The sequence below is a fragment of the Phalacrocorax aristotelis genome, chromosome W, assembly GCF_949628215.1.
Source record: "Phalacrocorax aristotelis chromosome W, bGulAri2.1, whole genome shotgun sequence".
Taxonomy (NCBI): Eukaryota; Metazoa; Chordata; class Aves; order Suliformes; family Phalacrocoracidae; genus Phalacrocorax; species Phalacrocorax aristotelis.
The window spans coordinates 28,534,176-28,638,295 of NC_134310.1; the positions used below are offsets into that span (position 1 = coordinate 28,534,176).

The 104,120-nt window shown below is 53.8% G+C and overlaps 8 protein-coding genes across 14 annotated transcripts; 4 read left to right on the forward strand and 4 right to left on the reverse strand.

The window, feature by feature from the left end:
• Positions 1 to 65: 65 nt before the first annotated feature.
• ISYNA1 (inositol-3-phosphate synthase 1) lies at positions 66 to 4,708 on the reverse strand. Its single transcript, XM_075076822.1, has 11 exons — positions 4,580 to 4,708; positions 3,563 to 3,687; positions 3,315 to 3,476; positions 2,962 to 3,091; positions 2,694 to 2,887; positions 2,464 to 2,613; positions 2,169 to 2,384; positions 1,917 to 2,081; positions 1,726 to 1,839; positions 1,421 to 1,638; positions 66 to 622 (listed from the first exon to the last, which is right to left on the reverse strand). The coding sequence occupies exons 2-11, from the start codon at positions 3,674 to 3,676 to the stop codon at positions 406 to 408; spliced, it is 1,680 nt and encodes a 559-aa protein (XP_074932923.1). The 5' UTR covers positions 3,677 to 3,687; positions 4,580 to 4,708; the 3' UTR covers positions 66 to 405.
• Positions 4,709 to 12,504: 7,796 nt separating this feature from the next.
• On the reverse strand, positions 12,505 to 65,968 carry ELL (elongation factor for RNA polymerase II). Its single transcript, XM_075077932.1, has 12 exons — positions 65,774 to 65,968; positions 39,179 to 39,226; positions 33,311 to 33,432; positions 32,856 to 33,019; positions 29,663 to 29,916; positions 26,495 to 26,619; positions 23,849 to 23,945; positions 20,405 to 20,900; positions 17,307 to 17,373; positions 15,135 to 15,306; positions 14,174 to 14,218; positions 12,505 to 13,151 (listed from the first exon to the last, which is right to left on the reverse strand). The coding sequence occupies exons 1-12, from the start codon at positions 65,906 to 65,908 to the stop codon at positions 13,047 to 13,049; spliced, it is 1,830 nt and encodes a 609-aa protein (XP_074934033.1). The 5' UTR covers positions 65,909 to 65,968; the 3' UTR covers positions 12,505 to 13,046.
• A 647-nt stretch (positions 65,969 to 66,615) lies between these two features.
• FKBP8 (FKBP prolyl isomerase 8) lies at positions 66,616 to 72,922 on the reverse strand. Of its 3 annotated transcripts, XM_075077995.1 has the most exons (10): positions 72,819 to 72,887; positions 72,611 to 72,728; positions 72,077 to 72,367; positions 71,736 to 71,905; positions 71,498 to 71,586; positions 70,978 to 71,195; positions 70,731 to 70,903; positions 70,539 to 70,616; positions 68,091 to 68,228; positions 66,616 to 67,546 (listed from the first exon to the last, which is right to left on the reverse strand). In XM_075077995.1, the coding sequence occupies exons 3-10, from the start codon at positions 72,351 to 72,353 to the stop codon at positions 67,460 to 67,462; spliced, it is 1,230 nt and encodes a 409-aa protein (XP_074934096.1). In that variant the 5' UTR covers positions 72,354 to 72,367; positions 72,611 to 72,728; positions 72,819 to 72,887; the 3' UTR covers positions 66,616 to 67,459. The 3 variants fall into 3 exon arrangements, with proteins under 3 accessions (XP_074934096.1, XP_074934097.1, XP_074934098.1); XM_075077996.1 differs by lacking the exon at positions 72,611 to 72,728 and having other exon boundaries at positions 72,819 to 72,922; XM_075077997.1 differs by lacking the exon at positions 72,819 to 72,887 and having other exon boundaries at positions 72,595 to 72,652.
• On the forward strand, positions 72,920 to 75,020 carry KXD1 (KxDL motif containing 1). The gene is made up of 5 exons (XM_075078003.1): positions 72,920 to 73,059; positions 73,366 to 73,466; positions 73,571 to 73,723; positions 74,178 to 74,224; positions 74,589 to 75,020. The coding sequence occupies exons 2-5, from the start codon at positions 73,372 to 73,374 to the stop codon at positions 74,822 to 74,824; spliced, it is 531 nt and encodes a 176-aa protein (XP_074934104.1). The 5' UTR covers positions 72,920 to 73,059; positions 73,366 to 73,371; the 3' UTR covers positions 74,825 to 75,020.
• Positions 75,021 to 75,617: 597 nt separating this feature from the next.
• UBA52 (ubiquitin A-52 residue ribosomal protein fusion product 1) lies at positions 75,618 to 76,667 on the forward strand. 2 transcript variants are annotated; one of them, XM_075078005.1, is made up of 5 exons: positions 75,618 to 75,704; positions 75,875 to 75,994; positions 76,088 to 76,174; positions 76,301 to 76,403; positions 76,518 to 76,667. In XM_075078005.1, the coding sequence occupies exons 2-5, from the start codon at positions 75,892 to 75,894 to the stop codon at positions 76,609 to 76,611; spliced, it is 387 nt and encodes a 128-aa protein (XP_074934106.1). In that variant the 5' UTR covers positions 75,618 to 75,704; positions 75,875 to 75,891; the 3' UTR covers positions 76,612 to 76,667. The 2 variants fall into 2 exon arrangements, with proteins under 2 accessions (XP_074934106.1, XP_074934107.1); XM_075078006.1 differs by having other exon boundaries at positions 75,685 to 75,756.
• An 86-nt stretch (positions 76,668 to 76,753) lies between these two features.
• On the forward strand, positions 76,754 to 79,437 carry REX1BD (required for excision 1-B domain containing). The gene is made up of 5 exons (XM_075078004.1): positions 76,754 to 76,857; positions 77,588 to 77,670; positions 78,185 to 78,389; positions 78,493 to 78,581; positions 78,933 to 79,437. Exons 1-5 carry the CDS (start codon positions 76,855 to 76,857, stop codon positions 79,003 to 79,005), a joined length of 453 nt encoding a protein of 150 aa, XP_074934105.1. The 5' UTR covers positions 76,754 to 76,854; the 3' UTR covers positions 79,006 to 79,437.
• Positions 79,438 to 79,457: 20 nt separating this feature from the next.
• CRLF1 (cytokine receptor like factor 1) lies at positions 79,458 to 87,218 on the reverse strand. Of its 4 annotated transcripts, none has more exons than XM_075078000.1 (8): positions 87,086 to 87,218; positions 82,891 to 83,166; positions 82,130 to 82,259; positions 81,526 to 81,695; positions 81,115 to 81,272; positions 80,864 to 81,032; positions 80,403 to 80,581; positions 79,458 to 79,655 (listed from the first exon to the last, which is right to left on the reverse strand). In XM_075078000.1, the coding sequence occupies exons 1-8, from the start codon at positions 87,156 to 87,158 to the stop codon at positions 79,458 to 79,460; spliced, it is 1,353 nt and encodes a 450-aa protein (XP_074934101.1). In that variant the 5' UTR covers positions 87,159 to 87,218. The 4 variants fall into 4 exon arrangements, with proteins under 4 accessions (XP_074934101.1, XP_074934102.1, XP_074934099.1 ...); XM_075078001.1 differs by lacking the exon at positions 79,458 to 79,655 and adding an exon at positions 79,743 to 80,225 and having other exon boundaries at positions 80,392 to 80,581; XM_075077998.1 differs by lacking the exon at positions 79,458 to 79,655 and adding an exon at positions 80,064 to 80,225.
• Positions 87,219 to 92,733: 5,515 nt separating this feature from the next.
• Positions 92,734 to 99,948, forward strand: TMEM59L (transmembrane protein 59 like). The gene is made up of 8 exons (XM_075077268.1): positions 92,734 to 92,963; positions 94,261 to 94,366; positions 94,662 to 94,756; positions 96,756 to 96,902; positions 96,999 to 97,098; positions 97,420 to 97,531; positions 97,667 to 97,784; positions 98,046 to 99,948. Exons 1-8 carry the CDS (start codon positions 92,805 to 92,807, stop codon positions 98,205 to 98,207), a joined length of 999 nt encoding a protein of 332 aa, XP_074933369.1. The 5' UTR covers positions 92,734 to 92,804; the 3' UTR covers positions 98,208 to 99,948.
• Positions 99,949 to 104,120: the final 4,172 nt, after the last annotated feature.

Genomic DNA, 104,120 nt, shown 5'->3' on the forward strand with positions numbered 1-104,120 from the left:
ATATTTAAAAAAAAAAAAAGCCAAAAAAACCCCCCAAACCAACAAAAAAACCAAACCACCCACCCCGCATCAATAAATGTAATTTGATTTTTTTTCAGAAGGCGCCGGCATTCGGCTCTCGCTTCGCCCGGGGCTGGGGGGGGGGGGGGGGGGGGGGGCCGGGGGGCCCTAGGAACCAGGCTAGATGGGGGTGGGGGGGGACGACACGATGAGCTCCGGCTTTATTGGCGGGTACAAAGCTTCACAGTTTTGAGCTGGTGTCAGAGCCGGGCAGCAGCGAGCGCTTTGGGGCGGGGGGGGGCGGGGGGCACAGGTTGTGGACACACACCACACCACCCCCACCCCAAATTCAGCCCCCCCACCCCCCCCAAAAAGCTGATATGAACTACAAAGAGGCACCCGCCATTAGTCGGCCCCGTCGACGTGGAGGGGGGTCCGGGGAGGTCCTGGCCGCGGGGTGCCGGAGCAGGGGTGCCCGTTGAGCGTGGCGGCCGCCGGCACCTTCTTGGGGGTGAGGGGGCAGGCGGCCCCCCCAGGGCAGGCGCGCTTCGGGCTGGGCACCGGCCGCTGCATCTTGTGCTCCAGCAGCATGTGGTTCTGGGGGGGCAGCCCCAGGCAGGCCCTGGGGGGGAGGGAAAAAAGAGGCGGGGGTGTTCACGGATGGGCACCCCAGTACTGGGGAAGGGGGATGTGATGGCACCAGGCACCCAGTGTTGGGGACACCGCGCACTGGGACCTTTTGGCACTGGGCAACCTGGGCATTGGGCACTGGGACCCACTGGTATTGGGACCGATGGCTGCTGGGACCCACTGGTGCTGGGACCCACAAGCATTGGGCACTGGGACCCATCACATTGGGCACCAGGACCCACTGGTGTTGGGCACCCCCCTGGGCATCAGGTACTGGGACCCACTGGTGTAGGGCCCCTGGGCATCGGGCACCCTGGGCGTTAGGGACCAGGGTCTGTGGGTGTCGGACACCCTGGGCATTGGGACCCACTCGTATTGGGTACCCCAGGCACTAGGGACCCACCCGCACTGGGACCTGCTGGTGCTGGGCATCTCCAGGTGCCACCAGCAGTGACCTCCCCAGGCACTGGGACCAGCACCTTTGGGCCTCACGCGCCAGGACGCAATGGCACTGGGACCCTTGGGTGGCACGGGCACTGAGCATCAGGACCACCCACCAGCATTGGGCACCCCAGGCCTTGGGCACCAGGACCTACTGGATTTGGACACCCCATGCATGGGTGCTGGGCACCCACAGGCACTGGGATCCACAGGAATTGAGCACTGGGACCAACTGGGCGTTGGCACGTGGGGTATCAAGCACCGGGACCTCCTGCAAGCCTTGAGTGCCACCACGGGCACCAGGGTGGGTGGGAGCTGGCACCCACGAGCACGGGGACCCCCGGGGTACCTCAGGATGTTCTCGATGCAGCTGCGCTGGCGGAAGAGGGCGTTGACGACAGGGGTGCCCTCGGGCACCAGCGGGGCCTTGCAGAGGAAGGCGACGATGGAGAGGATGCTGTGGAAGCCCTGGAACTCGGGGTCGGCCTCGGTGCAGAAGGTGATGCGCTGGCACAGCTCCGTGAGGATGACCAGGTCCAGGATGATGGGGCTGGCCAGCAGCGAGTCCTGCGGGCACCGAGGGGCAAGTGGGGATGAGCCACCCCCTGGGGACGCACCACCCCGCCCCGGGGCCACCCAGTCCGTCCCACCCACCTCGCACGTGTTGTGGATGACGATGGTGTTGGTGCCGCCCATCATGATCTCCGACGTGTACTCGTCCAGCGCACGCTTGCTGTCCCCCACGTAGGGCACGTACTTGATCACCACCTGCGAAGCGACGTCCCGTCACCTCCCCATCACCCCGGTCGTCATCGTGTGGCCCCCCCACCAGGCCCCCAACTCACGCAGTGGTCAGGCTTGTCCTGGGGGCCGTAGAGGATGGGGTTGGCCTGGACCACGTCATCCACCACGTTGCTCTTGGAGATCTCCTTGGAGCGAAACTGCTGCGGGGCCGAGAGGTTCTTCCCGTCGTTGTTCCCCAGGTGGTTGTAGCTCACGATGGACTTGGTCTGGGCAGGGGGTGTGGGCAGGTCACCCCCCTGCCTCTGCCCCCCATCACAGGCAGGTCCCCGCCGTGCCACCCCGTCCCCATGTACCTTGAGTCCAGCGCCCACCAAGAAGTCCACCAGCACCGACTTGAGCTTGGTCTGACCCGACTTGAAGTCGTCGCCACAGATGAAGACGCGGCGCTGGGCGGCCAGCTCCACCGCCCCCGGCACGAAGGTGTTCTGCGGGGAGCCGTTGATGTAGGCGCAGCCCTCCAGGATGCTGGCCACAGCGAAGAGCGTGGACGGGGACACCTCCAGGCCTTGCTGTGGGGACACGGGGCGGCTCAGCACTAGCAGGGCAGTGTTGTCACCCCCTCCCTTGTCCTCTCCCCCGTCCCCTGACCTCAATGGCCCGCAGCAGGTTGTCGGCAGTGTCGTTGAGCCCCGGCATGACGTCGCAGAAGCGCTCCGTGTTGGCCGTCCAGAGGACAATGACTTTGTCCACTCCGCTGGTCTCCTTGAAGTCCCGGATGTCCCTGCGGATCTGCTCCACCTGGGATGCCACCGAGGAGGACACATCAGCACGGTGGCATCCCCTCCATCACCCGTGTCCCACCACCGTCCCACCAGGACCTGCTCAGCCATGGACCCGTGGAGGACGTTGTCCGCCCGCTCCTCCTGGTTGGCGGCGATGAACTCGGGGATGTAGATGGAGGGTCGGGGCTTCATCTTCTCCAGGTGGGGCCAGAGCTGCTCCTGCAGCGGCCAGTCCAGCACCTCTGCCCGCCGCATGGCCTCCGCCAGGTTCAACGAGGAGATGTCCCAGCCTGGGGGACCAGCGGTGACCAAGCACTCAGGGTCCCCCACCCCATCATGGGGTCCCCCCGCAAGCCCCACCTACCATCGAAGACGATGTCATTGGGATGCACCATGGGCAGCAGGTCACGGAAAGGCACGTAGACGTCGCCGGTGGGGCTGGTGCCCAGGCAGACAGTGGAGGCTTGGAGCAGGGAGCCATAGTAGTTGGCTTTCTGGGATGGAGAACATGAGGATAAGCCACTGGCACGGGGGGATCCCCAGCACCCCCAAACCGTGGAGCCGGGGATGCAGACCACCTCTGCAGGGGCAGGGAGGAGCTCGGGGGGCAGGGCCCAGAGTCAGACAGGAGCAGCTGAGCTCCGTGGGGATCATGCTCCGATGAGGATCCCTGCGGGACACCCAGGACCTCACTGGGGTCCCGCCGGGGACACCCACCTTGCGTCCCGTCTTGGTCATCCAGGACAGCCCCAGCTTGTTGGCCAGCACGGCCGCCGTCACCGTCGTGCCGTTGTTACCCCCCCAGCCCACCAGCATCACCCCCAGGCGGGGGACCTGCCGCCCTGTCCGGAAGGTGAAGCGGGTCGAGCATGGCCGCACCTGCGGGACAGAGACAGGGGACACGTGGGGACGAGTAGAGCCACCGCCGAGCCCCCCAGGCAGCCCCCTGCCCCCCCTGCCCGTACCTTGGTGACACCGTTCTCCTTGCAGACGTGCACGGTGCTGTACGTGTACTTGGCCTCAATGAAGTCCTTGCTGTACGTGACGTCGGGGCTCTCCACAAGGAATGTCTCTGCCATTGTTCCCGGAGCTGGAATAGGAGGAAATGGGTGTCAGCCCCGCAGGCCTGGCACGCCGGGTCCCCCCACCCCGGGTCCCCCCTCCCCGGTCCCCCCACCCTGCCGGGACGCGGCTCTGGCACCGGCTCGCTGCCAGGCTGTGCCGCCGGTGGGGACCCTTGGCTCTCTGCCCCGCGGCCTCCCAGTGCGGCAGCGGCGGTGAGGCTGCCACCGTGGCCCCTTCCCATGCGCACCCCGGCACCAGCCACTGGCCCCAGGACAGGCAGGGAGCAGGGGGAGGGTGATCGCCCCCAATCCTGGGCTCCCCTGGCCCCAGCACCTCACTGAGACCCCGACGAGCCGGGAGGGTGCACGGTCCCCGTCCTGCTCGGTCCCTGTGGTTCCCTCCCCGGGGGTGGCAGTGGGCACGGGAGAGCATGGGGAGCTAGGGATGGTCCCAGGGGACATGGGGACAGGGGCTGTCCGGGCACCCTGGGGTGGCAGAGGGGACACGGGTTGTCCCTGCACTCTAGGGAGGCAGAGGGTGCAGGGGACATGGGGACAAGGGCTGTCCCTGCTCCCAAAGGGGGCAGAGGGTGCAGGGGACATGGGGACAAGGGCTGTCCCTGCTCCCAGGGGTGACAGAGGGCGCAGGGGACATGGGGACAAGGGCTGTCCCTGCTCCCAGGGGTGACAGAGGGCGCAGGGGACATGGGGACAAGGGCTGTCCCTGCTCCCAGGCTGCACGGGATTTGGGGGCATGGGCTGCTCCCGCTCCCGGGGGTGCCGGGGGACACGGGCTGCCGCCCCGGCGTGTCCGAGGGCACGGGGGGACACACACCAGCCCGGGGCCGCCCCCGCTCCCCGGGACCGAAGACGAAAACCCCTTCCCGGGCCGCTCCCGCTCTCCCCGCGGGCACTCACCGGGCCGGGCCGCGCCGAGGCGCGCTGGAGGCGGCGGTGCCGGTGCCGGTGCCGGTGCTGCCCCGCGGGGGATGATGCGATCGCCGCCGCCGCCGCCCCGGCTCCCGCCGCTTAATCGACTCCCAGGACCCGCCCCCCCCCGGCCCCGCCCCCCCCAACCGGCCCCCGCTCGACCTCCCCCCCCCCCGCACGTGCCCCGCCGCCCCCCCGGACCCCCCTCCCCCCGGTCCCCCCTTCCCGGTCCCGGCCCCGCGGCAGGTGCGGGGCGGCCCCGGGCCCCGCCGCCGGCTCTTACCGGGGCGGGGGGGGGCAGCGGGAGGCGAAGGCGGAGGGGAGCGGCCGCTGACCCGGGAAGGGGAAGTGGCGCCGGGGCCGGGGCCCGGGACGGGGCCGGGGGTCCCGCCGCCGCCTTCCGGCTATTGAGTGCCCCGGGCCGGCGGCTTCCTGCGCTGCCGGGGCTCCGCGCCTTCCCACGGGCCCCGTCCCACCGCGCCGCTCCCACGGTGCTGCCAGCCCTGCCCCGGCACCGGTGTCCTGCAGCCCCCGGCACCCTGCTGCCCCCAGCACCCTGCTGCCCCCAGCACCAGCACCCCAGAGCCCCCAGCACCAGCATCCCAGAGCCCCTGCACCCCGAGCTCCCAGCACCCTGCTACCCCTGCCACCCCAGAGCCCCTGGCACCAGCACCCCAGAGCCCCCAGCACCCCAGCATCCCACTGTCTCCAGAGCCCCTGGCATCCTAGAGCCCCCAGCACCCTGCTGCCCCTGGCACCCCAGAGTGCCGGCACTGGCACCCCAGAGCTCCTGGTGCCCCACTGTCCCCACAGCCCTTGGCACCCCAGAGCCCCCAGCACCCTCCAGCCCCTGGTGTGGGCACCCAGAAGACTATGGCACCAGCATACTCACACCCTGCAGCCCCCAGCATGGGCACCCCAAAGGTCGTGGCACAGGCACCCTGTACCCCCTTACATGGGCACCCCAGAGCCCCTGGCATCAGCACCCTGCAGCCCCAAGTATGGGCACCCAAAAAGTCATGGCATCAGCATCCTGGCACCCTGATCCCCCAGTATGGGTACCCCAAAGGTCATGGCACCACCACCCTGCAGCACCAGCACCTCAGCATCCTGCAGCCCCCAGAATGGGCACCCCAAAAGTCGTGGCACCAGCACCCTGTGGCCCTTTACGCGGGCACCCCAGAGCCCCCAGCATGGGCACCTCAAAGGTCACAGCAGCGGCACTGTGCAGCCTCTCCCCCCCCCCAATGTGCACTCCAGAGCCCCTGCCGCCAGCACAGCCCCCCTCGATGATCCCCCCGCTGCCCCTTGCCATGGCCGCTGGCCTTGGGTCGCCACCGGCGGCGATGCCGGGGGGCAGCCAGGCCCCGTGTGAGGCTGCACCCCACATGTCGGCCATGGGATCACGGGGGGTGCCCAGGAGCCACTCCCGGCCGCCGTGGAGAAAGGGCAGCGTGGCAGCGAGGGGCCGTGGCTGGCACCCCGCTCCGCGGCCCCCGGGGGCCCGGCTGCCTTTCAATGGGCAGGCCCCGCTTCAAAGGAGCCCCCGGAGCAGGAGCAACGCCCGGGCGGGCCCCAGCCCCTTCCCCACCCTCGCTCCCCGCAGACGTGGCGAGGACAGCTCTGCTCCCCGCCGCCGCCACCCACCCACCCGCCCGGGGCCCTGGCTCCGCGGGGGGACCTTGGCATCGCCACCCATCCTCCTGGCACGGAGCGGGCTGGGACCCACCGAGGCCAACCCCGGGGGGCACCTGCCGCCGGCCGGGAACGGGGTGGCCGCGGGGAGAGGTGGCGGCAGCGGCGGGCATGGCGGTGCCGGGGGCCCGCGTCCGGCCCCTTGGCCATGGAGGAACAATGATCCCTTGGTGCCGGGCTGGAGGACAAAACGAGCCCCGCGCTGGAATGCCAGTGCCTCAGCAAATTATTGAAACAAAAATAACATTTCTTTGTACAATAATCCTGGGGCGGGGAGGGTCCGGGCAGCGCTGCCAGGGGCCCAGAACTGGTATTTTTCCACTGCTTTCCTTTTTTTTTTCCTCTCTCTCTCTTTTTTTTTTTTTTCATTGCCCCCCTCCCATAACTCCCACCATTGTTCCTTCCCCCACTCCCTTCCCACTCCTCCCACGCTCGGCACCGCATGAGCGGGGCTCCCTTGTTCCTGCTTGCCCAACGCGTTCATGGGCCGGGAGCCCGGGCCGGCCGCCCAGCGCCTTCGCTCCCCAGCTGCCGGGTGCTGGCGGGGGGCCAGGCGAGCCGCGGAGCCATAGCGACCGGCCCGCTCCCCCGGCAATGGTGCCCACCCCTCGGTCCCAGCAGATCCCCCCCCCCCTCCCTTCCCCATCCCCTGGGATGGGCATCCAGGCCACGAAAACCCCGTCGTCGGGAACCCCCGTTGCGGGAGCTGGGGCGGCACAAATTCCCCCTTGGTTCATTATAAGCAGGTTCAGGGCCTGATTCTGCGTGAGGCGGTGCTGCTGGCAGAGATGCTCCGTGCGCTGGGAAGGGCTCGGCGCAGGGGGATGCAGGCAGAAGCCCCCCTCGTCCCCCCCCAGCAGGTCAAGGCCAGCCCAAGCAGCCCCAGATTTATGTGTTACAGACACAAACAGCCCTGGCGCTCCTGGGCCACGTTTTCCTCTATTCACGTTTGGGTTTTTTCCCCTCGTGTAAAACAATTCCCCAGGCTCTGACCCTTCGTTATCTTTGCCTGCGCCTGCTGCTCGCTGCTCCTTCTCCCCCTCCCTATTGTCCTCCGGGTGCCCAAGGACGGACCCACGCATGGAAAGGGACAGAGGGACAGAAGGCGATTCGGGGTGGTCGTGCTCAGCGGCGGAGGTGCAGCAGCTGCTCTGCAAGAGGGACCAGCACCATCGGACCGTGTCAAGGACAAATTATTCTAATGAGCTTCCTACTGTAAACGAGCCGCGAGCAAAAGGCGCACGGGAAAAACCCACGATGCTTTCGCCGTGTTTCAAGCATCCCTCAAAGCTGGCCGGGGCAGCCGGGACGCTGCAGGGTCAGCTCTGCCTTACCGTGCGTGTGTGACCCTAATTTAAGGCCAGCTTGCGCCCGATACGGTGCAAAGTGCCGCTTGTGCCAGGTGTGACCAGAATTATCAGAGCCCGGGACTCCTTGTGAACCCGCACAGCGGGCTCAGCTTCGGCACACAGGAGGGACACACGGACGCAGCCTGAAATAGATGCCGGCCCTTGTCCCCACGCCGCGGCCCCCGGGGAGGGCCGACGGTTGGGCTCCTGGCTGGGTGCAGATAAGGAGGCAGCGGCAGGAGCTGGGCTGGCTCTGGCACGGCAGACGCAGCCAGTAAATTTCCACTGGGGCAGCTCCGAGTTAATGAGCTCAGTGCGTGACCGTGGCCAGAGCAGGAGCTGCCAGCGGTTGAGAGGAATTCCCCAGGAAAGCCGGGACAGGAAGGGACAGGGACCATTCCCACATGAGCGTCCCCGTGCACGTCCCCACGTGGGTCCCAGGGGACAGGACCCAGCCCTTAACGAGATGAACACCCCAGGAGCGAAGCTCACACGAGTGAGGAGTTAAATATGGCAAACGGGGGGGCCTGAGGTGTGCGGCTTGTCTCCGAGGTGACATTTGAAACCAAAACCCCCGATGATTTGGGGATTTGCAAGAGCATCAGCTCACCCAACGTGGCCCAGATCTTGCTCCGTAACCGAGGGCCTTGGGGACGCAAACCCGTGGGAGCATCTCCTCCCTGCACAGGTGCTTGTGCTGTTGTGGCAGCTCCAAGGTCAAGGCTGGGCTACAGAGGACAGAGCAGAGCCCTCCCTGTTCTCCCCCACCTTTAAAACAAAGCCAAGGCAGTTGTAAGATGTTATTTCGTTGCTGGATTATTTTCCCTTTCGCTTTATTTTGCTATTTTGGAGATAGAGTCCAGAACCCTAAAGCAAAGGGAGCTGTAAATGAGCAGGGCTCATTATGTACCTGGGTGGATCGAGCGAGACCGACTGCCAGCACTTTTGGCCTCCAGACCAGTGAAGCGGTGACTGGCATCCCTGTTAGAGGAGGGGATCCCAAAGCAGGCAACCACTGAAGGGAAGCAGAAGCTATTCAGAGCACAGCATGGTACTGTGCGGTTACTGGAGTGATTTTGTACTCTATTTTACTGTGCCTGCTCCAGCCCCAGTGAGCAGCAGACCCAGGGATGCTGCAGAAGCCAGGACCAGAGCAAGCAGCCATCGTGAGAGCAGAAGAGAGGGACAAAGTCCCAATACAACCGAGATGCTATTTGTACCCTGAGCTTTAGCCGGATGATTCACACCTGCAGGCGGAGGCGGTAGCTCCGGCAGCATGGATAGGCAGCACAGCAGCTACGCCAGGCTCATCCCCACCTCGCTGCTCTGGCAGCATCAACAGCCCTGCTCCAGCTCCCCACGGACGTGACTCATCCCCCACGCGAGCGTGCTCAGACGTCAAACGCAGCTCGGCTCCACGGCAGCGAAATGCAGCAGCCCCTTCTGCAGATGCAGAGCGGCCGAGGGGAGGCACCTGAACTGGGTCTGGGCCCTCCTCAGGAGCCCCAGACCAGGGCTCTGCGTTGTCAGAAAGAGCCACCAAAACCCGGGAAGCTCCAGCATCACTGAGCTCGAGGGAAGCAGCAAAGCCCTCGCTCGCCAACCCCAGCTCCGAGCCCTCCCGCTGCTCCTGCCCAGGGCCACGCACCCCCCGGGCTGCCACGCTCAGCCTGGAGGCTTAGAGGGGTCCTACCACACCAGCGATGGGTGCTTCTTCGAAAGCAGCTTTTCCCCCAAAAAAACCTGGGTGCTAATGCCGTTGGAGTGAGAAGACCTCCAGCTCCTGCCACTGGAGCACCAGACGATGCTCCCCGAAGAGCAAGGCTGCTTCCACGGCAGCGTTTCTGGGCAAGAGCTCTCCCCCTACGCGGCAAGCGGCTGCAAAATGGATAGCCCACGCCGAGCACCTCTTCCTTCTCGTGTTTCTTACCTACCGCTCTGATCCTTCAACTCACTCAACTGACTCGGTTCCTTTAAGTTTCCTGCTTTCAAACTCTACGCCAGCCATTTATCACCTTTCCCTTTCGAGTTTTCTCGCAGAAAGAAGCACTGAAAAGAAATATACAACCTTATTGTTTGCTTGTTTTCCAATACAGTGAATTTATTATATGTTGCAAAATCAGCATTCAGCTTTTTAGTGTACAAAAAAGACACTAGCTCTTAAGAAAAGATTAGGAAAGCTGAAGACTATGCTGCCTTTAAACTGTAACATTTTGGCAAAGTGAAAAGCTCTTTTGTAAACTCCAACTCCATGGCTCAATATAGTTTTATCCACAGTACAATATTACAAAGTAAAACACAGTATCAATAAGTTAAGATCATACTTAATCATCACCTAGAACTGGTTTCTATTAACCCAAAAAGCACAAAATTTGCCTAGCTTCATAATCTCTAAAGGAAAAAAAAAATAAAAAAAAAAAGGCAGATTCGACTACAATTCTTTAATACAGTCCGAAAGAAAAGTGAAGCAGAAAGTTGTTGAATGCTAATTGGGTCTCACAGTTTGGATATTCATTAAATATTTTCAGTTTTTATATTCAAATTTTAGAAGTTCCAGAATATACATGTAAATGTACACAATACATCTTTGTATACAACTCTGTTTGCAAAAATATCTTATAGCAGATGTATAAAGATTGAGATCCACCTCTATCCCCCTCCCCCTCCAATGCAACAAAAAAAATCCCATTCAAAATATTAAGGATCAGAAGGAGAAGTGTTTCCACAGAAGAATTTACTCATCCTGGGTTTGTAGCTGCTGCCTCTTCCACCATCCGAGTTTCAGACCTCTCACGCACCGCAGTCGGAGGTGAAGTCCCACCAAGCCCCGCGGCTCGGCGCGACAGGTGAGCGCTGGGAAATTCAGCCTCGCCACCGAGAACACCAAAATTCGCCTAAGCAGGGGCTGGCCTCGCCGCTCGCAGGTCTGGCGCCCGCCGGGGGTTCTGCAGTGACGACTCTCACGGCGGGTCCGAGAAAGCGCGGCATCCCGATTCCTCCAGGCGGCCTAGTGCTCCCCTCCGGATCCCTGTGGCTCTGGTGAAATCCATCTCGGTGCACAAATCTGCAGCCACGGGAGGTTTGTTGGAGCCTAAGCAAGGCTTGAGCTCGGGCACTGCTCAGACATCGCCACCAGCCGCCGCTTACTGCTTCGGAAACTCGTGCACCGACCAGGTGCCAAGACCCCACCGAGCAGGAGGACAGGGTTCTCTGGACAAGAGCTCCTCGCCTTTAACTCGTGCATATTTTCCAGCTTTCCCTAACGAGCAGAAGCACCGGAGGCAGGCAACGTGACGTGAACGGGTACGCCCGCAAGAGATACGGCTCCCTAAACCTCCCGTCGTCTCTATTCAGAGGGGGAGGGATGGGACCGAAGCGTTCCCAAGCCCCAAGATGCTCATCAGGACTTCCCTAGCGGGGCTCTCCGGGGTGCTCACCCTACGGACCACCGCGCTCCTCGGACATCACACCTCTTCCCCCCCCACCCTCCTTCACCGCTCCGCTTCCGCACGCCTTTGGTTTTGCAGACCAGAACAACGCGGCTGTCCGGTGGCAGTCCGTGGACCACGGCCGGCGGGACGCCGGGCCAGTAACGCGCAAAAGCTCAGCCACCTGCCTTCAGCCGGAGGCTTTCGTTTGAAGAAGGGGATGGCAAAGTCCCGGTGGGCGCTGGACGCAGCGTGGCAGGGAGAGAAACTCAGAAGGTTGCAAGCGACAAAGCAAAGCGGCAGCCCTGGCCAGACGACGCAGCAAAACCAATCTAGCCAGAATGGAATTTTTTCTTTTTCTTTTTTTTAAATACAGCAGATGGACCCACTTTTTTTTTTTTTGATGGAAAAAAAATAAAATACTTCTTGGGTAAGAACTCTTTCCCTCCTTAACTCTGCCATTCCGCTCCTTCAAAGGGTGAAAGACTCTTCAGTGCATCCTCCAAGGGAAGGAGACGCCACAGGAAAGTAATCCTTTACTTTGAGATAAACGGAAGCGGGAAGAAGTCAAATCACACAGGCTGGCAGGATTAAAAGGGGAGAGGGGAGAGAAAGAAATAGCAGAGTTAAAGGACACCTTTGTGCTTTTTGGCGTGTTTCTCACACCCTGGCCATACTCTAAAAATGTTCCCTTCAAGTCCAAAAAAACAAAGAAAAAATCAAGAAGAAAGACTGCCCCGAGAAGCTGGCTAGATAAAGCACAACAGTGGAAGTGACCCGCATGGGAAAGCGCTACCTTACTTCTCTCACGCTCGGGTGCCTGTTCTGAGAATGATTTTCTGCTGCTGCTTCTTTGGAAAGACACACAAAAAAAAAACGCAACAAAAAAAACCCAAAGAAGAAAGCATCACATCCCCTGCCCCCCGCCCCCTCCTCTCTCATGGGTCAGTACAGGTAATAAAATAACTTCTCTGGGTGACCAGCCGATAAGCTTTAGTAATACTGCAGTTATAAGACAGGAAAGGTTCTGAAACACTTGGCCTAAAAGGAAAAGGGAGGCACAGTTTTAGAAAAAGATGCTTTTTTTTTTTATACAAAAATAGACCATAGTCTCATTAGCCATTAATAAAATTGGCTGCCTTGGTATAAAATTATAAAAGTCAAAGACAGACAGGTCTCAATCTTCCCAGCACTGGTACGTGAAGGTTAATGCAGGCATGCTGGAGAGGTCACTGCAAAACATTTACGCCCGCTGCTTCCAAACGCACAAGCGGATTAAAAAAAATGTGGTGGTGTTATTTTTTTTTTACCATAAAGGATCCACTTCTGCACTGCACAAGGCACTCAGTGCAGATCCCCGGGCTGATCCCCTCCTACTGACACAACCACCTCAAGAGAGCACACACCGGAGATGACAAAAGCAGGAACGAACAACGAGAGCTCTGGGTACTTGGTGTATTTAACGCGGTGCCGTGTGGAGCAGACAGCTTGCATATGAACAGTCGCAGGTGCCAGAGAAGGAGGTAACCTAGCAGCATTCCAGTTCCTCACCATTTGAAGGACAATTTGTAACCCAGTGAACCCGGGCCAGGGGTAATTACACTTCATGCCAAACTTTAATCCATGAAAACTACTGATTCTTAACCTTTGGGAGCTTCGTTCACTTTAGGCAACTTTTCCCTTAAGTGTCAAACGCTGGCTTCAAATAAGCAGATTTTTTTTTTTGTTTTTGTTTTTTTTTTTTTCCTCATTTGTTACATTCCGACATTCAGAGAGGCTTAAACTTGAGAGGGCTGTGCCGGGCGCTGGGCTTGCGACCCGGCTCAGACGCGGACATGACAGATTCGGCATCGTAAGTAATCCTCAAGTTCTTCAACCACGAGGAATTAATGCTCGTCTCTGAAAGGAATCTAGTTGTATAAAAGGGAACGTAACGTCCAGGTGACTTTTTTTTTTGCCCTACCCAGTCCAGATTAGTGCCAGCTAAAACTGCTGTTGGTCATACTCTGCTATCAGTTTTTTAATGTGAGCCAGTTTGTTGTGGAGGTATTCGCAGCGGTTCTTCTCTTGGCTGTAATTGGGGTTAGTCTGTAAAGAAAAATGAAAATGCAGTGACGGAAGGCAATTCTTCAGAACTCAGCGACACCTACGCCGAACCGAGACGAGGCTATCGGACCTCAGAACATTAAAATACAACCAAGGAAGGAAGCTTTTAAATGGGTATCTACTCCTCCAGCTAGAAGATGGACCTACAGTTCAAACAAGGCAAAAAACAAAATCCCTTTCCAGCAATACCCAACTCCAGGAGCCTCATCACACAGAAAGACGACTACCTTGAGCAAGGCTCAGCCTAACTTGGAGCAGCTGGGCCACACGCATTAGGTTCCAGCAAGCACCACCTGCCCTCTGCTCCACGTTTGCACTGAACTGTGCAAGTCTGGAAGCATTAAGACAAAGATGAACTTGCAACACACAGGGAATCTCTTCAAAAAGCTCCTAAATCCCTCGGGGGTGGCAGAGCTCAGGGTGATATTAATGGATATTCAAAAACTCAAACCCCACCCCTGGTGTACGGATGCCCCAGCCTGCCTCGGCATTTCTACCTCATACAGCCAAATTGTAAATCCCTCCAGTCAACAACTGTTGCTTTACATATACATACAGAGATGTAAAGTATTCTGCATGCCCCACACACCATAAAGCCATGCTGAGCCCCGCAGGGGACTATGTACCCAAGTGATTCATGGTGGAGACTGCGCTCAAATCCTACCCCATATACCAGCAGATCCCGAGACCTGGAGGATCCTGTTATCACTCAGCCTGAAATACAAGCTGTTCTTTCACTCGATGGGATAAAGGCACTAATTTAACACATTTCATTCTTGTGCTAGCATGCCACTAACGCAGACGGATACTCCAAGGGTTAGTCTCAGCTCCCCACAAACCCTTTCCGATCCAGAGAAGGACCACTTTTTGGATGATCTCGAGCTGAACAAAGATCTGCTGGAAAGCTTTGGAGAATGGATTTTTCACTTGGCAAGTACCCATCCCTTTCAGTCACTAGGGGCACCACCCAAAAGCCTTTCATACGGCCAGCTATTTCTACTTACCTTTTTAATTTTCCGATATTCCTGTAAAATTTGATCATGGATGGTCTAAAAAGGAAAAGACAGCTTATTATTTTCAAAAAAGCCAACAGCCCCCACAACCTACTGCAGTAGGCAAGCATTTACCAATGGCTCAACACACACATCTCCTCCAAATACTGACCAAAACCTACCCCCTCCACAACCTTCCATGTCAGATCCGACAGCTACAACCAGCCTCGCTGACTCCACGACTATACTGGTGCTGACACCAGAAGCACTGGAAGGATCAGGCCCCATTCCCCAGCCAGGAGAACTACCTGTTAACAGGCACTTGGGTTGAAAGGATAATTGACATTTCCTCCCCAGCTCAGACTAATTTTTCCCCAAGATATAAAAATAATTCAGTGAGGAATCACTGAATTTCTCAAAGAGAGGGGAAGGATGTTTGAGGGAGGAAACAGTGCTTAGTACAATAGGTGCTCTGTAAAAATCTGTTTATTATACTCAGTGAGACTTACTTTCTGAAGATAATGAATAGTTAAAGCTCTTTTAAAATCAGTCTGACAAGTCAAATAATGCTACATTATTAAGACCAAAGATTCCAGAGAAACAGATGACCCCGTACTAACTCCCCTTCCAGCCCCGATACACTACCATATGTGCGAATATGAATTTTCTGGCTGGGATACACTAATAGCTTCCAGCAGCTTTTGGCTAAAGACGCCAATTGTCTCACTGAGGCCTTTCCTTGTCAACAAGTACCATGATGTGTGCTCCAGCTTGAAAACGAAAGAACACAGAGCTGTTTTAAGAACAGTCTACAAAGCTGTCAGCTGTGCGCACGTTCTGCATCCACCAGTTCGGGGCTCTGGGCAGTATGTTTCAGACACCAACCCATCCCAAACCAGCCCCGCGACTAGAACGAGCTGTAGCATTGCCACTTGCAGAAATAGCTTTTTGAAAGACAGCTTTCTGCTTCTACCTTATATTCTTCAGAGCCCTGCAAAAGTTGCTTCAGCTTGGCATCTAACTGCGTAAACCGTCGCGTTATCCTCTCTATCCGAGCGTGCAAGTCTCTGTACTCGCTGTATTCTGCATTGAAGTCATTTTTGTAACTCTGACGCTGCTCCGAAGAGGAAATGGCTGCGTATTTTCTGGAAGGAGAACAGTTAATCAGTTTAGTAAGTCTTCTCTCTGGACAGCGCAAATACAGCAATGCCAAAACCAGGATGACAAGTCTACCGGGTGACTGCATTCGAAAACAAAGTCTCTTACGATTTGCACGATAGTAGCACAAAATTAACTGTCAGAATTACTGCCTTGACCTCCGTGTAAAACAAGACAGTGTTTGCTCCCAGAATTTCCTGTCTATGCCAGATAGGGTGGAATAGGCAGGTACAGCAAAGCCTGGGAGCAGCTGTGGGTGTAGGAGGACATTCAGATAGCACTGCTACAGCTTTTCTAACTCCTGCCGTCCCGCAGAACATGGAGTTCTGCATCTGTGCCAGACCTTGGAACAGCAGGAATACGATGCTTCTAGTGTTAAGAGTCTTTACAGGAACACAAAAAGCATTCAGCTATCATTGCAAAATGCTCACAGTACGACTATGTGGCAAGTGCACAACAAAAAACCTTGTTGAACAGATTGAATGTATCTCCACCAGCTTCTGAAGATACCATGAACTGAACACAAAGGCTCATGTTTAAACAGATGCACCTTTGAGGTCCTCTGAAAGTAATTCAGCTCGGCAAAAAGCCATTAAACCTGACATTTTGCAGGAAGCCCAGCAGCCAGTCCTCTCCGATGGTAAGGCTCATCTCTTTGCGGGTGATGACTCTAATTTGCCACCTTACTCTGCAGCAGCGCCAGCTTGGCGCATGAACATGTGTAAGCTAGCTTAGGTATCGAATTAAGGGAAAACTTCCACCCTGTTAACCTAAATGTGCTCTAGCCTTCATGAACCGATTCCCTGCCAGGGGTTGGTATTAGTAAGCATCTACACAGGATTCGCTATTATGAGGTAACAAAGTTGTCCTCACCAGCATGAAACATATGCCTCCATGATCAAAACAGCAGTGACAGCTCTTATAAGTTAAGGAGCTGACCATCAAACAGTCAGACCATGCCAAATACAAGACAACAGACCTTACAGGAGTTCGTTAACCTTACAGGATTTCTTTGGAGACGGACCGAGGAGCTGTAATATCCCTCTATAGGAGGGATCAGCACATCTGTTGTAAGGAAAAAAAACCACCCCAGCCATCCGCATTCTTCTGAATGGTACGAGAAATGTCAACTTGAAGCGATTTGTATGGTTCATCCAGCCCAGCAAACCACAGTTTTGTAACCATACAAGAACCCTATATATCCTCCAGTCAACTCCAGTGACTGCTCCTGCAGAGGGAAGAGTGGACGCCTCCTCCTCCTCCATCTCTTCCCTCCGAGTGATCAACAGCACAGCCAAAGCAAATCTGATAACATTAAAAAAATCCAGGCTGAGGCGTGCACAGGGAACATCACCCACAGCTACATTTCTTCGCTATCACAGAGCTTTGTTTATAACAGGTTTGGTTTTATGCAGATTTTTGGCTTTATGCACAGGGATTTCTGTGCTTCAGCAGACAAGTATATTGTTTAATTAACCTCAAGGGGATCTGATTAAAAAGTCAAGAGGTGAAACAACTCACATCCTAACCCACGGGTTATAACCTCCCCATGAAGAACATTTCACTGGTTTATGTAAATGATCTTGGCTCTTAACAGGAAGAATTAGCTAACCTCTCAAAATCCTTTCTTGCCCTGTCTTCCATAACATTAAAGCAGATCATTTTCTCTCAAAGTTTCCAACTGTAACACGGAGATGTTTAATCCTTTCAAGCCACTTCAAGGTATGCAACGTTTCTTCAAGTACTTTAACAACCGCTTTATAGGAAGATAACCTTGAACTCCACAAGGAGGTAAAGAACAGATCTGATATCAAGTTTAGTCTCAGGAACTATCTGCAAAGTTGGATTTACTCCTTTTTCTTTTTTAAAACCACCTTACAAAGTTCTATCAAGTGACAATAAAGCCCAACAAATATCCCCAGTACATTGTGATTTTTAGCTTGAAACATGATCCCGAAGTGATGAAGCAACTGATAAATATACTTACAATAAATAATCTGGCATTTCTGAAGTTGATGTTGGTACACTAGAATTATTGCATGTTCCATTTAAACCTGAAAAAATAAAAACTTGTTTATAGACATTCTTAAACTTTAAAGCTCTACGCAATTAAACTTCAAACTCAATCTTCTCTGCAATATACCGTTTATTGAATTCTAAAGGATTTCTGTTTTGCTTTGAACTGACAAAGATAGAAGATCCACAATAAGGTGAATGAAACTTCAAGGCTTCTCTAATATTTGTCTGTCAGCAAAACCATATCAACATCAGCCAATGCACTGGGTAGCAAACCCCCTTAATGTAATTGGCTCACGAGCACTGCCTGCGGGGAGCGATAACACTGGTAGCACCGGTACTGCTAAAGTGCAAAACAAATTTACGAGTCCAGATGAGCAGAATGGAGTTGAGCGAGGTGCACAGTCGTTTTCCTGATTCTACACTCTATAGATTCCTACTATGAACACTCCAGGCTCAGATTTCTACTATTAATACTCCAGGCTCCTACAGGGTACAACAGAGAGGTTTTTAAGGCACGCAGCTTTTTCCTCACATAGCCCTACTGCCCTGCAGACAAATATCAAAGTGCTCTCTGCTCTGTGAGGCTGAAGAAACATGAATCAAGCAAGGCTCAGCTAGGAATGTTTAGGAGTTTAAGTGAAGGGACCAAAGACCTCAGGAACAAGAGGATTCTGAATGTGAGCCTAACGCAGACCCCACCCTCAACATAAACCAAACACTGCATTATTAGCTTGGCGGAAGAGAGCAGTAGGATATAGGTTTGAAAAGGGGTATTGCTCACAAAGCGTGTATTATACTCAAAGTCCTAATCAGAAAGTTAACTGCATCCAGGAGAAGGCCGCAAAATAAGAGGCAAGTGGAGAGGCTGAAGGGTTTAACTCAACCCCTTTGCAAAAGCGTATTTCTTCTTTCCTCTTCTTCCCAAGTCTGTTACTTGGAGCAAGCAGTACCTTGGTTATGCAGTTTCCCCAGATGCACAGGAAAGGTACGTGTGAGCCCCAAGCCTCACCCATCTGTACACTCACCTACATTACTTCATGGTGGTTATCCCAGATAAACTCCAGGGAGCATGAAATGCTCAACTAATGAACACAGGCGGGTAAAAGCAATAACCTAATTATATATTTTTAAAAAATTAATCATTTTTTCTCTGCATTTCAAGGGAAAGGCTTTCCTGAGCAGAATGGAAGAATGGCAGAAAACCCAGTGTCATTACAAACGCCCCAGTCTCAAATTCCTACTGCAGACGTTTGCAGACAATTCTACTTTGGTCCTTACCTGACCACCAGCGTGAAAGATGCAGAATGTGGGCAAGGAAGATCGCGGAGGAGAAAGGGAGAAAAGGAGGTTTATTTTGCCTATGAGTGCCACCTACTGTCTGCTGAAAGGACCCCAAAGGTCCCTCCGCCGCCTCTTGAACCTCCCTCCCAGGAGGAACTCTGCTTCCCTGCAGCCCCTGGCCCAAGGCGGACTCAGGGAAGGCTGCCAGCCATTTGCTGCAGGCCACAGGAGCAGGATTAGGCCCATGCTATCCGCATGAAGTAAGGCGCAGACGGAAAAGATCCCAATTCAGATGCGAGCTGGCTGTACGAAATCCAAGCAGCCACTGACCACATCCTGTTTATGATTACTCCCAAGTCCAGCTCGGATTCGTTACCTCGCATACATCAGCGGTGCAGCAGGAACAAAACCCGACTCCTACCAATTAACAAAGAGCCAGTCATTAAACTGTTTTTAAAGCAAAGCAGAAAAGGTGATAAAGGGTCAGCAACTTCATAAAGAAAGAATTCAGGGTATTTTGGTATTTGTAAGAAACACTGACAAAAATTTCCATCTAGAGAATGTGTGTCTCTCCACTGCTATTCAAGACATGAGGTACATGGGGAAGAAGAAAACCAACACTCACAGAGAAGACTAGGACTGACATTAAAGTTATCCAAGCAGAAATATCTGAAGAGCGTGGTTCTGCAGTGCCAGTCACTGATCAGGACTATGGACTGTCATTAAAAATCCCTGGTGAGCAATCAAAAGCCATTTTGTAGGCGCTACAAAGACTGTGGGGAACATCACATGAACCTCAACGCCTTACGCAGCTCTCCTTTTCCAGGGATTCAACAAATTAGTTTCTGTTCCGAGTTACTGTCCTTTTTGAGCCAAAACTAGATGATTTTCGTGCACCAAGCATGAAGATGAACTCAGTGTCAGAAAGTACTAACAGGGCAAAGGAAAACAAGATGGATGCAAAAAGAAACAACAGATCGGGACTGCAACATTCCTAGAGGCTGCAGGGGAAGTCCCACCGCTCCGGGGAGTTGTAAGAAAGCCCAATGAAACAGCAGAAAACAGGAATGCTGCAGGCACTGGCAAGGGAATGGATCAGATTAGCCAACGTATAGTCTCTGCTCTGACTTCTAAGAGTATGTAGAACTGACTTCGAAATACACTGGTTTGATGGAAAACATTTTCATCGCATCTCAACAGATCAGATCCACAATGGTATTAGTCCCCAAAAAAATAAAATCGGAGTAATAGTGGGATACAACAGGGAAGCTCTTTCAGCCTGAAAGAGCTGGCTGCATGCCGCTTTAACAGCATATATCACAAGACTTATCATTTCTTTTGTATCCAATATTAAAAGCTTTTGTGACTAACTTTTCATTACCGAGTTAAAAATCAAGACAACAGTCATCACAATACCAAAACACAAGCAGAAGAGCTGTAAGTAATCAAGCAGCGCTGCTTTTTCCAACAGATCTTGATGTCTGCCTTTCATCCCCATATATTAATACGGCTTTTAATTTAACAAGGAGGAACATGACACGGTCTGAGGCAGTTCCAAACAGCACGGAAGGTTAAACAGGAAAAACCTGATACCCTCTTTTGAGAGGAAGCAGGTTTGTCGGTTTGCAGGTAGGGACGGCAATATTATTTCATTAACCGCACGGTCTCTGCAAGTGGACACGCAACCTCTTTCCTCAAATAGATTTAGAGTAGAAATCATACACAGCTGATACCAACATTATCTTAGCACAAGCCGTACAGGAGGAGCTCTCGGACCGCACGTACCTGTGACCTGTTCCTGGGGGACACTAACTAAGTCAGCATTTTTTATTACTTCACAGTCCTGCTTCTCCTCTTTGCATTTCTCTTCGTTTTTCTTCTCCTTTCTCTCCTTTTCCTTGTCTTTGTGCTTTTTGGATTTTTTCTTGGTTTTTACGTACGAGCTGCAATTGTGCTTGCTCGTTTGGGGACAGTCTGTTGGCAATGGATGAGTCAGTCTGTCAGCCGTCTCCGGGTTCTCACAGTCTCTGCCGTTGTGAGTCAGGTCATTGCTGACATCCGAAAGGGGATCGTGAGGCCTCGGCAGCTCCAGCGCTGGGAGGCTGGAGCTGGAGCTCACTGACTCCGGGAGAGCCGGCGGCAGGGCAGGGGCAGGGGCGTCCTTCCCGTTGGAGGAATTTAGTTTCCCGTTGAACGTGGGCTGATTTCTGTGAGCCAAATGCGAGATCCTGGGCTTTTTGTTGGCCAGGGGATCGATAAACTCCAGAGGTTGGGAACGTTTCTGGGGAGGAAAAGGGGAAAAAAAAACATTGAAGCCTTGAGGCCAGAGTTTTGGATGCTGTTGCCACTAGGTGGTGGTGCAATACCAGAGAACAAGGGAGCGTCCCCAGAAAGAGAGCTCTGCTATCGGTAAGAGCTGCCAGCAAGTGTCCCAGCTCAGAGGCTGGTCCCGGACCCAGGCTCCAGGACTACCAGGTCCTAACAGAAGCTGATCCATCCCAAGCTGCTTCCTGAGAAACCTGGCAGTGCTCTGGAGCCCGTGGCTCAGTGGGAAAGCTTCTAGAAACCCATCACCACATCAGCAGTTATTGATCTCCTGCACTATTCATACACAGGCCACACAACCCAGCCTGCTCTCATTGCATTTGATTTCAAATCTAGCCCTTTAGTAGTAAAACCATGTCCTTCTCCCTCCCCGTGTCCCAGCCATTTAGCAGAGAATGGAAACAACCATAAAAACACCTGTCCTTCTGGCTGTGGCATGATATTTAGAGCACCTCCAAGTCCTTGCAAAGGAAAGATGTGCTCAGACCTCTGGAGCAGGGAGGGATTCACAAGTTCTGCATTTTATACCCTACTGATTTTACCAACTCTGCGGTCAACAAGTTTACCCTTGCAATACCACTCCTTCCTCTTCTCAAGAAAGAGGCACTTCCCAGAAGCAGGGAGAGAGCATCAGCTGTTAAGTTCTCAGAATTTAAGGCAAAAGAGGACATCTGCAGCAGTTTTAAAAGCCACGTCACACAGGCCAACAGGACCTGAGTATTCCTTACTTAAACTGGCCGCCACCATTAAAGATGCACTGTGGAGGAACCCATCCATCAGTCAGCAGAAAGAAGAGCTCAACGCAGAGCCAGAACTATGGCCGTCAGGCTCAGTCCAGCCTGAGCTGGCCAAAATTACCTTGGACTGCCATCAGTGCAGCGGTGTGTGCCTGCCTGGCAGCCCAGGGCTGCAGAAACTCTAAGGAAAGATTATTTAGTGCCCAGAGGAAAACAAGCGATAGTTCTGGTTATTTCTTTTGGATAATTTATTGTTTTCTTTACGTCTCAGGCAGGACCGCATGTGCTTCCAAATGGAAACTTGCAAAAACAGAAGTGCAGCTGGATGCACAGCTGCTTTGTCAGCGAGCCACCAATTTACTCCTTTCCCTCCCCAGTTATTCCTTCTCTTTGCTAACTCCAGGGGTCTCAAGGACACCGCTCCATGGCAGGAATCCTACTTCCCACCTGTCAAGGTAATTACGAAGAGCTGCTCATGGTGCCACAGAGCTCAAGGAGCAAGGACAGCACGTCGAACCGGCTTTGCAACATCACCGGCTGCCTTTCCAGCAGAACACAAGCAGTGTCCATCTCCCAAAAGGAGGGGCCGTTCACTTTGCCTACAGGTCTCAGGTGACAGATCTAAAGAACTGCCTTCTTTTACTCACCTTTCTCTAAAGCCAACAACTACCAGCTTCGCCAACTTCACCTCTGGTTACGAGGTGGCATACGCACACAGTATCTGCTCTGTCACGCTTCCTTAGAACTACCAGACCAACCTCCTTTTCGCCTTCATTCCACACTGAGCTTTCCGAAAATATTTTGCATTCCAGACTACCAAATCCCAGTCCTCTGCTGCGACTGCAACCATTAACAGGCATCCCTTCTCTAAATAGAAACGACAGCTATAGAGTATCAAAAAAATGACGGCTTACAATACTAAGCTGTCTGTGGTTTGCTGCCTGACACAAGCCACGTTAGAAGCACTGCTGGAAACCTTTCTATTCCATGTTCGGTTGCCCCTGTGTTTCACTAGCCTTTTCTAGATCCAAACCAATCAACCAGCCAAAGTTTTGCCTGGGTCATCTCAAGAGACCAGAAACATCCCCTACAGACCCCACTGTCTCTTTCAAAATACATACAGCCAGAAGCAAGACGATTTTTCAACCTACTTTTTTTTCAGAATCAGGTTAAGAAAAACACAAGACCAGCCTCTTAACAGCATTGTGTCTTTCCAGGCTAACTCAAACGAAGGGGATCATTCTTTATTCACCAGGAACATGCCCACAGCAGAGCAGGAGAGGATTTGGAATTAGCTACCTGGCAAACAAGTTGCACAGTTCTTGTTCTCAATAAAGAATTGCCTCCCTCTCACTGCCAGAAAGCACATAATTTCTTTACCTGCTAATATTCTTTGCCACTAATCCTCCGTGTGTCTGTCCAGACAAGTAGGCATTACACATTCCATTGGCAGAAGGAGAATAAATACTCAACTTGTCTGGGCTGACCCACAGCAGAGAAAGGAAGCCGGCATTTCACAATGCTAGCAAGAAATGCCTGTGCTAAGAGATACTAACAGGAGTGGGGACAGACTCTGCTCAGCACAAAATATAGCTCCTTTGCAGCTTCTCGTCATGGAAAAACAGCTAAAACGTGCTTTTCACAGCTCCGTGCACTGGCATCTCAACAAATCAAAGAGCAGACCAACCTGCCCCTGACCTGTCACGGCAATTAGGTTGCAAAAGGTCAAAGTTTTTAATAACCATGTTTCGGAGCTACTTATTACTGCTTCGTTCCAGTCAATTATTAGTAATGAGTAAAACACAAGCTCATTCTCCCAGGAACTCCAAGAGGGATGTAGGCACTGTGAGGAAAAATTTAGCCCTTAAAACTAAGCTAAGACACTCTGTCAGAGATCCTCCCCATAGGCCACCACTGAACCACATCCAGAGGAGAAACAGATGCTGAGGAAACACAGAATTACATTCTAACTTAATAAAATAGAAAAAAAAAACCCCAGCAACCTACTGACCTAACAGCCTCCAGCAGCAGGTGATTACGGTGTGCAGACAGGCTGAGCAGCTCAGCCTGGACCTACGTCCAGCAACCAACGCCATCATGAGCAGATGGAGCCGATTGCTGGCTCTGCACTAACCAGACCCAGTGCCCTTGGAGGGGGATCACCTACCTGAGGAGGAGAGCTGGAGTTCACATTGTCTTTTGGTGGACTCAGGGAAGGCGCTTCTCCTTGAAACCCGCTACTGTTCTGCGGCTGACAGAGTTTCCTGAAAAACAGAATTTAGGGCTGTTCAAATCCCATGCTTGACAAGCCAACAGATGGTATTTCAAGTCTTCCTGCAGAGCAAAGAGCCTTTTTGCGGGCTCAAATTCTGACTGCTTGAAGATGCCACGAAAGTAGCTCATTCGGGCACTTACAGTTTCGATCTCAGACAAAGTCTAAGAAGCAGCTACTAAATATCAATAGCGCACACGTTTTGCCCTACTCTTCTGACACCAGCCAGATTGCCCGTATATTCATCACCCAGGAAAAACTACTGTTGCATCCAGTTGCAGCTGTCAGGCTGAAAAAAAATTTCAAGGTTAAAGGTTTTAATAAACTAGCTCTGCAGTCATTTTGTCACCAGCTGTACAGCCCCAAATAAGCAACGTCTAAATTCTTCCACAAGAGGCTATAATCAGCTTTAAAGCACACATATTTTTCAAACATTGGCAAGATTGCTTCAGAGATAGAGCCCACGTCTTTACAAGATGTTCTTTTAACCTGAACTTGAACCTTCGGCCGTACTGCAGCAACACTGATGCCTGCAGTTTCGCTGCCGTTCTGGCTTCGGTTGCTGCTTTGTTTAATTTTTATTTAGAACAATCTCAACCGCCACGGATCAACTCAAGGAAAGTACTTGGAGACTGTGCAAACAGGAAGGGGAACAGTGATATTCCATAAACACTGCAGTGAAAGTGGCTTTTCGGATGCTGTTTGACTAGACCTTGTCACATCGCCTACGTGTTAATTAGGGATTTAAAAAGTGAATGAAAGATGACAACTTTCAATTCAGAGGCTCTCGTAACAGCAGAAAAACGTTTCACTACGACGGTGAAAGAAAGATGGAAAACACAAACATCACAAGGAAAAAGGAGTTCGCCTAACACAGGGCGCTGTCAGAGTTTTTAGTATTTGCAGATGTGTTAATTATTGCAGCCGATGAACCGTCATGTGGCAACCGGACCCGAAACACGAGAGGACATTTAACAATTGGCTGGATCTAGGCAACCACGCAGGCTACCACAGCCAGCTACGTAAAGTCCTATGTCTGGTGCCTGTGCCCTTTTTGTGAATGTTTTCCTAGTGTCTTCAACCCTACATGTTTTTTCCATTTTGTAGCCTCATTACCTGCATTGGCTGAGCGGGTCTTTGTTTGTACAGTTGAATACATCCTTTCCAAGGTCTATTTTTAGTCCTTCGCATAACTGAATGCCACAATTCTAGCAAAAGCAGTAAACATTGCTTTCTACAGGGAGAAATTAACTTTTTCTGAAAGCCATAAAGGTTGCATGGCAGTTGTATTTTTCCATTTAATTATAATTCAACATCAAGGCCATTTAAACGAGTTTCATTTTTTTCTTTAGCACGCCAAAGCACTTCAAGTGCAAGTTTCTGTTGGTTTAACAAAGTCTCATCTCTAAGCCAACTGTGCTTTCAAATCATGGAAACTGTTCAAACAGAGCATGCTCTACTTAATCTTAACCAAAAGTGCAATAAAATAAGTCTCAAAAACAAGGCAAGCAAGATCTCTATCTGCATTACAAAATTGTACCAACTCAGTACAAACACACTGAAAACCCCGAGAGGGAAATATAAAGACTCAGAGCAGAATTCTCCTTTAGAAACCCGGGAGATATGGTCTCTTTCCCTGCTGCGTGCCAGCCAAGGGCTTGCCGAGCTTGGATGCTTCACCTAAGGAAAAATATCTGCGGAGGAAAAAACGACTTTTGCAACCAGAGAGGCAGAGCTATCGTCTCAACCAGCTCTGTTAAGGGCTATTTTCAGGAAGGAACATGAAAACAGGTACCCCCTGGACAATGGGGGTTACACCTTACGGGCAGCAGGACAACCAGCACGTGTTTAGGTTCTATAGAACTGCCTTGTGCTTTCACACACATCCCTTATTTCAATCAAACCCTCTTGCAGGGTGACTGCAATACCAACAGAATTTGCAACACAAGAAAAACACTCAAGTAAACGAACATCCAAATAACGCTACAGAAATTAAGTGGCAAAGTCTCCAAAGGCTCAGGAGGGACAGGGACATGCACAGAACAGAGCGCAGGAGCAGCTGAGCGAGGCAGCCAGGGGCCGTGGCTGTGCAGTAACAGCTCTCTCCTTGCCTTGAACAAACACGGCAGTCTGCACAGGAAGCCATGCGCAAGAAGATATGGAAAAAGGAAAGGAGGGTTTCAATGGAGGGTTGAGCTGGACACATTTGCCTTAATCCATTCATCTCCCAAGATTTTAAGGCGCCATTAACTTTCAACTGCAAGAGCTTTTGTTCCCCATCCAGGTTTTTCCTGTAGCTTTAAGTATAATGACTTAAAGGCAACCTAGGACAATCTGAAGAGTGCCTCCACTTTGATATTCAGGTTTAGTCAACTTCTGCAAGCTGCCTGGATGATAAACAGATTTACTTTGTGTTGAAATGAAGTCAAACACTCAACTTACCATTGTTCTACTTACTTCAGTTACCCTGATTTGTAGCAACTGACCCAGCCCGGTATTTTCAAGCTCCAGCTGATATTACAGAGAATATAGAATAATTACCGAACAAGTATCCTCTTCAGCAACTGCTGATCTCCTTCAGAGTAGCCAGGCCAGTCCTTCTGCACTTCTTTGTATACGCAATCTTTCAGTGTGAAAGTGCTGTCCTTGGCACTCAAATTTGCCACCTGAAACAAAAGTAATTTGCAAGAAACTGTTAGGGTTTAATTTTCTCACTTGTTCTAACATAAGATATCTAAGATGCAGGCAAAAACCTCAGCAGACTTAGCAGCAGTTAGTAGTGTCAGAGAACAAGTAGAGACTTTATACTTCATTTCCTAATTATTTATTTAACCAAACTGTGCCTTTCCTTTTGCCTTGTCATTGCAACAGTTATCCAATTTTCTGGGAAACAAGTGATTCTAAACAGATTATTCAGCTTGGATAGTCTGGGATGGTACAACATCAGTTTATGGAAATACCTGGAAATAAACCCTAGTGGGAACAGGCAGATCACTTATCACACCTGTCCAGTAGCTGAAATGGTGCTGTTTATTAGCTGCTAGGGGAACTCCTGCGGCGATAGCTTAGTTAACAATTGCCAGAATATAATTTCTCACTAACAAGCCAGCGAAACAGGCAACAGAAAGCTACTTTCTCAAGGAGCAGCAAAGAGAATGCCTTGCAGATATAATGCATTAGGGAGCTTGCAGATTACACTGCAGTTCAGTGCATTAGGATCATCTGCTGGATTTCATGGAGAACTTTTCCGAGGACTACTTCAGGGCAGGAACAAAACCTGTGATTACCAGATTATAACCCAGGGTTTTACAATAAAGCATTGCACCTAAATCATGCGCTGCAGTTAGCTCAGTACACGAGCATGAGAAGCTCTGACATTTTATCCAATTCTATCGTGTGTATTTTCCCCACAAAACTCTGCATGGTGCCTACATGGATAGGAAACACTGCTGGAACCAGCAGAATAGTATGAGAATGGAAACAGCTTAATAGTTTTCCCACTTTAATCAGTCTTTCCACAGCTTGACTGAAAATTTAACTTCTTGCTGCTGGTTACACATCTGAAAAATACAATGTTAGCACAAACGAAAGAGCCCCAGTTAAGCTTTCCCAGATAGTGAACTCTTCTTAGGGGACTGTAGAGCACTGCAAGTTTAGAAAGAAGACAAAAGCCTTAAAATTTGTGTTTATAAAAGGGATACGGAGGCAGAGGTGCCAAATGCTATGCTCACAGCCAGGCTGACCAACCGGCAAAGCCAGCAACCGTGTCCCAAATTCACTGCTTCAGCCACTCAGTTTCACGACTGCATTACACTTGAACGTGGAAGACGCTTTTATTCAGTCAGTGGAGATGCTGTGTGTCTGTATAAGGATTACTGTTCTCCATTGCTCGCTCCATTCACGAGGCAGTTGTGCTTATGAATTTCTATTAGCCACGCAGCAGTAAGATAGCCTCAGAAGAAGCAAGTGAAGGAGTGGAAAGTCTTGAATTAGCTGAAGATGCTGTTAATTCCCCTGCTTTTGCTTTAGGGAGACTAGGACCCAATATTAAAAAACAATATCTATGAATTTAGAAGCAAAAAGCTGCAGAACTAACACAGCAAAGCTCTCCCGATAAGCAAAAAATCAAAAGCACAGTTATCAGTTTACATGATGAACACTTTGTTTTTCCTTTCAGTTCTGTCAGCTTTCCAAATCCAGAGCCAAAATACAAGAAGAGTTTGAGCTGTGTTTTACATTCAGATATCCCAGTAAACATGCCCAAGAGACAAAAGCCAAGCCAGGTTGTCTTTCAAAAACTCTGAGAATCTCTCCGGTTACTGCCTCTTTCTACAGCGGGAGACACGCTGCTCGGCAAGGCTTGTAGCCCAGGCTGAAGAACAACTCAGATTTTTCTCTGCACAGAGTCTGAGAGCTGCTACCTCCTTGTTTTGCTCGTGTGGGACTCTGCAAGCTCCACCCCAGGCCTCCCAAAAATAGAAACCTTGCAAAATGAGGCAAAAAGGCCAGCAGGAACACAAAGTCCTATGAGAGATGCAAGCGTACAATGAAACCCACACCTAGACGTATTTAGACATGTAGCTTTAATGCAGCCTGTAATTTTTAGCTTATCTGTGTCTGCTTGTGGATGGGAGCCCTGGTAGCACTGAAAGGAGATTAAGTTTACGAGCAATACATTTACAGCCAAATCGGCATTTAGCCCCATCCCGCTGACACTGTGGACACTGCCAAACGCACCACTTGCCTGCTAGGGGTTTGTGAGAGCATCAATAAAAGGTGATTATCAGAAACGGTATTTCTAGTATTAAACCTATTTATAGCGTTCAAAAGGGTGCTCGAAAGAACCCTAGCACTGCTGGAAAATTAAGGGCTACAGGATTAAATCTAGGGAAGGAACAAGTTGTGCCAGCAATAACTCTGTTTTTGGTATGACCTGCCCTGTGCCCTTGGACAAATTTAACTCCTCGCTGCCTCATTCTTTTCAGCTATGGAAAGGAGTAAAAAAACCCAAAAATCCAATACAGAGGAGGGCAGCTGCAGCGTTTAAATAAATATCTGTGATGTGTTTTGCACTGTGAGAGCCATACAGGTATTTACTGCAATTCCTAAAATAGCACCTTCAACATGACTCAAAGTGTTAAAAACTGATTCAGCTTGGAGACAGCTTTCACACTTGACATACAAGTAATACGCCTTGCAAGAAGCTGCATGATCTTCACACCTAACCAGCTGCACTTTTTAAGCAGGAAAGGCATGGGTCTGAACAATACAAAGATGTAAAGCTTAGTGGAGAGGGACATAGTTTTTTCCTTCACATAGGAAACATTACATGTATCAAAACAGAACGTGTTCCTTTACGTCCACGTTGATAAAAATACAGAGATTTATAGGTTATAAGAAATCAAAGCGCTCGTAGATGCTCTGTTAGACAATTCTCTCCACGACCAACCAAAAGGGTTCCTCTTAAGCGAGTGATCTGGTGAACCAAAATCATACAGCTTGGTTGCAAACACCTGAACTGAGGCATATACGCGAGAGGCTTCTGCGATCTCTAGCAGAATAGCAAGGTGAATTGCGAACTTCTGTCCGACACGGCCTTTAGAGAAACATTCAGCTGCAGCTTTGAGATACAGACCAACGCAGAAGGTACTACCGTTCTGAGAAGACATTTCCCTTTACCTAAATTGTTGCCTTCATCAGAGTACAAACCTGTTGCAGAAGGTTGTCCAGCAAATCCTTGTCCTGCTGAGAAAGTCCATCCTTCTGCAATCTGAGAATAAGTTCAGGTTTCTTATAAGGCTTTAGTGCCAGTAAGTGCACAACCCTATCTTTGAAGGGTCTCTGAGAAATCGCACTATTGCCTCTCTTTATTGCACTGGCAAGGTTGACTGGCGTTGGGCGCTTCCTGGAGGGAACAGCATCGGAAGCTCCTGGTGCAGGTTTACGCACCTGAACCTTTTTGCCTAAAATGAGATGAGAATAGTGAACTGCAGCAGTCACCTTGCAAAGGCCAGTGGTCTGTCAACACGTATATGGAGTTCATTACACCATCTGAAGTGCCAGAAGATGACAACGAAGGACAAACACAACCAGCACACCCCATCCATTCTGACACGCCGCCGGAACGAGCATCCCAGGAGTTTTATGATTCACGACAAGCTTGTAACAAGTAAACAGCAACACCAAGCTCTGGAAACCCGAGTATTATTGGCCACAAGCTTACATAAAGCTCTCTTTGTTTGCCAGCTTTTCATTTATCCCAAGTGCACGTATCCCCATGGTTAATCTAACCATTTTTTTCTTCCCTATGAGAAGAAAATTCTGCATTATTATGTAGAAGAGTCAAAATACGGAGTGGAAAGACCAGAACTGGTCAACGAGTGGCTCCCTGCTGCTGATCTCAGCAAAAACACTACTCCAGCAGATGTTTCTGCTTTTAGAACAATAGGAACTTTATGGGGCTGGGTCCACCTCCCTTCCCCCCCGCCAAACGCAGCCACATGAATGGGGTCTAACACCGATACATTAGCCTATTCATTAGCGTGCTGGCTGTCCTAATAGAATAACCCCTTCTACGCTGCAGTCGTAACTGCTTCACTCTCCAATTACATACATGTATCTGTGGGAACACAAAGCTGTCTCAAAAGTTCATCTCGAGCCCTCAGAGGCAGCTTCCTCAACTCCATCCCAAATGTGGTTCTTGGTTTCTGATGGCATTACACAAGAATTCATTTTCCCGTTCCTACTGAACAACAGCTTTAACTAGAACCCTCACAGAAGTCCCACATCACTTACTGAAGCACAAATGAAAGAATTTTACTCTTTTGAATACAGAAAGAGGTCACAGAGCCAGATTCCTGCTGCCAAAGGCGAAACCAGCAAATCAAAGAAGAAAATTTGTGAAGTCTAAAACGTGGAGATGCAATCAATAATCACTTCGGTTCAAGAAAGTGACCTTCACTAGGACAAACAACATCCAGCATTTCCTGCAAGAATTTTGGAGGTTTATTTCAGCATGAAAATTCTCCACTGCTAGGAAGCAGTGTTTTCAACTGAGTCATCTGAAGATACTAGTGATTGTCTGCAGTGTTTATTTTACTGAAATGTAGATTGCATAACTCAGTCCCCATTTCCTGGCTTTTTATTCCGCTCCACACTGATGCAAGCAAGTACGACCCATCGTCGTCGGTAGGACTGAGTTAAGACAAGAGGGAGAAAAACAGCAATTCACGTGTTAAACACCCCCAAAATTCAGAGGTCAACTGGACTTCGTTCCCAGAAATGGGACAACAGAAGATTCATCAGCTTTCTAGAGCTCCCTTAACTCTTGCCAGGTCATGAACAGCAAAAACACATTGGGACATTTCCACTTAAGGCTGGAGCCAAAATGTGCAAGGATAGGGAAAGAAAAAATTAAGTTAAGCCAGAACACAAAGTCTTTTAAAATATTTATACATGTGCATATATATAGATGTGCACACGCACATATTCAGTGTATATATAAGCACACACATCCCCCTACAGGCATAACATCTATCTATTTACATATATATTCATTCAAGTGTTAGTTCACATCTATACTGTTCTGTTGATCTCAGTTTCAACATTTCATATAAATCCTTCCACATCTGAGCTGCCTGGAATGACTCCACTGACGTTAAGTGCTGAGCTCCGTGTTCTCATGGAAATGAGAGCGCCAGCCTTCTCCCTCCAGACTAGCCTGCAAGTGAATCAGCTGATGGTGCTGGCACACCAAATACGTGCGGACCCCACGAGAGGACTGTCCTTGCCCAGGCTCTTCCTTCTGGACAGCGCTTTCCTCCCATCTTAAACACTGGCATCTTACATAGGCAGCACGCACTGCACTCCACTGCTTTTTACATAGTTTACCTCCATTTCAGAGCGGTAAATGTTTTAGCAAGAGTGTTTTTAAATCAAGAGTTCTGCTTTATCTTTCCGGGAAGCAATTTGCTTTGAGAATCTTCTCCCTCACAAACCTAACAACTTCATCCACTTACTGTAATGTTCTCAAATATAAGCTAAACAAAATAATCTTCTAGTCTACAGGAAATCAATGCATTTCCTTCCTGATTACTATCTTATTTCTCAGCTTCGAGCGCTTGGCTGATGAAACAATGAGTCAGGGTCAGTTCTACATTTTGCAACTCACCATTCTCATCACAGACATCCTCTGAGAAGAGGCTGGCTACAGAAAAAACAGCTGGCTCAAAAAAAAAATCAAAAAAACAAACCCCAAACCTCTGCTTCCTGGTTAATATTTGTGCCCTAAGTTTGTGACCAAACTGAGCTTAAGCAGGGACCTGAGCCCAAAGCTAGGTGTCTGCAGGCTCCTTCTGAAGCCCGCTGATATTTGCCGCAGTTTTATTCCCTCCCCTAAGATTCTCCTTTCATTGTCACAATGAGATGGTTTGTTTAAGGCTGCAGTCAGCCCCACTGCTTTAGTCTTTGTTTATTAACACAAGCGCTCCGCTATCTGCATCCTAGATGTTGCGTGTTACGGTCTCAAGTGCAGGCACACACCAGATGTGTGACAACAGCTGTGGTATATTTTAGCTGACTTTGCTAGGAGCACAGACACTTCTGATAGATCAGCAGTTTGCTCTCAGCATCATCGCATGACAAATATGAAATAATGCCAGAGGGTGATGAGACTGCACACAGACAATCCTCATGGGCCACGCAAACACCACCATACGTGTTCTAGGGTGAAGATGGAAGCCATGAAGAAGTCACAATACAAGGAGAGCAGCACCCTAATAACCAGACACGCATAAGGAACTACCAGACACTTGTTAAAGTCTTTCACGGGCAAGCAAAACAAACGCCAGCGTTTGGCTTCAGAAGGTAGGGAACAGACCCCCCAAATCAAGTTGCTGCTTACCTACGTATCTGCCCCCAGGTTTAATGACTATAGCGCTCCGGCTGCGAGTCTCCTCCTCCGCCTGTGCCATGCTTTGCCTTGCCTTCTGGTAGGAATCATCAGTAGCACACACGGTGATTTTATCCTGTATGCTTCCAAGGCAATCCAAATGGATATTGCCATTGCTGCAAAAGAAACGCAACGGAAAAGATACTCCCAACACTGCAAACGGGCACATCTCTCACTGCTGAATAACTGAGGTTGCATTATCTAAATAATAGGAGGGGACAGAAAGAAGCTGAGAGGTAAACAGATTCTTCTGTGAGCATGTCCTTACCCAAATATACACACGCAAACAGATTAGAAAGACTCTAAAAAGAAAGAACACATATTAGGTTTTGTTCAGGTTTGGTAGGGAAAAGATTCTACAGGAGATATATAAAAAAGGCTAGATTTTCTTTTGCTGTACCACTCACCTAGATACATACTGCTGGATACAGTCAAAACTCCCTTGAGGGCTGTCCTTGCCAATATTCGAAAGATAAAATGTGAAAGTCCGCACTTCCGTAGGTCGATCGGGCCTTGGAATTGTGATGTGCTGTTTGGAAGGAGAAAAATATTGGTCACTTGGGTAGCCCACACTAGCACAAAATTCAATTTTTTTTCTGCAGTCGCTATGCTTTATAGCCATTTTGCATCCCACTATGAGCAAAGCATATGGATTACTGCACAGGAGCCTAGGAAGAACAAGAAGCTACGAGAAGGATTCAAGTTAGCAAAACTGTATGCACTGAAAAGATAAGGTAACAGAGGGAGACAGATGTAAAGAACAGCCAAAAAGACAGCCATGTCTGTAACAGAACGAGAGGGCAGAGCTAGCGGCTCGCTGCCTTTCAAAGTGGAGCCCGCAATAATCTTGTTCTAGGAACCTGACCCAATTCTACTGATTCAGGCTCAGAACAGACTTGCTACCACTGTTTACATTAAATTTAAAGCACTTGAGACTTGTTTCTTCAGAATTAGTGATCCAGCACTAAACATAGTACAAGCCAGGTCACTAGGTAGCACGCTTATTCTTTTTTAAGAGATTATAATTCCATAACGAGATTTCATGGCTCACAGTAGAGTGTGACGCTGCTGCTAAATTAAATATTTAATCAAGCATTAAGTGTGCTCTGCAGACAACTCTACAGCGATCTGCATTGTTTTTCTCCCCCCAGCCATTCATTTTTCAAAAGGGAAACTGTTTCCCCTCTGCACTCAAGATCCAACATAAATCTCAGCATCTGAGCTCTACTATCGCATCAATATTTGATAATTAAGATGGCTTCCAGAAAATGAGACAGAAGGAACATCAGCTTCAACCTATTTTAGGCTACACTCTACCACACAGATTTATATTTACCCAGATTGCCACATATATGCACAAAATATGTATGCCTAGCAAACCAAGTCGTGGCACCCACATCTGACTGTGCTCCACAAAAGATGACTGCTGGTACAGAAGGGTTTCTAGGTGGTTTTCCTTTGACCTCAGATGTCTACAGCAGCCTGGAAACCCAGCACATCTGTGCCACTTTGCTAAACCACAGGGATGTTCTCAGAACAGGCAAGAAATGCTTGTGTGACCTGCACGGAGCTGAGCCAGTGCAGCATTTTCCATTTACTCTCCGTAAAGACCAGCTCTCCTCCAGCCAGCCTTCAAAACAGACTTCCCTTCTTTTAAAACGCCAAGCCAAGATACCGGGAATTGAGCGATACAGAAGGACAAGTTATCCCCCGCACAGTCCCAGGATCCGGATCTAAAAATACTCGGAGCAGGTTTGGTGGCAGTGCGGGCACCGACGGGCAGCGCTGACCCTCCGGCAGCAGCAGCTGAGCCCTGTTATCTCTCCTGCCAAACGTGGGCCGGCAGCCTTGAGCCCTTAATCTGTCCCGGCACCCTCTGCCCCCACCCATCCAGAACAAATAAAATTCTCTTCTGCTTTACAAGCGAGCCGAGAATATGCGCAAAGTCAAAGTTATGTAAACAGGAGATTGTGGGTATTTTACAGTTGGCACCCTTCACCCGCTTGTTAATTTGCTGAGAACGGGGCAAGAAGGTAAATGCAAGGGGTCTGTTCAGCTTCTCGTGCCGTTCGCCGGGGGAGCGAGTTGTGCTGCACACAGCGGGTCTGTAAAGTAAAGCCTGGAGGATGTAACCAAACCATATATTCACATACTAAAATAACCTGCTTCTAGCTCCTGATTTACCAGTGTAAAAAACAGCTGCCGAGACCCCGACTTCGGCATTTTTGTAGTTTCTGCAGCTTCTTCAAAGGACATGAAGTGAGACAGAAGCGAGAGAGTCACTTCAGCGTTAAATGTTGCTCGTTCCAGTACTGAAAAGTGTAGCATATGCAAACTGGCCGTTATCTAGGAATTATTTTTAGCTGAAACAGAAGCTTTCTCAAGCCACCAAAATCAGCATGGTAACTGCTTTGAGGGAGCCCTAATTTTGGTGCCAAGTATTACACCAGTAACCATAGACACTTAAAAATAGCTCAGTACAGATGTTACTTCTGTTTTTTTCTTCTTTCAAGTAATATTCATCTGTGTACAGCTCATTCTGAATGGCAATTTCACCTTCCTCTATTAATACCAGCACAAGTTCATCCCAAGAAACAGGGGAAAACGTCATATTTTCCAATCATGTAAAGTTAAGACGTTTTGTTCCTAACAGTCATATTCAAGAAAACTGCATGAACACACATGTATTTGGCACCTGAAGGTGGGGTTTTTCCCCCCCCAGATCAGTTCTTTCCCTGCTCCCCCATCTCAGGTGTCCCACCCCCACCAGTAAGCACCTGCAAGTCTGACCCAATCTAATCTCTAATTGTGCACATGCTTTCACTGAAATAGAAGCTTCTTCAGCCTTTCTTGTAAGTTATGTGCTCCAACTACCACCGTTTGTAACGCTTTGGTACTCAGGCTCTTAAATTCTCATTTACACACGCTTTGACACAAGCAAAGTGCTCCAGACTCCATATAAAACTTATAAAACTACCCGAGAAAACCTAGTTTGTGATGAAAAGGTAATGGACACGTGCTGCTCTTAAGGAATACCCAGATAGTCCGACTTTAGCATCTCGAAGCAGAGTTAACTTTCTGCTAATTATGGCCCAGTTACTACTATCGAAATTCTGAGTATTGCACAGATTATTGCACTGTAGAAGTAATTAATAAGACGAGCATTGCTATAAAGATATGCATCCCAAGGCAAAGATCATTTACAGCCCACCATTTATAAGAACTCCCGTGAGATTCGATCCAGACTAGGATCCATGCAGGAGGTTTCGTCCCCTGTCACTGAAACAGCTGTTTTATTCTGGGCTAGAACCACTGTCATCCTCCTTTCAGCACCTGGCCTACAGAGCTGCCACCTTGCTGACCCCATGCTTTATTCCTGGCCAGTTCCCTTCTCTGGTTAATTAGAGTATTAACCATGACGGGTGTTGGTCTCTCCCAAGTCACCGGTGATAGGATGAGAGGAAACAGCCCCAAGCTGCGTCAGGGGAGGTTTAGATCAGATAAGAGGGAAAATGCCTTCCCTGCCAGAGCGGTCAGGCCCCGGCACAGGCTGCCCAGAGAGGTGGGGGAGTCACCGTCCCCGGGGGGGTTCAAACACTGTGCAGACGTGGCACTTGAGGCCATGGTTTAGGAGGCCGGGGGGTGTTGGGTTGGTGCTTGGACTTGATGATCCCAGAGGTCTTTTCCAACCTTAATGATTCTATGATAGGTCTTTTTTTTCCTCTGTAGTAGAAGCTGAGAGTATCCTTGACAGCATTCATTAGATTAACACTGGGAATAAGTAAAAGACATGGACACAGTAATTTAAAAGCCCCACAAATAATGAAATTCAACAGGTCAGGAGGCTTCTAGAGAATCAAGTCAAGGAAGCAGCAGTTTGTTTTAAACTCTTGCTTTTGGTCCTGCTTCCCCCAGTCATCCAATACTTCTAAGATTCTCCTTGTGAGAGGGATGTTTACTCAGAAAAGTCACACTATTAAAATCTCCTATCACTAGACACTGCTTTAAATCGCACTCTGACATTTGTGCTGCATACAAAGCCTACCACCCTCAAAGTTAATTGGAAATCTTCTCCGTACTGACATTTATTAGGAAGCAAAATAGGAAGCGACAAATTGGGGAGTGGTATTAGCGGAACAAAGTGTATTCCAAGAATAAATAGCTAAACAGATATGTTTTAATGTCAGCATCTGAATTTGAGAGCTTGTTAAATTATCCTTTCAGTCCAATTGATAGGACGGTCGCTAGAAAATATTTAAAGCCCTGCCGTCAATTCCTTAAAGCAGGGCACAATTGTGACATATATGAGCACTACACTTAAAAACAGATGGTTATGCAGCTGCCAGCTTCTCCTCATACCCAGTAAAAATAATAATAAAAGGACAAAGAGCTCTTTCTATCTGCCCCAACTGAACTGGATCTCGCTTTCTTCAAAGCTCTACCTTTGGCCTTTACTCGACAGTGCAATTAATTAAGCAGCTGAAAACGAGGCAAGCAGGGGTCAGCTCTGTGCTGCCAACATCCTCCCTCCACCCGCAACGCCCCGGCACTGCTCACACTGTGCAGGGCTCAACAGTTCGCTCTTTAAATGGCAACATCAGACACAATCGCGCTGCTTTGCTCCTCTTCCATTCAAGCCGGGCTGTAATTACAGGTGACTGGCAGCTATTTCACCAAAAACCCTTCTCTGGAAGTTAAGGGCTCAAATACAGTTAAGTGCATTAAATATTCATTTTTAGTTTTTATAAGGAACTGCATGATTTGAAAATAGGGTCCTTCTAAAATTATTATAAGGAACTGCATCGTTTGAAGGTTTCCTTTTGGTTAACCTGAAAACGCCCAGGTCTGTATCAGATCCATGTGAAACCCACTGCACGGGGAGCACAGCGCTGCGGGCACTGGAGTGTTTTAAGCTGTTCCGACTAATTTTGCTACATTTCCTTCAAGGAGGAAGATTAAGTAAGAGAAGAGGCATTTCTAGAAGTTAAGCAGCTTTCAGGAAAAGTTAGGAGTAGATCCTCGCAAGGCGCTCTACAAAGGGAAAGCATTTGCAGTCTTTTTAGCTTCTTTATTACATGCAAAGCTGTTTGCTCATCTAATAGGAACAAATCATGTACCCTTAAAAGTTTTCCTTGTCACTGGCTTCTAATTTTGCCGAACTGCAGTTGCAGATTTTTATCTAAGCTTTCATGCTGAGCTTGCTGGGAAGTTTAATTGTAAACAAAATAAAAAAAGCTGGAAATCACTCCTTTATTTCCCAGGACAAAGAGGTTTGTATTTTTTTTCTTAACTTACAATAACAATCATGTCTTTCCTGCTACATTTTGTTAGAGTATTATGTACTATCAGCGAGACTAATACCACAAGGTAAAATATAGGCAAGGAAAAGCATGCTAGACTTTAATGCCTACTTAATTCAAGCCTTTTTGAAAGTTTTATTGTGCCACTACAAAAAATTAAGAAGTTTTTACAGCTGAGTTCATATTCTCAAAAAAGTGAAATTCCCCTGCGTTATGCAGAGCGCTGAAGTTAAACAGACACCTTTTTAAATACCAAAGGTATAGAAACGGTATTTTTAAAGCTCACTGAGGAGTTGCATTACTTTACCAGAAACACTACCAATTAAATCTCAGCGTTGTCAGTAACTGGCACGACAGAGGGTTTCAAGCATCTATAAATATCTCGGAAGAGTTCCGCCATCAGAACAGAAGTTAGAGAAATAAAACTCCTAAATATAACCCACTTTTGGTACTCATAGAGACTGCACAGTTGTTTAGACATGCACATTAAAGCTTCAGTGCATTCGCAGCAGCCTCCGAGCGCTGCTGCTGTAAATACTCGGTACCCAGAGAGTCTTGCACCAAGTTTACCAGGCTTGGCACAGTCTTTCCTCGGGACACAGGCGAGGTTTCCCTGCACTGCCGCGCCTGCCCCAGCACTGCCATCAGGGAACTTTCCATCTCCGTGTTCTACCCAACAGCGTGGCCATATAAAACTAAAATTTCACCACCAGCAACACCGGTGCTGCAGGTGCTATGGATTTAGCAAGGTTGGAAAATAAAAGCTATAAAGTTTTTATAGAGAGATAATCCCTGCGATCAATGAGCAAACACACACGCTTCCCCGGACCACATCTGAACTTTGCATCTCTCACTTTCAGAAATCAGCACCGTTCTTTGAACTGGAATAGGACAGACATACAGAAAAAACACCTTATTCAGATTAATTGTATAAGCCAGTAAGAACTTTCCAAGGCAACCCACATACAAACTTACCCCTTGGCTTCCTTGAAACTGGATTACTGGTTTTGATGTCACAGCATCCTACAAAAACAAGTGGAAAAGAAAAAAGATTAGAGAGGTTTAAAGCTCCAACATTCACTGCCAAAAAATACTCAGCTTGATTTTTCACCTATACTTTTTACTTCCTTTTTTTGTAAAAAAAAAAAAAAGGTAAAAGGTTCAGGGCAGCATACAGAACCCCAAAGAAGAAAATACAAAAACTCCTGAAACGGCGATTTGTACCTAGAAAAGGAATACAACTGTAACGTCGCCAGTGGTAACCCTTACTTCAGAAAAAGAACAGCTCTGAGATGATACCCGGATGGGCTACGCTTAGTTCCTTCCTGACCCCTAAACCACATTTCAGGCACAGAATAGCTTAGCTGTGTATCTTTGGTGCTTATGTAAGTTTTGAGTTCAACAGCGGATATTTGAGGGGAAAATTTATTACAGTTTTAGGTCTGAGAACACGCTAAGCAAATTTTTTCCAATAGAAAGCTGGCAATTCATTGCAAAAGCAAACTGCAACTTCATTGCAAAATACTGTTGTTACGTTGCCCATTTCAACAACCGGCCTCTTCCTCCATAGTGATTTGCTTACATTTCAAGCAGTCATACCCCTGCTAGCTCTAAAACCCCTTAAATCTGCTCCAGACGAACATGACTGAATTTCGGCCTTTTTGCACCGCGACCGCACTTTTCACTTTGCTGTGATTGTACAAAGATCATAAAGGCTTTGGAATCCAAACTCTTACCTGAGGTTTCAACTATAGGGAAAGAAATAACACGTGCAATCCAAGCCACACTAAGTTTTTATTTCTTAAGTTTCAAGAGAATTTGGGGCTATATTGGTTTTATTTCTTAAATCACACAGAACATTCCAAGACACACTAAAAGACACCCTCCTGCTGCATCGGAGTCGTGCTCCACAGGGTAGAAAAACACGCTGCCCGTGGGATCTCATTGCGAAGCCTTCCAAAGGGACAGAAGAATTTACAAATAGGTTGAAATATCATTTAGGAGCGAACACGTTGCCACATATACGGGGGCACCATTTCGATGGGAGAGACGCCAAGAAGAGTTTAGGAGACAATACAAATGCATTGTTTGGACTTTGTCCTTTTTGTGCCACAGTTTGCACATCTCCCAGCGCTATAAAGATTACATCGACTTCCACGGGATTACACAAACAGACATTTACATTTAGCAGCAAAAGAGTTAACAGCCCGAAAGCCCATTAGGTTTATCACCTCTCACAAAACTTTTCCAAACGCTTTCAGCCCAGGAGTGAGGAATTTAAGCCACAATATGCTGACATTAACAACAACAAAAAATTCACTAGCAAGAAACTATCCTTCTAACACAGATGAATAAGGTCATACCAAGACACCGTCTTCAGAGCCTTTTAAGAGCCCATCTAATATGATTTAACAGATCTGCATCACACCCTGAATTGTTATGAGATATTCATGACAGCGAGTAAAGCAAGAATATGCTCAAAGCTGACAGCACTCACTCCGTGTTGTACAGCAAGTTGTACAGACCCGAAACAACCTTTATAAAGAAACAATAAACAACATCTTGCTCTTCATACCGAGATCGCTGAATTCCTTGAGTGCCACGACATTGCATACCACAGCACACTGTTCATAGACAGACTGGCCAGCTTTTTGTTCATGGTGTCAGCATGTACTGTGCAATGTGTCCAGAAATACATATGAACATACTTGAGCAAACAAGCATTTGAAACATTAAAAAAATCTGGATTAGAAAAAATCTCTACGCTGATCTTGTCCAGCTAATTACGGATTTGTGAAGTTCTGCAATTAATTCTGGAAAATTACTTCAGTGGAATAAAAAGGTAATACGAAGCACGTAAGTAGAATAACAAGGCAGTAACAATACTAAAGTACCATTACACAAATCTGGACGAGCTTTTAATACAGAACTTATCAATTCCTTATACTACATGCAAAATGGTTTGAAGTTAAATGTGAGATCTCAGACTTAAAAATAAGCGTTCATGTAAGTTACATGGCAAACTCTGGCTTTATTTCCTTGAACCCCCAAAATACCGATTTCCACGCTGCCGAGCTGCGCGTGCCCCGGGGCTGCTGGGTTTTGTCACCTGCTGTGTAGGAGTACCCGTGTTACAACTCCTCGCCACGCGCCACAGAGGGATCGCAGGGAAGAGCTGGGTATCAGAGTCACTGCACCATCTGAGCTCCCCTTTCAGGGGGAGAAGGAGAAGGCTCCTGGCTCCTCAGCAACACCACCCCCTTTCCTACACAGGCATCGCTTCCCTTCTGCTGACGCTCAATTCCTTGGCCACAGGTCATTTGAGAATGCTCGTGGAGAACGAAAACACGCACACCCTAACCTAATTAAGGACATGAATTTAAGTACCTCTATTAGACAAAATCAAATTCCTGCACGGACACCTTCATTCAGAATAAAAGCAAACAGATGAATTGAGCTAAACCAAATTAAAACCTTATTTCAATTTATATCTTCAGTTCATTTGGATTAACTTTCCTGCACGCTCTTGTGTGGACAAACCCCAATTTTAAAGAGTACTTGCTACCATTTCCAAAATCCCTCCATCATCTTCTAAAGAGTCACCTAATCCTTCTTCCTTAGTGATGCCAAGTGGGATGGGTTGACCCTGGCTGGACATGGGTGCCTTCCACAGGGAAACCCTGCCAGCAAACCTGCTCCAGCGTGGGCTCCTCTCTCCATGGGGCCACAGGTCCTGCCAGGAGCCTGTGCCAGCACAGGCTTCCCACGGGGTCACAGCCTATACCCCCACTTTGGGCATCCACCTGCTCCAGCATCGGGCCCTTCACGGGCTGCAGGGGGATCCCTACCCCGCCGCTAGCCCCCACGGGCTGCGGGGGAACCTCTGCTCTCACGCCTGGATCACCTCCTCCCCTCCTCCTATGACCTTGGTGTCTGCAGGGCTGTTCCTATCACACACGCTCACTCCTCTCTCCAGCTGCAGTTGCACAGGTTCCTCCCACTCCTTAACTACATTATCCCAGAGGCGCTGCCACCGTCCCTGAGGGACTTGGCCTTGGCCAGCGGCGGGTCCGTCTCGGAGCCAGCTGGTGTTGACTGTCAGACACGGGGGAAGCTTCTGGCAGCTTCTCACAGAAGCCACCCCTGTAGCTCCCCTGCTACCCAGACCTGGCCACGCAAACCCAGTACACCAAGACAGTGAGCTTCCTTCATTACAGCTTCCTAGAAAAGCCATCTCATCCACCCACCCTTAGTGGGAACAATGTCTTTTCCTCTTTGTCCTTCCTTCTAATAAAAAGAAGCCATCTCAGCCCTATGACAGGACCGTGGTACTGCTGCGGGTACAGGTCTGCCTTCTTCAGAGTACACCAACCCACAGGGTTCAATAATCCTTGCTTTATCAAGGATGCTGATGAAACCTCACCTTTGTGTTCAATGACGAGGCAAAACAAGACAGATCTGTCTGAGCAACTGGCCCGGCTGCAGAGCCTAAGCATCTTCTAGCTAACAAATCGTAGCTTCATTCCTCCATGAGGCTCCATATATTTAGGAATAGCTACTGGAAGCTGATTAGGATAAAGACAAAAATCTAAGCAAGGAAGGGACAGTTCAAGTATTTTAAACCAGCCACCTGTCAGTTCAACAGGTTTTCTGCTGCCAGGTACAAGGCATTCACCTCTGCCGTTAATACACTTATCTGTAATGGTGACAGCGCTGTTGAAGTCCAAGAGTGAATGAGTGTGATTACTGGGACCTGTGGGACCAGAGAACAAGCAACCACCACGCAAGAACAACGAAGTTCTAAACTATGCACAGGCCAAGAGCAAGCAAAGCCCGTTCAAACACACCTAAGACGCACAAATTACACGTCTGCTCCGTGCTCGCTATTGTTTCAACAAAAGGCTTCCTGACGCAGGACCGAAAGGTTAGCAAATCATTACAGCTTCACTGTTTGCTAAGTTCCTACAATGGATCTTTAAGAAAATGCGTCAAGCTTCCTCCCATCTTACCGTAAGAGAAAAATGAACTGTTTGAACTGTTTTATCAAACCGGAGAGTCCTTCCTACAGACAAACTCCAGCGTCCCAGAGCTCTATAGGAATAACTTCTAAAGGAACATCCAAGCTGCAAACGTGTGGCTGTACTTCACTGACATCTCCCCAAAGGTGAGTTATTGTTATAAACATGGATAGCAGCAAGAGTACTTGGCAGAAAGCATAAAACCTGCTGAGCAGCAGGGTGAGCTCCACTGGCAGGGAGGCTTGCTCACACGAACCCCGGCACTGCTGCGATGAGCCTGCAGAGTAAGTACATGAGGTGGAGGCTCTGGAGCCAGCTCCACCACGTCTACCCAACTCACGAACAGACCCTCACACACAGCCTGAACAGACCCCCGTTACGTCGGGTGACAACCCAGCATTTTACTCCAGAAAAATTCCCTTATTTGCTATCTGGAAAGAATATTTCCATGCTTCTGTGCCCACTTCACTGACACCCGCAGCTCCTGCTGTATTCTTCGGGCATGGTGGAGAAATAAAGCAGCAAGCTTTCAAACGTTGAAGCTCTGCGCTGGGACGCCAACACGAATCAAACCCCACAGACCCAAATGCTTTTTGTCAGACAGCCCTCCAGATACCGTAAGATTATTTCAGAAGTCATGAGATTAAACCAAAAACCCAAAAACTCATACCCAAAGCTCCCACAAAACATTTGTCTTTTATTAGCATGGTATTATGCTCATCCTCATCCCCTAGCTAGAGGGGAGCTAGTAACCCTTCATACATACCCTCAAAGCTCACAGAGGCACTGGTGACACACACACAGTTCCTCACACTTAAATACTCCAGATCTGGCACATGGAAGCTTGAGTAAAGAGTAGGAGGAACAAGAAAGCTTCAATAAAACACACAGAAATTGAACGTAAAACTAATAAAATATCGGGTATGATCAAAGCTGGCATGAGGTTTTAAAAACATTTAGTGGAAAAGCTGGATAGGATATTCTTACGCCCAGAGAGGCCATTTGAAATCCTCAGGTCAAGTAACCAGTTGGAAACATCCCCGTTCCTTCAGGGAAACACAGATAATTAAAGAATACGTTGTTTCGAGAAGTTCTGTTATGCATTTACTGGAATTTATACTGGAGGCAGTGTTATACGGAAAATATTTGCCTATACTTAGTATCGGTGTATTTGTCTTTTTTCTTGAATTTTAAGTGTCACAAATGCCGAGCAAACAGAGCAAATGAAAGCTTACCCTTATTTATGCTGGAACAAGGGAATTATTTTCAGAATGTAATGCTTCTTGCAAACATTTAAAATTAGCAGCAAGAATTCCAATAAATATACAGAGAAAGTATAAAATCATGCTAACCCCAAGACTGGCATTAACAGGGTGTTTTGAACTGTCACGTGCAGTTCCAGCCAGGTAAAGCCGCTGCACCTCAGGAGTCAGTTACAGAAACAGCTTAAAATCCATAAATTTCAGACTCGCTAACACCCCAAACTCAAAGTTCCTCTTTAATTCTTTGGTTATGACTAGTTTATGTTTCTTTTGCCCAGCAGCATGGTCCAAATATAAGCATACTCCCTCCTCTACTTCCTCTGGCTTCTCAGCACGACCAGGCAAAGGATGGAAAAAAAAAGGCTCTGATGTCAAACCGTGAGGATACCGAGTTCAAGCAGACCTGGATGCTTGCGAAAATGTCCTGCAGACCTGAACAAACTTCATGATTTAGATTTCCACTTATATTTTCGTTTTAAACACACCACGCAGACTTTGCAAAGTAAAACAAGAGACCAAAACCACAGCAAATACATCCAGTGTCTTGCTGTGGCAGACTCACAAGAGACACCTCCGAGTCCCAAAGTTCATTAGTGGCAAGATATATAAATCCCAGGGGAAATAAATACCTTTGAATATACCCACAACAACTTCAAGTGACTCTGTGTGAAGTTTACTGGCAGTCAATTAGCCAAAGCTCGCTCAAGAGAGAACCACTGCATATTAGGTAGAGACAAAAGACTTCTCCCAAGACATTCCACTTTTTCAAGGCTTATATTTACCTCCTACCAGAAACACAGCAGTAAAAAGCCTCCTGAATATTCTTTTTTATGTCACATCTATTACTCATGGAATTAAAACACTGTCTCCCTGCAACACAATTTCCATCTGCAATTTAAGGCTTCCCAACTATCTCATTTGAAGTTGAGGACACTAACAGACTGCAGATGGGATAGAGTACGCTGAGACTCGAAAATTACAGTTCCTATATAATTTTTGTTGACCTAAACTACAAAGCCTTCCAGACCTTTTTATACTCCATCTTGGAGACAAGCTACTAGTTTTGCTATTCAAATACAATGTTCTCAGGGAAAGAGTCTTGGAAATTCCATGTAAGTCCACAACCGCTGAGGCAAAAGTTTAGCTTTCTGCTCACCAGAGGTGACAATGGTCGGCTGCCGAGGTGAGGAACACAGCCATGGGGATGCTTCTGGAGGACGCGGGTCCCCCTGCATCCCTCCAGGGACGCGGAGATGGGCACCTGCAAACCCCGCCGCGCACAAGCGGCCTCCGTGCAGGAGCAGCGCAGCTCTGCGGGGTGTGATGGGCGCTCCTCGGGCCGCGATCCCCAAATTAACCCGTGTACACCTTTGTTTGCTTCTCCTCTCTGAGATTACCCCATTTATTACTTTGATGAGCAAAGTGTTGTCAAAGGAAACCGCATCTGCCTGCTGGGCCCGGCTCCCCACTTTCTACCCCATTTTTCCCCTCCCCAACATTTAAAAGAAATATTTGTTTGAGGCAAACGCAAGTACTCGAGCGTTTAACACAAAGAATTTTTAAAGAGGTACTTCTGATGAAGGTTTAGGAGCTGGGGACTTACCAATTACTTCACGAACTGTAGTTTGTATTTATTATAATCTGTCATTTTCCTAATATGCACTAATGGATGCAGATTATCACTGTAATATTAAAGCACCTACAAATCCTAGCCATAACACAGCGCGAGCAGCAATAAAACGATAAAGAACTACTATGTCAGCCAAAATGCTAAGCTGTACATTTTCGAGTTGTAATTGCTAAACTGCAAAATACATGCTGGCTTCCTTGTTTATAATTGCATAATTTTAAGTGGGTTATTACAGCACAAACGTCACTTCCTCGGTAGTTTAACTTTCCAGGGTCAAAACCCAAGAGTGCTCCTATAAGACAGAAAACAAGTTTTATTACAAATGTCTGCTCAAAAACACCCTTGACATTTGAAACTGTGGCTGAGTTACAGAATTTCAACATTCACCGCTCCTTATTATGGAAAGCATCGTAAGCATACAAAATCTTGTATCACTACACAATCTGAGCAAAGATACCATCCCACATGAACTACAGAAAACCGCTACCTTTGAGTAAATTTATATAGTAAGACACATGATGAAGTTAAAAAAAAAAATGTAGCCTAATCAAAATGCTTTGTGCCTGCAACGTAAAGCAGAAACTCAGTCCCTAAATGGACAATAGCTTGTATCAGCAAAGCAGAAAGCAATTAAACTCCACTGTCATCAAGATGTCACCCCACAGGCACGAGAGCTGAGCTAGCCGTGAAGCCTGTTCTCTCACGCATGCCTGGATCTTCTGATCTCGTCAAATCCAGGTTAAAAAGACCTTCCTGAATAAAAGGCAATGTATTTGTTGATACGATTCTTCGCAGCAGAACTCATTTGGAAACTTAAACCGAAACAACGGAGCGCCGCTTCCCCAGGCAGCAACGCAAGGCAAAAACCCTGGGTCCAGCTCCCTGCCGCACGGCAGCTTCAGAGCAGGTGCCAGGAAGCTTTCTTTAAAGAGGAACTAGGGAAGGGGGAGAAAGAGTGAGAAATAGTACATGCGGAGCCAAACTGGCTACCCAAGCACCCATCCTGCGCCCTTCAAAACTCAGGACAGCGGACGGAGGCTGACGCTTGCCAGCCTCACAGTGACAGGCTGCAGCACACGGCGCTCTGCCAGGATTTTTTACTATGCCGCTACGAGAGCGGTCACCCAACATTTCAAACCCATCGTCCTTCTTCATTAGTCCCGAGTACAAAGCTCCTTGGTGGGTCTCATCATTGAAACCCTCCACAGCACGGGCCAAAAATTCAAACAAATCTCACTCCAGTGATGTTTTGCATACAGGGTAGTTTAAGTTTTATGCTCAAGCCCAGTGAAATTTTTGTGTTTGACTAACTTCAAGCCAATCTTTCCAGACGTGCTTCAAAAGAGTCTTTGCTTCCTAGCGCAGAACCAAACCGTGTTTTTCCTCATCCTGTATTTGCAAAAATAAACCTTTAAATGCCAGAAGAACAGATGCCTCTGACACGAAATCTGATACTCTGATCATCTTTAACACCAGACCGCAAATCTTGTGAAAGGTAGCTTTGGTAAGGGAGCTCCAACTCGCTGCATACACTGAAAAACCCTGGGACAAACCACACATCGCTCGCGATCATTAAGCCAAGATGTTTGGCTAGCACAAGGTACAGTAGTTTTCCACTAGAAAGGAAAGCCATGCATATATGCAATTTAGGCAATGCCTTTCAGGAAGAAAATGAAAAGGAGGCTCAATTCCTTCGAGAAATAATTATTGTCACTTGGTATCGAGTTTACTCTGATCACCATAGAGCAGGAGACCTTCTTCGGCCGTAGGGAGACCTGGCTACAGCAAACAGACCAGCTATCTACTGGAGCCATTCTTTCTCAAGAGCAGGAACCACCAATTGACTTCTTGGAATCCCTATTCCTAAATTTCTACGGCAATGCAAACAGTGTAACCTAGTAACTCTTTTTCAAGAGTACCGAGACGGATACAGAATTGATGTACAATAAATGGGAACCAAACACACATCGGAAGTGGCCGCAAGAGACACCGCAAGGATGCAACGGTCCGTTCTCCAAAGAAAACAAACTTTTGTTTTTGCAGACAACAGAGCTGGGACTTCCAGAAGAAGCTGAAGAGCTAAACCTAGCTGTCCCCAGAGAAGGGCTCGCCCGTCAGGGGACAGGTTACTGCAGAGAGAGACACTGCGAGAAGGGAATAGCCCCACGGACAGATATAGGCATAGTCTAGTTCATTTTAAGAGCCACAACACTTCTAAGCACCACTTCCTTTTCGAGTGGCCAGCTGGTCACTGGATCCCATTGCTGCTGCTTCCAAGACGCCCGACTTCACCACTCGATGCGATCGGTATCAAGCAGCTGCAGCTCTCCACTTGGCCGAAGCCGGAAAGCAGTGCAAATCCACACCAAAACAGGAGGTGACGTGTAGACTGAGGTCAAAGGGAACATGTATCATAAGAAACAGGAAAAAGATCAAAGGTGGTTTTGTGGCATCAAAGGCCCCTAGCTCCCAATTAACTCACAGTTACGTATCTTCAGCACTGATGGAAAAGTCAACCTCATTTGGGAATCCAAGTTCAGAGACTACAGGCACATTTCCCAATGTGGTTTTTTTTTAACCTCACTTTTCTGGGGACTTAAGGGAGACCTACTCATTAAGTCTAGGAAGAGAAGCAATAATCAAAGTCTCAACTCTTCATGCCTGACACCAGACTGCCATGAGAGCTTAAAGGATGATTATCTGCTGTTTAATCATTATAAACTCCCACCAATTTCACTATTAACAGGACAGGGCTACTTAGAGAGGTTTTACTGTCAGAAGACCAACAGTCAACTCCCACAGTTTCCAAAGGCTTGTGAAGGAAAGGGGTTGGTTGTTTCTTTTTTTTGGGGGGGGGAATTCCCTTGCATCCCTGTGCAGCTTTCAGTGTCTAGTACAGCTGCTCAAAGCAGGCTTGTAATAAATTTAAAAAAATAGGTCCATAATGAAAGAAGTATTAAAACATCACGCCCATTTTTTAGTGCAATATCACAGGAGGTCTCCTTCACTCCATGTAAAAACCCTAGCAGTTTTGATACAATTACTGCATCTCTCTGGAAAGGAAGTTCCTTTTTTTGTTATTGGATTTTCTGCATCCGTTACTCAGTACAAACGGGTGTTCCAGACCCTCACTGAAACTGAGAACCAGTAGCCCTCAAAGCTATTTTAATTTTATTAGTCAGTGTTGCATTCTTGAATCAAAACTGTCCACTTAAACGCGCTTACCTTTCTCTCAGGGTCTTGCCCTGTTCTCCCCAACCCAACTTGCAAGACAGAGGTTCAAGTGCCCCTTTTCCCTTTTCCACAAACACACTAGAAATCAACAAAATTCTGCACAAATGGTTATTTTTATTACTATTTTCCCCCAAAGGGATTTTTCTTTTGTAACTCAGACTAAAAGCAATAGAAGGTAAAACCAGGAAAGCATAGAACAAGTTGAAACAACGTTTCCCAAAGCACTCGTACAAAGATAATGCTGTGCTGGCAAATTCATCACAAAAATTTAAGCACAAACCTAGAAATAAGTTCCATTGTTTTGTTACTTGCAAGCAATTGTACAGAGTGTGAGGAAAGTTAAATTAACACATCCCAAAACCAACCCCTTTTTAAAAATAGCAACCCTGTAGTCATTTGTACACTAAAAATACTTATACAGAAGGAAAAAAGTGTTTTAAACCAAAAAAAATTAAGTCAGAATTTCAGTCTGCTCATATGTCCCGAACCTATCGCTTTCTTACAGAGCAGTACCGCCTATCTTATAGCAAGGCTAAATCTGTTAGCAGATACTGTAAGGTAAAGATAGGGTAGCAAAAAAGGAAGGTAAATATTGGTATTTCTGAAGTGCAGGCAAAGGAAAGCAAACCCTCTTAGGTTTGTTTTCTGAACACGTGAATCTGCTTTGAAACGCTGTTTTCAACAAGAAACACTGTTCCACAAAGACATTTCCTGTTCTGCCTCCATATGCTGGAAATACTAATAAATGTAATAATTATTAGATATTCTCCCCTTAAGAGAAGCTCAACAGTATGGCCTCAGCATCTGTACACATTTGCATCACAAGACAATTTTGAGAGACCTTAGTCTGGCAAGAACGCCATTAAGACATCCATGCTCCAAATTCCCTGGGTAATCATCTCTCTCATGCAACACTGCTTGTTTTTGCAGCAGAGTTTTATTGTAGCTATCAGATGATCTTGTTAAATTGGGAAAGGACGGGGGGGGAACAACCGGCAGAAGGAAACTGAATCATCCAAAATTCCCAACTCTGCTAAAGGTGAACAGCAGTTCTGGTTTTCCCTAAGGCTTTACTTCAACAGTTTTATGAGCCAAGAATCATTAAGGAGTTTTAGATTTTCTCAGATTAATATTTCAAAAGCCATTCCTCTAGTACAAGATACCTTGAATGAAGGTTTCTGTACTTCCTCTGAAAGAAGAGGGAGGTTTGCTAACTGTTTACTAGATGCTGGAGATGTGGCCACCTCTCAAACGAAACCAAAAAGCTCGTGAAAATGCTGAGGAAAACAATTTCAATCATCAAAATCACTTGGCTCGCTGTCATCTACCTCAGAAGCAGTACTTTTCACCGATTAGCCTTTCTGAAGCAATACAAGCAATACTGCTTTTGGTCTGTTTTGACAACGAAATCACGTCTACAAAATGTGAAGATGGAGGTATTTTTGGTCTGATTGCCCAAAAGGAATCACAGCAACTACTCAAATTTTCTATTCCTGACTCTTCCCACCCTCAGTGGGTTCAAATCTGAAATGTGGATACAACTGAAAAACAATGACTTCAAGAAGCCTCACTGGAAGGATTTAGAATTAGCTGTTAAACATAGGGAAGACCAAGATTTGTTCCCCCTCACTGGGCAATGGGAAGCAGAAGTTGGCTCATACAGACTGGCCTGGCAGTGGCAGCACGGATGCATCCAGACACCCACATCACAGAGAGGGCCCACGAGGGACCCAGTTCTGCAGGATGAGACTTCCCTGTTTCTGCTGCTCAGAGCACAACACCCACCATGAATACTCACTCTTCTGACCAGTTACATTCTGTTTAAATGCTGCTCTTACTTCAAACTTCACACGTTATTCTGCCAAATTCCTCTCCTGAACTGCTCTGGGGGTCAGTGACTGAAGTTGGAGAGGGCTGGTACCACTTCAGAGGTACCTGAGGCAACTCACCTTTAGTTCTCATATCGCTACATAAATATAATGCAAAGGTTTTCCAGCCAAGTATCTCCCAAGACAGCCATAAAAACCATCATCCTTAGCCCGAGACAAGAGTTAATGTTTTCTTCTGAACTGCTGCCCTACAAAAGCTGCTTACAGACAATTCTTTATCTGGCTGCTCTTTACCTTTAATGACCATAAAGCACAAACATTCCCCAGACTAAAGACGTGGATGAAGAGGTCACCCTCATGCTTACAGCCGAGAGTAGTTTAATAGTTAAAAGGAAACTTCTCCGTAACTGGCTGGTACTACGAATATTTTGGGTTTAGCTTTTGCACTGTACAAAATCCTCAAGCATCAGAAGGAAATGTTTCTCAAATTAATATAGAAAAGTGTGTCATGATAGCACATCTTAAACAACTCCCCCTCATTCCCATCATAAAGAAAGTTTCCATGACTGATTAAAACACCCAGGCTCTCCCATCTGAGGCTGAAGGCTGTGCTGTGGAAGTGATATGAAGTGCCTACAGAACCAGATTTAGAGCCGAGACTTGTTCCATTTGCCCTCCATCAGAACCTCTCCCGCTGTGACCTTACATGAAGCATTTCACCTCTGGGTTCAAACTCCTCCGTCTGTGAAACATAGCTACTATTTCCCAGGTGGCATATGGAGATGCCGCCACTTCACGCGGTATTTACTGGAGACCGTTGAGGTCTGTAAGCGCGAGCCGGATTGCATTGGTACCTCGGCACCCAGGGATCCTCAGACCCTAGACAAGGTTCACAGAGCAGCAGGAGATAGATGAAGGAAGAAAATGGAGCATATTAAGAACGGCTTAATAAAACAACTTGCCACTCTGGAAAACTTTTTAGAGACGACAGCTCAGGCAGAATTTAAAAACCACCACCTTTAAGCTATACTGAAAAGAATTTATTTAAATACCACTTATGCAAGAATGCCTAGGAATTCCAATATCGCTAGCTAGCTCAAGTCTGCCTAAAAGAAAGGAGTAAGGATACTCTTAAATTACACCAGGTGGATTTCACTGAACACCGAGGCACTCCGGCTCAGACTTCAAGCACCATTCCAATAATAGTCATAAAACCGCTGAATGGGTACAGTCAGCTAGAACTCTCAGTTAAAAATAAATATTTTAAATTATTTCCAACATACCCGCTTCACTGTGTTCCTCGCCAATCTGTGGGTTTCCAATTACTCGATTTTTTTTTTTCCCCAGCTACTTTTCTGTCACCCTTCAGGTTAAAAAGCCACTCAGACAGAAGGAGATGCTGCATAATTACAGCTAGAAAACTGGCTGTACACAAACTGCCAGCAAACGTACAGTTAGAGCGAGCTTGTGGAAAAAATCCATCAGTTTGGCATCTTAGGCATTATATGCAACAAACAGATAATTCACCTTTTCAGACCCATTCAAGGTAACATTGCTTTTATAGCCAAGATGTTATTTTGAGCAGCCTTACCAGCTCTCCTCTGTCAGGCTGCTCATGCACAGCAAGATGAGACATTTAATATGTAAAATTAAAGCAAGTGATTCTACACAGAGCAACACTGGGTTACAACTTATAAAACAGGAATAGTGAAATATCAGAAGCTGACAGTGGTTTCTGACCTAGTTTTAACTGGAGAACAGTCAAGGAGCTGAAAAGACTGAGGCGAGGCTGAAGGTGCTGAAATTCCAGTACTGGAGCTTGAAGTGCTGGGGAACAGGATTAGAGCAAAAGCCCTCAGACATTCAAACTACTGACGAAGCTTCACAGAGAACAAGGAACTTAAGGTTCAAGAGCTTTAGTTCAATGTCAAGTGACATCCTGGGGAGAAGGGACAGCAGGGTTTAAGCAAGACGGCGATGAAGTAAGAGGCGTTGCAGGACCTCCTTGCTGTCTTGCTGAATGGTGGCTACAGGACAGCGAGAAGCCAAGGCTAGGAGGAGATAATCTAAGTCCTGAAACACAGGAAGAAATCATCTTAAAACAGCGACTGTGGCTATTTTTGAATGTATTTTAGTTGCTTTTCTTCTGAGAACGTGAATGTTCTGTCAAACACCTGTGCTCATTTGCATAACAAGAGAAAAATTAAAACCCCATTACGCAAGTGAACCACAAGTACTTGGATACCAAGGGTACAGGGGGTTGGTGCAGGAAAGGGTGATCCCACCCCAGGTAAGCTGTCCCCATGGCTCCCTCCTGCTCCTCTGTTTTGCTGTTCCAGAGTCCAATATATTTCCACCAGGCAGCTACGTGCTGGTTTTAAGCCTCATTAAGAAGCAGTATGTTGCTGGCCTGACATGTCAGATTTTTAAATGACCTTTGTACCAAGAACAGCGTTACCAAGCTGCTAAGAACAGGGGATCGAAAAAATAAGTTGGTTTCCATGATTAGGAGAGGTACGTTCTGGCTGTTTGCCTTTATTTTAGCTCAAAAAAACCCCACCTGTCAGTAAACCAAGCCATAAAAAAAGGGAGCAATTCTCTCTGAAGGGCAGCTGTGACGGCATCAGCACTGTTAGCCATTCTTAACATTGTACTTATCGCACAAGGTAAACAGGAGTGACTATCAGTTAATGAACAACACAACCCTAAGGCTGAATTTTAAAGAGTGTTTTCTCCACTGCAATCTTTTAATGAAAATACAGCAATTCTAACTCACCGAATTTGCTTACGAAAGTCGAATTTATTTTAGGACATATTAAGACACCAGGGCTGATTCACTTGCCTATGTGCTCATAAGATGGCTTAAACGAGCTGCTGAAACATCAGTATGATCCTTATCTTCCACAGAGCTTTACTACTTTTCTTGCAAGAGAAAAATATAGAAAGGCAATTTAGAGATCAGATTGACTAACTCGTTCAACCATCCCTGAACAAATCTCACCTAACACACACACTGCTGAGCCTAGGGAAACAAGCCTGGACCAGTTTTCTCCTTGTGCCCAACTATATCCTATTGACACCTAAAGGGAAGCATAATTACTAGTCTGCCAAAGTTCTACTTAACACAAACTTCAGACGTTCCTCACCGAGTCAGAGCCAGTCCTGCTGGAAGAGGCTACGATAAACCAAAGTCAGCAGAGCCAGGATCCTAGAGGAATCCCAGAGAAATCCGACCACCAACACCCCTTGAGCCAGATCGACCTCAAAAGCTAAAGCAAGATGCTCAGACACAGCTTCTTTTGGCTTTCAGGCAGAGGCGCTCCTACGCTGAGCAGGACTCTGGGAACACAACCCAACAGAAACTCGGCGTTCCACAGGGATGCCACCGAGTCACAGAAACTTCCTACCATCGCACTATCTTCTTCATGGGGCAGTTAGTGATAAAGTAACTGCAAATATCATCCTTGTTCCATTACAAAGGGAAGCTGTCCGCAAAAAATCCAGCTGAAAGTACTGAACGCAACAGCCCCACTAGATTTTCTACCGTGTTATAACCTCAGTGTGTTACATACCCTCCGCTAACAGCGCTGCCAACAGCCTCCTCGCAAACACCATCTTCCAGGGGTGCTTGCTTTCTGCACTAGAAAAGCAAAGGCAGCTGCCTGAAGAAGCCACTACCAAGTTAAACTAGGTACTCCCTTTCCTCCAGCGAGAAGCACAGAACCCGCACTGTTTCAGCTACATCTTTATTTGCACTGCCAGGCTGGTTGGTAACAAACCTGCTCCAAAAATAAAGCGACAAACAGTAAAAGAAAGAACATACTCTTCTAAACTGGGAAAAAAATATACCTCCAAAAAAAAAAAAGTAGTTAGATGTTTCTTCGCTCCCCGCAAGGACACCTGTGAAAGTTCAGGTTACAACAAATTCCAAAAATGAACATGAAAATTTTTCAGATAAGAACAGTAAAAACATACCACCTCTGCTGACTAAATAAAGATTGACCACAGAGCTGCAAAAAGACTCCCTGGGTCCAAGCCCAAAGCCCCAAGAGATTTCATACATTAAGATGGAGAATCTCTCTCGCTTGACAGGGTGAGTTGAGGCAGTTAATCTAATTCATACATGCAAAAGTAGTGGTACGGCCACTGAGCTGGCACTTAATTGTCTGACCAGAATTTTTCATCTAAATATAACAATCCGCCCAAGTTCTAGTTAGCTGAAATGTTTTGCTTTCTTAGCTGAGCCCATCGGAGGTTAGAATAAAAGTGTGTTTCTTCCTGCTGTCAGCATCCATAAATTTAGTCTTAATGACAAGTAAAAGGCCTTATATTGAGTTAAATGGCCTTAATTGTATGAGAGCTCCAAAACTTGCAGCAAGATGCAGGCAGCACCTACATTAGACACATCTCCTGTGCAAATGACTGCAGAGATTCAGTAGGAAGGTCATGGAAACATGCCTGACACTGTAATATCAAACCTTCTAGGCAATAAATCTATTTTTTTCCCCTTCGTGTTGAGAAACCCAAAAAGAAAGTATTCTAGATTTTAATGCAGTAATTGCCACTGTAGCATTTTAATGCATTAAGAAGAAAGTCCTTAAACGATTCACGGACAATTTCAGATTCATTTCAGAATCGTGCCTCTAGAAAAATGTTTGCAGTTGGCTATAATCACCACTACATTCCACATCAGCAAAAGTCCGTATTTCAAACGGATCTGAGATATCCCATTTACGTTCATGAAGGTTAATTATGTTTTACTTTATCCATTATACTTCCCCCTTCCCATTTCCACACTTCTAAAGATTAAACAAAAAGCCGCTTCCGTAGCAAAGCTGTGTTTCGGGAGTCCCCGTCAGCCTGGGTCTGCTCCTGGACTCCAGGCTGGGAGAACTGGTTTATTACAATACACTTGTCTGGCTCCATCGTTCTCCTTTAGAAAACCACACTTTATTTCTGGAATGAAGATGAGGATTGGTAGCCATCCATTACACGTGGCAGACCATGTCTGAGGTGCACAGGACCCAGGAGCTTTCTAGAAACTGCATGGTGGCCATCCTCACCTCTTCAGTGGCATTAGGGAACGTGGACCCCACCAAGGCAGGAAGCATTTCAGACCTCACAGCAGGAAAAGCACCAGCAGCTTCCCTACCAAAATATCCTGACCACGAAAAGCACATGGATAACTAAAGGTTTTTATTACTGAATGTTTATTGGGAGAGAAGGAAGCAGAGCTTGCAGACAGGACCACCACGCTCCCATCAAAACACGGCCGCCCGAGCAAGCACGCAGAGGGGAAACAGCGAGCGAGGCTGCTGTCGCAGGTGTCACTGAAAGCACTTTTCAAAAGAAATTGGTCAGCAGAGCTCCTACGCACTTCTTAAGAGACTATTTATGGGAACAGAAGTTGTTCTTAATTCTGTGAGAAGCAGCAGAGGTCACGATTCAGGGTTCACCAGCTCTGATGGCTGAATACCCCTGGACGCATGAACAGGTGTCATAAGTATTTTCAAAAACGTATTTTAATGACATAAGAACTATCATTTCAGAGCAAAGTCCTGCTCAGCCCAGCCTGCCATCAGCAGCACCCACGTAGACACTGCTGAAGGAAATGGAGAAACCCCATGACAGAAGGCTGCTCCACTCTGACCAGCACCAACTTCTTCCCAGCTCCAGTCATTTTATAGCAGTTTCATTCTGAATCACCAGTTTACGCCTTCGTTTTGGGACAGCGTGCTAAAGCCCTACAAGTCAGGGAGTTAATGAGTTGCTGCGACCTAATCAGGCCTGCCACACCACACCTCCAGCAAATGTCAGACGCACAGGGAACAACTTCAAAGGACCAGCAGACCTTACGCTCTCCCTGTGAGCAAGGGCTGCTCCCTTCTCCAGCCTCCCAGTGGAAAGGTGAGCCCAGCAAGAGCTGACTGACTTGCCTTATATGGCTTCCAAGGCACAATTTCCGCTTGCCCAAGCTCAGGCAGGGTGGAAAAATTTGCTTCCTTGCTACTCCGCCCATCCCAGGCTCTGAATAACATCCACTGAATCCTGGATCTGAAAGGAATGGAAGAATTTACACTGATGTTTGCATGGAGCTCAGCTCCCTGGAAGAGGTAAAGCCGCAGCTTTGGCAACAAGCTGGATCACCTCAAACACCAGGGGAGAAATGGGAGCCGAAGAGCCGATATACAGAGATGCATAGAGAAGTTGTAACCACAGGTTTTATTCTTTGCTATTCTTGCTATTCAGATGCACTTAAGCCTTTTAAGTTTCATGGCAGCAAGCTTTACAAGTTAATTATGAGTTGGGAACATTATTTCCTTTCACCAATTTATCCATAATACCCTTTACTATATACCAGGAGTTTTGTTTTCAGAATCAATCGAGCACAGCCTCGGCTCAGGTCTACGTGCTATTTCTGCACGTGTCAGTACTTCCTCTGGCAGTTACTGTTAACGTTACTGAAGCCTGTCCTACCTTCTGGTCGCAGGAAGGTTAATGTAATCTAGGTCTGTGTCATTATCAACTTCTCTGAACATCACAGAGAAACTCTCAGACTTACTGAACTCAGAGCAATGCTCCTGCTCACTGAATGTGAATACAGTCATGTCCATAGCCCTGAATATCTGCGAGTGCAAGAAAGCTGCTGCCTAAAAATGAAGCCCAGGAGATGCAGTCAATTAAAAGGCTGCTTCACCCTCAACAAGCGCTCTTTCTTTATTATCCAGATTTTTCATTTCTAAAAACGCGCATGTGTTCCCTTTTTCTAGCCTTGATTGCCTGTACCAAGAGCACACCTTTTCAGAGCAGATTTTTCGCATGGCAAGATTATCTCCAGCCATCAGTGCTTTGTCTTTGCTTTCGTCTGCTAGTCACCAAATGGTTCATCCACAGATTCTCTCAGAAGAGAGAGAAATGGTGGCAGAGGAGCTTAAAAAACTAATGTCTGGCAATTCCCTTGTTCCCTTCTTTTTTGGGGACTGGGAAAGACAGAAACACAGCCCATTTGACTTTCTCATAGAAACTGGGAGCCAAAAACAACTGAAATCAGCGCCGGAGCTGGAAAGGTACAACAAAACTCACACAAACATAAAGTCTAGACACTGAAATGTGGAAATATGATTCAAATAACCACAACTGGCACGTAATGTATTGATTGCAGCCCATCACAGAACAGGCCCTCGGTGGGTAACAATATAGGAGAAAGATTAAATTAGCGTCTTCCACTTTGGTTTTAGAAAATATGGATCCTTTGGGCACAGCGATGTGGACTGAGCTAGCATTTCTTCTGTCCTGCTGGGCTTTTTGCTAGGCTTTGAAATAACATGTCTGCTCTTGCTAAATAATGACAATTAGCTTAAACTATCCTTGCAGCACTGATCCTGTACGAACAAAACTGCCATGGGTGTCAGCTGGTTGCTCTTATCAAAGCTCAGCCTATCAGCTAAACTACGCAGGTCTCAAAATATTTGAGCCAAGTAGTCAAGAGGATGTTTGCACTGATGAAATCCAAATACTACAAAGGTTTAGGTGACTAGCTGTTTTTAGGAAGTTTCACGGTACTCGCTAAACCCCATCACACGCGGACACTGACCTAAAGCAGAAAGTCCGCGTCTACCATTAAACCCAACGGCGTGACCTGGAACGGGGGCCAAAGCAGGCAGCACAACTCAAGCTTTTTGCTCGCAGTGCTACCCACAGATCGTCCTTCAAGACGCTGGATCCAGCCGTCTCCCCGCGATGAGCTGCTCTCCTGCAGAGCAGTATGCCCCAGGACTAGGCCCAGAGCCTCCCTGGACGGTTGCAGGTTCTGCATATAAGAAGGAAGACTAACTGGTGGCAGTGGCTGGCCTGAAGAGACTCTGAAGGAACGTAAAACATCTTGGTTTTCCTCAGGCTAAAGTATGCTCTCCTGCACAACAAAAGCCAAGGAAAGTTCTGCCGCGCAAGGGGGAGAGCAGAGGGTTAACAGCAATCAGACTGTACCAGATCAGGAAGACTCAAGGTGGGTGGAGGTGGGCAGCTAAGTCAAGTCATGCTTACAAGCACTGACCTCTTTGAGTTAAAGAAATGCTGGTTTCTTTAAATTAAAAAAGGCACTAGTCCAATGTAAAGAAAGGAAGGACCAAGTGCATGGAGCAGTGTTTTTTTCTAGACTGCCTTTTCACTGGAGCAATGCAAAAAGGACTGGATTTTGGAAGTCTGCTTTCCCACTGCAGCAGTGACACACACCGCCACTCCGCAAACCAACTGCTGAGGGGTTCACCTTGCTCATTACATAAATGCTTTGGAAAAAAAAACCAACAAAACCCCCCCAAAAAACCCAGTCAAAAGGTAATAATAGGTTATCATGGTGTGCAAAAGTTGCCTCACGTACATGGGATGTTTCTAAGCAACACATGAGTGACTATAGAGAACTCTTATCAGCAAATCCAAGCTCTTTTCCTGAATAATGCATCTAGGTCACGCTAAGGCACGTTGCGTGTAGAAGCCTAGTTTTGGTGATGTCTCCTCTGTATCCACCCTGTATAAAATATTAGCATAGTTCAGGTTATCAGGCTTTTTTTTTTCCCCACCATTAGCATTAAGCTCACTCCAGATAATGGCTCCTCCAGAAACTGCATCAACCTTAATTATTCAGAGGTAACTTGAGCTCAACCTTCCTGACATTAGGATGCTGAGCTGATGACCACTTCCCCCCCAGCTTCTCATTCCCCCAAACCCAAATAAAGCCAGTATATCACACAACTGTGATCACAAATTCGGGTATCCAGTACAGGATCCCAGACATATGGTATCTCTTTCAAAGTCTACCTAAACCCATGCAGCCACTCCATCCATTCAAATGCATTCTCTCGTGCATTAGCAGCAAAACCACTAAGTCAGCCAAAATGTATTCTTCTCCCATGGATTAGCTGGCACAAATTAGTACTAGAGTGACGCATGCAGTCTGTCCCTTCCCATTTTTCAACATGCACAAACACCAGGGTTTTGGAGACGCTTCACAAGTTTATGCTTAGAAGTTAAAGACAGAACTGAGCTTAAATTGTTTGAGATGTGCCAATTGTTTAGCAGATAACAATTCGTTTACTAACGAGACCTCAAATGCTTTTTCAAACAAAACTTCCCCTCCCTCACCAGTAATAAAGGCTCTTCTGCTATCCCAACAGAGTCGGCACTACGCAAGTGAACTATTTCAACAGTCACCATCCCTCTGCCAAGCAGCACTACAACAAAAACTAACTCAACAGGACAGAGCACTTAAGACTGGTTCAGAAAAAAACCCCGATGTTGGAGGATCACTGGTTGACTCCACGGCTCTGTGAGTTGACTGGCTCTTGGCGAGCGCAGAAGCCACTCGAGGCAGGACCTGCTGCAGCACACGCTGGCCAGGTAAGTGGTTATTGGGAGACAGAGCGCTCAAGAGACTCGCCTGCATGCTGCGTTTGGTCAGATATGCTTCTGATAGAAGTAAAAAAATTATAATAGCTTTCCTTTCTCCCTTTGCTGCTGTTTAAGTGGAATAAGAAACCAACTATAGAATATGCTGAAAAGGAGCGAGGGTTTAGTCTTGCTGGGTAATGAATACAATTGCCAGGATCCAGCTGCTAGAGCCATTGATACAAGTGCCAAAACACTCCACTTACATATCTTAAAAAAATAACCTAGCCTCATAAAAATAACATAAGGGGTTAACTTTCATGCTTGCCTCCCCCAGTATTGCTAGAGAGCAAAGTTATTAATGCCCAAATTCAACTTCTCCCATTAATGGCGTCATATGATTTGCTGATAAAAAGCAGATCACGTTTGAAAAAAAGCCCTGTTGGTCACAAGGATTCTGTCACACACTTTCTATTTTCCCTTGGCACGTCACCAATTAGACCTACTTCTTCAGTCTGCTACCACCAGTATAAAAAAAAGCATAATGGGTTTATAATTTGCCACCGAATCCCATAGCAACTGTACGTCACTTTAGATGTAAATTACAGACAATTCTTTCCCATGCAATTTGAAAACTATAAAGATGAATCTATAATTTGAGCAGATCCAAATGGTATATGGTTGAGAGAAAAAGCTACCCTAAATAATTGAAAGGAAACTGCCACAGGCCAAAACATTCCTCATGCACAATGTTAAATGTCTCTTCGTCCCCCTCCTTCAAATGGGAGGTGCCACATTCAGGTCAGCATTAAGAACGTTTAGCCGGAGTGTAGCAGTTCAGTATGTTCCGCATATCCTGTCCCGTTTTTGCTGATTGTGAGGAGATGTACGTGTACAGTGAGCTTCCTTTCCAGCCAGCCTCCTCTGATTCATTTAGTCATGTCACCGACTCATGCTCCCGATGTCGTAATAGCTCCAATTTTGACGGACTACAGCATCAGTGAATTAATAGGACAGGAAAAAACAGGTTACAGGGAAGGAGGAATGATGCAAAAAGCTTTAAGATAATTCAATGAATTTTGATTCGAAAGCCGGATTGTTCTTCCCCTCCTGACACCTGCAAGCAGCTTTCAATTCCCAAGTCAGCATGAATACGCATTACCCTAAAGACCTTGTATAATGACAGCAGGAGCCTTCATTTTGTGTTTTGTGCTTTAAACACAGCAAGATGAAGGCATCTATAACAACCTGCTCTTAAAGCAAAGTCTGAAAAAGTTCTTTCAATAAGCGGTGACGACAAGGGGTCGGTTTAACCCTAACCTTTGAGAAATAACTTCTGTCACAGTCGGTTTAAGAAGAGCACAGAGGGCTCAGAGAAGATGACTTGAGAAGCCACATCAGATCACGGTTCCAAAATTCTGTTCAGCTTGTAGAGCACGGAGGCAGCATGCTTTGGTTATCTCAGCTCAGCCCCTAATAAATATTTGTGCACCTGCCAAAGTTCACCGGTGAATCAACCGGTGGCTTCAGTTCAAAATACCCCGTGTAGCAGGGGCAGAGGTACGACGTGAGCGGGAGGCACTGTTCAGCTGCTGCATCTCGTGCTGACCAGAGAGGGGATGCTACGATCCTCTTTACGTCCTCCTGAAGTCATGAGGCTACCATGCAAGCCAGGACTAGTGCTGGCAGCTGAGCTGAGCCTGGCCTCCATCACCTATGGTTAGGTCAACACACAAGCTATAAGAAAGAGAGAAAGGTGTGCAACTGCAGTCACATTGGTTGCTGTCAAAAGGCGATCTATCATTCAAGCTCTCCAGGACTGCTCCTCAAGCCACAGAGAGAGTTTTTAAATAAATACGTGAAAACTGGGAAGTTCCCAGGTCAGGGTTCCAGGAAGAGCCCTAACTCTGTTGACATGCCATCGGCCCCTGCACCACGACAGCATGAGATGTACCTACGCCCAAGAAACATTGGGGTCTGCCCTGTAGCATTTTAAGTCATGCATTGAGGCTTCTGCTTACCCAGAAAACCCCACGACGTCACTAAAAAAAATGGGTGAGAAAAGCAAAGGATGAATGCCCTGGACAGAGACGTATCTAGGTGTAGTAGGCAAGCACAGATGCAACATTCTGCCAGCAATAGTGAAAGACAGGGTCCAGGATAAAGAATGAAAGGGGAAAATAAGGCAGTGGCACAAGGAGTTCCCTTGTACCTTGACATGGGCAGCAAGAAACCTGGAGGCAGACTATAAGAGATGGAGAGAAGTCATGCCCTGCTTTTTTTGGGGGGGTTGGAGGGCCTAAAGAGGGCCAGCACACACACCCAAAGGGAACACAGAAAACTGCAAGCTAATATAGAATTAGGCTCCTTGGAGAACTGAGAGTTGTTTTAGGCTAACACACCAGACCGGCTCCATTTCATCAGTGGATAAATTGACTTGGGACACATTTTCCACCGCTCAGCCTTCAGCTGCGGAGCTCAGCAGTCAGCGCTCACGGTTTCACAACTGTGTGGAAGCACTTTCAGGGCCAGCAAGTTTCACAAGGAGCAGACGGGCGACATCTTAAAGCGTCCTCTATAAGCCAGTGTTATTTTTGAGACTCATTTCTTTCAGGTGAGCGTACCCCCCCCGTTACTGGAGAAAGAAATCCTTTTAAGGGCCTCAAAGAGCCGGCAGCCCTATGATCTGGACCTCTTCAGCAGCAACTCCACATTCTCGGTACATGATACAGCAACAGCTTGCAGAAACAGAGTTGGGCATCAACGTGCGGAAGCGCAGCCATTTAGTTCACCAGGACGCAGGCAATTTAGCAGAGACCCAAGCAGGAGAGACTTGAGATGACAAATATCGTTCCTCCACAGTCCTGCTGCCTGATGCACACATGGTACAGCTCCATACCAAGAACGCAACGGCTCTGGCACAAGGGACACTAAAAACAAATGGCAGCTCGCCCGGCTGGGTGATCATTTTTGGATTATGTAATCCAAATACATTATTATTAGACCAAGAACAAACTTAAGCAAGCAACTGAAGACACTACCCTGCCTGTTCTGGCAAAGAGACAGAGGCTTGTCGCAGAAATCGCACCAACGTGCGATCCCGGTGCACAGAACAGGTCAGACTGCACACATGTTGGACTTCAGGTAACACAAACAACAGTATTGGATTCCAGACCATTATACATATTACACAACGCTGTCGTCAGTTATACCACATTTAAAACCAAACCGAGCAGAAGAAGCCTTAGCGAATTTTTTCCATTTACCTACTGCAGACCAAAATTAAATCAGAGCCTAGACTGGACAAACACAAGCTCCGAAGGTGTGTTATAAAGTTGCTTCTTGGCATCACCATAGCCGAGCGTTTCAGAGGAAGCAGAGACATTCAACAAGCTGGAGAAACTGTTTATAGAACAAATGCAGAATGAGCATATGTGTTTAATAGCCCACTAATTGTTGCATTATTCACTGTACAAACAAGTGAGCTCTTCTGCCCTTATCCTTTCCTGCCCATTTAATCACCAGTAGCCTTTGACTATTTCTCTTTTGGGTGGTGGTAAGGGAAGCAAAGTTCATTAGTGGCCATTGGCCACCAAACAATCTAGAGACCAGACTTCGTTTAGAAAATAAACACCACTATTCATGTGTGACACGGACTCAGAATAGCTTCCCAAAATATTTAACACAGCTGCCTGTAGTCTTCCTACTCTCCCTCCCCCAAAAGAAAAGGCTTTCCTAAGATATAGGGAAGCAATTTTTTTTTTCTTTTCAGAAAGAAAAGCTAAGAACTCAGTCTGAGGCACTTATTGCTACTGACTTCTCATAATGCTGATAAACACTCATTAAAATATAAGTTGATAAACCCTAGTACAGTAATTACCTTCGTCCTCATACAGAGATTTCCCAATTCAGTGATGTGATGTAACCAACACCCTAAATTAAAAATAGTGTTGTGACAACATATGGTTTATCCTACAGAAGCTGGCAGGCAGGACGGTCCTAATGACAAACGGGTTAGGTTCCCAGCTTCCCCCAGCTCCCTGGCAAGGTGAGGAGGCAGATATGCTCTTCGCAGGATCAGAGACGGAAAGAAAAAAATAAAATTACAATAAAAAGCAGAGCTTTTAATCCCTCTCCGGTCCAGCCTAACGACAGATGCCAAGTATTGCCATTATTCTTTATTTACATGACTAATAAGCTCTCTGGATGCATTTCAAGGAAATATCTCGGAAAAGACAATCTGGAAAATTCAAAATACAGCCTCAGCCTGAACCTGCCTACCCCCAAGGAGCTGAGCACCGGGCTGGGGAACACGCACACACAGAAGGGGGTATCCCGGGGAGGGTGGCAGCGAGGAGGGGACACCCCCAAACCGGGGTGCCCGCCCTGTGTGCCCCCCCCCCTCCCCGGAATATGTCCCCGGGCCCTGGAAACCCACGTCACGTTCGCGGGGGGGGGGGGGGACGGGGACGACGACGAGGACATCGACGTCCCTCGCCTCCCCCCCGGCCCCCCCCCCCCCAGCCACTTACCGGGGGCTGACGGCGGCTTCCAGTCACCGCGACCGGGAGGGACACCGAGAGCCGCCCCCATCACCCACCGCGGGGGGAGGCCACACTGGGGTCCCCCCGAGGGTTACCGGGGGAGTACACCCACACCTCCCGGTCCCCCTCAGACACTTACCAGCGGATCACGACCCCTCGCCAGTCACCTACCGAGGGGGGCCCACAAGGCCCCTCAAACACCAACCGGGGGGTGGGAGTGGGGGGAGACCGGGGTACCACCGGAGCGTTACCGGGGCAGCACAGAGAGACCCCCTCCGGTCTCTCTACCCTCAGGTACCCGGCAGTGGGATCACCACCGCCCTCACAGTACCCCCGGTCACTTACACAGAATAGGGGGGCCAGAGCCCCCCATATCTCCTCAGTCTCTCACTGGGTAGGGCCTCACACCGACCGGCCCCCCCACCCTCCCCCCGCCCCGCCGTCTTTCCCCGGTCATCCGCCGGGGCCCGCCCCCCCCATCACACCCCAGGCAGCGGCAGGACCGAGCTCCCCCACCCCCCCATTCCGTGAGAAGGCTTCTCCCCCACCTTCCCCGCAACGACGCCGGTGTCAACCCCGCCGGTGCCGCCCGCGGGGCTCCGGCCAGGGCCTCGTGGCGGCCGCCCGCCCGCCGCGGGGCCGCGCCCGCCGCCCCACGCCCGTCACCCCTACCTTACAAGCCTGGTAGCTCTCGAATGCGCGCAGGGCGCTCTCCGTGAGCTTGACGTGGAAGACGGAGACGCGGGTGCCCCGACCGAGGCGGCCGCAGGACAGCCCGTACCCGCGCTCCGCCTGCAGCGCCGCCATCTTGGGACCGTCTCCCCCTCCGCGCCTGGGCCGCCGGGGCCTCCCACAGCTGCCACGCCCCCCCTTATGAATTATTCATGACGCCGTCGCTACGTCAGCCCCGCCCACCCGGGGAGCCTGTTGCTGGGGCGAGGAGGTGGGCAGCGCGCGCTCCCATTGGCCAGACCTCTCCGGCCGTCGAACTGGATTGGGAGATGGGAAGAGGAGGCGGGGATATGCAAATGACCACCGCGGGACATGGCGGGGAGGGTGGTTTGGTACAGCCCTCCAGCGCTGGGGGACCCCGGTGGAGCGGGGGCGGCGGGTGGGCATCCCCCGGCCCCGGGCAAACCCCCGCCCCGGGCACGGCCTGGGTGCCACCCCACTGGCAGGCCCCGGCCTCCCCCTGGGCACCCCCTCCCCGAGCAGGCCCCCTCGGCCCCAGGCTCCCCCCCCAGCAGGGCCTGGGGGCACCCCAGGGTGCAGCTGGGTGCTCGCCGTGCCTCTCCAGACCCCAGCGACCCCAGCCGTGGAGCATCCCCTGCTGCAGAGGCTGCTCCCTCCTGCCACAGCAAGGCTGTGCAGGGTCCGTTAAAACTTGACCCCCAAATTAAATAGCTGGCCCCCCACCCCCCCGCGGCCATGTGTGTGTGACAAGAGGGGGGACAGCCAAGAGGAGCATCCCCCACCTCGCCTCCAGCCCTCGCTGGTAAAGAAAAGGCTCCGGGTGTGAAGTATTTGTCCTTTATTTGGGAAGTTCACAGTCAGTTTGGGGTGGGAGGACAGTGCTACAACCCCCTCCCCATTAGCAGAGCTGAGACTGGGGCAGCAGGGGGCCCCAGGGGTGGCCCCGGGCTGGAGAGAGATGCAGGGCAAAGAGGGACCCCCGAGAGCTCGGACCTACAAGAGACAGGCTGGAGGGGAGGTCTCCTGCGCTTCCTTCCCACATCCCTCCTGCCACGGGTTTCTTTGGCTTCCTTTGGACATTGCACGCTCTGGGGAAGTGGCAAGGAGGGCAGCAGGTGCCTGCGGGAGGGATGAGCCGCTGGCAGCCCCCCAAGACACGGGGAATCTCGCTGCATGTGCTCCTGGGCATATCTGCACTGCTTCCCTCCCTGCAGCTGGGCCAGCCACAGAAACCACCGTGACCGTTCATACCCACCCAGCTTCCTTCCACGTGCCACCCCCTGCCCATCCAGCCATGTCAGCAGGACCACCGTGTCCACAGGGGCTCACTGGGCTGGGGACAGCCACGGCGTACCGGTGTGCAGGAGCTCCTGCTGCCCCCGCTGCACTCAGGGCTGGGGGTTAAGCCCCCGCGGCTCAGGAGGGTGCTTTGGGGTCTCTGCTCTGCTCGCGGCTCCGTCCCCGCAGCTGTGTCCCGCCTGCGCCAGGCGGGATATGCGGGGACATCAGAAGGGGGATCTGGCACCTCCGGCAGAGAAAGCATCCGTATTTCTGCAATTGCGAGTCCGTGGGGAGGGGTCGGCAGAGCCCTGGGGAAGCCCCTTGGCAGGAGAGAGGCACATCCTGGCGCAGGTCCTGTGCCGCAGAGCCGCCCCGCCGCCATCCTTAGTTCCTCGCCGCGATGACCACGGACAAGGCCACGCCGCCGAGCGCGACAGCTGTTGCACCGAAAAGCCACTTCCAGGGGATGGACTGAGGAGGAGAGACCGGTGAGGTGACAGTGTGTGCGTGGGGACATGCAGTCCTGCCTGTGCTGGCACGGGGCTGCGGGGCAGCACCGAGCTCCCAACGCGCATCCAAGACAGCACAGCCCAAAAAGGCAAGTGCTGCGTCGGCTCTGCCCAGCGCGTGGCCGGCACGTCCGCGGGGACAGCGTGTGCCGCTGGCAGCCCGGCTGACAGCGCTTTCCACCGGTGCAGCCAGCGGGCTCCCAACGCAGCAGCTGGGAGCAAAGTCCGGACCCTCCAGCTGGCACTGCTGGGAGCCGTCGGACAGAGCCAGGAGGATCACAGCCGCAGCTATCGGTGTTTTCCTGGCAAGGCTGCCGGAACACGGGTCCCCAGCTTGCTGGCCTCACACAGCCCACCCCAGGGATCACACCAGCACCCCCCTGCCTGGGAGCAGGACTGAGTCAACCCCCAGGGACCTGGGGGACACTAACACATCCACTGTGCCCACCCCTCAGGTGACCCACACACACTCTGCCACCCCCCTGAAGGTCAGCGCCAGCCCTTACCCAGGGCAGCTTGTCTTTGTACTTCCCCGGGGTGCCGGTGGCGCTGGGATTCCCGAGCATCTTCCTGTACATCTCTGTTTCCACGTTCTTCTGGTCCGCATGCTTCTTCACCAGCTTGGAGAGCTCAGCATGGATGGTCTGGGGAGGAGAGTGCGGCGCTGCAGTTATCGGCCCTGCACCATCCCTGCGGTGCAAGGGAGGGGACAGGGACTGCACGGCTACCTACAGCAGGTCCGATCACCCCGGGGCCGTGCAAGAGCTTCATGGAATGAGTCAGAAGCAGCTGGGGGGGTGTGATGGCCTCATCCTGCCCCACTCCCCTGCACTGGGGGGCTGCACCAGGCTGGCATTGGACACCCAGGCCAGGTGCCCCACGGGTCTGGGTGCCCCTGTCTTTTCTGGCCACCCAAGCCGTTCTCTGCCTGGCAGCAGGGAGCAGAGCCCAGGGCTGATGCCAGACATCAAGAAAAGGAATTTATCCTTTAATTGAGACGGAAAAGTGTCTGCCTTGGGGACAGACATGCCCAAGCTCTTCCATTTTTCTGTCTGGAAGCAGGCTGGGAAAGCGGGCTTAAACTCAGCCTGGTCCGAGGCGGGATTGCAGCAAGACCCATGAGCCTGTCGGTACCTGCCCGCCTGTGCCAAGCAGCAGCGATGGCTGGGGCTGGAGGGAGCACGGCAGGGGAATGCTCCGCGTGTCCTGCGCAGAGCTCACAGGCTCCCAAAAAGCAGCGAAAAGCGCCGGCGAGCCGAGCACGGCACCACCAGCAATTCCCCAAGCCCACGATGGCAGGAAGGATGTCGCGGTGGCCACGGTGGCGCAGCCATCTGGCGCCGCAGCCGTGCTGTGCCCTCTGCTGGGGACGCCACGCTCCGGGTGGCTCTGACGCCTTCCCGAAATACAAGCACCGCCACTGGCAACCCATGCTGGCTCCGGCCCGCGTCGGCTCGCCCAGAGACGGGCCAGGGCTTCACCAGACCACACCACGCTTGGCACTGCTGTCTTGAACATTGGACTTCGGACGTCTGCAGGATGCAAAACAGCAAATCACCTGCAGACACCCCCGAGCTCACTGGGGCTGGCATGTCAGCGTAGAACTAACACTGGTATCTCCTCCTGCTCCCAGAACACACATTTCCAAGGGGTTAGGAAAAGGGAACCCAGCAGCAGGTGGTCTGCAACAGCTGAAAGGTGCCAACAGTCCCAGACAACCAGGTTTCCTCATCTGAGGCAGGTGGAGTCAAGCATTTCTTGAGTCTGTTTTCACCACCGGTAGCTGTAGCTCGTGACTCACCGACACGTGCTTAATGTTGCTGCCTGGAGCGGCACGGCCACTTCCCCGGGAGTCCCGGCAGCCAGCCGGAGAGGCCAGTAATTTGCTGTACTTGTGGTTTCACTGGTAACGTCACTGCTGGGCATTTTGATTTTTCACCCCTCTCCAATTAAAAGCTTCATCCGAACGGGCTGGAGACACACACGGGGAGCTGCTCCCAGTGCTGCCTGCGTCACCTGTGGTGCTTGCGTGCCTCTGCCACAGCTGCCCACCCTAACCTTGTTGGGAAGCGAAGGGTTTGAGCTCATCCCTTCCCGCAGGTGATCTCAGGCCACGAGCCATGGGGCCACCGAGCACCTGCTTTCACAGTGCCGCATCCTACCTGTGGCCTTCAGGCACCAGGGAACGTGACATGAATCGTGATGCTCTGGTGAAACGCCCAGGAAAGAGGCAGATAAAACAACAGGCTCAGTTGAGGACTAAAGCCCACCTGTAGAAACAAGCCCCCCACCTGACCCCACGCAGGCAACACCTGCCCTGCCTCTCCCCCAACTTGCCCAGGCTCGCTCCTGCTGAGGCCATTTCCTGGCACTGAGTTTTGATTTCTCCCGAGGCTCCAGACCTGCAGCTGATCATTAACTGACAGGAAATTCCTGACCCAGAGCTCGCCCTGGCCCAAGCACTGGACCGAGGTCTGGGTTTTCTGGGGCCGCTCCCATTGCCCAGTGAATCACACTCCAGGCTGCTGAGCGAGTCTGTGGGGACTCGACTCTGCTCCACTTCCTGCGGCTGTGGCACAAGCTGCTGGAGCCAGCCGGGGAAGCCAGAGCAGCCAGGATCCGTACACACACAGGATCGCTGAAACAGGGCCGGGTCAGCAGGGAGTCCCGCCACCACAAGGACCAAAGGGCAAAGAGGGAGTCTTGCAACACGGAGATAAGGGACCCACCAGCCCAGCCAAGCTCAAATGCTGTACCATGGGGTGCATCACCCCATGGCTGCCCAGGCCCTGGGGGATATTTCCAGCCTCCCTTTACGGAGGAAGCGGGAACAGTTACGGGAGGCTTCAGGCTTCCACAAGGGACACTGAGATTTGCAGGGACACAGACAAGAGGAGAGTGTGCTGCAGACACTCAGCTCGGCAGGATTGCTGGCAGCACACACAGCAGCCTACCTTGTTTGAAGGCTCCAGCTTCAACGCCGCCTTTAAGATGGGGATGGCGTCTCTGTATTCGCCCTGCTGAGCCAGGACCTGGAAGGCGAGATATGGACTGAGCAGGACATCTGAGGTCTGTCCCTCGGTCCTGCCTTCTGTCTGCCATGGCTGGAGAAGGAACGGCAGCACCTGCCACGCACCCAGCCTCACCTTGCCCTTTCGAAAGAGAGCCTTGATGTTCCCTGGCTGGTGCTGCAGGACAAGGTTACAGGACTTCAGGGCTGCCTCATAATGGTCCAATTTAAGCTGAGAGGCTGCCAGGTTGTTGAGACATTTCACCTTCACGTCCAGCAGCTCAGCCTCCTCTTCCGGGCTGAAGTCGACTGCAAAGACCCCAGAGCAGGGTTACAGGGGAAAGGGAGTCCAGGTGGCCCTTGCCCAGGGCAGGAGCAGGTACCTTTCGAGCTAGAGCCGATGATCTTGAGGGCAATGTCGTAGGAATTGATGGCCAGCACGTAATCTGCCTGCTGGTAGAAAAAATTGCCGCGTTCCCGCTTGCGGTTGGCCAGCTCTATCTTCTCCTTGCCGCTGAGCAGCTCCAGGTCTGGCGCATCCTGAGCCGCCAGCAGCTCCACCTCCAGGGTGAGAGACGCGTTGGGTGGGATGTCAGGGCTCCTGCGCAAAGAGGGGCACAAAGCTGTGGTGCCACTGCCACCTCTGCCAGTTCCACCAGATACTGGGCCACGTAGATTTAGCACCACAGACCAGAAATCAGAGCCACAGAAGCTCCCCAGGGCGCGATGCAGATCATTCCCCCAGGCAGGACACGCTGCTGTCCCCTGCACGTGGCAAGTGACAGGGTTCCCCTGCCCATGGACGTTGGGCTTTTTGGCTGGGCTGTCACCAGGAGTGTGGGGGACAGCTTTCACAGCCCTGTTTCAGGACATCCTGCTCCAACCCACGCCCTCCCTGCTCACCTGCCCTGAGCGCCGTAGCAGTACTTTGCATCTGACACAATCAAAGCCGTCTCTCCCATTTCCAGGAGCTGCACACACAGGTCCAGAGCCTACAGGGACAACATCATAGGAAGAGAGCATAAGCAAGGGCAGAGGGCCTGCCTCTAACCCTTCCCACACCCCCCTGAAGTGAGGTTCTGCTGCGCAGAGTAAAAAAAAGGCAGGGATGAAGCCAGGCAAATTTTCTCCCAGCCCTGACCTGCAAGACATCGCAGTCCCCCAGCGTGAAGGTGAGGGCAGGGTTCTCCTCCACAACGCTGCCATCCTCCAGCATAGCCTTCAGGCGGATGGTCACATCCTGGCCCTTGCGGGGACGGCTGTCCACCCCCTGGCCCAGCACCAGCGTCTTCTTCTTGAGCAAGCCACTCCCTAGGTGAGAAGCCGGAGGCGTGTCAGCCCACGGCCAGGAGGGAAAATCCTCGCTCCCACCACCCTACTCCGACTTCCAACCGGCCTTCATGGCACAGGGAGCACCAGTAGAGCCACTGGGAAGACCAAGTGGCCCTGCAAGCCCAGCACTCTCCTTCCCCAGCCTCTCACCCAAAACATCAAGCCACTCCTGGGGGTCCTCAGCCACTTCCCCTGAGCCCTGCTCCGATGGCTGGGGGTCCTCCCGCGGCGGGGCCAGTGGCCTGCCCACGTCCTCCAGTGGGGGCAGCTCGCTCAGGTCCTCGTCGTCCTCCTCTTCCCCCCCTTCCAGGACCTCGAAATCCTCCGCCGTGTCCAGCTGAGCGGCGTCGGCTGTTGGTGACGGCTCGGTGCCGGTGCCTGCCCAGTCCGGGGAGCTGCTCCTCGATTCCTCCCCGCTGGAGGCCATGGCGGCGGAGCAACCTGGAGCGGGGGAAGAGAGAGAGGACGGCGGTCGGGCCTAAGCTTACCGTGGGGGTGGACGCGGCCGCCAGCCCGGAGAGCGGCGGGGCCCTGCGGGGGGGATGCGCGCGGATCGGGCAGAGGAGACCCCAGCGGCCCCGGGGAAGGATCGGGCCCCGCCTGGGGCGGGGGAAACACGGGGGGGGGGGGGCAGGCGGCGAGGCACAGCCCCGGCCCGGTGCCGGTACCGGCAGCAGTTCCCACCTGGCCCGCGAACCCGCCGCCGCTGAGCCCCGCCCCGTCGCTCCTATTGGACCGGCACCTCCCACCGCGCTGACGCCATTGGGTGGTAGGAGCGCTCGTCAGCGAGGCGCCGGACGGGCTGATAGGGGGTGGGTGGGTGGGAGAACAGTAGCGCTACCTTAAATGAGCCGCTGCGCAGCGCTGGCTCAGAGGGGCGGGGGGTACTCACCTGCCTCTAGGACGCGGGACGGGGGGGGGGTCTCGGTATTAGCACTGGGCTGGCCCCGGGGCAGGGGGAGGGCTCTCGCCCCTTTCCCTCCACCACTACTTCCGGCTCGGCGCACGTGACGCAGGAACGTACTGACGCCGAGGGGTCACGCTCGGCGTGACCCCGTACCCGGAAGCGAGGCGCGGCTGCCGGTGACCGACCCCGTTCTCGTCATGTGAAGCGACCGGACGGGTTCCCCCAGGTGCGCGGGCGAGAGGTCCCGGGGTCACCGGGTGGGGCCCAGGCCCGCGTACCCCCGGCGGAGCCCGGTACCGGGGACGGAGGGTTGCTACCGGGGGCGGGCAGGGGAACCCCGGTACCGGCGGCGGGTGCGTGCCGTCCGCTTCGGGGATGGGCACGGCGGCGGGGAGGGGGGATGGGTCCGGTACCGTCAGGGCGGAGGGAGCCCCGTTACCAGGGACGCGGGAGATGAGGGTCTCCGTTACCGGCCCCGGGGGCGCGGGAGGCTCCCGCCCCCCCGGCTGAACGGCCCGCCGCGGTCCCGCAGGCTGCGATGGAGCCCACGGCCTCGCAGGTGTTCTGCGGGCGTGTGCTGGGCATGGTCAACGCCGAGGACGTCAACGCCATCATCCTGGCACAGAAAAACATGTGAGTCCCAGGGGAAACCGGGAAAACGGCTGTGGGGACCCTGGTACCGGCACCAGGAGTCTCCCAGGGTGTTTGCCGAGCTCCATCTGCTTCCCCCTGGGTAGGTTGGATCGATTCGAGAAGACCAACGAGATGTTACTCAACTTTAATAACCTCTCCAGCGTCCGCATGCAGCAGATGAATGAGCGTTTCCTCCACCACACCAAGACGCTGGTGGAAATGAAGAAGGATCTCGACAGCATCTTCCGGAGGATCCGGTGGGCAGCGGGGCCAGTGCCGGGGCGGGAGGTGGGGTGGCTCGCTGAGGTCCAGGTGGGTCCCAGGGGTGTTAAAGCAAGGCCTAAGTAGAAGCTCAGGGTGGTTTTGGAAATAATTTAATCAGTAAAAATAGTCAGAGAGCAGAAAACGTGTGGCTGAGCAACACGTGGAGAGGAACCATGGCAGCCGGAGCTTTGGGATTCCTCGATTCCAGTCCAAGCAGGGTGGTCTGCGCTCCCTCAGGGCAGCAGGATGGTTCCGGAACATGGGACTTGGAGAAACATCTGATGCGCTGAGAGGGGAGCGTGGGGAGGGAGCCCCCCAGGCCCGCTGAAACCCCTGGGATTCAGGGACGTTATCCATAAGTGCTGGAGGGCAGAGGGATCTGCTGGGCAGCTTGGCTGTGGATCTGGCACCTTCCCTGTGAGCTTAGCTCGCTCTCTCCTCTCCCAGGACGCTGAAAGGGAAGCTGGCGAAGCAGTACCCGGAGGCTTTCAGCAGTGAGTGATTCCTTCCAGAATTTTCCATCGGTTTTCTTCATGTTTAAAGAATCCGTTTTCCTAAGAACGCGTGAGGCGGCTTGTGGGAGTCAGGAGAAGCTGAGAGACGTCCAGGCATGCGGCTGCTGTGCTAAAAGCTGGGAAAACTTCTTGATTATATTAAACACGATTGCAAGAAGTTTCAAATAGTCACTAATTTACCTGACATCAGATTTTTTTTATTGATTACTGCTACAACAGGCAAAATTGAGAATTAGAAATTAGCAATTATTCTGCCGAGGTGTCTCTCGGACCTGGCGTCGCACTGGCAGCGCCTCGTCTTGTGCAGCAGCAGCAGAACTAACCTTTGCACCTTCCCTTCCAGACATCCACGAATCTCCCATCCTAGAAGATGACGATGACTTTGACCCCGTCCCAAAAAGCACGACGACCACCATCGCTACCTCCGAGCAGAGCACAGAGTCCTGCGACACCAGCCCCGACATCATCTCTCCCACTATGAGTCAGGATTTTGAGGATTTATCCCAAGGCCAGTACGATTTACCGGCCGTGAACGGACAGTCTCTCACAGATGAAGACATGGCCAACGACCTGGACTAGGCATGCGGGTCCTGTGCTGCTGCCCACCCTTGGAGAACTTTCTACCTTGTATTTATATTTGTGTGTTTCTTTTTTTGGGGGAAGAGGGAAGCGATGGCCAAGTGAAGAAGGGCACCCTTCTGCCTCTAAACTGCCACCGTAGTGTAAACCCCACGACTCACTTTGGGGTAAATAAGTAAAACGTGGGTTTGAGTTGCCTCTTGTCCTTTCTCTTTTGTGTGCTCAGTAGAGCGGCAAAACCCCACCTTTGACAGAGTCTGGCACGGAAGACCTGGTTTGGGGCACGGGTGTGGTTTTTTTAAGGAATGTTGTCTCTGAGGCTCAGGTGCGTGTCCCCACCAGCACTCCGGCTTCCCTGTGGGTCCAGCCATGCTGCTAACAGACTCAGGCCGGCCATCTCCCTGCAGCTGCTGTGTTTCCTGCCTGTGGGGGAGAGCCGGAGCTGGGTTTTTCTTTGCTTCTCTTCTGCACTGTGCTGCACCTCAGCCCCTTGCAGAGGGTTCCCGGGGCCGCGCAGGCAGGCTCGCATGGGCCTGTTACCTCCCTGTCTCCTCACAGTGTACCGGGGAGCGGCCCGGGCTCCCCGCGCCCTGCTGCTGCCTGCGAGGGGCTGAGGGGACAGCGTGGGGCCGGTGGCCCAGGCTGTGGGGAGGGGGCCGTGGCGGGGTTGGGGCCGGTCCCGGGGCGGTGGGGACGGGGGTTGAGGCCGGGGCCGGCGGAGGCCGTGACAGGCCCCCAGCCTGCGGAACCGGGATGGGCGGAGGCGCCTGCGCAGTGCGTCTTCCGCGGAGAAAGGGGCGGGGCGATACACACCGGTTGTGACGCAGCGGCGGGCGGGTTCCGGTTCCGGTCGCTCCTTTTCTCAGCAGCGAGGCAGCGGGTGCGCGCGGGGTGGTTCCAGTGCCAGGATCCCGAGCGCGATCGTGGTCCCGGTCCCGAGCCCGGGGGGGGGTGTTGGGGGCTGGGGAACGGGGACGAGGGGTCGGGAGGGGACGTGGGCCCGGTGGCGGCGGGGCGGGGACACACGGTGACACCGAGGCCTCCCCGCAGGCCCGACCAGTGCCAAGATGCAGATCTTCGTGAAGACGTTGACGGGTAAAACCATCACCCTTGAGGTGGAACCCAACGACACGATCGAGAACGTCAAGGCCAAGATCCAGGATAAAGAAGGTACCGGTGGGACCGGGAGGAGCTGCGGGCGTCCCCCTCCGACCTCCCCCCCCCCCACCGCCTCCCGCCACAGCCGCGGTTTCTCTCCCGCAGGGATCCCCCCGGACCAGCAGCGGTTGATCTTCGCGGGGAAGCAGCTGGAGGATGGCCGCACCCTCGCAGACTACAACATCCAGAAGGGTACCCCGCTTTTTAGGGGGTTTATTTTTTTGGGGGGGGGGTGGGGTGGGGTGTGTGGGGGGGTGGTGTTACAGGCTGCTCCCGAACACCCCCGGCCCCACTGTGACGCTTTATATCTCGTTTCAGAGTCTACCCTGCACCTGGTGCTGCGCCTGCGGGGGGGCATCATCGAGCCATCCCTCCGCCAGCTCGCCCAGAAGTACAACTGCGATAAAATGATCTGCCGCAAGTACGTCCCCGAACCCCCCACGGCGGCGTGGGGACCCCTCTCCGAGCCCACTTCCCCAAGGGAAACAGGCCTTCGACGACACCCCCTTCCCCCCCCCCCCCCCCTTTTTTCCAGGTGCTACGCCCGCCTGCACCCCCGTGCCGTGAACTGCCGCAAGAAGAAGTGTGGGCACACCAACAACCTGCGCCCCAAGAAGAAGGTCAAGTAGACGCGGGTAGCGGTGGCCCTGCCGCGCCCTTCCAATAAAGCATCGCAGCGCTCCAACCCCTCGCTTTTTTGTGTTGTTTTTTTTTTTTTTTTTGACTAAATTGGCGTGGTTTTTTCAATAAAAACACCCGCGTTGGGGGTGGGCGGGAGGGGAGGCGATCCCGGAGGCTGCCTGCAGGTGGCGGCGGAACCGCGCTCCGCCTCCGCGCCCCGCCGGGCCTGCGCCGTCCGCCCGGGCCGGGCCATGGTGAGCGGGGACGGAGGACCGGGGACGGTGCACCGGGGCGGGAGGGCCGCGGCGACAGGATCCGGGGGGGCCCGGTGTCGATCGGTGTTACGTGCGCGTGGGTGGGTTGGGGGGGGTACCGGGGCGGGGCCGCTTCGTTCACGCGTGGGTGGGGGGCGGGGGGGGCCTGCAGGGCGGGGGCTGGCGGTGCCCGTCGGTATTGGGCGAACATGGTCGGGGGGGGGGTCCCGGTGCCAGTCCAGTTCGTCCACGCGTGACTGGGGGCGGTCTTGGTTCCTGTGGGACCTGGTGCACGTGGGTGGGGGGCGATCCCGGTGCGTGGGCAGGGAGTTGTGCGGCGGCGCCGGTCCCGTTCGTGCACGCGTGGCCGGGACCCCGGAGAGTGGGGGGTCCCGGTTCGTGGCCAGCGGGCTGGGGGGGGTGTCGGGTCGTGGGTGGAGGGGGGTCCCGGGCTAGCCCTTGCACGCGTGTGGGGGGGGGGGGGGTGTCCCAGTGCAGGACTGAGCTCAAGCACCACGGCCGGGCTCAGCTGCGTCACCCAGGGCCAGCACCGGGGTGGGGTGACTCGAGGTCCCAGGATCGGGCCGAGCCCCCCCGGGCGGTGCCGGCTCTGCCCCGGACCCGTTAGTGGGCGCGGAGCCACCCTGTGTGGTGGTGTGCATGGTGGCGGTGGGCATCGTGTTGGTGGCACCATCGTCCCACGCCACCACCGTCCCCTTCTCCCGGGCAGACCGGCGAGGCCGTGAAGGCGTTGCTGCAGCGGCTGCAGGCGCTGCAGGGCGAGCGGGCCGAGGCCTACCGGCTCTTCGAGGAGTGAGTACCGGCACCGGTGGGGACGGGACCCGCAGGGGCGTGCGGCACCTCCCAGGGCAGGGCATCCCCAGCAAGTAACCAAATTCCCCATCCCGAATTTTTTTTTGCGTTCTGATGGGAAGAGGCTGCCAGGGTGGAGTAGCAGCCATCAGGGCGGCTGATAAGCTCCAGCTGGCAGGGGGACGCCTGCACTAGACACCTGCATCTTATTTTAGCATCCAACAGGAGATGATGGACTTCCCGGGATGCAGGCTTGCGAGCGAAAAAGGAGGAAAAAAAACCAAAACCCAACAAAAAACTCAAAACCCCCTGAAAAAAGCAGCTGCTAAGCCTGTCCCATGCAAGGGGTGAAGCTGCCTGGTCGTGGGGACTGAGAGCTTCTAAATCTGGGCAGGAAAACCCGCCTCTTGGTGCCTGGCAAAGGGGGCTTAGCACCAGGATGGGGACTGCGGGGTGTTGCCATCCTCATGCCCCCCAGGTGCAGTGATGGTGGCTTTCCCAAACCTGTCCCCAGGGGCCACCGGGCGTACCTGAGCAGCGCACCCCACTACGACTTCCCACGCTACCGGCAGCTGGTGCACGAGATCACGGTGGCCTTCAGCGGCATCTCCCAGGAGGTGCTGCTCATCGCCGGGCGCCTGCGGGATGAGCTCGCCCGCCCTGACCTGGCCCAGCACCTCGCCCGCCTCCAGGAGCGGGAGCAGGAGAAGCTGCAGCTGGTGAGTGCCGGGCTGGGGAGGGGGGGGAATCCCGCCGCTGTCCAAGGCAGGGCTGCGGCTGCTTTGGGGGTGGGGTCTCAGCTCCCACTGTGTCCCCACGCAGACTGCACAGCTCCAGCTGGCCCGGCAGCAGGCGCAGGACCAGCCCGACGTGGACGCCCATCAGCAGGAGGTGCGGGAGCTCAAGCACAAGTAGGTGGTGGCCTCACTGTCGTGTCCCCTCTCCCCCTTCATTTGGGGACGACAGCATCCCACCCCCTCAGGGCTGGGAATGCAGCTGGCAGCACCTCCACCCTCCGGGTGGGGGGTCGGGAGCCCCTTCCCTGTGTTTATCCCAGCTCCAGCCCCTGGGCAGAGGGGCCCAGATGGTGCCTTCAAAAGCGCGCTTGGCCGCAGCCCGGGGAGGGTTTGGCGATGCCGCGCGGCCACGGTCCCCTCGGCCTCCCTGGGCTGAGTGTTTCATAAACAGCGCGGGGAAGGCGAGGCGGCCCAGATAATACGCTCCATATGGGCTTTATTTATAGTTTCCATCCGCTCTCGTAGGCTAATTAAAACCATTGAGGCAATCAGCGAAATTCTCCAGGACCTCAAGTACGATTCGGAAGAAGTCGAGTGATGGGTGTCCTCGTGGGAACGGGTGGAGGGGCCGGCCGGTGGAACGGGGGCCCCACTCCCCTCCCTGGCCCCCAACACACTGCCTTGGCAAGGTGGGCACCTTCCCCCTGACCCCTTTTCTTGGGCATGGGCTGGAAGGGGTGGAGAACCCCCCTTGGGAGCAGTGGGGTCCCCTCCCAATCCTGAGCATCTCTTGGTAGAGGGGTCTGCTGTGGGGCTGGTTCCCCTCCCTGGCTCTGCTGGCCGTGCTGGGGCTTTGCCCAAGGAAAACCACAATCCGCAGTGCCAAGGGGCCACCTTGCTGTGCCCCCCATGGGGACAGGCACTGCCTTTGCGGCAGCCCCCAAAAAACCACCTCTCGAAGATCAGCTGTAGCCCCAGCCCCACAAGTGCCCTTTCTACAGTCATCCCATAATAAACCTGTCCCCATGGAGCTGGCCTGAGCTGTGTGATCTAAAGGGCTTGTCCCCTGCCCAGTGCCACCCCCTTCGCCTTGGCTCGGTCCCCTGGGACGGGGTGACGAGGGACATGGGTCTCGTTTGGCTGCCCGCTGCATCCCCGTCCCCGCGCGCTGCTGCTGCTCCGCTGACGCAGACCCCGGTGGGGTTTCAGAGGTTTATTGGCATTAAGCTTAAATCTGTTCCTAATTGACTGAAATGGAACCAAAATAAGGCTGGTTTGAATCAAAATTGGAGCAGGCACTGGGCAAACCCCAGCAGCCTCAAACCAGCCCGCATGGCTCCCCAGGGACGGACCCCCCCGTGCACTCGCACATGGGTCCCTGGGGAGAAAACCAGCCAAAATCGCTTCCTGGGGGCTGTGCTGAGGGTGGGGGGACACCCAGGAAGACCCCACCGCCCCTTTCATCCCCGAGGCTGCTCCGGCTGGCGGTTGCGGAGCAAAGCCTCTGCCCCCACCCTGGCCAGGCGAGGCTGGGGGGTCTCCTTGCTGCCATGGGGTGCAAGTGGCATGGCAGGGGGCTGTGGTCCCACGGGGCCAGCAGCATGTGAGGGGCTCCCAGAGCTGGCCCAGCCCACTCCCCCTGCCTCACCCCATCCCATCCCCCAGAGCTGCGGGGCCACGCTTCGCCCCGGCCGCCTTCCTGCTCCCCCCCGGCGGGGCCGGGGCAGGCGCGGGTGGTCCCGGGTGGGCGCCGGGCGCCCCGTGTCATCCTGCCGGCGCTCGGTCCCCCGGGGGCTACAACTTATCGCTGGGAAGAACCTGTGGAGAGGAGCAGAGCCCCGCGTCGCCACCGGCCGCGCGCCCCGGGGTCAGTGTCACCCTACATCCCCCCACCCCACCATCCCAGGGGTGGGGGGTAGGGGGGGTGGGTCACCCTGCATCCCCCCTTATCCCCACCCGGCCAGGGAAAAGAAGTGCGAAAGGCTCCTTACCTACCTGGTTGCGTGTTTTGTGCGATTTCTGCAGCCACACGCGCCACTGGTCGTAGAGCTTGATGCCGAGGTTGGAGCAGCCGTAGGCGTGTTTCTTCACCCACCCGAAAAACTGCTTCAGCTCCCGCCGCAGCGTCGTGTTTTGCTCTCCCCCCTTGGGGTCACAACCCCCCGCCGCTCGCTCTGTGGGGACAAGGGGGTCAGCGTTGCCTTTGGATGGGGGATGGACATGCCTCAACCCCCTGGTCACCACCGCGCCATAAATAATGGCGGGCGAGAGGAAAACGAGCAGCTTTTTTTTGGCTTCCTGCTGGGAAAGTTGAGCTCCAAATTGGCTCCTTTGCAAGAAATCCAGGTGCCGGGCACGGAGCAGGGAAGGGCCCCCCTGCATGTGTGCAGGGGAGGGGGAGCACAGCGCTGCCGGCATCCCCTCCCTGCCCGCTAAACAACACCGGCGGGGCTCACCGCTGCGTGGGGTGGAGGCGGCGGTGGGGTTGCTCCAGTCGCTCCAGATGCCGGCTTTCTTGGAGCCGTAGATGCCAAAGGGATTGCAGCGCACCTGGACGAAGTAGACGGTGCCGGGGCGGAGGCCGGCCAGGCGGCAGGACGTCTGGTTGCCCACATCATCCACCACCTGGGGAGGGAGAAGGGGGCAGCACCGGTGCGGTTGGGCATCCCGTGCTGTCCCCCGCCGTTGGCGGGTGATGGGGACCTACCTTCCATTCCGAGCTGTCCTCCACGCGGTACTGGATCTGGTACTTGGCTTGGAAGAGGAAATCCTTAAGCGCCGGTGGGGAGCTCCAGCGCACGCTCAGCTGGTCCTCCAGGTCCCCCACCCGGCTGACGTGCACGTCCGACGGCGGGTCGGTGGTGACTGCGGGGACAGGGCAGGGGCTGGCGCGGCCGGCGCAGGCAGCACCGCGGGGGTTAAGGAGCCGCAGATGCCAGAAAAATAAAAAACTCGGAGAAAACAGCCTAATTCGATTAGGAGCAATTCTGCTCACATATCGCCCATTTCCTGCAGCTCCCCCCCACCCCGCCCCCAACATCCCACTGCATGAACCCACCGCCCTCTCCCCCCCACGAGGTCACCGGCATGGCAGTGACATCACGATGCCGTCGCTCACCCACGTCAAGGATGTCCAACATGACGACGTCGGAGACGGCCACCCCCAGCCGGTTGGATGCCTCCACCCAGATCTCGTAGGGCGTGAAGAGGGCCAGGTCCTTGGGGATGTGGCAGGAGTAGGGCCCGGCCGTGTGGTACTCCTGGCACGTGTTGTCTCGGCCATACCACCTGCGGGCGGGCGCTGAGTGCCGGTACCGGCACCGCCGGGTGCCGCGGTCGAGCCGAGGATGCTCACCCATCCCCGGAGGAAATGGCTGCTCCCGGCAGGGACCGCGGCTCATTTATCTGCCACTCAACACTGCCGGCATCGCGCTGCCGAGGTGTTGGGTTACCGGCCCTGTGGCGGCCGCTCGTGGCTCATCCGGCAATTCCCAGCTCAACCGGGGCCGCGCAGCTTCTCCTCACCCTCCTCCTCCTCCCCGGCACGTACAGAGCGTGGCTGCCCGCCAGCGCTCGCGGCAGCTGAGACCCGAGGAAACTCATCACACCCCCAAGCAGGGGCCAGCCAGGAGACATCAGGCTCTCCATTCCCCATAAGACTTTAAATCCCACTCTGGCATTTTTTAAAGAATAATAGGAATTAAGGGAGGGGGTGGCCCCACCTGAGCTTGTACTTGAGGGTGTAGTTGGTGTGCAGGAAGGTCTCCCCTTCTGTCCCTGGCGCCCATTTGCAGGTGAGGTCCTTCATGTTCTTAGACCAGCAGGTGATGTTGACTGGTTTTTCTGGGGGTACTGGGAGAGAAAAAGAGGCAGAGGGGGATGAAAACGCGCAGCGGTGAAACACAGCCCGCGGTCCTGGCAGGTGGTGCCACCGCCATCCCCGGGTTTCCAGCCCTGCGGCTGCAAACGTGTTTGCTGGAGGGGTTTAGGCTCCTGCCCGCGCCTGCCTGCGCCCGGCCCCTGCCCGCACCCGGCTCCGGAGCTGGTTTCTCTCAGCAACAGCAACCCAAAAAACAAATCCAAGCTCGTGTTCCCAGTTAAGCCTCTGTATTCCTAGGACGTAGCATCGTCCTTAAAATAGCGCGAGATAAAATCTTATGATTATTGATTCGGACAAGTGTAATTTTACCGAGGGTTTGCCAAAACAGCCTTTATGCTGCGCGCTCCTGCGAGCCAGAGGCTGTGGGTTGGGGCACAAACCATGGAGAAGAGGTTAAAAAAGAGCAGCTGCAAGCAACCGCGCGCGACCGTTGCATGTCCGTTGGTGCGTTTTGGCAAGAACCGGGGTGTTAATCCCCGCGGGGATCCCCAAATCCTCCCACGGCTACGCCGGCACCCACAGCTCTCCCCACCGAAACGGCAAAGCAGCGCCAGGGCCGGGTGAAACGCAGCACGTGCAACCGCGCCGGCGCCGCCGACGTACGTCCAACGTAAAGGCAGGAGCCGGCCAAGATGCCGCCGTCTCTGCTGTGACACACCAGGTTGTCCCCCGACTGCTGCTTGGAGCCGTTGAGGTGGGCGAGGGCCACGCTGAGCGTGGGGCCGAGGGCGGTGTAGGAGGCGGCCGGCAGGCGCCGGCCGTTCAGGGTCCAGTACAGGTCCTCAGCTTTCAGGTGGAAGTCGGGGCTGACCGTGCACGTGGCGACCAGCGAGGAGCCGATCAGCAGGGTGGGGTCTTGGGGGGAAATCACTGCGGGGTCTGCAGCCGGAGAGATGGGGGGGGGGGGGGGGGGGGGGGAATAGAAGTTATGTATAAAATTATATATAATACCTATTTTATCTCTATTTAATCTATATAAAATAGATATAAAAGAAATTAAATGTATTTATATCTATTTTTTATATATATATTTAACCCGGCACAGCCCCTTGCAGCAGCGCTTGCCCTCCTCCGAAGCAGAGGCAGGAGCCCGCGAGGCTCCGGGCTCGGCCGCAAGCTCAGGGGCTCCTCGGTGGATCAGGGGGCTCAAGCCAGGAAGCGCCAACAGCCTTTAGGGGAGCTTTGCAGCGCGAGGCTGGGGGGTTCTCGGCAGCGCTGTGGTTTTTCCAGGGCTGGGCGGGGGCTGGGTTGCAGCTTTTTAAACTTTTTGTGACGAAAGGATTTCAGAAGCAACTATGGAAAGTTTTGGGGGTTGGTTTCCCCCCACCCCCCCCGCCTTTCCCAGCGATGCTGGCCAGCAGCCCCCCCAGAGCACGCCACCGAGGGCCAGGCAGCGCTTCCTGGCCGAGACCAGCACTGACCACCCGCCTAATCCCAACCATGTGCCGCCGGGCTCTGCCAAACCCATCGCTCGCACCTCAACACGCGGTCCCTGCGCCAGGACACCCTGAGGGGCCACCCTGGGAGCTGGCACAGGCCCCCCCCCCCCCCCCAAAGGGTGGTCCATACTGGGGGGACCCTCCATGATGGGAAAGCCCCCCACGTTGTATTTATTTCAAGACCCCTTCACCACAAGGCTTCAAAAGAAAAGGCTCCCCCGACCCCGCTCCGGGGTTTTCCATGTCCATCAGCCTTATCGGCTCCATCCGCACGCGCCAGGCTAATATCCCAAATTACCTCCCGGAAAGCGCCACGACCTCCTCTCCCCTCCGACCTCCCCGGCCCCGATCAGCTTTCAGCGCCCGTCGGCTGCTCCGGCTCCCACCCCGGTGCAATTAACGCTCCAAAATCCTCGTTACCGTGGAGATATCTTAATTAGCAGCGCCTCCCGTCACTCAGGGGACGCTGTTGGGTTGGGTGTAAAAGCATCTGGGTGTAAAAGCATCCAGGACGTGTTGGTGCTGGGTACCCCGGGGTATCCCGAGCACCCATGGGTGATGGCACAGATCCACCAACCCACCCCCAAAGCAAACCCTTCCCCAGGGGGGTCAGCCCCTGGACTCGCCCCATCCTCCAGCGGGGTCTCTGGAAAAAAGCATCCCAGCTCTGCCAACGAGCCCACCCAGTGCCCGCTCCTCCATTAGCCGAGCCCGGGCTGCTCCAGCGCCGCCGGTAACAGACCCGGCGCTCCGGGCCCTCATTCTCCTAAATCTTAATCTAAACAGCACCAGAAACACACACAAGCACCATAAAACAGACACATTTCCCGTCCTCTGAGTGGGACCTTCTGGAAGAGCCAATTTTATATATATAAATATATATACAATCCCCCCCCCCTCATTTTTTCTCTCTCCTCCAAGCAGGAACCTCCGGAGGGGCTAATTTTATATATATATTTATTCCCCCCCCCCCCCCCTGCAATTTTTCTTCCCCCTCTGCACAGACACAGCGCCGAACATGTGTTTTAAAAGGGAAAAGTGTGAAGTTTTCAGATCGGAGAGGAAAGGGCCGGAGAGACGCAGGCAGCCTGTGGAATGTGCAAGTCGCAACGAAAATACCTGCTCGGGGGTTTTATGGCTTTCCTATTAAAAAAAAAAATGCTGATCAGGTGCTAAGTAATGCTATAAAGTAAAACCACATTTCCAAGGTGTCGGGAACGTTTATGTTTTTCTTCCGAAGGGCCGGATTTCATTTTATTTTTATATCAGCTTTTTAAGGAGTTGGGAAAGAAAAGAAAAAAAAAAAAGCCCTCCAATAAGTGTCAGAGATCACGCAGTTAAAAAAGATTTATTAAGACATGCAGGGGGTTAAGGAGAAATAATATAAATAATTGCCCTGAAGAACAAAAGGAAATTTGGGCAGCCCTGAATTCTGCAAGAAAATAAATCTTAAAAATATCTATATACATATTTAGAGCTCTTCTAAAGCTCAAGCAACGAGGTTTGCAGGTAGACGTGGCACCCAAAAACGCTTTATTCCTCCTTTCCACTATATTTTTCCCTTTCTTTTCTCCAACTGGCATTTCTCGTGCCCATCCCTCAGCTCGAGGAGGGATTTATAAAAAGCCCAGGCATTCCAGTGAGAGCGACCAAGCTGAACCGAGGGGAAACATTCGCTCTCTAAAAGGAGATTTGGCTTCGCCTTTCCCCAGCGCCGCACGTCGAGGGGCCACGGGGTGAGCGCTCGCCCCGGTCGGCTGCACCGGACCCCCATGGGGGGCAAAATGGGGGTCCTGGGGGTGTGAAACTGGCTGCAAGCGACACCAGGCATCCTCTTACTGGGGTGAGCCAAATAGCGCGGGGTCAGCCCCAACAGGGGTCCGGCCACGGCCCCACATTGGCCCCGGTGGGATTAACCCCTCCAGCCCCGGGAAGGGCACCGGGAAGGGCGCAGCTCCACGCCGAAACCCACCTCGATTTGGAAGCTCTCATTAATGGCTCCTAAAGGGATTTTTGGAGCCTTTTTCCTCCCCCCTCCACTGCTTCTGCAATTTTTGCCCTAATTCTTGCTCTTCAGGACTTCCCCGTTAACAACATGCATGGGTCAGGGGGTACGACACCCGGGTGGCCGGGACCCCGTGGCATCACCAGGGATGGGGACGCAGGAGCGGTGGCTTTTCTTGGCGGGACCCATTTGCGCGTCGGAGCGAACATCCATCGCCTTGAGAAATTCCCATCATAGGGAGGAAGCCAAACTTCCTGCTGCGGGGAATGGGCTCTCGCCTCCCCTTCGCTCGGGCCGGAGGGGAAGCAACGAGGCGACGGGTGGGACGGAGGCTAATTTGGGTTTAGGGGAAAGGGGAGCCCTCCCGTGTGTCCCCCCATGGCGAGGGGGCACCCCGATCCCCGCGGGGCTGAGGCCACCCACAGCTCAGCCCACAGGTGGCACCTCCCAGACCTGCCACTGCTGGGTGGGACCCCCAAATGGGCATCATTGGGGAGCCCCCCAGGGGTATTTATTTTTTTTTGGGGGGGGGGGGGGGAGGAAGGGGGGGTTCATTGTTCTCCGCGGGGGAGGGAGCTCCCTATTGTTCTGGGTGGGGAAAAGGGGATTCATTGTTCTCTGGGACTGGGGGGGAGGCACGGCCCTCCGAGGGGAAGGGGGGGGTCCCTGTTGTTCTTCGCAGGAGGAGTGGGGTCTCAGAGGCTCGGGGGGGGGGGAAGGGGGGTCCTGGCTCTCGGGGGTGGGAGGGGGTCGCGTGGGGAAGGGGTTCGCTATTGTTCTCCGGACGGAGGACGGGGGTTTCCATTGTCCTGGGTGGGGAACGGAGCCGCATTGTTCTCCGGGAGGGGGGGTCTGCAGGGCGGGGGGGGGGACACGACAAGGGGGGACCGACCCTTCTCGGGGAGAGGGGTCCCTCTTCTCCATGGGGAGCGGGGGAACTCGCTGCTCCCGGGGGTGGGGGTGGGGGGGCTGCCGCTCTCCAGGATGGGGGGAACAAAAAAGGGTTCTTCTATTGTTCTCTACGGGGATGGGGGGGGGGGGGTCCGGGCTGCCTGCCGGGGGGAGGAGGGGTCCCCGCTGCCCTCCGCAGCACAGCCCCGAGGTGCGCCCCGCGATGCCCCCGCCGCTCCCGGGGCCGCTCCGCATCCCCGCGCGGCGGGGACCGGGGGGGGGGACACGATACGGGGAACGGGACGGGACGGGACAGACGGACACCACCTGGACCGACACCGCCCGGCCCGCGATGAACGGAGGAGCCCCGCGGGGGGTGGGGGTCCGGCCCCGACGGGACCCCCCGCATCGCCTCGCCCCCCTCTCCCCCCCCCCCACCTTGCAGGAGCCGCCCGGTACTCACAGGCGAGCGGCTCGGCACGGAGGAGGCGCAGGCAGAGCAAGAGCACCGGGGGGAGCAACGGCAGCGGCGGCATGGCCGGCTCCGGTGCCCGTCGGTGCCCGGGGCGGCGGAGCGCACCGGCACGTCCGGGGAAGTCCCGAGCAAGTCTGAGCAACCCCCGGTTACCAAAGCCCTAAATGCCGCCCTGGCCCCGCCCCGCCCGGCCCGGGCCCGCCCCCGGGGGGGCAGAAAGACACCGGCCCCGGGGCCCCACCGCCCCGCTCCGGTACCGGCCCCGGTCCCGATCCCCGACACGCGGTGCCCGTCCGGCAGCGCCCGGTGCTGAGGCGGGATGCTGCACCCCCCACCCCCACCCCCCCCCCCCCCACCCCGGGGCCGGTGTCCCGCTCCCCCCGAGCCCCGCGGAAGGTGAGTAAGAGCCGCCCCGGGGCCGCCTTCCCACGGGTGACTCATGCGCGGCCGCCACGGACCCTCCCGTGCCCCCGGGGCCGCTCCCGGTGCTGCACGCGCGGCCGGGCCGGGCCCCCCGGGAGGCTCCCCCCCATCAAAAGTGTCTTTACAAGACCCAAACCCCATTATTACTTTTTTGGGGGAGTGAAAATGGGAATGTCTTCCCATAAATCCCGATGTTTTCTATCGAATCCATCATCTTTAGTTCTCTCCCCCCCCCAAAAAAAAACTAAAAGTGGGAAAAACACCCCGAGTGGCTCCAACCCCCCGCCGGGTTGGGGTGTGTTATGTCCCAGGGGTCCCGGGGCAGCCCGGCGGTGGTGGCGTGCCCGGTTGTGCCACCGGCACCCTGGTGAAGCCGGCCACTTGGGCATCACACCTCCATCCCGGCGCCTCCTCTGGTCCCCCTGCCACCTCCCGTCCCCCCTCCCGGCGCTCGGTGGCACCAAGAGCTCTGCAGACCCCCCGGCTGAGTGGCAAAGGCCCCCGGAGAGCGGGTCCCAGCTGTGGCAAGGCCACCATCTCTGAGCGTAGGCTGTCCCCAGCTGCGCGTCCTTTAGGTCTGCCTGAGCCTTGGGGTGCGGGATGGGGTGCAGTGGGGTGCCCCGAGAGCACGCCATGCTGAGGGGTGCCTGGGTTGTGTCGCCCCCCCGCTAACAGAGGGGACACGGAGGAACCTGGTGGCCTTGACCCTGAGGTTCATATGGGGCTGGGACCCCCGAGGCATGGGACTGCTGCTGTGGGCAAAGTTTGTGGGTGACTGTGGGGGCTTAGAGCTGGGGGGGGGGTGTGGGTATTTCCAGACCATGGGGACATTTTCCGGTGGCTTTTCCTGTCCCAGTGCTCCATGAGAGGACAGGGACATCGCTCCCTGGGGGGACAAAGCCGGGGGTGGCAGGGAACACCTGAGTGGCCCGGGGTGCCCCTCCCAAAGGGGTGACCCCATGAGTCAGCCCCTGCCCCATGGCACGGGGTGGGGGGGTGACACTGCAGGGAGTCACTGCAGGGCTCCGAGGCGTTGGGCACCCTCCAGAGGGACTGCACGGATTAGAAAATAAAATCAAAAAAGGGAGCAGGAGGGAGAGAAAACAATGCCTTTTCCCATCGTCCTGTTTTTTGGAAGCTTCTGAACTGTTTTTGTTGAAATTTCCCAAAAACGTCAGGCTCGGGGAGCCACCCAGCCTGAGAAACTTCAGCCCCAGCGTCCGCAGTCTGGCCGAGTGAATCACGGCTGCCCTGGGGGCTGGCGGCCGCCCGCAATCCCGACCCACCACCCAGATCACCCGGGGAGGGGGGCCCCGGGAAGTGACCCTGGGGCAGGAGCCAGCGGTGGGTGCTGCGGGGGGGGCGGGGGGGAAGGAGAAAGCGTCCCCCTGGAGCCGGAGTCGGCACCAGCAGCCATCACAGCCGCCCACCTGCGCTGCCTGCACCGCTGCCTGCCCACACCATGTCCCCCATCTGCCTTCTCCTTCCCCCGGCCAAGCCCCTCGCCTTCCACCCGGAGCCAACGATGAAGTGGGATTTAGTGCGGTTGTTTCGGGAAGCAGGGATGGGTGGGTTCCCAGGGTGGGGGGTGACACCCCTCCTGATGCCAGCAGAGGGGACATGGCTGGCTCCAGCAAAGGCATCATGAGAAGGTGGCTTGAGGCTTTGCTGGGGGGTCAGGGGGAATGTGGGGGACAGCGGTGTTGGGAGGAGAGGGGAGCATTGGCCCCCACTGGTGTCACCTGGGATGTCCCTGGGGTGTCACCCCAGGTGGCTTGGGGCCATTTGCCCTCCCCGACCCGTAGCAGCATCCGGACCCGATGCTGTGGGATGGGGACGGGGGGGGGGACACAGCCGAGCCCTGAGTGAGCCCTGCTGTGCCTGTGGTCCCCAAACCCAGGCAGCGCTGGGGTGGTGTTGGGATGCGGCTGGTGGCAGTGCCGGGGAGCAGCCGGAGATGACAGAGCCGCTCTCCCGCGTTCTGAGTCAGCGCGTCGGCCAGCGCGTCGGTCGGCGGGCAGACGTGGTCAGCGCTGCCCTTTGACAGTGACCTTTAAAGGGCTGCTCCCTCCTGCCCACAAGCCACCACGCTCGCAGGCACCGGCCGGGCTCCCGCAGGGGGCTGGGAGGCAGGATCAGGCCTGGCAGCCCCCTTTGACCCCCGAACCGGGCTGTCGGCGTCAGCGCGGTGGTCCCCTGGGGCTGCCGTGGTCCGGCTGCCCCCCCCGGCGTGGCTCCGTTCCCAGGGCCTCTTTGCCCTGTTGCGGTGCAGGATCTGGCCGTGGGGCCCAGCTCCCAAGCGGCCGAGCCCGTACAGCCACGATCTCCTTGCTTTGCCCAGGCGGGGTGTGACCCCCCCCAGAAGGATCCAGGACCCCAGGGTGGCCCTGGTGACATCCCCAAACCCAGGCTGCGCATCCTCACTCTGGCTTCCCACCAGCCATCGTCACCTTCCTGCCAGCCCTCCATCATGTGTCACCGGGGCTGGGCCTGGCACATCTACCCTGAATTAATCTAATTACTTGATTTCCCAGCCAGAGCTTGCTCCATAAAGTCCTTGGACAGAGACAGCATCTGGCTCAAGGGCCAGGGTGTAAAAAACAAACAACAAAAAAACCCAAAAACCCAGAAAAAGCAGGAGGAGAGGCTCAGCGGAGCTGCCTCTGACTGCCTGCATCCTTTTAAAGTGACCTGGGGGAAAAATAAAGAGGCTAGAAATGCAAAGAATCCAGCAGTCAGAGTTTTCTTTATATTCCTCTCAGTCACATTTCCACATCCATGGGTAATTTATAACCTGCTTAACCCCTTCCCTGCCGCCCCCCCAGTACAACCCTTTCACTCAAGAGCATCCTCGCAGCAGGCGGCCGCACCTTCCCACCTCTGTTTGCTTTGGGAAGCACAAAAAGTCCCGCGATGGAGTTTGCTGATCTCTAGAAGGGGGGAAAAATATGCGGTTGATGTTGAGGGGGTGCTTGAGCACGAGGGATGGGCTCTGTGGGGTTGGCACACGGGGTGACGGGTCCCCTCCCCATGAGGGGGAATGTGGGGACACCCCAGTAGTGTGGGAGGACCTTCACAAAAGGCTCCAGAAAAAAAAATGTGGGTCAGTAGTGATAAATGCAAGAGGCATCGAGGGTTTCTGGAGAGGGGTGGGAAGCAGAGGGAGGCAGGAGAGGGAATTACCCAGTGGTAAATATTTGCCAACTCAAATATTATTGCCTGGGAAGGGGGTTTTCTGTTAAAAGGTGAGTGGAAGGAGCATGGGATGGCGCCAGGCGTAGTGCGGGCAGGTGCGGCAGGAGCGTTGCCCACCACCAGCACTTGATCCCGGCTCCCAGCACAGCACTCCCAGCGCTCCCAGCACTCAATCCGGTGGCTTTCGGTCCCTCTGGGGGTTGGGCCTCCGGCTCTGTCCCTCCTGGCTGATGGAAACCTCACCTGCAGCGCGGCGCTGTGATTTACAGTGACGGCCTCCAATCTATCCCATTTACTTGGCCATTAGTCACCAGTGCCGGACACGAGGCTGAGGGGCTGGACGGGCTCCAGGAGGGGGAAGGAGGGAGCGGAGCCGACCTGGCAGCCCCGCCAGCCCGGCCGGAGCACATTTTCTCCCGGCCCTGGTTTGATTAACAAGATGAATAAGCTGGCGGAGCGCAGCGGGGCGAGGAGAGGCCCCATTCCCTGCTCCTGGGGGGGCACGGGGCTGCGCTCCCCTGGCCGTCCCTGAGGGGATCCAGCTGCTCCAGGCCCTCTCCCCCTGCCCCAAGGCATGGAGCACCCCTCAACCCTTGGCTGGGACCAGGGCACCCCCCTTCCCTGCACTGGGGTCCTGCCATGTGTTCCCCATTAGAGCTGGAGGTTAGCGAAGCCCCTGGCTCTCCTCCTCCTCCTCCCTCTCCCAGGCCCACTTTGGGGTGCTGCCATAAATAAGGCTAATGGGCAGGGCAGTGGCGACGCAGCACGCAGGGCCAAGCCTGTGCCTTTTATGTCTTTTAAACCCTGGAAATCAAAGCTGTAAATCTGGGGTGTCAGGGAGGGCCCAGCAGCCTGGCTGGAAGGGGCCCTGTGGAGCATGGGTGCTGGTGGGATGCGCCGAGGCGGCTCAGGGAGGCCCCGAGGGACACAGAGGGTGGCATGCCTGGGTCTAATGCTGGCTGGGGACAAGGGGCTCATCCACTCCTGGGGGGACCGTCCCTGGGGGGGGTGCTGACCTGGGTGGCAGTGAGGCCCCGGTGCTGCTGCTCCGTGGTGCCAATGTGACCCCAGTGCCAGGGCAACCCCGCCCCTCTGTGCCCATCTCTGTGTGCCACCCGTGCCAGTGTGTCCCCCGGTCCCCATGTGCCTCCCGGTCCCCCTGTGATGCTGGTGCCAGTGGGGCTCCCCCCATCCCCCTGCATCCCCCAGTCCTGCTGTAGCCCTCTGATCCCTGTGCACCCCCTGGTCCTCCTGCCTCCCTGGTGCCCCCCAATCTCCCTGCATCCCCCAGTGTGCCCCCACACCCCCCAGTCCCCCTACACCTTCTGCTCCCTGTGCATCTCCTGGTCCCCCTGCATCCCCGCGTGCCTGGGCACCCCCTGTCCTCCTGCATCCTGTGGTACCCCCGCATGCCAAGGTGCCCGAGCATCCTCCACTCCCCAGGCCCGCTGTCCTCCTGTATCCCATGTTATCCCCGCATCCCCCGGTCCCCAGGCCTCCCCCATCCTCCTGCATCCCACATTGCCCCCACACCCCGCAGTGACCGAGCATCCCCTGGTCCCCAGCCCCTACCCCATCCTCCTGCATCCCATGGTACTCCTGCATCCCCCAGTGCCTGGGCACGCCCCTGTCCTCACACATCCCGTGGTACCCCCGCATCCTCCAGTGCCCGAGCATCCCCTGGTCCTCAGCCCCCCCTCCCGTCCTCCTGCATCCCACGTTTCCCCCGCATCCCCCGGTCCCCAGGCCCCCCCGTTACTCCCGCATCCCCCAGTGCCTGAGCACTGCCCGGTCCTCAGCTCCCCGCCCCCCCCCCCGCATCCCGTGATACCCCCGCACCCCCCCATCCTCCCGCACCCCGCCCCCCGCCCCCAGCAGCATTCCCGCTCCGCGCTGCCCGCCGGTACCACCGGCGGGGGGGGCTGCCGGTGCCGGCGGGAGCTGCGGCAGGCTGCGGCGGCTCCCCCCGCCCCCGGCTCCCCCCGCCGCCCCCGCCCGGCGCACGGCGCGTCACGGCGGGGCCGGCAGCGGCGGCGGCGGCGGCGGTGGGTGCGCTCCGCTCCGCGCCGCTCCGCGCCCCGCGCCCGCCATGGCGGCCCGCCGCCCCCGGGCCCTGCTCGCCCTCGGCCTGGCCCTGCTCGCCACCGCCGCCGCCGCCGTCGCCACCGACCCTTTCTCGCCCCAGCTGGGAGATACCGCCGGGTGCCGCGGGCAGTGCGGCCGCAGCCTGCCGCGCCGAGCCGCCGCCGTGAGTCCGGCCGGGCACCGGGGGCTCGGGGGCTCCGCGGGTACCGGGAGCATGGGGAGCATCGGTAGCACCGGGAGCATGGGGGGGGGGACCAGGGGCACCGGGAGCACCGGGGGAAAACTGCGAGCACCGGGAGCACCAGGGGCACCGGGAGCATCGGGGGCACCGGGGGTACCAGCCCACCCGGCGCGGGCATCGCCACCGCACCGGCCCACTCCTGCGGGGGGCACTGGGAGAACCAGTGGTCTCCTCCGCTGTGGCTTTGGGGTGTCCCCGGTGAGGGCATGCACCCCAGTTTGGGGTGCCCGCAGTGGTTTTGCCCATCCCATCTTCGGGGTACCCCCCCCGGTCTCACCCGCGCCAGGTTCGGGCTGTCCTCGGTGGTGGCAGCCACCCCGGGTTGGTGGTGCCACCGGTGAGGCCCTGTCCCCGCTGACACCCCATCACCGGCGGCGTGGCAGAGCCGTCGTGGGGCGCGGTGGCACAGGGCCAGCGGGGCAGAGGACGGCCGGGGCGAGCGGGTGCCACCACGGCGGCAGGGTGGGCCAGCACCCAGCCACGGCAGCAGCGACTGAGATGGAGCCGAGTGCTGGTTGCTGGACCTGGAGCATCACGGAAAGCCCCGGATCAGAGCTGCCGTAGCCGTGCCGTGCTGGGGACCCTGTGGTGGCAGCCAGGACCCTCCCAAGCCTCCGCGGTGGCAGGGCCGTATCTAGGCCAGCACCTTGGCAGGAGCCCGCGCGGTCCCCACTGCCGGGGGTGGTGATGGAGTTGTTTTCCCATCTGGGCTCGAGCTGCCTCCCTGCCAGCACCCAGCCCTGCCCGCGCTCCCCTGCGGGCACGTGGACCCCGGTGGGTGGGGGCACCCACACTTCCCTGAAGCCTTTGACCCCCGTGTAGGCTCAGTGCCCACCCCGTGCGTCCCCCCCAGTGTGTTCCCGGCCCCCCCGGTGCATGCACCCCGCCATACATGCACCCCCCAGCGCAGCCCCCAGCTCCTGCCAGCCCATGCCGGGTCCCAGCCAGTGCCAAGCACCCCAACAGAGACGGGGGGACGTGCCACGTCTTCGATGGGATGAGGCCACATGCAAACCTGACCTTTGCTTGCAGACCCGGGGGGTGAAGGCAGCTCTCCCTCCCCTGGGGATGCCGTCGCCCCACGTTCGGGGTGCCAGGCCTGGCTGTGGTTCTGCGGGAGGGTGGCGGTGCCGGGTGCAGGGGGGCCGCGGTGGGGGTCCGGCGCAGCCACCAGGCTGAGCTTGGTGCCAGCTCTGTGTTCTCCTCCTCCTCCCTGCAGGATGCTGTTCTCAACGCCTGTTACCGGGGCTGCCGGCTGTTCTCCATCTGTCACTTCGTGGATCCAAGCGCCGAGCTGAACACAACCAGAGCCGAGTGTGAAGCAGGTGAGGGACTGGCAGCCAAGCGGCCCCTGCACCCAAACACTGTCCTGGGAGGGGTCCCCCAGGCACTGCCACAATGCCTTCCACCCTCCCGAGCACGCTGCCTCTGCTGTGCCCAGGGGCCGCTGTGCCCATGCTGTGCCCAGGGGCTGCATCCAGACCCTGCCGCAAACCGAGCGGGGTGCAGATTTACACCCACTGGGTGTAAATCAGGATGGATGGGGGGGGGTCCTGAGGATGCAGGGCTCATCAAGGGGATCAAGCACCCCCTAACCCTGCTCTCCCTCCTGCCTCGCAGCGTGCGCCGAAGCCTACAGCAACGCGGAGGAGCAGTTTGGCTGCCTGACGGGGTGCCGCAAGCAGCTGCCTGAGGTGGAGAGCAGGAGGGAGAAGGTGAGGGGCCGGGGAGATGGGGACACCCTGTTCCCCCCATTAACCTGCCCAGCCTGTGCCTGGTGCCACTGGGCATGGCTCTGCCCTGTCCGTGTGTCTGGCTCCTTCCCCAAAGGGTCTGCGGGCAGGAGGTGGCGGGGGCTGGTTGTGCCACCCAGGGTGCCCTGGCTGCTCCATCCTTGTGCCATCGTCACCCCATGGGTCTGCCCCAGGGACTGGCTGGGGAAGGCATTTGCCTCCACAAGGAGCCTGGAGCCGTGGAGCTGCCCTCAGGGTGGCTTCCCAGCCACCTCATCCCTCACCTGACCCCTGGTGTGGAGACATGGGGCATCTCAGTCACCCTGGGCATGGCAGGGATCAAAATTTGTCCCACTGCCAGGCAGAGCAGGCAACACCAATGCAACGGAGACCACTGCCACCCTGCTGAGCCCATGCCCTGCCTGGGACCCCACGGGAGGACGCTGGGATGTGGTGGCTTGACCCCTGGGTCCCACTTTAGGAACGACCTCTTCCTCCCATGGGAGCTCAGCCCAGTCCCTCCTTTCCCTGGGGATGGAGGCTATAACACCCGACACGTGCAGCCTGCCCACCCATCCATCCATCTACCCACCCGTCCACCCGTCCACCCGTCCGCTCATCCACCCATCCACCCACCCACCCACCCACCCATCCATCCATCCATCCATCCATCCATCCATCCATCCATCCATCCATCCATCCATCCATCATCCTCCATCCCTCCCAGCACAGGCATCCAGCTCTATCCCTCCCCTCGCTGCCTCCTGGCCACCCCCGCCAGCAGCCTCACAGCTCGGTGAGCCCCGGCACCGGGACCCGGCTTCCCTTGGCACTTTCCCGGGGCGGCTTGGGACCGGGCACGCTCCCCACAGGCTCCCACTTCCCACCAAAAACTCACGCCGCAGGATGCCTGCTGCATCTTGCTTTATTTTTTGTCCCCTGTTATATATGCCCTTGCGGCCGGGTGCTCTGAGCGTGCTGGGTTGGTACGTGTCCGCCACCGGCCCATCGCGCTGCTTCGTCCCAAGCATAGGAAGCAGATTAACTGGGCTCGACCCAGGCTGCCGGAGGTTTGGGCCAGGCAGGGCAATTACTCCGAATTCCCAGGGTGAGGGGTTCTGACCACCAATTGTTGCAGATTCCCCCAGTTTTGATCTGTTATCCTTCTCAGCAATTAGCAACGCTTTTTCCTCCTACTTTTAATTAATTCAGCTTTTGCCCGATTAATTAAATTAGACTTTGGCCCAAGGTAGAGGCTTTTGGCTTTGTACATTTGCAGACAAAGATGAATTTGTGCTGTAGAAAAACTGTGGCTCCTTTGAAAAACCACTTTGCAGCCTGTTTTTAAGACCTTCCCAGTGTCTGATCCCATTTCCCAGCCCCGCTTCGAGGCTGGGGATGAGTATCAAGGGGGCGAGCGGCTGACAGGGAGGGCTGTCACCCCCTTCACCCACCCAAAGCATTTTTCCTTCGGGTTCCCAGACAAGCAGGCAAAGCAGATTTAGTATAATAATTAGATACAGAATCTGACCTATTTATTTCCTGTTTGCTGGTTTGACCGTGCAAGGGGCTGTCGGAAAATGTTCGAAGCCAGTGGCAGGGAGCAGCCAAGCGGATTCCAGCAGGGATGCTTTAAAAATAACAAACTGCCGCGACGGCCAAGAATCCAGGGCACGGAGAGGCTGCCAGGAGAGAAACGCCCTCGGCATCTCGGCCGCTCCGCTCCTATTGTTTAAAGCACTGGTGCGAGCGCAGGGCTGCCGAGGGGCTGGGTGGTGGCCCTGGGGACTCCAGCCCCAGGCTCGGTGACCCTCCCGGGGCTGGACCACAGGTCCTGCACATCCCCGTCCCCGGGGGAAGCAGGCTGAGCCCCAGACCTAAGTGCCAGGCTCAACCTGGCCACGTCCTCGGCGTGGGACATCGTCCGCAGGGGTGGGTGATGAGGAGACGGCGGTGACACGATGTCCCTGCTCCTTTGCAGAGCCTGGAGCTGAAGGCGCCGTCGTTCTCCATGTTCGATTTGGTCTCCACCTTCTGCAACGACATCGTCAGCTCTGCCCAGAGCTTCATCTCCTCCACTTGGACCTTCTACCTGCAGGCGGATGATGGCAAAGTCGTGGTGTTTCAGGTGGGGGTGTCCCATGTCCCCTCTCTGCTGGGTGCCGAGAGGGGTGGGGACCCCCTCGCTTACCACTTTTTCCCTCTTTCCCTGCCAAACCGCCAGTCCCAGCCTGAGATGGAGTATCCAGTACCCGAGGCGCAGGAGACCCAGCCGGTGCAGCCAGGACCGGGGTCCAGCCCCCGGGTCCCCCAGCCCCACACAGGTGCGGGGGTTGGGCTGGGAGCCTCCGAGCCCTCCTGGCTCTCATCCGATTTCTCCAGAGCTAAACAAATTACCCGCTTCTCGGGTCTGATTAGCTTCCCACACCCCGCACCCACGCAGAGGGGGTGAGTCTGGACTCGGGACTTGCTCCAAGAAGCTGCTGGGATCCTCTGTGCCCCCACAGCGGGCAGAGGGTCCCCGGGGGGGGAGAGGGGACCACTGAGCACCCCTGCACCCGATCATGTGCTGCCAGGTGGGTGGGGAGCGGGGCAGGCGTCCCCACAGTGGGTGCCGGGGCTCAGCATCACCTCTCCCCCCCCAGGCCCCCGGGTGAAGGGGGAGAAGCCCCCCGTGAAGGAGCCGTGGGGCAAAGCCAAGGCGCAGCATGCAGAACCCCCGCAGCCGGAGCATGACTTCCTCGGCTGCATGTCCAAGTAGGTGCAGCGCAGCTGCGCGGGGGCCTGGACCTGCCGGACATGCTGGAGCAGACACTTCCCCCCCAATTTCCACCCCGTGCCCTGCCATAAACTCATCCTTTTTCTTTGGCGGGGGGTGGTGGGGTGTTACAGGCGCTCAGGCCTTCCTCGCTGGATCCTGGCCGCCTGCCTCTTCCTCTCCATCATGGTGATGCTGTGGCTGAGCTGTGCCAGTTTGGTGACTGCCCCCGAGCAGCACGTCAAGACCCAGGTACAGGGTTTCTTAGCGCAGCTGGCGGGGGGGTGTCCTACAGGGGTCCCCCGACACCCCGGGTCTCACCGTCACGGCTGGGTGAACCTTGTAGGGCTGAGATGTGGCCATACAGTGTTTGTGGTCCCTGGCCACCGTGCTGGGCTCGCCGGCATGTCCATGCTGTGCGGTACGTCCCCAGCCAGCCCCGCGGTGTTCCCAGTTTGGGGACAAGGGGATCCTGTCCCCCGCTCCGGTGCTGCACCGTCCCCTCTTTTCCAGCCTCTGAGCATCAATGGGGACAAGGAGTACCTGGAGGACCTGGATGGCCCCAGCACCTTCCCCCTGCCGCCTGTCATCGCCGTCACCCTGTACCCCGCGCACAGCGGCGAGGACGCGGGGCCGCTGCCCCTCAAAGTCGACCTGGACAAGACCGTCCTGTAGCGCTCCCATCCCTTCCCATCACCTCCATGCCACCTCCCTGTCACCATCCCCATGGCATCGTCCCCGGTCCCGCTCCGCTGCCCCTCCAGCTGCCCCACATCCTCAGCTCCTGGAGGGGCTTCTTTGGCTCTGGCACGGGGGGACCGGGGGTATGATCTGGCTCGGTCCTGCTCTCCTCCCCAGGGACAGCCGCTGCGGAGGGGGCTCCCGGGAGACGGGCAGCGGCTTTGCCTCCTCTGTAGATGTGCTGTTTGCTGGGATCCTGGTTTCCAGCGCTCGAGAGCCAAGAGAGGAGCTGCCAGAGTGGGGAGGCCGGGGGGAGCCCGTCCTTGTAGCGGGGCGGTCCGTCTCCTCCCGACCAGAGCCCCCGGGGCCCCGCAGCCCTCCGGGCATGGGTCCAGCGCTGGGCAGGAGGGAGCCGGCTGCGGTGGGGGATGGAGAGTGTCTGCAGCGTTCTGGGCTTTGGCTCGGCACATCCCCGGCCTCCCACCTTGGGCTGAGCCTCCAAGGCGCCGTCTCTGGCCCTGGGAACTCCCTTCCGCCGGCCGGAGCCGATTGCCTTGGGGAGCCGAAACGTGGCGAATGGATTTGGTGTTGGCAGCCGGAGAGAGGAGTGGATCTCGCCGACTCCATGCCCACGCGAGGACCCAGCCGGCCCCTTCCTGGGGCTGCGGAGGGGCCCCGGGATGGCTCCTTCCCCTCCCTGCTCCATGATGCCTTTGGGGCAGCTGGCCCTGATGCTGATGGGTTGCTGGTGGGACCGAGCAGGGGACGAGGTGACATTTCCCTGGCTCATGCTGCTGTGGCGTGTCTGAGCTCGGGCAGGAGGTGGGAGCTGCCAGGACACCTTTGTCCTGGGTTCAGCATCCCTGCCTGATGCCAGGAGCGGCTCGCCCTGTGGGGCTGTAGCTGATGGCAGGACGTAGCAGCAGCCGATCTCTGGGTCCCTGGGCTCACAACGCTGCCTGGGAAGCCAGGGGCCAGCCCTGGGGACTCCTGGCCAAGCAGGGACCCCTCGGCTTGCCCTGGCATAGCCGTTTGGCGTGGAGGGGTTCCCTCCCTCCCCCTGCTCTGCAGGGCTCTGCTCCCGCAGCTGGGCTCGGTGCGAGCCAGGGTGTCTCCCCATCTCCCCGCCGTTCTCCATCACTTGACTTTGTGCGTCGTTTTGTGGTTTGATTTGCACCAGCATGTGGTTCATCGGCCCCCAGCGCCTGTGGGGACACCCCTGTGTTCAGGAGGGATGGCTCAGGGTCGGCGGTCCCTGCCATCCCTGTAACCACCTAACATGTCTGTACAGATTAACTTATTACCCGCGACTCCCCACCCTTGGGTTTTTAGGCTCTCTCCGTGTGCCAGACGCTCCTTGGTGCTGAGTGGTCTCGGAGGGCTGTGGCGTGGTGGGGCGGGGGGCTCTCGTCCCCATCCTCACTGGTTTTGTGCTGCTTCGTATCATTTTCACCCATGCAACATATCTGGGTTTGGGGAACTGGGTTTGGGGGGGGTGTCTCGTGTCCGTTTTGAGGTACACTTTTCGTTGTTGCTTTTTGGCCGCTCGGCTCAGTGTAAAGCTTGGTGGAGTCTGTGGTGTTGTCCTGGCCACGGCGGCTCTCCCCGCCCCGGGCTGCGAGCTCAGGGGAGAGGCTGGCCACAGAGCTCCCCCGGCTTCGCTCCCAAAGGGCAAACCCAGCCCCAAGCTGGCTGGGCGGCGCGGGCAGAGGGGAAATAAAAGGTTTGTACCAGACCCGGATGAGTTGGTGTCTTCACAGGGTACCTGTCGCCCACTGGGGAGTGGGTTTGAGCCCCAGCATGGGGGCCAGCGGGAGGGCGCAGGTCGGTTCCCAGCTCACCATCCCATCTTTGCGGGCTGAGCCAGGATTAAACCTCCAGCAAACCAGAGAGAAATCCCCTGCTTGGGCTGTGTTGCACAGACACGGAGCGATGCTCCTCTCTGCTGCAGGCTGTGGCGCCAGCAGAGTCGCCAGATCAAGAGATTCAGCATAAAAGGAGATGCTACATTCCTTGGGGAGCTAGTCCCAACGCCCGTGAGGTGGGTGGGCTCGGTGGGTGCTGGGAGGGCCGGGGGCCATGCACCCCAACACGTCCACCCGTCAGCCGCGAGGAGGAGGAGGAGGCTGAGACACGGCAGTGAGGGGGACTGCACGCACGTGCTTTCGTATGCCTATAAAGAAGGGCTGGGGAATGAAGGCTTTTCCCACTGAAGATCACCCACTGACACCCGGGCGCCCATTTTGAGGAGGGAAAGCGTAAATCGGGCCGTGCGTGCGTGCGACACGTCAGCGTAACGCACCGCGGCCGCCCGGGCTCGAGGGCTGGGACGTGCTCACACGTGTACGCGCCCACCTTTCCCCCACGGCATGTGTTTTTCCTGGCACGGCGCCTGCGTCCACGCCACATTCGAGCTCTTCCCATGCCAAGCACGACACAAAAGCTCATGCAAGGGCCTGGAGGCTCGTTTTTAGCACTTCAGTAGCTCAGCGGGGTCCCATCCTCGGAGCCAGCAGCAGCGCGGGGCCCCCGAGGAGCTGGGGCTGGTGCTGGCCTCAGCTGCTTTTTTGCTCCAGGATGCGGAGACGGGGACAAGGAGGTGCTGCCCGACCCCGGGTAGGGCTGTGGATGGATGCTGGGGTGCTCGGTGTGAGTCGCAGCCAAAGAAGGATCTCCCAAGGGGATGCAGAGCCTGGTCTGCTGCCTGCCAGCAGCCTCCGCTGCCGGAGCACGGCCCCCGCCTGTCCCTAAATCGGGGGTGCGATGTCACCCCCACGCAGCGCAGCAATGCCGGGTGCTGGAGGGGGATGCTGCGCTCTGCGGGCTGGGCTCAGCTCGCTAAACGGAGGGGAAGAGGGATGGTGTTCCTAGCTTGCTGCCTGTGCAGCAGGCAGGGAGCCGAGCGGAGGATGCTCTGGGCAGCCCTGGCTGTGCAGGGCTGGCGTGGGAGGCAGTGTCCCGCAGCCGCAGTGCCCGGGCGATGGGATCTGGGGGCTCGCACGGTGTCCTCACAGGCAGCTGGGTGCTGCGGGGTCCCAGGGTGGGCAGAGGGGTGTCTGGGGCTGGCAGGATGAGAGGGAAGGGCTGAGCAGTAGGAGTCCAGCGCTGAGAAGCCTTTGGGGTAGGTGCAAGCAGATGCCCCAGAGGCAAGAACCCCCAGGCCAGGGCCAAGCCACCAAGCGACCCCTGAATGGTGTGTCAGGGGGTGTCTTTTTCTAGCATTTTCCACACATAGCCCAGGGCATCAGCAGTGAGCCCTGTTATGGGCTGGGCGAGGGTGCTGGCAGCCGCTTGCCCCCAGACACCCAGCGGTGACGGAGCAGCAGTTGGGTGCAAGCAGGAGCGAACAGGGAAACCCCAGGATGGTACTGCCTGGGAGTGAGACCCCCAACACGGGGCTCTCTGCATCCTCCTGCCACGGGCCAGTGCAGAGGGAGGTGGCAAGGCACAAGATCGGTGCAGACAGCTGGTAAACCCTGCCCACCGCGGGCAGCGGCTCCGAGCGGGTCCCCTCCTGGGATGGGAGCCGGGCTACAAACCGTGGACAAGCTCCTTGCCTTTAAACTGGAGTCAGATTCCTTGTTGCTGGCTCGGGGTGCAGGAAACCGTGCCCAGGAGCAGGTGAGGAGGGACCCCACTCTAACAAGAAGGAGATGCATGAAATTAGCTGGTTCCACTCCCCCCAGCAGGCAGCCAGGGTGTTTTCCATCCGACGCCTTTTCCTTCTCGCTCCCTCTTTTCTTTTTTCACGGGGGAAGCAAAATTCATGGTGTGTGGCCCCCCACCAACAACGGGCAAGCCAGCCCGCAGTGGAATCACACCCTCAAGGCCATGGCCGGTGGCGAGGGCATGGGGGACCATGAGCCCATGGTGGGTCACGTCCTCGTGGCGAGCCCACGTTGGCTTCCCACGTGTCCAGCCACAGGTCAGCAAGAAATCACAGACCGGTAGGTGGGGACTCTTAGCCACGCTGCAGTGAGAAGTGACCTTGAAAAATAGGGGGAGGCCAGCGAGCTGCCCCCCACGCCTCCACCATGGACCCCCGGCATCACCTCCCTGCTTGTGTGATGCCATCGCTCGGCCTCCATGCCCAGGGTTGCGGGGGTCTCACTGGCCGCAGTTGGGTTCGGCGGCCCCCCGCCCCGGCTGCTCTCTCTGTGGCTGTGTTGGGCTGCTGTTCTCACCTCTGGAAAATGCCCCCTCCTTTCTCCCCCCTGTAAATCTCAGCTGCCGGGAGCTGGCCCGGCTCCACCACCGCTCGCACACTCCAGCTGAGGAGCCGGGCCACGCGGCGAATGCATTTGCGCACGGATTTCCCTCCCCTCTGGCTGTCTGCTCCCGACGGTGTCGTTCTCCCATGCTCAGGAATGACTTTGGGAGAGCTCGCAACTCCTTGTCCCGCTGTCGGGCGCCGCGTCCTGTTGGGACGTCTCTGCTTGGAAGAGCGCTGGGGTCCATGGCCCAGGGATGTGCACAGGGCAGAAAGCCCAGGACTGGGACAGCAGGGTGGGGAAGGACTCCAAGAAGTCCCTGCCTTTCACACATGCATGCAACCCCCCGTTTTCACAATCTGTGATCAATTCTCTTGATTCAGAGTGGACGTGGTGTTTGTTCACCTGGGTTTGCAGCATTTCTCCCCTTCGCTCCTTCCCACTTGCATCCCGGGGAGGTGATGCTGGGCACAAAGCAGCCCGGGGGGAGGTTTCTTCTTCTTGTCTTGTGTTGGAGGAATGAGGGTCTTTCATGAGAAAGCACAATCAGGGTGAAGCAGCAGCTTTGGGCCCTGCCAGAGCAGGGCTTTTGAAGATGATGGAAAAAGAGCCTGGGATCCTATCTCAGCTGGGGAAAGGATATTTTCTAGCTGCTCCAGCTGCCTCTCTCTGCCCCTGGCCCAGCTCCTGCTAGCACATGGCTGCAATCCGGCGCTGTCCTGACCAACACACAGAGCTGTAAATTCAGCTTTAACCCCAGCGGAGGTAAGTCTCCATCCAGAGATGGAGCGAGGATGAGGATGCAGGGTGGGGAGTTGGACGGGGGTTCAAAGCGAGCTCCGGCAGCACTGCTGGCCCCGGCACTGTCCTGACCCCGCACATGCCCTTACAGATGGTCCTTCGAACTGAGCTGGGCACCATCCTGGAGCCGGCAGCAAAGCTCACGTGGCCTTCAAAGATGGAAACCTCACACTGCTGCCAAAATCAGGCAGCCGGGCTGGCAGGGGAGCGCCGTGCCGCGGACGGCCACCCGGGAAAACACATCCATGGCTTTCCTCTCCCCATCCTCCTTCTTATGACCTACCCCAAAGAAGCAGAGCCATGGGTGATTCAACAACAACAAAACCGAACGAAAAACAATCTCCTCGTGTTAATGGGATTGGTTCTGTCCCTACCACGCACATTCCAGCCCGGCTCGAGGGACCGCTCGGAGCGGGGGGGAAGGGGAGGCTAATGAAGCCAAATTATTCTCCGTCTTCAAATGTCAGAGTTCAGCGCGGTGCCGCTGGCTGGACCGGGCGCAGCTGCCGTGCCGCGGCGATGCCGTGTGGAGGCGAAGCACCCTCTCGGCAGCCGGCACGGAGCGCCTGCGCGCATCCAGCCCGCCGCCAAGTGACATGCATTTTCCATTCCCTGGGCTTCATTACTTCTTGGAACGCAGACCTCGCTCGCCGGGCCATGAGGGGCTTCGCTTCCCTCCGTGTTTATTTTCGCTGCCGTGTGTTCTTTTGCCAGGTGAGGAGCACAGCCAAGCTGGTCAGGGAAAGCAGGGATGTATGGTTGCGGTTTGGCCGGGTGGATGGGAATTGGGCTCCCTTAAGTGCCGACGCGGCGGCGCGGCACAGCACCTGCTCACCTTCAGGCGCTGGAGCCATCCCCCTGACTTCACGGGGACAAAACACGTGCTTAACGCTGC

Excerpts from the sequence above, each read along its gene's own strand:
- ISYNA1 (XM_075076822.1), bottom strand. The coding sequence starts at position 3,676 with ATGGCAGAGACATTCCTTGTGGAGAGCCCCGACGTCACGTACAGCAAG. Across the intron at positions 2,614-2,693 it reads ACGGGTCCATGGCTGAGCAG|GTGGAGCAGATCCGCAGGGA; the intron begins GTCCTGGTGGGA and ends GTGGCATCCCAG. Across the intron at positions 623-1,420 it reads TGCATCGAGAACATCCTGAG|GGCCTGCCTGGGGCTGCCCC; the intron begins GTACCCCGGGGG and ends CCTCCCCCCCAG.
- ELL (XM_075077932.1), bottom strand. The coding sequence starts at position 65,908 with ATGGCGGCGCTGCAGGCGGAGCGCGGGTACGGGCTGTCCTGCGGCCGC. Across the intron at positions 33,433-39,178 it reads AGTTTCAAGGAAGCCAAGGG|CACATCACAATTCCAAGGCC; the intron begins GTAAGTTTGTAT and ends CCTTCCAAACAG. Across the intron at positions 33,020-33,310 it reads ATCCAGCAGTATGTATCTAG|CAATGGCAATATCCATTTGG; the intron begins GTGAGTGGTACA and ends TTTCTTTTGCAG.
- FKBP8 (XM_075077996.1), bottom strand. The coding sequence starts at position 72,353 with ATGGCCTCCAGCGGGGAGGAATCGAGGAGCAGCTCCCCGGACTGGGCA. Across the intron at positions 68,229-70,538 it reads AGCTGGAGCCTTCAAACAAG|ACCATCCATGCTGAGCTCTC; the intron begins GTAGGCTGCTGT and ends TCTCCTCCCCAG. Across the intron at positions 67,547-68,090 it reads ACAAAGACAAGCTGCCCTGG|TCCATCCCCTGGAAGTGGCT; the intron begins GTAAGGGCTGGC and ends TCTCCTCCTCAG.
- KXD1 (XM_075078003.1), top strand. The coding sequence starts at position 73,372 with ATGGAGCCCACGGCCTCGCAGGTGTTCTGCGGGCGTGTGCTGGGCATG. Across the intron at positions 73,467-73,570 it reads ATCCTGGCACAGAAAAACAT|GTTGGATCGATTCGAGAAGA; the intron begins GTGAGTCCCAGG and ends CCCCCTGGGTAG. Across the intron at positions 74,225-74,588 it reads GTACCCGGAGGCTTTCAGCA|ACATCCACGAATCTCCCATC; the intron begins GTGAGTGATTCC and ends CTTCCCTTCCAG.
- UBA52 (XM_075078005.1), top strand. The coding sequence starts at position 75,892 with ATGCAGATCTTCGTGAAGACGTTGACGGGTAAAACCATCACCCTTGAG. Across the intron at positions 75,995-76,087 it reads CAAGATCCAGGATAAAGAAG|GGATCCCCCCGGACCAGCAG; the intron begins GTACCGGTGGGA and ends TCTCTCCCGCAG. Across the intron at positions 76,404-76,517 it reads GATAAAATGATCTGCCGCAA|GTGCTACGCCCGCCTGCACC; the intron begins GTACGTCCCCGA and ends CCTTTTTTCCAG.
- REX1BD (XM_075078004.1), top strand. Across the intron at positions 78,390-78,492 it reads AGCAGGAGAAGCTGCAGCTG|ACTGCACAGCTCCAGCTGGC; the intron begins GTGAGTGCCGGG and ends GTCCCCACGCAG. Across the intron at positions 78,582-78,932 it reads GTGCGGGAGCTCAAGCACAA|GCTAATTAAAACCATTGAGG; the intron begins GTAGGTGGTGGC and ends CCGCTCTCGTAG.
- CRLF1 (XM_075078001.1), bottom strand. The coding sequence starts at position 87,158 with ATGCCGCCGCTGCCGTTGCTCCCCCCGGTGCTCTTGCTCTGCCTGCGC. Across the intron at positions 81,696-82,129 it reads ACCCTCAAGTACAAGCTCAG|GTGGTATGGCCGAGACAACA; the intron begins GTGGGGCCACCC and ends GCCCGCCCGCAG. Across the intron at positions 81,033-81,114 it reads AGGACAGCTCGGAATGGAAG|GTGGTGGATGATGTGGGCAA; the intron begins GTAGGTCCCCAT and ends CTCCCTCCCCAG.
- TMEM59L (XM_075077268.1), top strand. The coding sequence starts at position 92,805 with ATGGCGGCCCGCCGCCCCCGGGCCCTGCTCGCCCTCGGCCTGGCCCTG. Across the intron at positions 94,367-94,661 it reads CAGAGCCGAGTGTGAAGCAG|CGTGCGCCGAAGCCTACAGC; the intron begins GTGAGGGACTGG and ends CCTGCCTCGCAG. Across the intron at positions 94,757-96,755 it reads TGGAGAGCAGGAGGGAGAAG|AGCCTGGAGCTGAAGGCGCC; the intron begins GTGAGGGGCCGG and ends GCTCCTTTGCAG.